Here is a 144,179-nt window from a genome sequence, read left to right as displayed (position 1 = left end):
ATGGGACCTCAAAGGAGGTTAGAAATATATGTTGGATTTGATTCCCCATTAATTATTAGCTAACTTGAACCCCTAACGGGTGATGTATTTACTACATGATTTGCTGATTGTCATTTTAATGAGACAATTTTTCCATCATTAGGGGAAGGAATTAAGAAGTTGAAAAATGAAATTACCTGGAATGCATAATTATTGTCTCATTTAGATCCTCGTACAGATCAATGCAAACTGAAAGTTTGAGAGATAATTCATCTACAAAGCATATATGCATTTACAGATACTAAGAAAGTGATCAGGTCATATATTCTAGTTGCAAGCCTGCAAATGCTCCATCTATAATTGAAATCCCAACTCAGCAAGTTGTTACAACTAATGAGTCAGTGGTATGCCAGAAGCGTGGTAAACTAATAGGTTCAAAGGATAAAAATCCTTGAAATAAAAAAGTAACCAATAGTCGGAATTACTTGATTGAAAATGGAAACATTCAAGAAGAAATCCTAGACATGACTAATGATAAAAATGTTGAAGAAAAATGTTGAAGAGACTCAAGTATATGAAGATAATTGTGAGATCTTGACAAACTATGTCATGACAGAAAAAGATGGAATGGAACGGATGTAGTTCTAGACAACATTTTTGCTTATAATATTGCCCATGATATCATTCATGAAAATGAGGATTCAAAGCCTAGATGTCACACCCCCTCCTAAATTAACTCTTGAACTTAGAAGGAAATGTGAGAACAACAAATACCAACTCTTTCATGGTACTTATTATCCACCTTCACCTATTGTATCTGACAATTCTTGAAAACTATCAATACATTTTAAATTATCTTTTATTCAACCATCAACTTAAACATTCATAAAATTTATTTTGCAAGTCCCAATATGACAATATACAACCCAAAAACCTAAAAAATTGGAGCTATGTAAGAAAAACCAATCCTGCGGCAGACATCGGCTTCGAGCAACAACCGAAACTCCTTCACTACCTGGAGGAGGGGGAGGAGAGGGGGAACAAAATATTGGAAAACATGAGTTGGGAAGTCCAATGAGTGGCATTGTATATGAATGTAGGGTTTTCTTTTAGAAACATAGAAAACATTTTTAGAAAACATTTATAATCTCAAATATTTGCAAGACACCAACAATGAAATAAAAACCAAAACATAATCATAATCAAGTAATTTCTAAACCGTATCAAAACAGCAAAATGACTTGATTCTAAGTTTCCTTAAACATTCCAAAAACTAGATCCATATAAATCTCATCCAAATCCAGGAAATCACACCAAACTCTATACCCTTTACCCCATTGGAATATATGAAGGAACCATTGAAGGTCCTTGAATGGAAAATGGAATCGGACCCAAAAATCCAAATTTACAGAATAATGATTTTTACAACAAACAAACATTATGCATCTAAAATTTAATTTCAACATGCTAAAGAAAAAAATATAGAAGAGAAAAACTGGGTTTAGAAACCCTTGCCTTTGAAGACTGATTCTTCGATTGAAACCTTCGAATCGACGAATACCACCACGAATGCAACCTCCGTATTCTCTGGATGAGAACACAGGAGTTTGTGGGTTCTGGAAATTTTGGTGAGGGAATTAGAGAAGAAAAGAGAGGAGAAGGATGATAGGAATGTCAGATCTATCAAACTTTCTGTGTTCTCTGTGAAAGAAGACATCAAAGAAAAAACATGAAACCGTTTGCTCCACTATCACCGTAGCTTGCGTCAGACTGAGCGCCTAATGCAACTATCGCAACACTCTCGCTCGAGGGTGAGAGATGGCAGTCCAACCCACATCAGTCGCCCTATATGCCCCAGTTACAACACTTACTCGAACTGCTACTACCTAGCCGACAGTACCACTCTCAACCCTACATTCTGATATACTCTATTATTGTGAATTCGAAGATCTCACTCTCAACATCTAACTGACATCAATCCAATAGATATCATATACTGCTATAATATATAAATTTTATATTGAGAACTACCTTTATCATAAACTATATAATATATATATATATATATATATATATTAAACTATATGTTATATCAAATATAACATATAACCTATAGTTTCTATATATATAATATAACCTATAGTTTCTATTCTCTCACTAATGATATTTAATATAAATCTCATTTATATAAAATATCATTATATGAATCAAATTCATATAATTACTATTTAAATCACATTCAAATGTTTATTTCCTCTCAACTAAACTTTATATTATAATGTACCAAATACATTATAGTAATTATACCACATATAATTAAAAATAAATTAATTATAAAAATATAATTAATCCCTTCAATTAATTTGAACAATTCAAATTAATCTAAAAATCGATTCTTATTTATTACCATTGAGCTACAGAGGGGACCTTATGGACCTATAGCTTGAAGCTCCCACGCTACGTAAATATGAATAATGAATTAAACTACTTTAATTAAAATATTCACCATCCATTAACTGACGAGCATTCCACTAAAGATCACCAGCTGCACTGTTTGCACTACAAACATATTTTTGTGTCCATTGGATATAACCAATCAACAGTACAATGACCTTTCACAAATTGCTCCTAAGTACAACCGGACCAAAATTATCGTTTTGCCCCTGTAGTTACATCTAACTCATTAAGTACCACAGATTCTTTTAATGAATAATAAATCATAGTTCAACTATGATAAAACTCCTTTCGGGCCAGGAGAGGGTGTGGCACTACATTGTTCAAGCCCCGGAATCAGCCCTTAAGGGAGCAATTTATCTACTTACCCCGACATTGGGGAAGGAATGATTTCCTTCTTGTATAGCTATGTTCCCAGCTCCTCAATCATACGAATCCCCAAAATTATAGGCTTATTGAGTCGGCGATCTTGCCACTCTCACCCATACAGATTAAAGGATCGCCTTCATAGGCATGAGTTCACAACTCACTCAGGATTCAAGTCATGTTACCTATGATCATCCTATTGAAATGTAAGTCTTTATTATAAACGTCGTTATATAATGAGGCTAAAAATTTCGTGGTCTGGTCTTATACAAACTCCTTTGTATGAAATATCCCTGCTCACAAGTCTCCACATGAATGATCAAGATCAAATCATTTGTAGCACTTTACAAAAATTGTAACATCTATAAAGCGGGTCATACTCGTAGTGTTACTAGGATAAGGTATCCAACCTTATCCATCTACTACAGACCATTTAGGTTATCACTTAAACATGATACACCCGTATGTCTCTACATCATATATTGAAATAAAACATCATATATTTATTGGTTTGTGGTTAATGCAACTTAAATTGAAATAAAATGTCATATGTTTTATTAAATAAATAAGATGTTTATACTATACAATTGCAAATTATAGGACCCTACGAGATTTACGGCACCAACCCCAACAATCTTCCACTTGAATAGAAGCTAGTGGGGTGTACAATATATAAGTCAAACTAATATACAGAGTACAGAAACAATAAACTAAGGCATAACACTCCCTGTACAAATCTTCCACTTTTCCTAGTCTAAACGTGGCCTGTCCCATAGACCCATACTTTGTAAATGACTCTCAAACACCCTAACCCTAAAGACCTTTATAAATGGATCAGCAACGTTGTGCTTCGAAGCTATTTGCATGACAATCACGTCCTCTCAATGCACAATCTCTCGGATGAGATGATACTTTCGCTCTATGTGTTTCTCGCATTTATGACTTCTAGGCTCTTGAGAATTAGCCACAACACCACTATTATCACAATAAAGTGTGATGGGTTTTGCCATGTCCAGAACGACTTCCAAATCAGTCAAGAATTTTCTGAGTCAAACAACTTCCTTAATAGCTTCACAAGCCGCTACATACTCAGCCTCCATGATGGAGTCAGCAATGCACTCTTGTTTGATGCTCTTTCAGACTACTGTCCCTCTACATAGTCCAACTATGACCAAAACCCTCTCAGGCCAAGAGAAGTTATGATGCCACATTGTTAAAGTCCCAGAATCAGCTCTTAGGGCAGAAATTTATCCACTTACCCCGACGTCGGAGAAAGAGTGAATTTCTTCTTGTGTAGTTGTATTCCCAACTCCTCAATCAGACGAATCCCCAAAATGGTAGACTTATTGAATCAGCGATCTGGCCATTCTCACCTATAAAAATCAAAGAACCACTCTCATAGACATGAGTTCACAACGCATTCAGGATTTAGGTCATGTCACCTATGGTCATCCTAGTGAAATGTAAGTCTCTATTATGAATAATGTTACATAATGAGACTAGTCATTTCGTGGTCCAGACTTATACAAATTCCTTTGTATAGAATACCCTTACTCACATGTCTCCACAAGAATGATCAAGATCAGATCACTTGTAGCACTTTATAACAATTGTAATATCTATAAAGAGGGCATTATTCTTAGTGTCACCAAGATAAGGTATCTAGCACTATCCATCTATGACAGGCCATTTAGGTTATTACTTAAATATGATCCGCATGTATGTCTCTATATACATGTTTAAGCTATAGATGATAACCTTGGATGTTAGTTTATTAGTTTGTGAGTTTAATTCTACTAAATGTCAAATAAAACATCTTATATTTTATTAAATAAATAAAATATTTGTACAATACAGTTACAAACTACAAAAACTTACGAGATTTAAGGGATTAACCTCAACAATCTCCCACTTGTCCTAAAACTAGTGGAGTGTACAATATACAAGTTCACAAATCAATAAACTAGGGTATAATATGCGTCCAGTACAAAATCACTGACTTGCCCTAAACTAAATATGGCCTATCCCGTAGACCCATACTCTGCAGGTGACCCTCGAACACCTAAGTCATGAGGGCCTTTGTAAATGGATTAGCAACGTTGTGCTCCAAAGCTATCTACGTGACGATCACATTACCTCGATGCACAATCTCTCAGATGAGATGATTGTTGGGTTGTGTGTCCTAAAACTCGTAGTTTATAAAGTTAAACACATTATATTATCAATAAAGATGTTATTCAACATTTCTTCAATAAAGTTGTTATTGAATCTTTAAATTGCATTCATACAATCTAAATCTAATAAACTAAGATCCATGACTATTACATGAATACTTGAACGTTATGTAGAGACATAAAGATGGATCAAGTTTGAGTAAATAGCCAAAATGGTCTATAAAATACGAATAATATTAGGTGCTTTATTCTGGTAACACTATTGGATGCGACCTACTCTGCAGCGGTTACAAGTTGTTGTAAAGGTGCCACAGATCCTTATTCATTCATGTATTGACATAAGGAGTGGGGCATCCTATGCAATAAGTTTGCATAAGATTAGCCAAAATGGTCTATGCAATAAGTTTGACCAAGAAATAAGTCACTCTTACTTTATAAACGTTGTTTACTGTTTAAGACTAACTATTTTGCTTAGATGACCTAGGTAACTCGATCTTAGTCCTGAGTTAACTATGAACTACTGTTTATTCGGGATTATCCTTAGATTTGCATAGGTGGGGGTTGACTCAACAGCACTGGCTCAATAAGCCTCCCATTTCGAGATAAGATCGGGTAGATAGCTGGGGACATAGGGTGCAAAAAGAAATTCATGCCAAGCCAATTTAAGGATAGGAGAAATGTGTTCTCTTAAGTACTGAATCCAGGTCTTGAATAAGGGGTCTCACTCTCTCATTGACCCGAGAAGGATCCGGTTTAGTGATTGGATCATAAACCAATTGTTCATTAGAGGATCAGTAGGAACTTAATGAATAAGACGTAATATCAAGGGTAAAAACAACATATTGGCTCAGCTGTTATTAGGAACAACCTGTGAAGAGCCGACTTACTGGTTATGGTTAAATCATATAGACACAAATCATCTACAGTGAGGAGAGTGCAACCATCGAGCTATAGTGGTGTGACTTGATGGTTAATGAATACTGATTAATTTGGTCTAAAGAGTTTTAACCAACTAATCTTAAATCGTTGGAGCTCATGATCTGTTGGTCCATAAGGTCCCTTTACTAGCTCGTAAAACATGAACACCTTGATCTGTTGGTCTAAAGAGTTTTAACCAACTAATCTTAAATCGTTGAGTGAATTTGGAATGATATCAATTTGAATTGTTCAAATTGAAATTAGGTTTGAATTTTAGTAGATTCAAATCTGAATTAGGGTTTGTATAATTATATATGATATAATTAACGTTTAATTTATTGAAATTAAACGAAATTGGAGAGTTTATTATATTTAAATATTGATTTAAATATTAAATTACATGAATAGGATTCGTGTACTAAAATTAGGTGTATGATCAATTTAATATTTGATATTAAATTAATTAATTAATTAAGTATGTTTAATTAATTAAAAATCAAATTAATTTCCATTTTAAAAATTCAATTTAAAAAGATTGGATTTTGTAATTTAGATTTGATTAATTGAGAATTAATTAAATCAAATTTTAATTAATTATAGAATTAATTAAAACAAATAAATTGGAAATTTGGAAATTGGGAATTTAGTGGGGTTTTCCCACTTTTCTCAAGCATGAGGTGTTTCTCATGAAAATTGACACAAACCCCACTTGGAATCTTCAACTAGCTACTGACATTCATGGCTGATGGAATGCTTGCATGCTGAGAAGATTGATAAAAACCTCAGAATTGAAGAAGAGGGATGATGATTGAGCTGAAGAAAAGTTTGACTACACTCATCTTCTTCTTTCTCTAAAACCTAGAAAAATAACTTCACAAATTCACTCAAATTCGAGTTCCACCACTTAAATTCAAGGCTGAGAATAGTAGAGAAGATTTCTTGGTGGTTCACTAACAATCTGGAGCTGAATTAACGTGAAGTGCAGCTTGGATTAGAGAGAATTCATCAAAGGTATGCTGAGCTTGAAACCCACTTGTGATTTTCTGTAAAAACATGCTTTTGAACTCAAATTAAATATAATTAGAGTATTTATTGATTTTGTTTGCTTTCGTTGCATGCTAGTATATCTCATCAATTGTTATTAGAGCATGATTTAAGCACTCAATTAGTGTTAATTTGAGTTTTGATGGGTGAATTTATGAATTTGCATGTTTATAGATTGGTATGGATGTTTTCTAGCTTTGGCATTAGATTTCTCTTTCTTTTTCAAGTTAAAATTATAATTGGCTCTTGTTTAATGAGATTATACGTGTGTTCTAGAGTCTATAATTTATTTGGAGTCATTAGAAAGCGAATTAAACTGTAATTTAGTGTTTGAAGCAAGCAAGGTCGAGAACAAAATTTTGCAGAACTGCTTCTGTCCAGGCAATGTTGCAACACTGCCCTTGAGCGTTGCAACATTGTTCTTCATGGCTGCCCAGATTGTGGTGTTCTTCCCGCAGCATCGCAACGCTAAGATGCAACATCATGATGCTAGTCATCCCAACCCATCGAGCAAACGAGTTTTTCAACCGAGCATCGAGCGTCGTGCAGCGAGTTGGATCGGTCGAGTAGCGAGGATCGAGGACTGAACTGGTTTGCTGACCGAGGACGAATGAGGAGGGTCGGTTGGATCGATTTTCTTCAGTTCTGATCTGGTTCATGCTCAATCTGATCCAATTCAACCATCTTTGGACTGGTTCCACCCATTTTGATGCCTTAAAGGTTCGGTTCAAGCAGTTCGAGTCGGTTCAAGCAATTCTACACCAATTTGAAGTCGTTTTTTTGACAGATTTTGTAATAATTTAGTTATTATGCTTGCTTAGGATACCAAAGTTGAACCATATCAATGTTATCTAAATAATTATGCATGTGATGTATGTTGTATTTAAATTTAAACATGTTTGTGCATTTCGTATGCCATTTAGATTTAAAATCCCACCATAGGAAGCATGTTACATGCATTATATATATGTTATAATTTTTATAATGTATAAAATGCCTGTTGTGGGGTTTCAATTATTTAATATAACTGTTATATTAAATTGGAATGCCTTGATGTATGTTGTGGATGTAATAGCATATCTAATTTTTATAAGTTTTTATAAAATTGAATTAGACATTAAAATCCATAAAAAGATAAGTTGCATGCTCACGTGGGTTAATCACCCGTTTTAATAAGTTAAAATAGGTCGACATCTTGTAAAACGTGGTTACAAACTCAACTGGTATATAATCCTGTCTAAGGTTAGAGGTACTTAAGTTGACAGTTTACAGAACACCTCCTACCTAGGGATTATGGTAGAATTATTAACCATTGTTAACCGGTTTTATAAGCATACGTGAGCAGTATGATGTAATAAAACGGTTTATCACCTAGACATTGTAGGTTTAAATCCATTTATAAGTGTTATACTATAGGATTGTATCAACAACAGTAGAAGCACAAGGATCATCTAAGCACTCAAATTCAATAATTTTGGCAAAATATAAAGCATGCTTTTGCAGAAAAAAATGAGTTTCAAAACATACCTCTTGTAGAACTTCTTCAAAGCTCCTTCACCAGCTGCTATCTTCTCCAAATCTTATTGTAGACTACCTCAAGATCTTCCCCACTATTCTCTTAGTGCTTTAGATTGTGTTGTGGGATTCAAAACAAGCTTGAATCAAGGGTAGAAGGAGAAATGCTCACTACAGCAACCTTGTTAAAGAAACTTTCTTCAAACCGAATTTTCTCTAAAATTCTCTATGGATTGCAAGCACGATTTTCACTCCAATCTCTTCATTATATTACTGATCAACATGCAAAGAGAAGAGTTGCATGAGTTGCAACTCATGCTTGGAGAAGACAAGGCCAAGATATTACTTCATGTGTGAGCTACTTAGGTGATGGATAATGGAAAAATCCTTTTTCCATTTTATGTTTTTGTTTTCCAATTTTCCAATTTTATCTAAAAATCAAAATTTGATTTTATAAAATCTATTTTTATTTTAAAAATAAAAATTTAATTAATTTCATAAATTAATTTTTAAATAAAACTTAATTAATTGAATATTTAATATATTAAATTATATATTTAAATCATATTTAAGTATATAAATTCTCCTATTCCGTTTAATTCTAAAATTAAACATGTAATTATATCTCACATAATTACTAATTCCTTTAATTCTATATTGAACGATTCAAATTAACCTATCACGCTATTCTAGGGCTAGTCCGTTACGAGGTAGTAGGAGGACCTCGCGGACCTACAAATCATGGGCTCCAACGCTCCAAGATTATTTGGCTAAACTCATTAGACCAAATCAATCTACATTCATTAACTAATGGGTTACTCCACTAACGCCCATAGTTGCACTCCCCTCACTGTAGATATATTATGTCCACATGATTTAACCATAATCAGCAAGTCGACCCTTCACAGGTTGTTCGTAATAACGGCTGGGTCAAATATCTGTTTTACCCCTGAGATTACGTCTTATTCCTCAAGTTCCTACTGATCCTCTAATGAACAACTGGTTTGTGATCTAATCACTAAACCAAACTCTCTCAGCCAAGTAAGAGGGTGAGGCCTCTTGTTCAAGACCTGGATTCAGTACTTGAGAGAACAACCTTTCTCCTATCCCTTAATCGGGTAGGCATGAACTCCATCTTGCACCCTATATCCCCAGCTATCTATCCGGTCTTACCCCTAAAATGGGAGTCATATTGAGCCGGCGTTGTTGAGCCAACCCTCAACTATGCAAATCTAAGGGCAATCCCGAATAAACAGGAGTTCATAGTTAGCTCAGAATTAAGATCGAGTTATCTAGGTGTAGTATTGTATCAACAGTAGCGAAAGCACAAGGATAATTTAGCACTAAAATTCACTAATTTTGGCAAAATATAAAGCATGCTTTTGCAGGAAAAAATGAGTTTCAAGACATACCTCTTGTAGAACTTCTTCAAAACTCCTTCACCAACTGTTATTTTCTCCAAATCTTATTGTAGACCATCTCAAGATCTTCCCCACTATTCTCTTGGTTAGATTGAGTTGTGGGACTCAAAACAAGCTTAAATCAAGGGTAGAATGAGAAAAGCTCACTGCAGAAAAACAGTTGAAGAACTCTTTCTTCAAACCAGTTTTTCTCTCAAAATTTCTATTGGTTGCATACCCGATTTTTACTCAATCTTTTCATTATATTGCAGATCAACATGCAAAGAGAAGAGTTGCATGAGTTACAACACATGCTTGGAAAAGACAAGGCAATGATAATGCTTCATGTGTGTGCTACTTTGGTGATGGATAATGGAAAAACTCTTTTTTCCATTTTGTGTCTTTTTAGTTTTCCAATTTTTCAATTTTATCTCAAAATCAAAATTTGATTTTAAAAATGAAAAACTAATTAATTTCATAAATTAATTATTAAATAAAACTTAATTAATTTAATATCAAATATTAAATTAATTTTAACACATATCCATCTTTATATATTTAAATCATATTTAAATATATAAATTCTCCTATTCCGTTTAATTCTAAAATTAAAACTTAATTATATCTCATCATTAATACTAAAGCCCTGATCTAATTTGAACGTTTCAAATTAACTTATCACGCTATTTAAGCATCCGTTACGATCTAGTTAGGGGGACCTCGCGACCACAGATCATGGCTCCAACGATCCGAGATTAATTGGCTAAACTTATTCGACCAAAATTAATCTCCATTTTGTTACTAATGGGTCACTCCACTAAAGCCCATAGTTGCATGTCCCCTCACTGTAGAATATTATTCCACATGATTTAACCATTAATCAGCAAGTCGACCCTTTTCACAGGTTGTTCATAAATACGGCTGGGTCAAATATCTTGTTACCCCCGAGATTACATCTTATTTTCTAAAGTCCTTACCCGATCCTCTGTAGGATGAACAACTGGGTTTGTGAATCCAACTACTAAACAAACTCTTTTCAGAACCCAATGAGGAGTTGACTTGGGGCCCTCTTGTTTCAATACAGACTGGTTCAGAACTTGAGAGACAACCTTCTCTACCCTAAATCGGGTAGGCCGTGAACTCCGTTTCTTGCACCTATGCTCCCCAACTATCTATCCGTTGTTATCCCTGAAATGTGAGTCTTATTGAGCCGTCGCTGTTGAGCTAACCCTCAACTATGCAAATCTAAGGGCAATCCCGAATAAATAAGAGTTCATAATTAGCTCATAATTACAATCGAGTTACCTAGGTCATCTAGGTGAAATAGTCAGTCTTAAATAGTAAACATCGTTATAAAGTAAGAGTGACTTATTTCTTGGTCCTGATCTTATGCAAACTCATTGCATAGGAGGCCCCCACTCCTCATGTCATAACATGTACGAATTAGGATCACATTGTATGTAGCACTTTACAACTCTTTGTAACAATTACAGAGTAGGTCGCATCCAATGGTGTTACCAAAATAAGGTACCCAACCTCATTCATGTACCATAGATCATTTTGACTATTTACTTGAACTCGATCCACTCTTATGTCTCCACATAAAGTTCAAGTACTCATACAATAGTCATGGGTCTTAGTTTATTGAATTTAGACTTTCATACAATTTATGAAATCAATAACAAGTATATTGATAACAGAAAATGTTTATTATTTTACAAACTGCGAATTTTTAGGACATAAAAACCAACATATACTGGGATAAATCGCATAGTCTTAAGGTTGTTTAATTAGCCGAAATGAACCTGAGTATGAATATACTCAATTAAATAGTAGAACACTTCAGTGGGGGTTTAATAGCTTATATGATAAAGTTATTTGAACACTTCAGTGGGAGATTAATAACATATATAATACATTATTTCTAGCTCTCACATCCCTAAGGGTTCACAATCAAGATTTAAGCGATACTTCGTGTCACTCTAGAAGTAACCTCCATTCGGAAAGTATTTGCATAAATCAAGATCCAGGTGAATAAGGGGAAGTCGTTCAAATAAAAATCAAGTATATGATACATTGATTTCAATTTTCACGTCTCCACAAAGTTCACACTGTGAGATTCATATGACGCTTCGTGTCACCCTGGGAGTGACCTCCATTCGAAAAGTGTTTGTATGAGTTAAGAGCAAAGTGAACAGGGTAAGTAGTTCATAGTAAGTGGGTGAAGGATATGTGTCAGCATATCTTACGATCTCTTTCGTTAGTTTGGACCGTGAGATTCCTATGTTGCGCTTGTTGGTTTGCTTTAGGCAGCCCTCACTAGTCGTTTAATGACAGTTATCCCCTCGAAGGGTTGTAACATAGGATTTGGAATAACTCAAACTTTAGAAATGGATAGGATTTCTTAGGTCCATTCCCAACCTTGTCTGAAAACGGAGGGTTACACTTACAGAATTACTAAAGAGTTAGTAGTTTTTGACCGAAAACGGTAACTAAACAACTATAGGAATAAGAGTTATTTTGGAGATAATGTTTGGTAAAAAATGTTTTGCTTTAGTGAAGGAGTATTTGACTGCCCCTCGGTAGTACTTATTCTGACTCACTATAGTATCGTTGCAAATAAATAATGGTTATGGGTACATTATTACTTGTTTTGTTAAATCTTTATTTTGAATTTAGATGCATTTTTTACTAATTTAGAATTTGTTTAAAATTTAGCATGTCAAATTCTACTAGAATACTCGCTTCTGAATTAGTGAACGATAAAATCAATTCAACATACAAATTACTAGTAGTTGATGGTTCTAAAATAGTTTTAACAGAAGATTGTCATCTGTCTCCCAATTCATCTAAAGTTTTGAATGGTATAGATGAGAAAATAAAATTCGAACAACAAGATAAATATGATTTACTTGTTATCGAAGGGTGTTTAGTGGAAAACGATAAAAGCTAGATAATAGATTCAGGTGCTGCTAATCATATTTGTACTTTCTCACAAGAAATAAGTTCTTAGAGACAGTTGGCAGAAGGCGAAGCAATCTTTAAGGTAGTGACCGAGGAGGTTGTTTCAGCTAAAGCAGTGGGAGATATGAAGTTATTTATAGGAGATAGATACATTTTACTTTAAAATGTTCATTACATTCCTTCTATGGAAAGGAATTTAATATTTATATCTTGTTTGCTAGAACAAACTTATAAGGTTTCTTTTGAAAATGATGAAGTGTTCATTACTTCAAAGAATATCAAAATTTGTTCTGCAAAATTAGAATATAACTTGTATTTGTTAAAACCGACTGAGGTAAAAGCCATTTTGAACATAAAGATGTTTAAAGTAGCTGAAACTCATAATAAGAAAAGGAAAGTCTCTCCAAATACCTATCTTTGGTATTTAAGACTGGGTCACATAAATCTCAACAAGTTTAAGGAATTGGTTAAGAACGATCATCTAAATAAGTTAGAAGACAACTCATTACCACCATGTGAATCCTATCTTCAGGGTAAAATGACTAAAAAATGTTTTTCTTGAAAAGGTCTTAGAGCTAAAGAACCCTTAAAACTCGTACATTCAGACCTTTGTGGTCCTATGTGTTGGGATTGGTGTCCTAATTCTCCTAGTAGTCTTATAGTTTGTAAACATTTTGTACACATATTGTTATTAATAAGATAAATGTTATTTGATAAGCATTTACTCAACTCAAATAAACTAAGATTCGTGGTTATTTCATGTAACTTAAGCATGTATGTGGAGACATACAAGTGGATTATGCCTTAAGTATTAACCTAAATGGTCTATAGTATATGGATAAAGGAGGGATACTTTTTCTAGTTGACACTATGGATACGACCCGCTTTGTAGATGTTACAAGTGTAGTAAAGTGCTACAAATGGCCTAATCCTGACCATACATGTGGAGACATGCGAGCGGGGGTATTATCATATACAAAGAGTTTGTATAAGACCAGACCACGAGATGATTAGTCTCTTTATATAACGTCGTTGATAATTGAGACTTACATTTCACTAAAATGACCATAGGTGACATGACTTAATCCTGAGTGAGTTGGGAACTCCTGCCTATGAGGGCGGTCCTTTGATTTGTATGGGTGAGAGTGGCCAGATTTTCAACTCAACATGCTTGCATTTTGGGGATTCGTCTGATTAGGGAGTTGGGAACTCAGCTACACAAGACGGAATTCACTCCTATCCCGAAGTAGGGGTAAGTAGATAAATTGTTCCCTTAAGGGTTGATTCCGGGTCTTGAACATAATGATCACACCCTCTCTTGGGAAGAGAGGACTCAGTCATAATAGGACTATGACTTATTGTTCATTAGAGGAATCAGTGGTACTTAAGGAGTTAGATGTAACTACAGGGAAGAAAAAGGGTAAATTGGCCAGTTGTACTTACGAGCGATTTGTGAAGGGACATCACACTGTTGATTGGTCATATGGACACAAAAATATATTTATATTGTGAAGAGTTCAGTTGTTGGTCTTTAGTGGAGTGACCAACAGTTAACGAATGGTGGATCTCGTGATTAAAGAGTTTAATCAAGTATTCACGTACTGTTGGAGCTTCAAGCTACAGGTACATGAGGTTCCCTTGGTAGCTCAATGGGTTCAAGTTGAGAATCAGATTTTGGGTTAATTTTAAGTTTTCAAATAACAAGAGGAAATTCAATTATATGTGATATAATTGATATGATGTATTAGATACATTAATTGGAGGAATTAATATAAATATGATTTATATTAAATACCATAACATAGAAAAAGAATTATGGTTTATATGTTTCATATGATGAAATATTAAAACTATAGGTTATAAATATAATATGATAAGTTGGTTATCATACTTATTTATAATATATTAATTATATGATAATTAATTCTTTTTCTTTAATAGCCGATCGAGTGGGAGGTTATTGAAAGTTATGGTAACTATGAGATAAAAGGAAAATCGTTTTCCAAAATAAGAGTTGATTTCATTTGTGTTGTTTGACAAAAGAAAGGACTATCGTGTAAAAGTGTTTTACTAAATGATCGAGTCTCACAACCTAAACAATCAAGAAACCGATTAAAAAGATTAAACTTGTAATAAATCTATCTATAAGGGACTTTTTGTCTAAGGCTGGTTTTGGCTAGGCTGAGGTATTTAAGCTAACAAAAACAAAACACCCCTACTTAGGAACCTACCTGGAAAGGTGAATTAGATAGATTTACTGCAAGCATGTAACAGTTGATCAAAAACTTCGTTAAAGTGTTTAATGAATGATGATCAAAAGTTGTTTAACTTTCCAAAGTAAGAGTTACTTTTGGGCAAACCTAAACAGTCACTAAGTTAAAATAATTAGCCCTGTTTTGTCTAAGTATGCTAAACCCTAGGTTTTAAAATACTCAGTGGGAGGAAAAGATATATATGATATGTCAATGCCACTCACGTTTCTCCCCGAATGTTCATGCTGTGAGATTCATGTTTGGCCTTGTGGTGCCCTGGGAGCATTCTCCTTCGGATGGTGTTTGCATGAGTCAATATTAAGGTTGACAGGGAGAGTATTTATAGTAAGTGTGTGAAGGATGTATGTCAACATGTCCTCCGGTCTCCTTCATTGGTTTTCACCGTAAGATCTTCTTGCACAATCTTGTGGCACCCTAGGAGCATCCCCCTTCGAATGGTTTGTGCGGTTGGTCAATATCAAGGTGAACTCCAGAAATGGATAGGGTCGCTTTAGTTTTTTCCCCAATCGGATTTTTTCCCTTCGAATTGGTTGCTTGGGGCAGAACTCTGGGATCTAAAATGAAGAGTCACACTTACGAATAATTGTTAAGCAAGTGAATGATTTCTTGACCAAATCAATGATGGCTAGTCGTTATGGGAACAAGAGTTGTTCTAGTGTAATGATTAGTTGAGAGTGTCTCAATTCAGAGGAGGGATAAATTGATTACCCTTCGGTGGCTTTTGTCCTAAACCACTGAAACGTCATTGCAAAACTAGATATCACACGGGGTTCTTTTAGATTTTGCTAAAGCAAATTGGATTTGGTTTTAAAAGTATTTTCTAAAATCTAATGTAGATCAATATGTTTGCTTTTTCAGCAACATGTCATTTTATGATTTTCCATTAGTTACCTTTTCTAATTTGATCGATTACATACATTGGAATGAGTCTATTAAAACGTATTTCGTGGTAAACGACCTTGAGTTTTTTATGGTTGAGGAGTGTCCTCAAGTCCCGACCCTTGATGCATCGCGAAATGTTCGCAATGCATATGAGGTATGGATGAAGGCTAATTCGATGGCCCGACTTCAAATTTTGGCTAGCATACCTGATGCATTAGCCAAAAGGGTTTAGAACATGGTCATTGTGTTGGAAATGTCTTAGAACTCGCAATTCGTGTTAAACATTCTATTTTATCAATAATAATGACTTGTTGATTTTGCATCTTATTATGAAAATCCAATAAACGCATCCTTGGCTATAGTCTAAATGTTGTAACTTTTGTAATGACATAAACAGGATCAAGTTGACAGTATATAGCCTAAATGGTCTAATAAGTATATGGATGATATTGGGTATCTCATCCTGATAAGACTATTGGATGCGGCCCACTCTGTAGTTGTTACAAGAAGTTGTAAGGTACTACAAACGATGTGATCCACAAATCGTTCATGTTGAGACATGAGAGTGGGGGCATCCTATACAATGAGTTTGCACATAGACTGGACCACGAAAATAGTCACTATTCTTTTTAACGACCGTTTACTATTAAAACTGACTATTTCATTTATTATATAACCTAGATTAACTCGATCTTAATCCTGAGCTAGCTATGAACTCCTGTTTGTTCGAGATTATCCTTTGATCTACAAATGGTGAGAGTAGTCCAACAGCACTGCTCAATAAGCTTACCATTTTTGGGATAAGACCGGATGAATGGCTAGGGACATAGCCTTGCAAGATGGAATTCACTCCTACCCTATTTAGGGTTAGCAGATAGGTTGTTCTCTTAAGTACTGACTCCAGGTCTTGAACAATCGGGGCCCCGCCTTCTCATGATAGAGAAAGGATTTGATTCATAGAGATTCAGAATCAAAATTATTCATTAGAGGATCAATAGGAACTTAAGGAACAAGATGTATTCATAAGGGTAAAATTGTATTTTTGACCTAGCTGTGATTATGAACAACCTATGAAGGATTGACTTACTGATTATGGTTATTAAGTAGACATAATATATCTACAGTGAGGGGAGTTCAACTATGGACTATAGTGAAGTGTCCTATTAGTTAACGAACGAAGGTTAGATCGGACTAATGAGTTTAGTCAATTAATCTTGAATCGTTGGAGCCCATGATTTGTATGTCCGCGAGGTCCCCCTACTAGCTCATAAATGGATAAGCTTTAGGGTAGCTCGAGAAATTAATTTGAAACGTTCAAATTAAACGGATCAAGAGAACATATATTTAAATATGATTTAAATATATGAAGATGATTATTGTATAAAAATTAATTTAATATTTGATATTATATTAATTAATATTTTAAATTAATTCAAGAAAATCAGTTTTCAATTAAAATGGTTTTTAAATAATTTTATATTTTAAAAGAAAAGTGAAAATCGTTTTGCATGGTGCACAAAATGGAGATTGAATTTTTTCCATTACCTTCATCTTCATGCTCACACAAAGGCCATTATCTTCTCTTCATTGATTCTCCAAGCATGAGTCGCAAGCCATGCACTTCACTTATTTGCATGTTCATCTACAATATATAAAGAAGATTGGAGTCATTTGAGAAAATTTAATGCAGAATTTTTTAGAGAAAAATTACTGTGAGAAAAAATTGTTCTTCTTATCGGCTGCTGTGAGTTCTTCTTTGTTCTTCACCTTTTCAAGTTGTTCTTGAGTCCCACAACTCTGCCAAAAGCTCTAAGACATAGTAGGAAAGGATTTGAGGTGGTTCAAAGTGATATCAAGTGAAGACTGTTGCTGTACACTCGGCTTGTTGGAGAGTTCATCAAATGTATGATCTTAAAGCCCTCTTTTTAGAAAAACATGCTTTAGTTTTTGTGAAAATTAGTGAATTTGAATGCTTATGGATCCTTGATACTTCTGCTGTATGTTATTTAACTCTTTCACATTGCATGTCAAATCATGGAGTCGTTGCAAGAATTGTTTGAACGTAAGTTCTCACTTTTCGAGCAAAAAGGGATGGATGACAAAGAAACCAGTAGTATCAATTCCCAAGATAACTTCTAATCTTTCTTGAATGTCAAGGGACTAAAAGAGAAAGCAATTATTGTTGACTCTGATGAAGTTCATCGATGAGAATTGTTCTCTGAAATGGAACTTCGAGCTTATATAGGTTCTGATATTGATCCCACTACTCTCTAGAAGAGAAAGAAGTCTAAAGACGATAAATGTGATTTATTTGTCTTGGAGACGTGTTTGGTAGAGAATGATGATTCTGCCTGCATACTTGATTCAGGTGCTACTAATCACGTAAGTTCTTCCTACCAAGGATTTAGTTCTTGGAAATGTTGGAAGATGGAGAGTTGACTCTTCGAGTCGGTACTGGTGAGGTTGTTTCAGTTGTTGTTGTAGGCAGGCTAAAGTTATTTTTGGACAAGAAACATTATATGTTACTAGATAATGTTTATGTAGTTTCTAATATTAAGAGGAAATTAATTTCAGTTTCTTGTCTGATTGAACAGAGTTATTCTGTCTCCTTTTCTGAGAATAAAGTGTTTATTTTTAAGAATGGTAAGGAAATTGGTTTTGGTTCCATGGAAAATAACTTATTGTTGGGATTGATGTCCTAATTCTCCCCGAGTCTCGTTGTTTGTAATGATACACATTGTTTGATGAATAAAATAAATGTTATTTCATTTTGGCATTTACTCATATCTAATAAACAAAGCTCCTTGGTTATCTTATGTGAACTTAAGCATGTATATGTGATATACAAGTGGATCATGACTTAAGTGATAACCTAAATAGGTCTGTCGTATAAGGATTAAGTGGGATACCTAATCATGATGACACTACAGATACGGCCCACTTTGTAGAGGTTTGCAAGTGTTGTAAACTACTATAGATGGTAGATCCTGACCATTCATATGGAGACGTGCGAGCGGGGGTGTCCTGTACAAAGAGTTTGTATAAGACTGGACCGCAAGATGACTAGACTCTATATATAATGTCATTAATACTAGAGACTTGCATCCAACCTAAACGATCATAGGTGATACGATCTCAATTCTGAGTGTTTTGGGAACTCCTGCCTTTGAGGCCAGTCCTTTGATTAGTATGGGTGAGAGTGGCCAGATTGCCAACTCAATATGCCTACCTTTTTGGGGATTTGTCTGATCTGAGAGCTGGGAACTCAATCCACAAGATGGAATTCACTTCTTTCCCAAAGTAGGGATAAGTAGAGAGATTACTCCCTTAAGGGTTGATTCCGGGGCTTGAACATAGTGGCCACAACTTCTCTTTGGAAGAGAGGACTCACTCATAGTGGGACTATGACTTATGTTCATTAGAGAGATCAGTGATAATTAAGGATTAGATATAACCATAGAGGCATGACGATTATTGGCCCAGCTGTACTTAGAGCGATCTGTGAAGGGTTGTCACACTACTGATTGGTTAAGATGGACACATAATATATTTGTAGTAAGAAGAGTTCAGTTGTCCATCTTTAGTGGAGTGCCTGGCAGTTAACGAATGGTAGATCCTGTGACTAAAGAGTTTAGTCATTTATTCACGTACCGTTGGAGCTTCGAACTATAGGTCCATAAGGTCCCCTTGGTAGCTCAATGGGTTGAGGATCAGTTCTTGGTGTTGATTTGAAATGTTCAAATTGACTAGAGGTAAATCGATTATATATAATATGAACAGTATGATGTATGAGATATATCTAGTAGAGAATTAATGTAAATGAGATTTACATTAAGTACCATGGAATAGAAAAAGAACTATGGTTTATATGTTTCATGAGATGAAATATTAAAACTATAGGTTATAAATATAGTATAATAAGTTGGTTATCGAGATAATTAAATCTTTTTCTCTAATTACCAATTGAGTGGGAGGTTATTGGTGGTTCATGGTAACCGTGAGATAAAAGGGAAATTGTTTTCCTAATTTTAGTAAGTTTTTGAAAAAGTGAATTTGTGTATTCTCTTGGAAAAAGAATCTCACGGAAGTTGTTAAGTAAACACGGATTTATTAAGCGACAACTTGACAAAAGGTAAACGATCATCTAGTTTTTGTAGGCGACAGACACGCAGCTAACCGATGAGCTAAATGATCGCTTAGCTTTTACTAGACGATCAGTTAGCTTTTGCTAAATGATTGAGCATCGACCTATGCGATAGGTTCAACTTTCTCCCACTTGCTCGATCGTTTACACGATTGTTGTATCCTCCTTCTTCTACCTCATACCAAGTCCACACAGAACCCACCCTCTGGATTCTCACACCGAGAATACCAAGGTACCTTTCTTGGTGGTTCAACTCGACACCGTCGAGGTTCTGTGGAAGCCGTTCATGCTGTTGGGGTGTTCGTGACCGAGGTGATCGCTGAGTTCGAGTGCGAGGTGTTCGTGCTGCATAGCGGTTATATTGTTCGAGCATTCGAGGTTGTTATGTTCGAGCGTTTGTGAGTAAGGAGCATGGAGACGAGTCTACAATGTTCATAGCATTTCTCCATGTTCATTTGTTTTTCCATGCTGTAATTCTGTATTGGTTGTATAACCGCATGTTTCTATTTTCGACTGTAATTTGTAATGTCCAAACATGATTGTAATTTGGAATGATCTTTCCGCTGCTCATGGAAATCCTCGTGATCGATTTCCTTCACTTATATATACTAAGACCGTTAGTCATAAAAGTCTTGCTTAATACTGAAATGTTCAAAATAACGACATCTACAAAAAGACCAAAGGTTTCTCTTAAAGAAAACGCCCATCTTTGGTATTTAAGGTTAGATCACATCAACCTCAATAGTATTGAGAAGTTGGTGAAATGTGGACTTCTAAATGGTTTAGAAGAAAACTATTTGTCGGTATGTGAATCATGCTTTGAAGGCAAATGACCAAATGACCTTTTACTGGTAAAGGTTATAGAGCTAAGGAAATCTTGAAGCTTATACATTTAGACCTCTATGGTCCGATGAGTGTAAAAGCTTGAGGTGGGTATGAATATTTCATCTCTTTTATAGATGATTATTCAAGATACGGGTATCAATACCTAATGCAACATAAGTTTGACGCTTTTGAAAAGTTCAAGGAGTATAAGGTTGAAGTTGAAAACTTGTTAGGTAAGAAGATAAAAACACTACAATCTGATCGTGGTGGAGAGTATATGGACTTACAATTCCAGAACTATATGATAGAACATGGAATCACGTCCCAATTCTTGATCCCAGGTATACCTCAACAGAATGGTGTATCAGAAAAGAGAAACAAAACCCTGTTGGACATGGTTCGATCTATGATGAGTTATGCTCATCTTCCAGACTCATTTTGAGGATTTGCAATGGAGACTGCATTTTACATTTTGAACAATGTTCCCTCAAATAGTGTTTCTGAAACGCCTTTTAAGTTATGGAGAGGCCGTAAAGGTAGTTTACACCACTTCAGGATTTGGGGATGTTCAGCTCACATGCTTGTGGCTAACCCTAAAAAGTTGGAATCTCGTTCGAAAATTTGCCTATTTGTAGGCTACCCCAAAGAAATGAGGGGTGGATACTTCTATATCCAAGTGAGAACAAAGTGTTTGTGTCAACAAATGCTATCTTCTTGGAAGAAGACCACATAAGGGATCATAAACCACAAAATAAGTTTGTTTTAAATGAGATTTCTAATGAGATTACTGAGAATTCAACAAGAGTTGTTGAACATACTGATAGATCAACAACAGTTATTGATGTCGATTTATCTAGTCAACCATTTCAAGAGTTGCGACTGCCTCGACGTAGCGAAAGGGTTCCACCCACCGGAATGCTACATGGGTTTGGCTAAAGCCCAAAACATCATGTCTGGTGATGGGGTTGATGATCCATTGTCTTATAACCAAGCAATGGATGATGTTGATAAAGATGAGTGGATTAAAGCCATGAATCACGAAATAGAGTTTATGTACTTCAATTCCGTCTGGGAACTTATGGATCAGCCTAATGGGATAAAACCTATAGATTACAAGTGGATCTATAAGAGGAAAAGAGGTGTAGATGGAAAGGTGCAGACCTTTAAGGCTAGACTTGTAACAACTTAAGTTGTATACAAACATTATAGGAGATTAAATAATGAATGTTAATTAAAGTTCAAGATTAAATCTAGTTATTAGTAAACAAATTCTAAGTTTAAGCCATTAAGTTTAAAATTTGGCCTATAAATCTTATTGGTCATTAAATAAATAACAAACATAATATTGATTTGAAAATTAAACAAATATCCAAGGAAAAAATCTAGAAAATAAAATAATGACAATATAAGAACATTTTGAAGAAAATGAAAATAATAATAATATTATTATTAATAATAAATAATAATAATAATATGTAGAAGGTTTAAGATAATAATGATAGTTTTTTTTTAAAAAAAAGAGATAAATTTAAAAGAAGTTAAACATTAAAAAAGAAAAAAAAAGATAAAGATAAATATAAAAAAGAAAAAAAAAGAAAAAAAAAAGAAGAAGATAAATATTAAAAAAAATAAATATAAAATAAAGAAAGAAATAAAAAGATAAATATAAAAGAAGATAAACAAAAAAAACGATAAATATATATATAAAAAAGAAAAGATAAATATAAAAGAAAATAAACATTAAAAAAAGAAAGAAAAAGATAAATGTAAAAGAAGATAAACTTTAAACAAAGAAGGAGATAAATATAAAAGAAGATTTATATATAAAAGAAGATAAATATTTTTTTAAAAAAAAAAAAAGAAGAAAAAGATAAATATAATAGAAGATAAACATAAAAAAGAAATGATATAAAAGAAAAAAACAAAAAAGGAAAAAAAAAAAAAAGAAGAGAAAGATATAATATATATTATATATAAAAAGAGAAGATAAATATTAAAAAAAAGGAGGTTGGTTAAAATAGGGAAGTTGGGCACTTTTGTTGGGAAAAAAAATAATATCAAACACATTTCAAGACTAGACCATAAGGAACAATTAGGATTGTAGTAAAGGTAAGTAGTTTATCTCATCTTCTCTTTAAGTGTTTTATGGTAATGTACCTTTGATATGTTGCTTTATTATGTTCTTATTGTTATGTTGCATTACATGTTTAAAACACGTTTCTCTACAAAGGACCCCATGCATTATGTTTGTTCACGATTATGTTAAGATCAAGTTTTAATTAAGTATAGGTTATTCTTCTAGGGTTGATAGGGCATGTATGGTTTCACCTTTCTAGGCCCAATCTTACGTTATGTTTATGCTTGGGACTGGTAAGGTATGTATGGTTGCACCCTTCTAGTCCAACCTTACATTTATGCTAATGGTTGATGTTGAATGCAACTCTGGCCCTACTGACTGCATGACCCGCTAAACATCAGATGGGTTAGTTTTCGCTTAAGTCCTCATTTTCCTACCAGGGCGGAGGAACTTACGTTGGAAGCATAATTGACCACCTCATGTTATTATAAGTTTATGTTTTGGGTTCCAATCATATGTCTTCATGACATGTTGCATGTGACTGTGTATTTGGTCACTACCTTAAGTGAGAACTACTTACTGGGAATATTATATACTCATCCTATTTTACAGATTTTGTAAGTAAGAACACAGCGTAGGTGACATGACTGGACGTTGCACTAGGGGCCAACCATCAAACTCACTATTTTTTTTGTCATATAGGCATTTTATTCCATTACGCTAATGTTTAAGGATCCTGGTGTTTTGTAAAATAAACTTTTGTATATTTTCGCTACTTAATTCATAAAATTTTAGATGTGTTCTTTTGAAATTTTTACCAAAACGCATCCCATGATAGAAAATCTAAGTATGCATGTCGTAGCGGCCGGACCTTATTATGTAAGGATCTCGTTGTTACAAGGCTCGTGGCAAAGGGTTATACCCAGGTTGAGGGAGTGGACTATGAGGAAACATTCTCACCTATTGTCATGTTGAATTCTATCAGGATTCTCTTGTCCATAGTCACATTTTATGATTATGAGATATGGAAAATGGACGTCAAGACTGCCTTTTTGAATGATAATCTTGAGGAGACCATCTACATGGCTCAACCAGAAGAATTCATTATTCCAGATCAAAAGCAAAAGGTTTGCAAGCTTAATAGGTCCATTTATGGGCTGAAACAAGCATCTCAATCTTGGAACATTAGATTTGATAGTGCGATCAAATTATTTGACTTTGATTAAAATGTTGATGAGCCTTGTGTTTACAAGAAAATCATCAACAGCTCAGTAGCTTTCCTTGTGCTGTATGTGGATGATATCCTACTCATTGGGAATGGTGTAGGTTTTCTGACTGACATTAAGAAATGGCTAGCCGCCCAATTCCAAATGAAAGATTTGGGAGAGGCACAGTTTGTTCTAGGGATCAAGATCATAAGGGATTGTAAGAATAAAAGGTTGGCTGATATCAGCGCATCGTACATTGACAAGATGTTTGATTAGATACTCGATGCAAATTCAAGAGGGATTTATTACCTTTCAGGCATGGAATTGTTTTGTCTAAGGAATAGTGTCCTAAACACCTTAAGAGGTTGAAGAAATGAGAGGGATTCCCTATGCATCGGCTGTTGGTAGCGTTATGTATGCAATGTTATGTACCTGACCTAACATTTGTTATATAGTAGGGATTGTCATTGATATCAGTCCAATCCAGGATTAGATTACTGGACGGCGTTCAAAACGATCCTTAAGTATCTTCAGAGAATGAGGGACTATTGCTCATGTATGGAGATAAGGATCTGATCCTTACAGGATACACAGACTCTAATCTTCAGACTGATAGAGATTCTCGAAATCAACATCAGGGTCAGTGTTCACTCTAAATGGAGAGGCTATAGTTTTGCGAAACATTAAGCAGGGATGCATCGCGAACTTACCACTATGGAAGCCGAATACGTAGTTGCTTGTGAAACTGCTAAAGTGGTTGTTTGGCTTCGTAAGTTCCTTACATATTTGGCGGGCGAAATTACGTGAGAGAAAGAACCTCTTGGTGGAGTCCCCCCGAGCCGAGGACTGAATAGCTCTATTGGTATGTTTAGTCAGGCGGTGGCCGTTAGGTCACCTATTTTGAGTTATGGACACACAAGGCCAAAACATGTGTGCCGGCCGTGCGACCCATCAACCTACTAGCAATGGGGGAGAAGTTGTTCCAAATATGTCTTTGCCGATCACACTCTATTGTGATAATAGTGGGGCTGTGGCAAATTCTAAGGAACCTCGGAGTGACCAAAGAGGCAAGCATATTGAACGGAAGTATCATTTGATCATGGAGATTATGCATTGTGGTGATATGATAATCACAAAGATCGCGTCGGAGCACAACGTTGCTGATCCGTTTACAAAGGCTCTCACGGCTAGAGTGTTCGAGGGTCATCTGGAGAGTCTGGGTCTATGAGACATGTGGCACCTTGTCTAAGGCAAGTGGGAGATGATACTGAGGTATAGACTATGCCCTTGTTTATTGTATATTGTACTGTTTTTTGTATTGTATATTAGTCTCCCGAGGCATTAGGACAAGTGGGAGATTGTTGGGATTGGTGTCCTAATTCTTCTAGTGGTCTCATAGTTTGTAAACATTTTGTAAACATATTGTTATTAATAAAATAAATGTTATTTTATAAGCATTTACTCAAATCCAATAAACTAAGATCCCCATGTAACTTAAGCATGTATGTTAAGACATACAAGTGGATCATGCCTTAAGTAACAACCTAAATGGTTTGTAGTAGATGGATAAATGAGGGATACCTTATCATGTTGACACTACGAATACGGTTCGCTTTGTACATGTTACAAGTTTTGTAAAGTCTACAAATGGTATGATCCTTACCATTCTTGTGGAGACATGCGAGTAGGGGTATCCTATACAAAGAGTTTGTATAAGACCGAACCACGAGATAATTAGTCTCTTTATATAACGCTGTTGATAATTGAGACTTACATTTCACTAAAATGACCATAGGTGACATGACCTTAATCCTGAATGAGTTGGGAACTTTTACCTATGAGGGCGGTTCTTTGATTTGTATAGGTGAGGGTGGTCAGATTGCCAACTCAACATTCCTACCATTTTGAGAATTCGTCTGATTGGGGAGTTGGGAACTTAGCTACACAAGACGGAATTCACTCCTTCCCCGAAGTAGGGGTAAGTAGATAAATTGCTCCTTTAAGAGTTGATTTCGGGTCTTGAACATAGTGGCCACAACTTCTCTTTGGAACAGAAGACTCAGTCATAGTAGGACTATAACTTATGTTCATTAGAGGGATCGATGGTACTTAAGGAGTTAGATGTAACTACATGGGCATAACGGTTATTGGCCTAATTCTTCAGAGTCTCGTAGTTTGTAATATACAAATTGTTATGAATAAAATAAAAGTTATTTCATTCTGGCATTTACTCATATCCAATAAACAAAGCTCCATGGTTATCGTATGTAAACTTAAAAATGTATATGAGATATACAAGTGGATCATGACCAATGTGATAATCTAAATAGGTCTGTAGTATAAGAATTAAGGTGGGATACCTGATTCTTGTGACACTACGAATACGACCCGCTTTGTAGAGGTTTGCAAGTATTGTGAACTACTATAGATGGTAGATCCTGACCAATCATGTGGAGACATGCGAGTGAGGGTGTCCGATACAAAGAGTTTGTACAAGCCCAGACCACGAGATGATTTGTCTCTGTATATAACGTCGTTGATACTGGAGACTTACATCGTTGATACTGGAGACTTACATCTCATCTAAATGACCATAGGTGACATGACCTCAATCCTGAATGTTTTGAGAACTTCTGCCTTTGAGGGCGGTCCTTTGATTAGTATGGGTGAGAGTGGCCAGATTGCCAACTCAACATGCCTACCTTTTTTGGGACTTGTCTGATTTGGGAGCTTGGAACTCGGTTACACAAGATGAAATTTACTCCTTCCCCGAAATAGAGGTAAGTAGATAGATTGCTCCCACAAGGGCTGATTCTGGGGCTTGATCATAGTTGCCACAACTTTTCTTTGGAAGAGAGGACTCACTCATAGTAGGACTATGACTTATATTCATAGTTGCCACAACTACAGGGGCATAATGGTTATTGATCGAATTATACATACGAGCGATCTGTGAAGGGTTATCGCACTGTTGATTGGTTGATATGGACATATAATATATCTGTAGTAAGGAGAGTTCGACTGTCAATCTTTAGTGAAGTGCCTGGCAATTAATGGATGGTGGATCCCATGACTAAAAAATTTAGTCAGTTATTCTCGTACCGTTGGAGCTTCGAGCTACAGGTCCATAAGGTCCCTTTGGTAGCTCAATGGATTCAAGCTGAGGATCAGTTCTTGGTATTGATTTAAAATGTTCAAATTGACAAGAGGTAATTCAATTATATATGATATGATCGATATGATGTATGAGATACATTTGGTGGAGGGTTAATGTAAATGAGATTTACATTAAGAACCATGAAATAGAAAAAGATTTATGGTTTATATCTTTCATGAGATGAAATATTAAAATTATATGTTATAAATATAATATGGTAAGTTATTTATCATTTATATTTATAATAATATTAATTATTGGATTATTATCTCTTTTTCTCTAATAACCAATTGAGTGAGAGGTTATCGGTGGTTTCATAGTAACCGTGAGATGAAAGGGAAAATGTTTTCCCAAGTTTTAGAAAGATTTGCAAGTTGTTGATTTGAGAATTCCATTCTCAAAAAGTTCTCAAGGAAAGGTTGTCAAGTAAATACGATTTACTAAACGATAGCTTGGAGAGACTAGACGATCATGAAGCATTTTTATACAATAGACACGATCGCATAACTTTAGCTAGACGACCGCATAGCTTTTGTTAAATGATTGGGCATCGTCTATACGATAGACATCTGCCATCTCCCACTTGCTCAATCGTTTACACGATTGTTCTCTTCCGGTCTCTACCTCTAGCCAAATCCACATAAAGTTCACACTTCTAGATTCTCACACCGAGAATAACAAGGTAACCTTTTTGGTGGTGTCATACTCAACTTGACACCAGTCGAAGTTATATAGAGGCCATTCGTTGCGTTCGTTGTGTTTGTGACCTTGTTGATCGCTTTGTTTGAGTTCGTTGTGATCGTGCAGTATAGCGGTCGTGGTGTACGAGTGTTCGAGTGTTGCAGTCTTATAGGTTGATTGAGCGTTCGTGATCTAGGGGTCTTGAAGGCTCATCTTCAAAGGTATGTGAATTCTTCCCTTGATCGTGTGGTAAAGCATGCTGTAATTTCTATTTTGCACATAGTCTGTTGTTTCCATTTGTGATTGTAATTGTATTTTTCATATACGATTGAAATTTGGAACGATCCTTCCACTACTCATTGAAATCCTCATGTCCAATTTCCTTCAGATATTGACTTATACAAACACCATCCGTAGGGGGACACAAGAAAAGGTGTCTCGAGGCCGAGTATAGATCTCAGTTTTGAACTTTTAGGGAGAAACGTGAAGAGGTAAAATGAAGTATCATATGCCCCATTTTCCTCCCAATAGAATGTTATACATAGGGTTATTGAACTTAGGAAAATCCAGCCACTGATTTTTAACTAAGTATTTTGTTTAATTTGCCCAAAGGTAACATTTACTTTGGATGGTTAAACAACTTTGATTAATGTTTATTAAATACTTTAATAAAGTTCAATCATCCATTGCATGTTTGTAACAAATCTATCTAATTCATCTTTCCAAATAAGTTTCTAGGTAGGGATGTTATGTTTCTGTCAACTTAAATACCCTAACCTAGACAAAATTTACCTTAGACGAAAGGTCCCTTATATACATTTGTTACAAATTTAATCTTTTAATTAAAAATCAATTTAATCCTATTAAACTAATTAAAAGATTAAACTTACATTTCTAATATTGTTATAAAAGTGATCTTGGGTCTATGTGAATCATATTTTAAAACTATTTTTAAAAAATGATTTTAACCTAAGGTTTGCATGCAATTCTGAATTATTGATTTTAATTTCTAATTTCATTTATTTATAACTTTTATAAAGTAAATGAAATAAATTAAAATCATACAATTGCATTCATTGACATACTTAGTAAATTATAACAATTATAAATTACTTAAGGTAATGTCATGCTTCATGCAATTTCAATTTCATTACTAACTATATATAACACTTATATAATAAGGTAATGAAATAATTAACAACATCCACACTTACATACATAAAACTATATATTATAACACTTATAATATAAATGATGCTTGACTATGTTATTAATGCATGCAAACATATACTATAACACTTATATTATATAATGCATGAACATGCTATAAAAAATAAATCACGCAACTATATATATTATAACATTTATAATATAAATAATGATGCATGAATATAACCTATGGTGAAATTTCATACTATATGACATATATATAATAAAAAAAATAAATCATCATTATATGCATAATTTAAAATAATTAATGGAACAAGATTGGACTCCTAAATAACTAATTAACTTAATATAACACTTATATTAATTTAATTAACAAAAAATAACTATCTATGACATAAAAAAATCAACTGATTCAAAACAAGCGAACCAGACTTTGAACCGCACGAATCGGACCGCCCAGTGCCTGAATCGGCCAAAAGTCGCTCGAACCAGTCGAGTCACGAACCGAATCGAGTGCGAACCGAATTGTTCTTTCCGTCTCACAGTATAGCAACGCTATGGATAGAATGTTTTGTTCGCTTAATCGCAGTGTTGCAACGTTACTATATAAAATGCACTATACAAGTGCGATCTTCTTAAGAATCTCCTCCGATTTTGGCCTCATCTTCTCCAGACATCGACCAAAACAGTCACGAACAACACAACACAGACCAAATACAGACTCTATAACAAAAAAATATGCACAAAACGTGAGCCCTTACAAATCAAATTTGCAAAAATAGAGGCTATAAAACTAGATTCAATCCTGAAAACGTCCATAATTGTAAACAATACATTCCATTCATTCTTCAACTATGAAATCAATACAGAATGCAAGAAATCCCACCATGAAACCGTAAAGATTATTCTGAAAAATTAGAAAAATTTGGACCAAAAACCCTACTCTAATACCAATTGAAGGAACCGATTAAGATTCATGAGTGAAAGTGGGGATCATTCCTAAATTTCAATTTTACAGAAACATGAATTTTACAAAATTGAACAAAAACATTAAGCATTAATTTAATTACAGCATGTTAAGTGTGAAAAAAAGAAAAGAAAAGAAAAGAGAGATAAAGAGACATACCTTTGAAGATTTAATCTTTTCGTATGATTTCTCCTCTCCAAAATTGCCACGAACTAGAAACCCTAATTTGGACACCACCATGAAAGCTTCCCCTGTATTCTCTACGATGAAAATCCAAGGAGTTGTGGACTCTTGGTATTTTGGAAGGGAAAGAGTCTTATTTTGAAATGAAGGAGAATGAAACCCTGGGAACTTTTCTAAGAGAAAATCTTACAGAGAATGTTCTATGTAAAACCCAAATGGGGAAGAAAATAACAGTAACCATCTACACTCTCCCACTTTCACATAGTAGAGAGAAAAGAAGGGGAGGGAGTTACAACTATTGGATTTTATGTCCTAAAAATTTGTGGTTTGTAAATCATAAACTCATTCTGTAAATCGATAAAGTTGTTATCGAATATATGAATTGCTTATTTCATTTTAGAAATAAATCCAATAAACTAAAAGATCCATGACTATTGCATGAGTACTTGAACTTCATGTGGAGACATAAGAGTGGATTAAGTTCGAGTAAATAGTCAAAATGATCTATAGTATACGAATAAGGTTGGGTGCTTTATTCTGGTAACACTATCGGATGTGGCCCACTCTGTAGTTGTTACAAGAAGTTATAAATTGCTACAAATAAAGTGATTCTGATTCGTTTATGTAGTGACATGAGGAGTATGGGCGTCTTGTATAATGAGTTTGCGCAACATCGGACGAATAAATAAGTCACTCTTACTTTATAACGATGTTTACTGTTTAAGACTGACTATTTCATAATGATGACTTAGGTAACTTGACCTTAATCTTGAGCTAATTATGAACTCCTGTTTATTCAGAATTATCCTTAGATCTGCATGGGTGAGGGTTGGGTCAACAGCACCGGCTCAATAAGCCTCCCATTTCAGGGGTAAGACTAGGTAGATAGCTGGGGACATAGGGTGCAAGACGAAATTCACTCCTACCCGCTTTCAGGGATAGTAGAGAGGTTGTTCTCTTAAGTGCTGACTCTGGGTTTTGAACAAAGGATCCCACCCTCTTATTGGCTCGAGAGGGACTCAGTTTGATGATTGGATCACAAACCAATTGTTCATTACAAGATTAGTAGAACTTAAGGAACAAGAGGTAATCTCGAGGGTAAAACAACCTTTTGACCCAACCGTTATTACGAACAACCATTGAGGGGTTAACTTACTAATCATGGTTATATCAAGTGGACATAATATATCTATAGTGAAGGGAGTGCAACTACAGGGCTTTAGTGGAATGACTCGATAGTTAACGAATGGGGGTTAATTTAGTGTAAAGAGTTTAGCCAATTAATCTCGGATCGTTGGAGCCCATGATATGTAGGTCCATTAATTCCCCCTACTAGCTCACAAACGGATAAGCCTTAGAAAGCGTGATAAGTTTATTTGAAACATTCAAATCTGAATTAAGGGAATTAGTAATTATATGTGATATAATTACACGTTTAATTTTGGAATTAAAAATACTTGGAGAATCGATTAATATTTAAACATTAATTTCATGGATAGAGATTCTTGTTAATGGAATTTGTGATTAATTAATTAGCGTGATAATTACTCGATGCACGATGTGTTAGGATCTACTAGCAGAATCAATAAGCACTCTAATTACATTTAATTTAAGTTCTAAAAGCATGCTTAAACAGAAACTTTAGAAGCGGGTTTCTAAACTGCATATCTTTGATGAATTCTCCCAATTCCAAGCTGTTCTTCACATGATTCCAGCTCCAATTCAACAGTGACCCACCAAGAGATCTTCTCTCCTATTTTCAACCTTGAATTTGAGCAGTGGAACTCAGATTGGAGTGAACAAGCTTTCTGTAGACGATGAACAAGCTTTCTGTAGGAAACCTGTTTCCAGCAGCCAGTCTCACGTTCCTCAGCCAAATTGGAGTGTTTTTATCTACTTTTTCATGCAGGCACTGAAGGAGACATCTCAACGCCACTCAAATGCATGTATGTAAATGGGATTTGTGTGTGTATATGGTAGCAACACCTCAAATTTGTGAAAATGTGAGAAGATCTCACTCAAAACTAATTTCCAATTTTTGTATGTTTAAATTCAAATTTTAATTAATTTAAAAAATTAACTAAAATTTGATTTAATTAATTCATAATTAATTAAATTTAAAACATCAAAATTAATTTCTCAAATTGAATTGAAATTGAAAATTAATTTAATTTTTTAATTAATTAAACATATTTAATTAATTAAGTAACAATTTAATATCAACATTAAATTAATCACAGACCTAATTTTAAATATGAATCGTATTAGATAATTAATATTTAATATCAAATTTAAATATTCTATTAATATAACTCTCCAATTTTGTTTAATTTTTATATAAATTAATGATGCTAAATAATTATATCGAATATAATTATGCAAATCCTAATTTTTTAATTTGAACTTATTCAAATTCAAACCTTAATTTCAATTTGAACAATTCAAATTGGATATCATTCCAAATTCACTCAATATATTAATTCAAGATGTTCATGTTTTATGAGCTAGTAGATGGACCTTATGGACCTACAGATCATAAACTCCAACAATTTAAGATTAATTAATTAAAACTTTTTATACCAAATTAATCAGTATTCGTTAACTATCAAGTCACATCACTATAGCTCGATAGTTACACTCTCCTCACTGTAGATATATTTGTGTCCACTTGATTTAACCATAATCAATAAATTGACCTTTCATGGGTTGTTCGTAATAACAGTTGGGTCAATATGTTGTTTACCCCTAATATTACATCTTGCTCCTTGAAGTTCCACTGAACCTCTAATGAATAATTAGTTTGTGATCCAATCACTAAACCAGATCCCTCTCGGGCCAATGAGAGGGTGGGGCCCCTTGATCAAGACTTGGATTCAGTACTTAAGAGAACAGCCTTTCTCATGTCCCTAAATTGGGTAGGCATGAATTCCTTATTGCACCCTATGTCCCCAGCTATCTACCTGGTCTTACCCCTAAAATGGGAGGCTTATTGAGCCAGCGCTGTTGAGTCATCCCTCACCTATGGAAATCTAAGGATAATCCCGAATAAACAGGACTTCATAGTTAGCTCAAGATTAAGATCGAGTTACCTAGGTTATCTAAGTGAATCAGTCAATCTTAAATAGTAAACAACGTTATAAAGTAAGAGTGACTTATTTCTTGGTCCAATCTTATGAAAATTCATTGCATAGGATGACCCCACTCCTCATGTCTATACATGAACGAATCAGGATCACTTCGTTTGTAGCACCTTACAACAAATTGTAACAACTACATAGTGCACTGCATTCGATAGTGTTACCAGAATAAGGTACCCAACCTTATTCATATACTATAGATCATTTTGACTATTTACTCCGACTTGATCCACTTTTATGTCTCCAATAAAGTTCAAGTATTCATATAATAGCCATGGATCTTAGTTTATTGAATTTAAACTTTATAAGTGCAATTTGAAGATTCAATAACAACTTTATTGAAGTAATGTCGAATAACATTTTTATTGATAATAGAATATGTTTAACTTCACAAACTACGAGTTTTAGGACATACAACCCAACACGATGCCATACTCGACGGTACTTGATGGCATTTACTCTATAGTATTTTAGTAAATACTCGATGCACGATGCCATACTCAATAGCACTCGATGGAATTCACTCGATGATATTTTGTTAAATACTCGATGCACGATGGTACTCGATGGCATACTCGATTGTTAGGATATTGATTCTTGAAAGATTTTATTAACGTAACGAGTTGGTACAATCTCCCAGAATAGCAACTAAACGATGAACGAATTCTTTATTAAACGATAAGAGTCAAATAGAAACTAGACAATTGCTTATTAAACTCTAAATGATCATTTACAAATTCTATACGATCGCTTACAGTCTCTACACGTTCGCTGAGTAATATTAGACGATTGTTTACTTAACACTCTTCATTTACAGGATACTTCACGATCATTTACAAGATATTACACAATCACTTAGTAGATACTATATGATCGCCTACCAAATGCTACACGATCGTTGGGCTCTGCTACTCGATCGCTTAGTAGAAGAGGTAGATGATGAGTTGCACACTACGACGGGTTCTACACGATAGAGACTTCCGAACTCCTACTCTCGAGAGCTCTCCTTCCTCACTCCAGATATTCAAACTTCACTCCCCTCTCCTTTGGTTTCTTTCTTCTTTTTAAACCTCAACTTCTCCCAACAGAATCGAAAGTAGTCCTTAACCGATTCAACCGTCATCTTCCCCTTATCTCCTCTATTTGTTTCTTTTTTGATATTGCAACATAATTGAAGGCCTATCATTACCTCCCCCCTTCACCTTTACCTTGTCCTCAAGGTAAAGTTCTGGTTGTCCAACCACCTTTTTGACAGTCTTCTTCATTCTCTTTTGAGCCACCCTTAAATGCTCCTTAAGTACTCGCAGGGCAGCATCCTATGTTTTCATCGTACATTTCAGACTAGCCCTTGCCTTTCCCAGACTTGGATTCCTTTGCAGAGTAATCTTCCGACCCTCATGAATAAATATCATTGTTAGGTTCCGCCAATCTACCTCTTTTTTCCCCCAAAGAGTGTAGCCATTGCATTCCCAAAATCATGTCAACATTCCCTAACTCCAACGACAGGAAACTATCACTTACTCTCCAATCACCCAGCCCCATTTCCACATTTTTGCATACTCTCTTACCTTGCACTGCAATCCCTGATCCCAAAACTACTCCATAATTGGTCATGTATGTGATGTTCAACTACAAACGATTCGCTAGTCTCTCTTATATGAAGTTATGAGTAGCTCCACAATCCACAGTATCATCACTGATTCTCCTTTGATTTCCCCTGTGATCTTCATTGTTCGAGGGTTCGTCAATCCCACAACCGAGTTCACAGAAAGTTCAGTAATAAGCGATATTTCCTCACTCAACGTCAACATATTCAATTCTAACGGCTCTTCGCCTACTTTATCGTCTTTATACAACTCCTATTCCTCACCGGACGCTTGCACTACAAGTAATTTCAGTTCTCTCAACTCTCGCCCTTTGCACCGATGCCCAATAGTATACTTTTCGTTGCATTGGAAACAAAGTCCTTTTTCTCTCTTCGACTGAAATTCAGCATCTGTTAACTTCTCACCAGAATTTCTCTCCGGTTATCGTTATTCAACGTTCCTTGCAGCGTGACTATCCTCATCGGTAATGACTATCCGGTCTTCCCTTCCTTTTTGGGCTTGCTCCACCTACTGTCTTACTTATATTGTCTATATTGAATTTCAAAGAGTTCGAATTTTGGATCTTACCTCCATCTGTTCGTGCTCGTCTCGCTTCGACCCGCGCATTTTCTCTATCTTCAACATGCTGTGCCAACGACATCATTTGCGCTAACCCGGTGGGATCTCAACACTCAACTTTAGCCTTTATCCATGATGCTAAACCATTCATGAACGTTTCCTCTAAAACTTCATTCAGCAGATGAGGCAACAAAGCTACTAACTTATCGAACATATTTCGATATGCCTCCACAGTCGTTTCTGGTTTAATAGCCAAGAATCTCCCACAAATCAATCTCTCTCTTAAAGATCGAAATCGCACTAACATCCTTTTCTTAAAGTCTTCCCAATCTTTGAACGGCTCTCTACCTTCCTTCGATCGGTACCAGTCTAATGCCTGTCTCTTATACACATCTAGATGTGTATAAGTGAACGGCTCTCTATCTTCCTTCGATCAGTACCAATCTAATGCGGCGCTGTCGAAACTCACAACCGCCACTGTCATCTTCTCAGATTCAGTCAACTTATGACTTTGAAAATAGCGGTCTGCTCTAAAGAACCACGTGTTTGGATCATTTCCGCTGAACACCGACATTTCTACTTTCTTGAATTTATTTCGATCGCAAATCGCATCTTTACCGGCTGCTTTAACCGAACTATTTGTTTCGCATTCATTTTGGGTGTTCGATCCTTCTACCTCTTCCGCCACATTTGCCTTTCCTTTGGCCATTTCCATAACATAAAACATGAGCATTTGTTGATACTTTCTGCCTTCAATCCCAATCTCTCAATGCTCTTCACTATCGACGCCAAATTCTCCTCTACGATTGACAATTTCTGCATTTCGACCCTGAATCCAGAGATCTCTTAGTCCAGTAACTCCATTTTCTCTTCAAAACGTTTTTGAACAATGCTTGCCTAGGTGGTTGCTCTACTATCGATTTGTTAGGATACTGATTCTTGAAAGACTTTATTAACGTTACGAGTTGTTACAATCTCTGGAATAGCAACTAAACGATGAACCAATTCTTTATTAAACGATATGAGTCAAACAGAGACTAGACGATCGCTTATCAAACTCTAAACGATCGTTTACAAATTCTATATGATCACTTACAGTCTCTACACGATCGCTGAGTAATACAAGACGATCACTTACTTAACACTCCGTGATCGCTTACAGGATATTTCACGATCGTTTACAAGATATTACACGATCGCTTAGTAGATACTATACAATCGTCTACCAAATGCTACATGATTGTTGGGCTCTGCTACTCGATCATTTAGTAGAAGAGGTAGACGATGAGCGGCACACTACGACGGGTTCTACACGATAGAGACTTCCGAACTCCCACTCTCGAGAGCTCTCCTTCCTCACTCCAGATATTCAAACTTCACTCCCCTGTCCTTCAGTTTCTTTCTTTTTTTAAAACCTCAACTTCTCCCAACAGAATTTAAAGTAGTCCTTAATCGATTCAACCACCGTTTTCTCCTTATCTTCTCTATTTTTTCTTTTTTGATATTGCAACATAATTGGAGGCCTATCATCGATGCACGATGCCATACTCAATGCTCAATGACATATTTGATGCTCATGCTCGATGGCATACTCGATGCACGATGGCATACTCGATGCTCGATGGCTTAATCGATGCTTGATTGTACTATATGGTTTTTTGCCCAGTTCGACAATTTTTTGAGCATTAGAGGTCCGGTTCGAGAGGTTTAGGTCCAATTCAGGGCTGTTTGAGCAGCCCAGAAGTGTTTTGGAGTCGACTTTTGCTGAATTTTGTAATAATTAGGCTTTTGAGTGCTTGAAAATGCCAAAACTAAAACCATATCAATATGTGTTTCATTATTTATGCATGTGATGTATGTTATAATTAAATAAATCTTGTATGTGCATAAAATATGTAATATAGATTTAAAATCCTACCATAGGAAGCATGTTACATGCATTGAAAATATGTTATAAAGTGTTATAATATATAGTATGCATGTATAGGGTTTTAGATAATATAAGTGTTATATTATGAGATATCTGATGTATGTTATGGATGCCTAGCATCTCTAAAGTTTTATAAGTTGTTATAAAATTGGGTTAGACATTTAAAATCCATAACAAAGATAAGTTGCATGCTCATGTAGGTTAACCACCTATTTTAATAGTTAAAATAGGTCAACAACTTGTAAAATATGGTTACAAACTCAACCGGTAGATAATCCTGTCTAAGGCTGGGGGGTTTTAAGTTGACGGTCTACGGAACACATCCTACCTGAGGATTATGGCCGAATAATTTAGTGTTGTTAACAAGTTTTATGAGCAATACGTGAGCAGTTTGAGGTTTTAAAATTAGTTTATCACTTAGACATCATAGGTTAAATCCAAATATAAACATTATACTTGGATAAACACCTAGACTTAGGTTGTTTAATTAGCTTAAACAAACCTGAGTAAAGATATACCCAAACAAATGTTAGGACGCTTCAGTGGGAGTTTAATAGCATATATGATATGTTATTAGAACACTTCAGTGAGAATTTAAAAACACTTCAATGGGAGATTAATAACATATGTGATATATTATTTTTAGCTCTCGCGTCTCTAAGAGTTCAATTAGAGATTCATTCTTCGCTTTGTGTCGATTATACCTCGATTGCTCCATTTGAAAAGTGTTGGCATCAATCAAGATCAAGGTGAATAGGGGAAGTTGTTCATGGTAAAATCAAAAGTGATGTTTTGATTTTAAATCTCACACCATGAGATTAGTGCAACACTTCGTGTCAATTATACCTCGACTGCTCCATTCAGAATATGTTTGCATGGGATCAAGATCAAGGTGAATGAAGGAAAGTTGTTCATTGTAAAATCAAATATACATTATATTGATTTCAACTCTCCCGTCTCTAGAAAGTTCACACCGTGAGGTCCATATAACACTTCGTGTTGATTATAGCTCGACTGCTCCATTTGGAAAGTGTTTATATGGGTAAAGATCAAGTGAATGGGGGAAGTAGTTCATAGTAAGTGGGTGAAGGATATGTGTCAACTGTTGGGATTGGTGTCCTAATTCTCCCCGAGTCTCGTTGTTTATAATGATGCACATTATTTGATGAATAAAATAATTGTTATTTCATTCTAGCATTTATTTATATCCAATAAACAAAGCTCCTTGGTTATATTATGTGAACTTAAGCATGTATATGTGATATACAAGTGGATCATGTCTTAAGTGATAACCTAAATAGGTCTATAATATAAGGATTAAGGTGGGATACCTGATCTTGGTGACACTACGAATACGGCTCACTTTGTAAAGGTTTGCAAGTGTTGTAAACTACTATAGATGGTAGATCCTGACCATTCACGTGGAGACGTGTGAGCGGGGGTGTCCTATACCTGTCTCTTATACACATCTAGATGTGTATAAGTGATCTTGGTGACACTACGAATACGGCTCACTTTGTAAAGGTTTGCAAGTGTTGTAAACTACTATAGATGGTAGATCCTGACCATTCACGTGGAGACGTGTGAGCGGGGGTGTCCTATACAAAGAGTTTGTATAAGACTGGACCACGAGATGACTAGACTCTATATATAACGTCGTTGATACTAGAGACTTACATCTTACCTAAATGACCATAGGTGACATGACCTTAATCCTGAGTGTTTTGGGAACTCATGCCTTTGGAGGCGGTCCTTTGATTAGTATGAGTGAGAGTGGCCAGATTTCCAACTTAACATGCTTACCTTTTTAGGGACTTGTCTAATTTGGGAGCTGGGAACTCAATCCACAAGATGGAATTCACTTCTTTCCCGAAGCAGGGATAAGTAGACAGATTGCTCCCTTAAGGGTTGATTCCAAGGCTTGAACATAGTGGCCACAGCTTCTCTTTGGAAGAGAGGACTCAATCAGAGTGGGACTATAACTTATGTTCATTAGAGGGATTAGTGGTACTTAAGGAGTTAGATGTAACTACAGGAACATAACGGTTATTGGCCTAGTTGTACTTACGAGTGATCTGTGAAGGGTTGTCGCACTGCTGATTGGTTAAGATGGACACATAATATATTTGTAGTAAGAAGAGTTCAATTATCGGTCTTTAGTGGAATGCCTGATAGTTAATGGATGGTGGATCCCGTGACTAAAGAGTTTAGCCAGTTATTCACTTACCGTTGGAGGTTCGAGCTACATGTCCATAAGGTTCCTTTGGTAACTCAATAGATTCAGTTGAGGATCAGTTCTTGGTGTTGATTTGAAATGTTCAAATTGACAGGAGGTAATTTGATTATAAATGATATGATTGGTTTGATATATGAGATACATCTAGTGGAGGATTAATGTAAATCTCATTTACATTAAGTACCATGAAATAGAAAAAGAGCTCTGGTTTATATGTTTCATGAGATGAAGTATTAAAACTATAGGTTATAAATATAGTATGATAAGTTGGTTATCATTTATATTTATAATAATATTAATTATTGGATAATTAAATCTTTTTCTCTTATAACCAATTAAGTGGGAGGTTATTGGTGGTTTCATGGTAACCGTGAGAAAAAAGAAAAATTGTTTTCCTAATTTTAGTAAGTTTTTTTTGGCAAAATTATGTTTTGAGATTTTCTCTCTCGGAAAAGAATCTCACAGAAGTTGTCAAGTAAATGGGATTTACTAAGCGACAACTTGACTAAGGTAAACGACCGTGTAGTGTTTTGTAGGCGACAAACACACAGCTAAGCAATGAGCTAAACGATCGTTTAGCTTTTGTTAGACGATTGCGTAGCTTTTGCTAAACGATTGTGCATTGACCTATACGATAAGTTCAGTCTTCTCCCACTTGCTCAATCGTTTGCACGATTGTTGTTTCCTCTGTCTTCTGCCTCATTTCAAGTCCACACAGAGTCCACCCTCCAAATTCTCACACTGAGAATACCAAGGTAGCCTTCTTGGTGGTGTCATACTCAACTTGACACCATCGAGGTTCCATGGAGGCCGTTTGTGCTATTGGGATGTTCGTGACTGAGGCGATCGTTGAATTCGTGCAGTGTAGCGGTCGTGTTGGATGAGTGTCCGGGTGTTGCTGTGTTCAAGTGTTCATGATCAAAGAGCTTGGCAACGAGTCTACAAATGTCTGTAGAGTTTCTTCTTGATCATTTGTAATTATCATGTTGTAATTTCTGTAATGAATGCATAACCGTATGTTGCGTTTATGACTGTAATTTGTAAAGTTCATATATGATTGTAATTTAGAATGATATTTCCGCTACTCATGGAAATCCTCGTGATCGATTTGCTTCATCAACGTGTCCTATGGTATCTTCCATTGGTTTGGGCCGTGAGATTTCTGTGTTGCGCCTGCTTGTCATCTTTAAGTCGGCCTTGCTAGTCGTTTAACGACGGCTATCCCCTCGAAGGGTTGTAACATGAGATTCAGAACAACTCAAACTCTAAAAATCGATAGGATTTCGTAGGTCATTTTCCAACCTTGATTTTCCAATTTGATAGCATCATTAAGGTCGAACTCTAAGGTCTGAAAATGGATGGTTATACTTACAGAATTACTAAAGTGTTAATAAGTTCTAACAAAAAACGATAGCTAAATGACTATCTGAATATGAGTTATTTTGGAGATAGTATTTGGTCAAGAATGTCTTGCTTTAGTAAATGAGTATTTGATTGCCCCTCGGTAGCACTTATTCTGAATCACTATAATATCGTTGCAAAAATAATGAATTTTTGGTACATTATTACTTTGCTAAAAACATGATTGGGTTTAAAAGCAATTCACTAACAAAGAATTTATTTATATTTTCAGAATGACTAGTTCATCAGTACAATTGTTGGCTTTGGATAAATTAACCGAGGATAATTATGCTACTTGAAAATCAAACTTGAATACAATACTGGTGATAGACGATTTGAGGTTCGTTTTGACAGAGGAGTGTCCTCCCATCCCAAGCTCAAATGCAAACCGAACTGCTCGGGATGCATACCACAGATGGACAAAGGCAAATGAAAAAGCCTGTGTCTATATTCTTGCCAACATATCTGATGTCTTGGCTAAAAAACACGAAAGCAGGTATACTACCAAGGAGATTATGGAATCTTTATATGGGATGTTTGGGCAACCGTCTTTTTCCCTGAGGCATGATGCTATCAAATATGTCTACGATTGCTGAATAAAAGAAGAGGCCTCTATTAGATAACATATCCTAGACATGAAGGTCCATTTCAATGTGGCAGAGGTAAACGGAGCTTTCATAGATGAGAGGAGTCAAGTCAATTTTATTCTAGAGTCTCTTTCGAAGAGCTTCTTGTAATTTCGCACCAACACGTTAATGAACAAGATAAAATACAACTTGACTACACTTTTCAATGAGTTACAGGCTTTTCAGTCCATTTTGAGAACAAAAGGACAAGAAGCGGAGGTAAATGTTGCCGCTGCTAAGAAAAGAGGATTGTCCTCCAAAAGGTTTGATGTTGCTTCTTCTTCTAAGAATAAGAGTATTCCTTTGAAGAAGAACGAGGGGAAAGGGAAAAAGAAAACTTCTACTGGCCACAAAGGCAAGGTTAAAGCTATAGACAAAGGGAAATGTTTCTATTGCAGTGAGAACAGGCACTGGAAGAGAAATTGCCCACAATACCTTACAAAGAAAAAAGCGAAGAAAGCAAAACAAGGAAACTAGTTCCTGAGGATTGCTTGCAATGAGATATGCTCCAAGTATTGAACATGGGAGAATATCTTAGAAAGACCAGTGAGAGATTTTGGAGTTGCTGACAAAAGATGAATCAAATTACTTTTATTAATGTATAAAAGTTGTTTTATCTTTTGTAAAGGACATGCTGTATATAATCTTTTGTTATAAATGAAATATTCATTAGCAAAAGTTACATATTATATTTGTTCTACTATAAAGCAACTTTTGTTAAAACCAACCAAAGTTCAAGGCCATTTCAAATATTTAGATATTTAAAACGGCTGGAAAATAATAAGGCAAATACTTATGTTTACCTAAGAGATAAGTTTAAAACACTTGAAAGGTTCAAGGTGTATAAACCTTGCTAGGTAAAATAAGCAAAACAGTTCGATTAGATCGAAGTAGAGAGTACAGAGAATCAGAGATTTTTAGGGCTATTTTGATAGAACATGAAATCTAGTGACAATTCTCTATATCTAGTTGCCTCAATTGTTTTGAACGTCATTCTATTTTAAGGTGTTTCTGAAACTCCATATGAGATATGGAGAACTCATAAAAGTTGTTTATGATATGTAAAAGATGTTTACATGGTTCAGAAATCTGGAATAGATCAACACATGTGTTAATGTCGAAACCTTAAGTATTGGAATACTGTTCAAATAGCATGCCTATTTGTAGGCAACCAAAAAGTAGTATACTTTTCATGTAAAAGAAAATCAAGTGTTTATGTTGACAAATGCTAACTTTTTTCTAGAAAAGTATACAAGATAACCAGTATTATTTATTTTTCATAAAAAGAAAAGTGTATATCAATAAAGGGTTATTGATTAAAGCTTTCATTGTAACAAAATTTGTTTGGACAGGTCAGATGTATCTTACTCAAAGTGTTGAGGGTACCTCGATGTAGTGGGAGAAATGTATGACAACCTAGCCATTATTTGAGTTTAGTGGAAACTCAAGTCATCAGGTATTGGTGACAGTATCGAGAAACAAGAAGTTATGGAAATAAGATGCATTCCTTATATTGTTTTGAGTCGAAGTCCACTGTATACTAATATATTTACAGAGATCCTCTCGGCTAAAGTGTTTAAGGATCACCTAATGAGACTAAGACTATGGGTTGTATAACCTAGGGTAAGTGGGAGAAAACCCATGAGTATATGATACCTAAGGATGGGTATGTGATACCTAAAGGCAAACCATGAATATGTGATGCCCTAGTTTATTGTATTTCTCTATAAAACTCAAAAACTCAAGGTATTCATATGTATGTTACCATTGGAGTTTTAGTCCAAGTGAGAGTTTGTTGGGTTTTATGTCCTAAAAACTCATGGTTTGTAAACAATAAACCCATTCTGTAAATCGATAAAGTTGTTATCAAATATATAAATTGTTTATTTTGTTTTAGAACTAAATCCAATAAACTAAAAGATCCATTACTATTACATGAGTACTTGAACTTTATGTGGAGACATAAGAGTGGATCAGGTTCGAGTAATAGTCAAAATGATCTATAGTATATGAATAAGGTTGGGTGTCTTATTCTGGTAACACTATCGGATGTTGCCCACTCTGTAGTTGTTACAAGGATTTGTAAAGTGCTACAAACGAAGTGATCCTGATTCGTTCATGTGGTGATATAAGGAGTGGGGGCGTCCTATGCAATGAGTTTGTGCAAGATCGGACCAAGAAATAATTTACTCTTATTTTATAACGATATTACTATTTAAGACTGACTATTTCACAATGATGACCTAGGTAACTTGACCTTAATCTTGAGCTAACTATGAAATCCTATTTATTCGGGATTATCCTTAGATTTGCATAGGTGAGGGTTGACTCAACAGCATCGGCTCAATAAGCCTCCCATTTTAGGGGTAAGACCGAGTAAATAGCTGAGGACATAGGGTGTAAAATAAAATTCACTCCTACCCGCTTTCAAAGATAGTAGAGAGGTTGTTCCCTTAAGTGCTGACTCCGGGTCTTGAAAAAGGGGTTCCACACTCTCATTGGCCCGAGAAGGACTCAGTTTGATGATCATATCACAAACCAATTGTTCATTAGAGGATCAATGGGACTTAAGGAACAAGAGGTAATCTCGAGGTTAAAACAACCTTTTGACCCAGCCATTATTACGAACAACCTGTGAAGGGTTAACTTACTAATCTTGACTATATCGAGTGGACACAAGATATCTACAGTGAGAGGAATGCAACTACTGGGTTTTAGTGGAGTGACCTAGTAGTTAACGAATTGGGGTTAATTCGGTGTAAAAAGTTTAGCCAATTAATCTCGGATCGTTGGAACCCATGATCTATAGGTCCATTAGGTCCCCCTACTAGCTCACAAATGGATAAGCCTTAGAATTAAGGGAATTAAGGGAATTAATAGCTCACAAATGGATAGCGTGATAAGTTGATTTAAAACGTTCAAATTCGAATTAAGGGAATTAATAATTATATGTGATATAATTACACGTTTAATTTCGGAATTAAACTGGAGAATCGATTAATATTTAAATATAATTTAAATATTAATTTCATGAATAGGGATTCTTAGTAGTGGAATTTGTGATTAATTAATTTTATATTTAATATTATATTAATTTGGAATTAATTAATTAATTATTAATTATTAATTTTATTAGAAAATTAATTTTGAATTAATTTTTTTAAAATTAATAAAATTTTAGTTTTAATTATAAAATTAAAAAGCTGAAAAATGATATTTGATTTTGTAAATGAATTCAAAATTAATAGAAAAATGAAAAATTGGAAAATGGAAAAAACCCACCAAAAAATGGATTTTTCCACTTTCTAATAAAGCACCTTATTCCACCTCTCATTACAAAAAATTGGAGTTGGAGATGACAGAATTTGATGCAACTGGATTGCATGATATTTGAGGATATATCATATAAGCTTCAATTGAAAGACTCCCATGCAATTGACTGAATTTGCTAAGAAATTTTTGATCTTTAACCTCGATAAACCAATGACCTCCTCTCCATTTTTTTCCTAATTCAAGCTTCTTTTGAGTCCTATAACTCAATCTAAAGCTCCAAGAGAATAGCAGGGAAGACGTTGTGATGGTTCACAATTAAAGGAAAAGGAGATTGCAACTAAAGATCAAGATTTAAGAGGTTCTTCAAATGTTAGTATGAAACCCTCTTTTTAATTCTCTGTGAATATGCTTAATGATCCAGTTTTCTTCCGCTGCATGTTTTTGTTTTCCAACAATAACTCCCTCCCAAAATAATTTTTCAAAAATATAAAATAAATAAAAGGAAAAATATTTTAATAAAACATTAATATATATTTATATGATAACCACTTTATCATATAATATATATTAAACTATATGTTATATCAAATATAACATATAACCTATAGTTTAGTATTATATCATATACAATATAATCTATAGTTTTCATTCTCTCATTAATGCATGGTATTTAATATAAATTCCATTTATATTAAATTTAATTATATGAATCTAATTCACATAATTAATATTTGAATCGTATTCAAATACTTATTTCCTCTAAAATAAACTTTATATTATAATGTATCAAATACATTATAGTAATTATATCATATATAATTAAATTAAATTAATTTTATCACATATAATTAATTCTCTCAACTAATTTAAACAATTCAAATTAATCCAAATTTGATTCTCATTTAATCCATGTTAAGCTATAGAGGGGACCTCATGGACCTAGAGCTTGAAACTCCAATGTTATTTGAATAATCAATTATACTCCTTTAATTATTATTCAACATCCATTAATCGTCGGGCACTCTATTAAAAACCGACATTTGTACTTTTCGCACTACAGATATATTTCAGTATCAATTGAATATAATCAATCAACAGTGGAATGACCCTTCACAAATTACTAGTAAGTACAGCTAGGCCAGAATTATCGTTTTGCCCCTATAGTTACATCTAACTCTCAGGCCAGGATAGGGTGTGACATCACATTGTTCAAGCCCCAAAATCAGTCCTTAAGGGAGTTATTTATCTACTTACCCGACGTTGAGGATGGAGTGAATTCTTTCTTATGTAGTTGTGTTCCCAGCTCTTCAATCATATAAATCCTCAAAATGGTAGGCTTATTGAGTCGGCAATCTGACCACTCTCACCCATACAAATCAAAGGACCGCCTTCATAGGCAGGAGTTCATAACCCACTCAGGATTCAAGTCATGTTACCTATGGTCATCTTGATGAAATATAAGTCTTTATTATGAACGACGTTATATAATGAGACTAAATATTTCGTAGCCAAAGAGTGTGCCAAGACATTTGACTTTGGCAAACATGAGAGAAAGAGATAACCCCCATAACGCTACCCAAGTCTTGGTCTCTTTGATGAAGAATGAGACCTCAGAAATATTGATCACAATGTCATTCAACAAGTTGATCACCTCCAAACAATCAAATTCAACGAAGAAATTCGAACTAGGGATTTAGGAAATGCTCTCCATCCTAAGATAAATTGTCATCGCTCCAAGAATCTTAACTTCACAATATCTAGGAACAAACTCCTCTAAAAAATTTAACTAGTTGATCCCAAATCGACAAATATTTTAATTTTACTATACAATTTGAAATTAATAATTTAAATAAATTAATCCCATCTTATTTTAAAATTTGAATACAATTTGGATTCAAATTGAATGATAAAGCTTAAACATAGATTTCATTTGAAATTTAAATAAACCAATCCTATCTAATTTTAAAAATTAGAAATAAATGTGAAGTTCTCATTAACCCTAATAATAAATTGAACTTTGAAATTTTTTTAGTACAAAATTGAACGTAATTGTAATCTTGCTTAGAAAAAAAAAATAAAACTATAATTATATTTGTCATTCCCATTCCCATAAGAAACTGGAAGCGGATAATATTATATTATATTATATTATATGCATGTAGGACCTTTAATATTAATATTGTTGTTTTCAAAACTTATTAGAGAAATATTGTTGTTTTGGGATTTCGAGGCTAGAAGTCGAGGGTTGAGGATTCGACTAATGTAGAGGTCGAACATTGAGAACTTGACAAACAGAGAAAAATATGGAAACAATACGTAAATTAGGGTTGTCGAGAGTTGAAGGATCTCGCTCTAGAAGGGAATCTCGCTAATTTTGTATATTAGGTTGTCGAAGGTTGAAGTTCTAGCATACATAAGTCGAAACTTCAACCCTTGACAAGGAAGATAAGTGGGTGAAGCAGATTGTAAGAGAGAGCGAGATTGTAGGAGAGAGCGAGATTGTAGGAGAGAGCGAGATTGTAAGAGAGAGTGAGATTGTGAGCGAGAGCGAGATTGTAAGAGAGAGTGAGATTGTGAGGGAGAGCGAGATTATGTCTGTCACATGGATTAAACGGCCAACCAGTCAGCTGACGTGGTCTGCCACATGGAAATCGTCTTCACTTTATTTACTTTCCATAAGTCTGAAAAAGTGCACATATATCACCAAGCTGCCCCTGCTCCGATTCTCCTGCACGATTCCCTGCATGCATTGACGTTATCCGATTCCACTGCTCCGATTCCATGCATTCATTGACGCATTCATGCCCTTCTACCATAGCCTTAATGCCTTTTCAACCACCCTAAACCCGTGGGTCGAGTGTTCAACACTCGACCTACATCCTTTTAAACAACCATCATCTTCATTTTTCCTCAATCACTCCCTCGATAATTTTTGAAGACTCACTGCCCTTGATTTTGCTCACTCCTCTCCCCTTGATTTGCTCACTGCCCTTTCATAGCTCACTGCCCCTTCACTGCCTTTGAAAATAAGCCTTCGAAATCATCTTCCTCTCCTCCCATTTCCATTTCCTTTTCTCTTTTTGTATTTCGTTTAATACAAATTATTCTCACACAACTATACTGGTTCGTTACTCTACTAAATTTTTATTTTTTAAGAATAATTATAAATTTTATTTTTGTTCTTATATTATTATTTTTTTTATAGGTTTTAGTTTTTTTAAAAAATTGTCAATTGTTGTCAGATAATAATAACAGGAAAAAAAGGCGAACGTTGTCACTTTGAAGGAAAAAAGAGAACTATCGTCGAATCTGTGTGTAGTTGGACTGATGATATTTGAAAAGTTATGTTTATTCTTATGATATTTGATTTATTTACTATTAACTTGATGTTTATAGTGTTAAAATGTTTAGTTATTGTTATGTAAGAATGTTGATATTTATAGTTATTTAATACAAAATTAATTGTGATAGTTAACCAGTTTGTATAGTTTCAAAAGTTTAATATATTGAAATTTTAGTTTATTATCATATGAATATATATCTGTTGCTCTATGTTTATTGTGATAAGTTGATATTTTCTAGTATTAACTTTGAAAATATAGTTTAAAATAGTTGAAAAAGTTTAATTTAATTTAATTTTTTATTTTGTATTAAATTTGAAAAAATAGTTTTAAAAAGTTTACCTCATTTTAATTTGAAAAGTTTAATTTGTTGTTATTTTTAAAAATAGTTATACAAAGTTTAATTTATTGCTATGTTTAAAAATAGTTATAAAAAATTTAATTTATTGTTATGTTTAAAAATTTGATGTTCATAAAACTTAAAAAGTTAATGTTTATAAACTAAAAAATTTAATATTTTTTAATATACTTCTTATAAAAAGTATAATACAAAAAATTGATTTTTTTTTTTTTTTTTTTTTTTTTTTTAGAAAATGGCAGGCAAATGCTTGGGATTTTTGTTGTTTACAAATGGTAATATGATTGATGGTATTGACGGAGTTGAGTATGACCAACCACCAAGTGGGAGTTTTACCATAAATGTGAACAGTGGAATTGTATTTAAACAATTCATTCAAATGAATGGGATGTTACTTAGTGTAAATACGGGAGCAAATCAGATAGAAATAATATATAGACATCCCAATCTAGAACCATCAAGATCAATAAGATATATGACATTCCCTATTTCGAATGCACAAGCTATGAACTTGATGTTCTCAATGGCAATGCCAGTGCCAAATATAGTGCATTTGTATGTAAATGTAAATATGATAGGGGTGGATCCTGATACATTATTTAACCAGTTTGAAGATCCAACTCAATTTATCGATCCTGATCCGGAGTCAGTTGCATCGCCATGTGATAATGAAGATATAGCGGCTAACAACCTGTACAGAGACTTTAGAACAGAAACGGATGACGAATTTGAAGAGTTGGATTTCGATGGTCGTGAACATGAGATGCTTTCAGATACATTCAATGATTTAGATATGAATGTATTGGATAGCATTCGGAAACATGACCCAATTGTAGCTTCTGTGGACGTTGACAATATGCAATTGTATAAAGGAATGATTTGTCAAGACAAGAAAATGCTACAACACACGGTCAAATGTTTTGCTATAAAGTGTCACGCACCATACGAGGTTGTTGAATCTACAACAATGATTTGGACAATTCGATGTAAGAAATGGGAGGAAGGTTGCAAGTGGAGATTTCGTGCAATAAAGAAAAAATCGCATGGCTTGTTCGAGATCATTAAGTATGATGAGCAACATACATGTTTTTATCAGAATTAAGTCAAAGTCACGTGCAATTGGATTCATCTATGATTGCACTGGAGTTCTGTGACGCCGTAAGAGAAAAACCATCTATCAGTGTGGCACAACTACAGTCCGACATCAAATCAAAGTTTGGATATCATATTCCTTACCATAGGGTATGGGAGGGAAAAAGAAAAGCGTTGGCTAAAGTGTTCGATAATTGGGATGAGTCTTACAAATTGTTGCCTAAGTGGTTATATATGGTTAAGCAGACCAATCCTGGAACACGAGTAGAGTGGAGAGTTAAAGAAACGCTTACTGAAGGCCATGTTATCCTAACTTCTGTATTTTGGGCATTTGGTCTTTGTATAGAAGCTTTTAATAAATGTCGGCCGATCATTCAGATAAATGGTACATACTTGTATGGCAAATATAGAGGAAAACTGTTGATTGCTACATCAGTTGACTCGAACGGCCATCTACTTCCACTTGTGTTTGCCATTGCTGATGAAGAGTCTGCAGACTCATAGGGATGGTTCCTGAAACACGTGAGAGAAATTGTAACACACGAAGAGGTGTGTTTAATTTCATATCGACATGCTAGTATAATTGCAGCAATAAACAACCCAGCAAATGGTTGGACGGGACCGAAATGTCACCATCGTTTCTTCTTACGACATATCGTCAGCAACTTCAATAAAAAATATAAATTTAATTCATCAAAAAATTATGTTTATCATGCCGGGTGTCAGTTTCAAATTCGAAAGTTCAACAAAGCAATTGAAGATATCAAAGGAATAAATCAGAGCTGTCTGAGTTTTTTTGACAACATTAGTTTAGAGCAATGGACTCAAGCACATGATGGATGATTCAGATATTGGTGATACGACAAATTTATCAGAGTGCATAAATGGAGTCCTTAATGAAGCTCGAATGTTGCCTATAAATGCTCTTGCTCAGATAAACATTCTTCAAATGCGTGAACTATTTCGAGAAAAGAAGAAGAAGAAATAAGGGATGCATTGAGCGTCAAGAAATACACCCGATAATATTATATTATATTATATATATATATATAATATATACTATATATATATATACTATATATATATAATTAATTAATTAATTTCAAACATTTTCTAATAACTCAGTGGAGTAAAATTCCAGGTATGCACACGACAAAATAAAATAAATGGCTGCACGATCCTAGTAAACATGAAGTACAATCATTACGATCGGTTAATGAAGGTGTGTTTCATGTGAAGATCGGACGTCATAGTCTCAATGCCAAAGGAGTAAATGTTCAAATATTGAGGCTAAACAGGTCAGAGCGGTACTGTCTCATGATACAAGTGGCAAGCATCGGCATTCCATGCCTAGCATTTATGGCCGTTTGCTCACATTTTAACATGACTAACGAAGATTTTATTGAGGATACTACAAAATGTCAACGTATGCTGAATGTTACTCTCCTCAATTTCAACCTGTACTGTATGAGAATTATTGGATCACGCCACCTAATTGCCCGTCTTACATCTTGATCCATCGTTGTTGAGAAAACCTAGTAGACCGAAAAGTTCATGTTATCACAGCGAGATGGATTGGACAGAACCAACCACTCGACAACGATGTGGATTTTGTAACCAGTTAGGACATAATCGAAGGAAGTGTCCTTCGTTACTAAGACGGGCTCCAATAGTTAGAGATTGAAAAAATACATAATTTGTATTATATTTCATTTTAGTGTATATTCAATTTTTTTATATAATTTATTGTATATTCAATTTTTTTTATTATAATTTTTTTATATTCAATTTTTTTATAATAATCTATTGTATATTCAATTTTTTTTTATTGATAATCAATAAAGTTTTACATTATTCTTTAACCCTCACACTTTTCTCTACTATTCAAATTATAGTCAATTTTAATATATTTTTTTTTTCAGATCACTGGCTTTAAACCTAGGACCTTTTGATCCCGATGTTTTGTACGACCAGTCCATTTCATCGATCATATGTTGTTGTATGGCGAAGATTGTACTACTGGAGAAATATCTTGCAGACGTCGAGAGGCAGTTCTCCAACGCACTACCCCGCTCCACCCTCGATACTAATGCTACTGCGCACATCTGGATTCTATGGGGTTGCCAGATTAAGAATTTATATTTGTGGACTGGCATCTAATCACAGCCTTGGTCGAAGATGGAGCCCGAGACGCATACATTCCATAGTTCTATTGGATAGTGCATTATCACTCTACAAGACATAAGAAGTGTGTTGTTGGGGTTATCTGTTGAGCGTGAGCCGGTCACCAGAGTGATGTACGATGACTGGTATAGAAGTTTGTCAACTGTACCTCGTAGCGACCACCTTCCTGACAAGATTAAAGGATCGAGGTTAAGTTTAATATGGTTAGGAACACAATTTCGTGAAGCTCACAGATGAAGCAGACGAGGAAACCGTCATAAGATATGCCGAGCATATATACTACAAATAATGGTGGAGGTCTGTTTTCAGATAAATCAAGTCATTTTGTTCACTTGATGTTCCTGCCACTGTTAGCTACCTCCATGATGCGAGGCGGTATTCGTGGGTGGAGCATGCTTGGCATGGTTGTATAGACAACAATGCAAAGTAACAAGACCTGAGGTTCGAGAGATGTTGGGCCTCTCATACTTTTGCAACTATGGGCTTAGGAGAGATTTCCAACAATGGCTCACAACTAACATAATTTGACGCATTAGAGTTTGGACGAGCCTACGGTTCTCGGTATGTTCTGTTTAATTCAATTTAATTTTTATATCACTGATCTAGTTAATTTAAATCTAAATTATCAATTTAAAAATTTAGGTGGAGAGACAAATTTTGTGTGACTAGGACAGTCACACATGTAGTCAACAGTATATGATACATGTTTTGATCTGCTTCAACCTGACCAGGTACATTACACTAAACCTAATTGATTATTTATTCACATTTTTATTGTATTTGTCTTTAATATTCTCTAATATAATATTTTGTGTTTTCAGGTTATTTGGGAGCCGTACAAAATTATTGTGCATACTTTGCCTAATTTTTGTACGAATGGTCAAACCATATGGCGAACGATGAGTCCTCTCATATGTTTCACATTGGTGAGTGGCATCTTCCTGACAGGGTGATGAGACAATTCGGTTTTCAGCAGGATAATATCATCGCCTTTGTAATACTGAACCCGTACTGCAAAATATTGACCTAAGGACTAGAGATTGGTCCGAAAAAGTTGCACATTTGGTAGTGTGATGGCACTATCGTGCAAGTTTTATTGCAGTGGGGGTTTCTCTTGAACAGTTTAACACAAATGTCACTCAGAATATATTCATTGGTATAAATAATCATAAGGCGCTACGTCACTCGTCCCGGGAGCAATTTGTGGGTCATCTGGTAAATAAGAATGAAATATATATCTATTTTTAAAATTAAATTTATTTTAAATATGTCTAATTGTTTTATAATTCACAGAGATCGAACAACAGTAGACTCCGTGAGGTTGCGAAGATCTGAACCAGGTTCTTGCTATATGTAGGACAACCAAAGCTATATGGAGGAAATTCATTATATAACGATATACCTATTGTTCCTCCACCAGCTTCTACGTAGAGGACCTGTTCGGGAAGAGGATGAGTTGAGTGGGTTGCACATAATGGTGGAAGAGTTGTCCCCTATATGCAGACGCAGAGTCAAACTGATTATGTTAGTCCGATGATGATGGCCAGCATTTGTTCAGACATATTACTCAGAGGCTGGTCCTTCGTCTTTATACGTGCATGGACATGGTCGGGGTCGTGGAGAGCATAATGAATATTTATATTATGAAGCGCCTGCAGAGGTACCAGAGCAATATCAAGAAGAACCCGAGCAACCTCAAGTTCGAAGTCGACGACGACAACCAGCTCGAAATTGACAACGTCCGCCTTGTGGGACACATTGATTTCTTGTAATTATTTTTATATAAAATGATATATTTAATTTATGCTTTTTTATTTTTATGAGTTATTACTTTTTTTAATTATTCTTTTAGAGTTAAAATAAATAAATAAATATTTAGAATTTTTTTTTATAAAATGAAAAATATAAAAAAAAGAAGAAGAAGAAGAAAGGATTAGAAAGAAGAAGGTGGAATAGGTAATAATTAAAAAGGAAAAAAAAGGGAAATTTGTACGGTATTCTCACTCTCGCTCACGTTCTCGCTCTCTCAAACTCTTGCTGTCTCTCATTATCTCGGGGAGATTCATTAGCTTATTATTTAGTCAGACTTGCTGAGATGACAGAATCCGTAAATATTATTCAACAAGCTTTAGAAGGAATTCCTGGGACCTTATACAATTGAAAGGAAGGTCGAGGGTTCAAAATTCGACCTATTTAAAATAAAACAATAATATTTTTACAAATAGTTTGAAAGCAATCCTATTTTCCTAAATAGTTTCTAAAACACCATATCCTTTTAATTTTTCCTACGCATGTACGTATGTATATATATAATAATGTAATGGTAAAGTTATTTAATAGATGCTCAATCATCAAAAGGGTGGGTGAGGTTGGTCGCCTTCGTTCGTGAAACTCATTCACTTAGATTACAATTCACAATTAGTTGAATCCCAAGTCGGTCGGTCTTCGTTCTCCAAACGCTATCGATCCGCGGCTACAATTTCTAGGTAATTTTCCTTCAATTTCAATTTTTTAGTCTCTTCAATTTCTTCTCCTTTCTGATCTCCACAAATTTCTCTTCAGCGTTTCAATTCTCCTTCCCCTAATTTTGACATAATCTGACATTCAGCGACGATCGTCTTCCTTCCGTTCCAATGGCTGTTGCATCTGAAGAAACCACGAGCATATGCAATCACTGGTATTCTAATTCTCGAAGCATCGAGAACTTTTTTTTTCTCTTGCTTGAAGCTATTATCAATTTTAATCTCTTATTTCTGGCGTTGATTTTTGTATTTGTTTTTAATACTGGATAAATTGATTTGTTAATCGTGATTATCGGTTGTTCTGGAGTTTCGATTTATTCCCATCAATTGGGTTCAAGATTAGTTTGTTTTGGGGGATAGTACTCTTATCCAATTTAGATACAAATCTGTCGAGCAGGATTTTTGCTTTGCTTTGTTTTGTTTTGTTTTTTTGTTTGTTTGTTTTTTTTTTTTAAATTTGGAAAATGATTATTGTGTAAGAATTTGAATTGGCCTGAATTATTTTTTTCTTCTTTGTGATGATTTTTGTTTTCTGATGCCCTTTCGCTGAATGATGAATTTCTTTCTCCATTTACAGCGGAAGACATATTCCGTCATCTAATATCGATCTGCATTCTGTTCATTGCGTGCGGAATCTAGAAAAATGTAAAATATGCGGCGATATGGTTCCTAAAAGACATGCGGAGGAACATTTTTTGAACACCCATGCTCCAGTACGATGATTTTTTCCTTCATACTTAGTAAATACTATGGCACTCTTATTGTATATTACTCTCTCTTGTTGTATTGTTTATGCACAAGGATCAAATTACCCGTTGATATGTCCATATATCTGGGTTTGAAATTGGTCGTTGATATCTTTTATAATTACCCATAAAACATAAAAATATCATCGATAAATCTTGATATGATGTTACATAAAAAATACCATCTATAAATCTCACTATGATGTTATACGCTTATAACAAGATGTATAACTTAGTTGGAAGTAAAAATAACTTATTTATTAATTTAAATAATTAAAAAAATATCCGTTCGATAATGGTATCTTAATCCTTGTGCATATAACTTAAAATCATAACATTAAGCTTGAGTGTTATTATGTTTTCTCTATTGTTTAGTTTAGGCTGTGGCACTATGGTTTTTCAGATAAGAATGAGATTGAGTACTCTTAATTATTGGAATTTGAAGTACTCATGACCTTATGTTTGGACAGGTTTCCTGTTCCCTGTGTAGCGAAACCATGGAACGGGACATTTTAGCCATTCATAAAGGTGAGAATTGCCCCCAAAGGATTGTCACTTGTGAGTTCTGTGAGTTCCCATTGCCAGCAATAGATTTGGCTGAACATCAGGTATGTCAAGTAATGAATTTGAAGTTAAATCAGGATTTCAAAAGAGATCTCTATGTAATATCTTTGTTGGGTCAAACGTATAGGAAGTTTGTGGTAACCGGACTGAACTTTGTCATCTGTGTCGTCGATATATAAGACTACGAGAGCGATATAGCCATGAAAACAATTGCAAGGGTGTTGTAGCTGCAGATAACATAGCAGAATCTTCCAGGTAGATCAAACTCTTGTTGAAATATTCAACTTAATCTATTCTATTAACTGCTAGATAGCAGAAAGTTTGGGAGTGATTTCGAACCTGTTATAATAACTTTTTGTCATGTTCAAAGTCACTTCAAAACACACTTTTAATCACTTAAAATTAATTTAATATTTAATTTTACACTTTTAAATGTAATTTTCTTATCATTAAAATTTGTTTTTGAATGATTTGAAGCATGTTTTAGAGAGATTTTGAAAATGACAATTGATTTTTAATCATTTCACCAGTAGTTAAGTAGTTACAGGGAACCTCTCTGGCTGTTGTTTTATGATACTAAACGTGCATTTTCATTTATGGGTGTTCCATATGGATAAAACCTAATTTGGTGGGAATTGTTTTTCCCGTAGGGTTTTGTACAGTTGTCCCATGTTTATGTCTTTCTTAGTGTGGAAGTAGAAAACCATGGAAATTCGGGATATTATTTTCCAGGAATTTTGTATGCCTCTCTTTTAGTTATCATATATAAATTGAAATATATCTATTAATGGTCCATTATTTATTTAACATGTCTTAGGGTTGATTTGGATTGACTAGAGAAAAAAAGCATTTTTTTTTTAAAAAACATTTTTGTTTAAACTCTTTTGATCAAAACTATTTAAAATGAATTTTAAATGTGTTTCAAAAACTATTTTGAATGTTGCCAAACACATTAATTTTTTTTTAAAGTAACTTATTTCTAACTTAAACATTTGAAAAGTTAATCCAAACAAACCCTTAGTATTTCTTTGTTACTTCCATCACCTTACAAGATTTTGCACAATTTTTCGAAATAAAATACCTGAAGTTTTCGGTCTCAATATTCACTGATTAGGGAAAGATTGAACCTTTTTTCGCAACTTTAGAGGAGTTCCATATTGGTTTTAGAACACAACACACACACACATCCTTCATTCCTACAAACAAAATTTAAGCAAACAACAATTTATATTTTTTTAACAATCTTTACTAAAACAAATTTCTACTGCATTGGACAATGTCAATTTTGTTTTCTGTTGTAGTTGTTGTCTAGTTGACGTCTCCTTCTCCTATTAACTTCAGTTATTTACAAAGTTCAAGTTCTAAATTTAGAACTTGCATTGTATTCTAAAACATCTCCTCAACTTTTATAAACTTAAAACTTTGCCAATAAATGAATCTTGACGGTATTGCACGCATCAGTGCGTGTGATATGCACGTCCTCCTCTTGTCCTTCTCAATAAATTTATAGTATGTGGGAAATGGAAATGCCTGGTACGACTTGGAATTACTCTATTTCATGTCATTAAATTTTCACAATGAGCAATGTATTTGGATTTTTTTAGTCAGATATTCTTTTCTTTTCGATGATCAACGAATTTTATATACATTTAGGCATCATCATTCATGTTAGTACGATCGTGTGGAAACTACAGGATTTCTGTGATCTATTTTTTGTGGTCCTCGTATTCTATATGTTCAGTTTGTTATCTTCTAATAACATGTGCAATCATTCTACTCTGTATCTGAAGAGATGTGGGGGCGGCACCAGAAAGAGATCATCAAGCTAGAGATCGAGACGCTCGAAGAAGACAGCCGCCGGAGTTTTCTACCCGACGTCTTATATTCACTATTGCAATAACTGGTATTGCCGTTCTATTAGGATCCCTATTTCTCCAGAGAAAGGCCGAGAGCAACGTCGTACACTGATTGCTGGTAAGCTTACCACAGATCCTTCAGAGTGGAGAATGGTTCTCCATGTAAAAAAAACAAAGGGAAAAGAAAAAGGAAAAAAATCCTTGTTTAAAACGTAATAACTTCCATTTTTCTGTACCAAGAATATTAGATTACTACTGTAAGCTTATAAAACTCATGGGCGGAGAATTTGATGATAGCCTGATGCTCTACCTCCTTCGTTCTTTGGGGGTTTCGCTTTGCCATTAAGTAAATTTATGTTGGTTGGAAGTACACGTGGGAAGAAGAAGCCAATTTAATTTACAAATTTAAGTCTAGCGCGTTTTTTATTTTACAACTTATTGTTTTTTTATTTAAAATGTATTATTTTAATATTGGCGATTGGGTTGCCTTTATGTATATTAATAACAATCCACTTGTTGAGTACTTAAATGAGTTGTTATTCTGTGAGTATTTGGATTTTCCTTTTATTTTTTTACTAGAGAAATAGATAACCTTGCCAAATTGTCCAATAAGTACCTCTAGACATAAACTTTTGATATAAATTGAACATAGACAGACAAAATTCAAAATTTAAAGTTTTATAAGCTATCCATTATTATTTTGACGGGTCAATCTTGAACTAGATTGAACCAGTAATTTAACTCAGTTTTTTTATTAATAGCCATTGAACAATATCAGATTATATAGGTTATCATATAGCCATACTAGTCTCGGCTTTACTCTACATGAACTATGAAGTATGAAAATTTTATGGCTGTAAAAACGTTAAAAAAACTTTAAAAGTCAAAAAATGATCTGCAAATTTGAGGACACCTTTAACTTTATTGATAAATGCATCTACCGTTGATCTTTTTCGTTCTAAAAAGATGTAACATTTCTAAAAAGGTTAAAATATCATTTTAGTTACTTTATAGTTTGTTTCCATGAACTTTTAAATGTTAATAGGTTGTATTCCATGTTTTTAGATTTGTGTTTTGATAGTAGGTTCAAAAGTTGGATTCTAATTTTAACTATTATTTATAAACCATAAACTATTATTAATTAATTTATGAATATATTTTATGTTAATTTTTTTTTTATAATTATTAATTTTGTAATATTATATAATTTATAATACATTACATAGTATCTATTGTAATTTTAAAGGAATGAATTGAGTTTATAACCAGAGATATATTTGTAATTTTGTATTTTAAAATTAAAAATTCAATATCTTGATACACTAATAACATAAAAATGTTGTTTAGAGATTTTGCACTAATTAAATCAATCTGAACCATAAAACAAAATTAGGATTATCAACCAAACATGTCCTATATTGGAATCTTTTATTATAAAATATAAATATAAATATTTTTGGGATTTTTCAATTTATAAGAATTTCTTTTTTAAATTTAGTCTTTAAAGTCAATTATTTTCATACAATTAAAAATATAATATGTGAAAAATATTTTTAAATTATGATAATAATTTTAAATGATAAAACTACCAAAAATATTTTTAAATACAATACGTATAGACGGTGACGTTTTGCTATACTTATGAATAAGTTGGTTCATTTTCTTATATTTAAAAATAATCTTTAAAATATGGAGTAAAAATATTAATAGATAATAAAAAAGCTGTACTATTTTTTTAAAAAAAAACCAACTACAAAATTATAATAGGACTCAAACTAAAATTTAATATTAAAAAATACTAAAATTGAATTTGAAAAAAACTCAAAAGGCTACTTAGATTAAAATTGAAAAGAGGAATGATTAGGGACAATATATCTTGTCTAAAAAATAAAATTTAGTACTATAATACACATTCATTATTTGACATTTTATTAAATGATTTATTAATTTATTATTTACTTATTTTAGAAAAAGAAATTATCTTAAATGACAAAACTGTTAAAAGATAGACATAGTAGTCTATTTTTATAGATTGTGATATTTTATTATTATTTGTAAATATGTTTTTTTACTATTTTCTTATATTTAAAAATAGTCCTTTTATAAATATCACATAATTCTTAAAGGTTACTTTTGTGGCATGCAAGAAATCGAAAAATAGTATTAAAACTTTTCTATACTATCATAGGACGAGAAATTTTTTCTCGATAACACCTATATATATATATTTTTTTAAAAACCTCAAAAGGCATAAGCACAAAAATAATATTTTAACCTAAAGAAAGATGTTTTAGGCCACATCAACATATGATCCGTATAAACATCATGTCACCGTGCCAAGCTCCAACTATGCGCGCCGGTTCCGTGCAGCATTAAATTCCAACCTTCGCCGTCGAGCAAAGTATGTCGCGAATCTGAATCGTTAAGAGAATGAGAAAATTCATTGTGCAGTTTGATCATTGGTATCCGTTCTATTCTCAGTCGATTGTGTTCGCGTAATAAATTAGCGTGTTGACTCATGGATCGTTTTATCACTGTCCGTCATCATAATAAACTGTTCTTCTTTTCTATCCTTTGAGGTTTCATTTTCCTTTTAATCTTCTACATCTGTTTGCTCCACTGACTTTTCTTGCTCAAGAAATTTCGTAAGTGAAGGTTTGACAATGTCGTCCAGAGGCGTCCGATTGCAGATACGAGATCATCACGTAAGTTACTTTTGATATTCCAGAAGAAACAAGAGGGAGAAGGAAAATTATGTATAATTGAGTACTGAAGGATATTGTAATTTCTTTATAAGAATTCTCCATATTGTTCCTTGTTGATTCATGTTATGTGCAGGTGGTAGTGGAAAATGGAATACTGCAACTAACTTTATCAAAACCTGATGGAATTATCACTGGCATTCGGTATAATGGTGTTGACAATCTACTTGAAGTTCTTAACCCTGAATCTAACAGAGGGTATACGCTCACTGAAAGTTACTTTCAGTTTCTGTTTCATAATGATTTCATTTTTAATTTTTGCTTTTTAAAATAAACACTTGAATTTTTAGTTCAATTTTAAAAATAAAAACAAGTTTTTAAACTATGTTCTTTTATATTTAGTTTTTAAAATTGGGCTTGGTTTTGAAAACCATGAGTAGAAAATGAATGACAAACACAAAGGAACTCATTGGTAAAAGTGGTGTTTATAAGCTAAATTTTAAAAAATCAAATGGTTATCAAACGAGATTTTATTAATAAAGAGTTTGAGATCTCTCTTTTCTTTTTCTTTTTTCTTTTTTTTTTCTCTTTTCTTTTTTTGAAAAAACATTCAGGTACTGGGACCTTGTTTGGAATTCTCCAGGAAGCAAGGGAATATTTGACGTGTATGGCTTTTCCCTCTTCACTCTTAAATTATTGAAATATTAATTTGGAATCAAAAGTCAAAATGAACTTAGTTTAGTGATAATTAGCATGCGTTTTCTCTCTTGAGGTCGGAGGCTTGATACCCCATTCTTTGCAGTTGTGGTACTAAGAAAGATATTGGAAACAAAGTTTTTTGGTGAAAGAATGGTGCTTCTCTTGCTTGCCAAGCAGCTGCTAAATTAGTCTTTTTCTCCATTTTTAGCATTAGACTGGTTCTATTTTTATTTTATATTTTCATGTAATTTGAGGATCAATTACCATACAGGATTAAAGGGTCAAGTTTTAGGGTTATAGTGGAAAATGAGGAACAGGTCGAGCTTTCTTTTATGAGGATGTGGGATCCCTCCCTTGAGGGCAAGCTTGTTCCTTTGAATATAGACAAAAGGTTTGTCATCAAATTTCTGATCATTCTACTCATTTTTTTTAATTATCATTCACTCAATCACTTAATTGAGTTTCTCTTCTAGGTTTATAGTGCTACGCGGTTCCTCTGGATTCTACTCTTATGCTATTTATGAGCACTTGAAGGATTGGCCTGATTTTGATATTGGTGAAACCAGGATCACTTTTAAGCTTAGAAAAGACAAGTGAGCATACTCTATCTATACAAGTCATTTATGATTTCATTGATACTCGGTATAATAAATTGTCTCTCCCTTTTGTAATTATATCATTACCACCCTCGCTAATGAGATACCTTTTGTAGTCTTTATCGTTCAATATGAACTTCTTTTTTACCCCATTTCATCATATCAATGAATGGTCACTGTTTCTTACCATCATATCAAAGAATGCCCATTTTTTCTTTATTTTCTTTCATGCTTTTGAAAATGCCAGTAATTAGAGGACATTTGAAGGAAGATACTATATAGCTTCTGGCTAGGACTTGCTTATCCAGTTGCTTAAGTCTTCCATGGTTGGGATATTTTTTATGTCAACATATTATTCATTAAACCAATGATTGAATTGATAGGTTTCAGTACATGGCTGTAGCTGACAATAGGCAGAAAGTCATGCCACTGCCCGATGATCGGTTATCTGGAAGATGCCAAACTTTGGCCTACCCGGAAGCTGTCTTGCTTACTAATCCCAAGAACCCTGAACTCAAGGGTGAGGTACTTTTAGATTACTATTCTCTCTTCTGGGAGTGGACTGGTTGATTAATCTTGAATCAGCATTTTTAATTGTACATATGTTTTATCTTGATTCTGAAATTTAAGGTTGAGATGATTTCCAACGAGGTTTTGATAGGATCCACCTTCCTTTGATATGATCCTTTTTTGTTCAGGTGGATGACAAATACCAATACTCGTGTGAAAACAAAGACTTAAAGGTTCATGGATGGATATGCACCAATCCACCCACCGGGTTTTGGCATATTACTCCCAGTGATGAATTTCGGTCAGGGGGGCCTCTTAAGCAAAGTCTAACATCACACGTGGGACCTACAACTCTTGCTGTAGGTGATCGAACACCGCTAATCATCATGTACTTTTTTTCATGTATTTCACATTGAGTTATTACATATTCGGGAGATCTTGTATGACAAGTAGGATCTCTTGCAATTCTCATCTTTCTTTTTAACTTGCTCTCTTCAGATATTTCTTAGTGCTCATTATGCGGGACAAGATTTGGTGCCAAAATTTAGAGCTGGTGAGCCATGGAAGAAAGTTTTTGGCCCTGTTTTTTTCTATCTTAATTCCACCTCAGTTGGAGATGACCCATTTTGGTTATGGGAGGATGCTAAAATTCAGGTTTGATGCAATAAGACACTCAGCTTTTGCCTTTTGTATGGACGACACTTTGACGAGAAATACATATAATCATATTATTACCAGATGATGGCGGAAGTTGAAAGTTGGCCGTATAGTTTCCCTGCATCTGAGGATTTCCCGAAAGTAGATCAACGGGGTGTTGTTCGAGGTAGGCTACTGGTTCTTGACAGGTAAGCATTTCATATTTGTAAATTCTCCATAAGAACCGTTTCAATGATGTGGTAGTTTATCAAACATCATTTGGCTAATGTCTGTTCGTATATTTTTCGTGAAGAGCTTAAGAGATGATGTATTTGTTATGTGAAAATTTCATGACTCCTTTCAATTTTCTTCAAGATGTAATATAGATGGCAATGGCTTATCAACATCCAAAATCTATACCAGATAATCAAACATAGAAAAAAAAAAGTTTTCTCCATTAATCAAAATTTGTTGTTTTTTGATTCATAAATCTATTTGCTATTTTATTTGATTTCTGAAAAAATAAATATGACGGTTCAGTAAAATGTTGAATCGAATTCAGGTACCCACCCTCCTATATTTGTAAGGACTTGACCAGATTTAGAAATATTTCTTGCACAAAGAAAAGGAAAGGAGTATTTCTACAACTTGAAATGAAAAACGATAAACAAGAAGCAGAATATTATTAATTAGAATCTCTATTTATTTAATTTTCTAGTTTAGTTTATGTTCTTGGACCTTTGTTATTAAAATGTCTAGGTATGTGAGTCAAGACTATCTTCCAGCCAGCGGAGCCTTCGTTGGAATCTCTGCACCAGGAGAAGTGGGGTCATGGCAGAGAGAATGCAAGGTAATTAAGTTTATTTCCAAAGATTATCCCTTATTGTCAGCCTTGGCCAGCCTTTTTACAACCTCAAGACGTAATAAAGCGCATAGTCTTCCAAAGACTTCAGTGTAAGGTGGAAAAAAAACCGTGAGCTTTTTTGTTATGAGGCACTTTATATATAAAAGTATTACACAAAGAAGGGAAAATAGAGTTGAAGTGGAAATATGAAAAAAATAAAAAATCCTAAACATAAGGATATTGCATTTAGGCTTAGTAATTTTTTTAATGAATAAAGAAGGAAAAATCCGAATTATTATTATTATTATTTTTACAAATAATGAAAAAGCCAAGGCCTAGGACTTTGGGCCTTAGGTTCAGTTGGAAACAAGGGGCTTTGTTGATAGTTTATAGCTCCAAGGGTATTTTAGTATTTTATTTTACCTTAGGTTTATTTTCTTTTTTATTTTAGGGCTCGTTAGAGCCTATAAATATGACTTCTATTGTTACTTTAATTGTGTTTCAAAAATAATAAAAGAGACTCTCTGTCGTGGTTTTTTCTCCCTGTTCTAAGGTTTTCCAGGTAAACCTAGTGTTCTCTATTTTCTATCTTTTAACATGGTATCAGAGCTTGGTGACAAAACCCTAGCCGCCATCGGCGAAAAAAAACCGGTGCAAGATAATCTTAGTTCTGCACCAGTCCTACTACTGTTGATTCTGACCACCGACGCTACTGCTACTGTCACTGTCGGAGACGTCGCCAATTTTGCTGCTGCTGATACCGTCACTGTTACTGCTGTCGAAGCTGCGGTTAATTGGTAACTTCAGTCCTTGCATATTCATCCAACTCTAGCGCCGCCGCAACCCTTTTATGGAAACCTTAGTGCTGCCTATCCCTCCAACCTCACTGCCAGTAGCCGAAACCTATACCTTGAAGCCAGATTGGTGAGTCATTCGCCTACCACAAAGGTAAATCCCCTGCCGCGGCAATGTCAGGAATCCCCGACTCCTTTCCCTTTCAGCCGTAAGCAACCTATCTATAGTTGTCGGGCCTTCCTCACCATGAGCCGCCTAGTTATGAACAATTGGTTTATCTTCGGTAATGGTTGAACAACAGTTGGCTAATCTTCAGGCAAGTTTTCAGCAACAAATCTCTGCTCTTGGGAAGTCCTAGGTGCTTCCAAAATCTTAAATTCTAGTATAGTGAATTCTGATATTCTTTCCGGTCTATCGATGTATTAAGAGAATTTGGTAACCTCTTTCCCTGCTTTAACTACTACAAACTATTTGTCTGGATCTATGGAAAATTCCGTAGGGTTAATTGCACGAGAAACGTTGAATGGCCAAAATTATTTCTCCTGGTCAAAGTCCATTAAAATGACTCTTGAGGGGCGGCACAAGTTTGGGTATCTAACTGGTGAAATACCAAGACCTAGGTCAGGGGATCCTCAGGAGCGCATTTGGAAAGGAGAAGACTCCCTACTTCGATCACTGCTAATTAATAGTAGGGAATCTCAGATAGGGAAACCGTTTTTGTATGCTGCGATTGCTCGAGATATCTGTGATGTAGTTTAGAAATTATATTCTAAGAGGCAGAATGCGTCTTGTCTTTACACTTTGTGTAAACAGGCTCATGAGTGCAAACACGGGACGATGGATGTCACTTCATACTTTAACAAATTGTCCTTAATCTGGCAGGAGATGGACCTGTGTCGTGAAATTATCTAGGATTGCCCTTGTGGAGGTGTTCAGTATTCCAAGATTGAGTAAGGCGATCATGTCTATGATTTCCTAGTTGGTTTGAACTCCAAGTTCGATGCAGTGCGAGGCCGTATACTGGATAGAGGCCTATACCTTCTCTTATGGAAGTGTGTTCTGAGGTTTGTCTAGAGGAAGACAGAGTTAGTGCTATGAACATCACGACTGTATCTGCTACTGATTCTGTTGCATTTAGTACGAAATTATCTGATTTTGATAGTAACAAGCAAAATGGGAAATAGACCTTGATGTGTGAACATTGCAAGAAACCTTGACATACGAAAGATCAGTGATGGAAGTTACATGGTAAACCACCGAATGGCAAAAGACGTCCTCTAAATGACAGGTCCAATCCTGGTCGAGCTCTTATGAGTGAATTTGCGAGTGCCCCCTAGTCACAACCTCAGGTGAATTGCCAAAGTGACCTTGGTGTTTCTTCCCTTGGGGTTGTTGCTCAATCAGGTACCTCTCAATTCTTAAGTCTCCTCAGCATAAATGGTAAGAAACTATTGATACTTGATTCAGGGGCTACGGATCATTTGACTAGATCTTCTGATAATTTTCTACCATATCTTCCGAGTGCTAGTAAAGAAAAGATTCGGATTGCAGATGGGTCCTTTGCTCCTATTGCAGGCGAGGATCATATTTCTCCTTTTAATGGTTTAACTTTACAGAATGCGTTGTATATACCCAAAATATCTTATAATTTACTATCTATTGGTAAGATAACTAAAGATTTGAATTGTCAAGTTGCTTTCTCACCATATAATGTTTTCTTTCAGAACTTGAACTCGAGGAAGACGGTTGACCTTCCTGAACTCCTTCTTGACCCCATCCTGAGTGCCCATGACACCGTTCTACCCACTAAACAAGTCCCTTGGATAACCTATTATAGGAAGAATCTCATAAAGGAAATGGTATCCCCTACTGCTCCGCCTGCTCTGGTCCACGAATCTAAACCAATGCAAGCTCTAGGTACTATTGGCCTTGATAATACTAACTTGTGTATTGAGGAGAATATTGTTGATTTGGCTGAGAATGATAGGAAAGATATGTTAGTTCCAGAGAATAATAGGGTTGCAAGCAGTGATGAGACTTCGACAGAAACATAAGAGGGTGAAATTCTTCATCAGGCTGGAAAATGTAATTAAAATCCCATTACAAATGAGGAATCAGACAAACTAAGGGATCATGATATTTATCTTGACATACCCATTGCATTGAGAAAGGGCAATAGATCCTGCACCAAGTACTCCATGTATAGTTGTATGTCTTATAACGATCTGTCTTCTGGGTTCAGGGCGTTCATGCTAGCCTTGATATAGTAACACTACACAAAAACATACATATGGCTATGGAAATTCCTGAGTGGAAGACTACCGTCATGGAAGAAATGAGAGCTCTTGAAAAGAGTAATACGTGGGACCTTGTTGCTCTTCCTAAAAGGCATAAAATAGTTGGGTGCAAGTAGGTGTTCACTCTAAAATATAAATCAGATGGAACTCTAGACAGTTACAAGGCCAGACTTGTAGCAAAGGGGTTTACTCAAACTTATGGGATAGATTATTATGAGACTTTCTCCCTTGTAGTGAAGTTAAACATGGTACGAGTCCTTCTTTTTGTTGTAGTTAATAAAGACTGACCTCTCCATCAACTTAATGTGAAAAATGCATTTTTGAAGCTCAGCTTGATCTTGGGGTTTGTAAACTCAGGAAGTCTTTGTATGGTTTGAAATAGTCCCCGAGAGCGTGGTTCAACAGGTTTACTACCTATGTTAAGTCCCAAGGTTTCACTCAGGGATACTCTGATCACACGTTGTTCTAATTGTGTATATTGATGATATTGTCTTGTTCGGAGATGATGCTGCTGAGATCACAAATGAATGATGAGTTTGAGATCAAAGATCTAAGGAATCTAAAGTATTTCTTTGGAATGGAAGTGGCAAGATCAAGGGAAGGGATCTCCGTTTCACAATAGAAATACACTCTTAACTTGTTAAAAGAAACAGGTATGACTAAATGTAGACCTCAATGTGAAACTGGGAGATTCTGTAGACAAAGTTCTTGTTGATAAAGAGAGGTATTAGCATTTAGTGGGAAAACTGATTTACTTATCTCACACTAGACCAAATATTTCCTATGTTGTTAATCGGTTTATGCAGGCACTATACGAAAAACATATGGAAGCTGTGAATCGGATTCTGAGATATTTGAAAATCTCACCAAGTAAAGGTTTGATGTTCAGAAAAACCAATAGGAAATGGGGGTGGTCATTCAAACCGCAAAAATTGAACCGTTTCTAAAAACCGAACCGAACCGAACTGAAAACTTAGTGAAACTGAAAAATTCGGTTCAATCCGGTTTGAAGAAATTTTGAAACCGAATTAATTCGGTTCGGTTTGGTTTCACTTTCGAAAACCGAATTTGAAATCGAACTGAACCGTTTTTTACTAATATATATATATTTATTTATATATTTAAAAAAGGGTAAAACCGAATTTAAAACCAAACCGAATCGTTTTAATTAAAAAGAATATAACATAACATTTTAAAAAATTCAGTTCGGTTTGGTTTGACCACCGAACCGTTTCCACCCCTAATAGGAAATGCATTGAGGCTTATACCGACTTTGATTGGGTAGGATTAGTTATTGACAGAAAGTCTACCTCAGGATATTGTACTTTTGTGTGAGGTAACCTAGTTACTTGGAGAAGTAAGAAGCAAAGTGTTGTTGCTAGAAGCCGTGCTAAAGTTGAATACAGAGCTATGAGTTTTGGAATCTTTGAAGAAAGTTCTGTCTGATCTACACCAAGTCAGTGTTCTACCTATGAAGCTCTATTGTGATAATAAAGCGGCTATAAGCATAGCCAACAATCTTGTACAACATGATAGAACGAAACATGTGGAGATTGATAGACACTTTATAAAAGAGAAACTGGACAATGGCAGTATCTATATTCCGTATATTCCATCTAGTCAACAAGTTGCCGATGTTCTCACAATGGGTTACTCCAGCAAAGTTTTGACTCGTATTAGCAAGTTGGGTCTCATCTACGCCCCAACTTGAGGGAGAGTGTTGGAAATAAGGGGCTTTGTTAATAGTTTATATTCCCAAAGGGTATTTTAGTATTTTACTTTACCCTAGGTTTATTTCCTTTTTTATTTTAGGGCTTGCTAGAGCCTATAAATATGACTTCTATTGTTACTTTCATTGTGTGTTTTATAATAAAAGAGACTCTCTATCGTGATTTTTCTCTCTGTTCTAGGATTTTCCGCGTAAACCTAGTGTTCTCTATTTTCTATCTTTCTGTTGGTCAGAAAACAGAAAAATGCTCTGGTGGCAATGGACCCAGACTCATTGGATGAGCTGATTGAAAACCCAGGCAAATGGCAGAAGTTCGGCTCCTTCCGCCTGAAGTTCGAAAGATGGAACAAATCCATCCATAGCAGGCCATTGTATGCTAAAGGATATGGTGGTTGGATCTCAATTAAGAACTTACCCCTTGACTACTGGTGCAAGCAAACCTTCGAGGCGATCGGGAAATACTTTGGTGGTTTAGAGAGCATAGCAATGGATACACTAAATTTGATCAATGTCTTAGAAGCCAAAATCAAAGTCAAGGAGAGTCTTTGCGGTTTTGTCCCAGCAACAATAGAAGTCCCAGATGAAAGAAGGGGCTCCATCTATTTGAATTTTGGTGATATTTTGTCATCCAACCCTCGAAACAAGGTCAGAGGTGAATTATTTGTGTCCGACTTTACAAATCCCATTGATTTAATTTGCCTAAATGAAGTTATGAGAGATGAGGGCATTTTATGTGAACCATTAAGTCCGAATTTAAATTTCCTCCTTCCCTCCAACTGCAAAATTAAATTCTCCAAAAGTCCAGGAGTTTTGTTGATGGAAAAGAGACCAGGAAGAGAGAGAGTCTGATCAAGGCCAAAAAGTCGAGGGGCCATTTGTCTTCTGAGCCGCCCCCCCGACCTTGCCACTGCCCTCAGTCAGTTGAGTTTCCCCAGTTGCCCTCTTCAGATCCGCTTTTATCGAAGAAAGAATTTCATAGTGAAAGTAAGATCGAGGGTCGTTAGGAAGTCGGTTTGTCTCCAAACAATAACGAGAAGTTTGGTGTCCAAGTTAATCTCACGAAGAAGGGGGAGGCCTCGATTACTAATCCAATCTCCCAACAACAGCTCCAAAGTTTGAAAAAGAACAAGTCATTCAAGTCTTTCACTACAGCAAAAAGAAAGTCGTATGGGCTTTGGCCCTTTCCCAGACATTTTATCAGAAAACACACGTCCTTTCAAAATCCATGGTCAGCCATCTCCAACCCGGATCTTCTTGAAGTAAGTTGTGCTAACCTCCAAGCAAATCCTCAAACCTCGGGCCTAGGTAGGGAGAGTTCTATGCTCCTACCTTTTCTACATTGCATCCGAAGTGAGAAATACTCCCTAGAAGGTCAAGATCCTAGTTGTAACAAGTTTATATCTCCTTCTCAAATCTCACAAGACTCGGAAGATGATTTGTTGGCTAGTGTGAGCAGTAAGGAGTCGGACCTTAAAGATGTTGAGAACAACAAGGACATCAAAGAATGCCAAGTGGGCCTTGATTACTCCCTGAGTCAGCTATTCCTTTATCCAGATGATCCTACACAGTTAGTGAAAACAACCTCCTCATCCCCCCTCTAAAAATGTCAGATGTTCCGCAGTCCTTACACTCCATCATAAAAGAGTGTGACTTCGTCTTGGCCTGATCAAAGAGGGAAGAATTTAAGAATCCTCGGTGATCCCTAATGAAGATAGTTACTTGGAACACAAGAGGCTTAGGGGATTCTTCAAAAAGATTGCCTCTGAAAAGATTTCTGAAGAAAATCAATCCAGATATCGTCCTTATTCAAGAAACAAAAAAAGACAGTTTTGAGGGCTCCTTTATCAAATGCCTTTGGAGCTCAAAAGAGGTAGGGTGGACCTTTGTTGAAGCTGAAGGAAAGTTGGGTGGATTACTCACAATGTGGGATGAAAGCAAAATTCTAGTTTCCAGCATCTCTAAAGATGAATTCTCTCTTTCAATCAAGTGTCAAACAATAAACAAAATGCTTTGCTGGATTACAAATGTTTATGGCCCTTGTGATTAGCGAGAAAGGAGAAGATTGTGGGCTGAATTATCCTCTCCCTGGTTGAGAAATTTGATGATCCCTGGTGTATTGGTGGGGATTTCAACAACGTTCGAAGAAGACATGAGAGATACCCAGTAGGAAGAGCAACAAGAGATATGAATATCTTCAACAAGTTCATCAGGTTAAACAATCTGCTGGAAATTCCACTCTCAAATGGTTAGTTCACATGGTCTAGAGAAGGAGATGTTGTTTCCAAATCTCTCCTAGACCGTTTTCTTGTATCAAGCACTTAGGAAGATGTTTTTGATAATTCAAGGGTTGCAAGACAAGCTAGAACCATGTCAGATCACTTTCCTCTTATCTTAGAAGCAGGAGCATTTAAGTGGGGGCCCTCACCGTTTCATTTTTGTAACAGTTGGTTGAGCAATAAGGAGTGTTGCAAATTGATTGAAAAAACTCTAAGGAAGGGGGAAAAGCACCATTGGGCAGGCTTTGCTCTTTCCACAAACTTGAGAATGATTAAATCAGCTCTTAAGAAATAGTTTTATGAATATGGGAAAGAGATGAAGTCGAAGGAGGAAAGCTTATTAAATGAAATTCAAAGAAAGGATTCACTGACAGATGAGGTATTTTCACAAAATAGGGTTGAAGAAGCATCCTTTTCCTTGAAAGCAGACCTGCTGGCCTTATATCAACAGGAAGAAAGAAGCCTCATTCAAAAATGTAAGTTAAAATGGTTAAAAGAAGGAGACGAGAATACCTCTTTCTTCCATAGATTCCTTTCTGCTAGAAAAAGGAAAAATCTGATTGCAGAATTGCTCAATGACCAAGATCTTCCAACCAGATCCACCCGGGACATTGAAGACCTCATTTTGGGCTTTTACTCCTCATTGTACTAAAAAAGTGATGGTCCTTGGGCCATTCCCCTTAACTTTGGCTGGTCTAGAGTCTCAAGAAGCCAAAATGAGCAGCTTATGGTAAGATTTTCTGCACAAGAAATCAAGTTGGCAGTGAAAGGGTTGGGAAGAAATAAGGCACCAGGACCGGATGGCTTCACACCAGAATTCTTCATCCAATTTTGGTCTCATCTGAAAGATAATCTTACAAAAATGTTTGATGATTTCTACAGCAATGGTAAACTCAATTCTTGTATTAAAGAGAACTTTATTTGCCTAATTTCAAAAAAGTCCGATGCTGTGAAAATCAAAGATTTCAGACCAATCAGCCTCACAACCCTCTTGTATAAAATAATTGCAAAAGTTTTAGCTGAGAGACTAAAAAGAATCATGCCAAGCATAGTAGTCCCTACTCAAAGTGCTTTTATTGAGGGGGGACAGATCCTAGACCCCATACTAATAGCAAATGAAGCAGTTGAGGATTATAGATCGAAAGGGAAGAAAGGTTGGATTCTAAAGCTTGATTTGGAGAAAGCCTTTGATAGAGTGGACTGGTCCTTCCTAGAAAAGGTACTATATGGTAAGAATTTCAACTCAAAATGGATCTCTTGGATAATGGGATGCATCACCAATCCAAAGTTCTCCGTTTTCATCAATGGAAGGCCTCGTGGGAGGATAGTTGCAACTAGAGGAATTAGGCAAGGAGACCCCTCTCTCCTTTCCTTTTCACCCTTGTAGGAGAAGTGTTAAATGCCTTAATCAACCGGTTACATGAGAAAAGAAGTTTTGAAGGCTTCTGGTAGGAAAGGACAAAGTCCATGTCTCAATTCTGCAATTTGCTGATGATACTCTTATTTTTTGCAAATATGATGATGCTATGCTAGATTCTCTTCGGGCCACCCTTGATCTTTTTTAATGGTGCTCTGGTCAGAAAATTAATTGGGAGAAATCATCTCTATGCGGTGTAAATATAGACCTAGACATGCTGAATATGATGGCAGCCAAGTTCAATTGTAAAGTTGAACAGCTTCCTCTAGTCTATCTCGGTCTTCCATTGGGGGGTTATCCGAAAAAGACAGTTTTCTGGCAGCCAGTTATTGATAAACTTCATGGCACTTTTGACAAATGGAGAAGATACAACCTTTCAAGAGGAGGAAGAGCAACTCTTTGTAAGTCGGTTCTTTCAAATCTCCCTACTTACTATATGTCTTCCTTCTTGATACCAAGAAAAGTGTTATCCATCTTAGAAAAAAATATTGAGGAATTTCTTTTGGGAAGGCCACAAAGGGGGGAAACTAAACCATTTAGCCAAATGGGAACATGTGGCTAAATCTCAAGAAGAAGAAAGAGGCCTTGGTTTGGGAGGCTTGAAAGAGAAAAATTTGGCTCTTTTAGCAAAATGGGGCTGGAGATTCCTACATGAAGGCTCCTCCCTTTGGTTCAGAGTGGTCACAATATTCATGGCAGTAACAAATTTGGGAGACACACATCCGGTAAGGCAGGAAGCAGTCTTAGAAGCCCCTGGGTCAGCATTTCAAGGGCTTGGTTGAAAGTGGAAAATCTGGCGGTTTTTGTATTAGGCAATGGTCTTAAAATTGCTTTCTGGTTAGATGCTTGGCTAAGCAATCCCCCCCTAATGTCCAGATTCTCCAGCTTAATCAGATTGGACACTCAACCAAACGGTTCTGTATCAGAGCATTGGGATCACAGCACCAACTCTTGGAGCATTTCTTTTAGAAGACTTTTGAAAGATGAAGAGATTACTGAATTTCAAGATTTGTTAAGCCTCATCTCTCACCTAAGGGTGCAAGATCACCTTGACTCAAAGGTTTGGTCTTTGGAATCCAATGATTTTTTCTCGGTTAAATCCTTAATCAAGTATCTTCGCAAAGCCCCTCGAATTGATCCCCTCCTAAGTCAAGCTCTTTGGAAATTCAAAAGTCCGAGGAGAGTAAATATAGTCCTTTGGATAATGGTTTTTGGAGCCCTAAACTGCTCAAGCGTGCTGCAAAAGAAGCTTGTCTCCCACTACATCTCTCCCAATAGATGTGCATTGTGTAAAAAGGATTGGGAAGACCTCCAACACCTTTTTTTCAACTGCTTTTATGCACAAAGCTGCTGGTTTTCACTCTTCAATGTCTTTAACTTGAGCTGGGCCTTCAGAGCAGATTTTAGACTAAATGTCCAGCAGCTGTTGATAGGTCCGGTTCTCAAGAAAGCTCATCAAATTCTGTGGGTCAATGCCGTAAAGGTTGTGTTAGCTGAATTGTGGTTTGAACGGAACCAAAGAGTCTTCCAAGACAAGGAAACTCCATGGTTTTCAAGATATGAAGCAGCCAAGCTGAAAGCTTCTCTTTGGTGCTCCCTCACAAGCTCCTTTGCAGCATACTCTAGTCAGGAAATTAGTCTAAATTGGCATTCATTTCTTTCTCCGGCATTCTGAAGTTCATGCTACAAAGAAACTTTAGTTCTCAAGGCTGTGTTTTTTCTTTTCCTCCCTTAATTTTCCAGCTCGTTTTTTCTTTCTCGCTTTTAGAATTGTATCCCTTTGTATTACTTTAATTTAGAGGATTTTCTAGTGTTCGGATGTGATGCTGTCTCTTATACACATCTAGATGTGTATAAGAGACCACCTGCTGATCCTTTTGATTTCCTTGTAATTTGAGCATTAGTCTCACTTCATTTTCTTAATGAATAAAGAGACTTGTTTCCTTTTCAAAAAAAAAAAAAAAAAAACAGGTTCCATAGAAATTGTGCACCTAACTTGCACCTTCTTAAAGCGAGGCTCGTGCTTGAGAGGGCTTTTAAAACATTGACCTTGGCCAAGTGAAAGTCAAATTATACTTCAATGATTGTTTTAGCATACAAAATTTTCATTATTAGGATACCACGCCTGCAATTAAATGATGGACCCATGTTCTATGATGTCATTAAGAAAGCTGTTCTTTTTTCTCACTCAGAGAAATTTCTTTGTTGAGCTTAATATCTATTGTCTTTTAAATTAAAAAACAAAACAATGAATTCTAAAAGGATACAATACTATATTTCTGGGATTTGAATGAACAAGTTTCAAAACTTCCAGATCCTTTTCGTACCTATAGAAGACGTGTTATAGCCCCAGAAGGATAGATAGATATCGTCTTATTGACCTTTTTAAAAATACAACGTTTGTAGAGGATTGAAGGTTTAGTCTCTCCAACGAACTAGAAAATGCTTATAAATTTATACTTGCAGATTGCGTACCCCTTTCCCTTCCTTGTAGATATAATTCCCCAGTCCTTTAATCAGTTAACTAACTTCACATTCTTTTTCTGCCTTCAGTATAACAAACAACTTAAAGCAGAAGACTATCCTGCTCTTCACTCAGAGACCGCCCCGACTCTCAAAGATCTAACCATCTGTAGTTTCACAATTTTTCCTCGTAGCAATTATAAAGTGAATAAGGAGTCTCATGTTTCTATCATGATGATATTAAAGAAATTAGAAAAGTAATATGATGAAAGAATAAGGATAAAACACATTTTGTTCGACTCTTTCATCAATTTCAATGGAAGATAATGAAAGTTTGAGCTTTTAGAACAACATTTTAACTCTCGCTTCGAAACTCGAGCCTTTTACCTAAATTTTATTATAAGAACCTTTGTTAATAGTTTCCGTAAGGTTAAATCACATATATGCTTTAAAAGAATTTATTCTTATTGTAAGGGATATCAATTCTGGACTAGAGCAGATGATGGTGGTTATTTTACCATCAACCACGCACACACTGGCGACTATAATCTATATTCATGGGTCCCTGGCTTCATTGGAGATTACCGTTGCGATGCCCTCATCAACGTGAACCAAGGTACAGTTCCCTGTATCTGCAAGTTGCCTCAAGCCTTCAATTTGTAGGTACACAGTTACAGTATTCCAAATTGAAACGTAGGATCTTGCATTGAAATGGGCGATCTTGTATATGAACCTCCAAGAGATGGGCCTACACTATGGGAAATTGGCATTCCCGATCGCTCTGCATCTGAGTTCTATGTTCCTGATCCTAATCCAACACATATTAATAAGCTCTTTGTCAATCATCCTGACAGGTACTCCTTTTCGATAGTGTAAATGAACTTTGATATTGTGGTCCATTTTTACAGTCTTTCACACTGTTTCTATATTGAAATTTGAGTTCTGTTACTGAGGATTGCAATGTAGAAGTGTCAAAATGATATGGATGAAGGTAACTTCTGTGTAGAACATGAGTGATCCAAGTCCAACTAAAGCTGAACTCTCTAGGGTTTAACATTTATACTCTGCAGGTTCCGGCAGTACGGGTTGTGGGACAGGTATGCCGAATTATACCCGAACGAGGATTTAGTGTACACAGTTGGCACAAGTGACTATAGCAAAGATTGGTTCTTTGCTCAGGTCCCTAGGTAACATATCTTTGGCCCTTCATTGCCCATGACCAGAACAACACTGACAATCATGTTGTCATACTCGCAAGCAATTTCTCCTCTTTATTAATGGCCACCATCGCTATATGATCTATGGCATTGTCTTGTATTTGTCAGCAAACTATTCCATTTATTGCAGGAAGACAAAAAGTAATTCACATGAAGGAACTACTTGGCAAATCAAATTCTATCTTAATAGAGTGGCTCGCAAGAGTATGTATACACTACGAGTTGCAATTGCATCTGCTACTCTTGCTGAATTGCAGGTAATATGCTATATGATTAACTGAAATGCTTGTTGAATTACAAATTTAGTCCCTCAACTTTGAGGTTTGCTCCTCTTGGGTTCCTAAACTTTCAAAAGTACAAATTTAGTGTATCAGCTTTCAAATTTTTTAAAGTTCACTGTTCGCTGATCTACTAAACAACAGATGAAAGTTTAAATTCACGGGATATCAAATTCAAACAGATATCTAATAGATAAATTAATTTTAAAAAATTTTGAATTGATCAGGAATCTATTAGACACAAAACTGAAAATTCATAGACTTATTAGATATAGAGTTAGAAGTTTGGGGACCAGTTAAACAATTTTGAATATTGCAGGGATCAAATAGATATGAACCTTGAAATTAGGGACTAAACTTATAATTTAAGCTTTTCTTAATTGTGTTTTTCCATCTCTTTTACCCTCTAGGTTCGGGTAAATGATCCGAGATCAAAGCGACCTTTGTTTACGAGCGGATTGATAGGGAGAGACAATTCAATTGCAAGACATGGAATTCATGGAATTTATTGGCTTTACAGCGTGGGCGTAGGAGGCTGTCATCTTGTTGAAGGAGAAAACACAATCTTCTTGACTCAGCCACGCTGCACCAGCCCTTTCCAGGGTATCATGTATGATTATATCCGTCTGGAAGGCCCTCCAACAAATTGATTAATCCTCAACTATTTTTCATATTGCACTTCTTTTTCCTCAAGTTAAATTCCATATTGCGTATTGCTTATCTATCTTCAATATTTATGTGTATGAAGTTATTTTTGGGTATGTCTCCTGGCTTGTATGGGAGATTGTTTCTCAACCCCTCTGTCGTTTTTAGTTTTTCTATTTTTAAAATTTATGCCCATTTACTCCTAAACTATAGTTTTCGTTCTTTTAAAGACATTTCAATTGTTAGTCAAATACAAATTACAAAAATAAAAACAAGATTTTTATTTTTCTTTTCTTCAAAGTGTTGCCTGGCTTTTAAAAATAATAGTAAAAAATGTGAATAAAATAAATAACTTACAGTTGGCAGCATTACAAGCTTAATTTTTAAAAAACAAAAAAATAAAAATCAAATGTTTATTCAAATGAAGTCTTATGGAATATTTGAGATACTAAATTGTTTATTATAGTCTGTGGACTATGATAGTCTTTACTAGGGTTGAAGACTATTTTAATCCGGTTATAATAGTGTATGTATGGAAAATTTTGTAACGGAGAGAAAAATATAGGATGAGTAGGAAATAGTATATAAAGTAACAAAGAGAAATTTGAAATAATAATTTTGTAGTTAATTATAGGTTATAATAGTTTGAAACATCAATTATTATAGTCAGAGCCCTAAATATGGAGTGAGTTATAATATTTCACTCTACCTACTTAAAGTTGGGTCCCAAATGTCTTCTAATGTTTATAAGTTATTTAATTTGACTTTTGTAAAGAACAAATGTTAGATGTTCAAGAAACACATACATGTCATTTCGTGAAAACTAAAAAAGGACAACTTAGAAGATAGATAACCATTATTTTTGTTGTTACATACATGATATGCCACATTGTATAAGTTTAATGGCCGATTTAGAAATTTTGTTGACATGGGGCTTTATATGATTTAGTAAAAATAAATATAAATAGTGGGACTTGAACTTTGATCTAGAGGGGGTTAAAAGGTAAATTTGCTACTAAACTAGCTAGTAGTTTTGATATTATGCCAATTTTATATATATATATATAATATAAAGAACATAAAGTTGAGGGGGCTCGATCCATAATAAATCCACTCCTTTATACGTTTGAATCAACTTTTTGTTAAAAAATTGTTTGCTTGAAAATGAGAGGGAGAGGAAGACCTATTATTGTCCAGCGATGGAATTTGCTCATATATGGTCAATGTTACGAGTTTGGTTCTTGTCAGGATGTAATTTTATTATCACAAAATTAATTTTGCTAGAAGAGAGTACGCACATGCTGGAAGTTAACTTTGAGCAATGTTTAAGTGTAGGCTACGTTCTTTATTTTACGCAAAAAAAATATTTTTTTGAAAAAAATCGCCATATTAAAAGACTGTACGAAAATAGGTACAGCTCATACATGACTTAAGTATTTCTCGTCAACTTTTATTGTTATTTAGATATACTATCTTTATTGGTAAGCAACTTCCTCTTGTCGAAAGTCTGGTGTTTTTATTTTTATTTTATTTTTAATTTTTTTAGTTCCAATTCAGATATGGAAAAATGGGAGTCGATTCTTGAAGAGAGCCTAGAATTATTCTTAATTAGATATTGCGAAATTGGGAAGTAGAATTTGTAAGGTAATTATTTGGTTGTTAAACTTGCTTTGGTTTTCTAAATTTCACTAAGAGTTTAAATATTTACCTAAAAATTTGAAAATCGTGATTAAGATATTGTGTGAAACGTACACAATTTTTTAAAATTAATACTAAATGATTACCAAATGGAACTTAATTTTTTATCTTTGAAAATTCAACTTACAAATACAATTTCTACCTCTTTCTTTTTCTCTCTTTCTTCTTTTCTTTTCTTTTTTTATTTACTTTCTTATAATGTTTTAAAAATTCATGTTAAAGTTATTAAAACTAAAGAAAAAAAAACTTTTATAAAAACTCATTTTTGTTTTCAAATTTTAGCTAGAATTCAAATACTATCTTATAAAAATTGAAGACGTCAAAATGAACATAGTTCGATTGACAAAATATTCGTAAAAAAAATAAAAAAAATTTCATTTTAAAAAACAAAATACCAAATGGTGATTAAACTGTAATTCTTTTTTCATTTTTCAGCAGGTAGGCTGTAGCATCATTTTATTTCCAGCCATTTGGTGCAACATAAACTAAATGTACACAAAAAATTATTGCTTATTAAACGTGGTTTGGAAATTTATTTATTTATGTATATTTATTATTGTCATTTATCATTAGTTTTTTGCAATATTCCCGTGTGTAACTAAAATAACTCTCAGCAAGCAATTGCTTGTGGGGAAACCCATTTGTTCATGCGAGGGTGTCGTGCATGAACAATCACACCGTTAACACCCCTCTTCTACCTCCAATTTTAATATAATCTTCAGTTCAATGGGCTGCTTTTTTAATTTAAATTTTGGTTTTTGAGTGCGTACGTGGATTTGAATTTTCGACTTTAAATGAGATAATATATTATAAACCTTTGTATTTTAAGTTGACTAATGACATATATTTGGAGTATTTTTTCAAAATTATTAAAATCATTTTTGTCATGTTGAATTTGAAACACGTCTTTAATCACTTTAAATTAATTTAATATTTAATTTTATACTTTTAAAATTAATTTTCATTTCATCAAAATTTATTTTGAATCATTACAAAATATCTTTTTATAGTAATTTTAAAAATGACAAAAATGATTTTTAACCATTTTAAAATCACTCCTAAAAAAGTCTAGGAAGGAAAGCAATTTTGGAGTTGTGTTTAAACAATTATTTTGTTTTCAAAAATAAAGAATGGGATGTGAGAAGCATGTGAGATGTAACTCATTTTAATCCATTCTTAATGGGTATACTCTAGAGTACTTAGGGTTGTTTTTCCTTCTAAAGTTATAAACTCTTGTAGAAAGGACCATAATTCTATAGAACAGTATAATTGTTCAATAAAACTACATACAACCAACTAGCTCTTAATTAATGCATAACCAAGTAAGAAGGATCACTACAAAATTAAAAGGGTTAAATTATGGTTTAGTTTATAATTTTAAAGTTACATCTAATATTTCATTCATGAACTTAAAAAAAAAAAGTTCATCGAATTTTTAAACATTAATTTTGTGTAAATAGTAAGAGGCTACCGCATATCTTTATAATTATATGAAGTTGTCCACTCTGGACATTAGCTCTTGTAATTTTATTTTTGGTTTTATCTAAAATGACTCATACCATTGAAGATAGTTGTCATCTCTTATAAACTCATGAGCACCTCTTATCTAGTCAATGTAGGACTACTTTGATTCACTACATTTTTGTTCAATATCTGATGATTCTACCAACATGACTAAGTTAGAAGCATGACTCTGATACTACTTGTTATAGAAAATATATCCACATATCTTTACAATTATATGATATTTTTGTTCACTTTTTGGAAAATAAACTCTTAGGACTTTACTTTTTGGTTTGACCTAAAAGACCTTATATCATTAGAGATAATTATCATTTCTTATAAATTACACGATCATCTTCTTATCTAGACAATGTGGCACTTTGATCGTATGTATTCCCAACAACATCTACAACTTTTCGAGTTAAATTAGTAATTTCGCGAGCTATAATTTTTAAAGAAATCTTGAAAAATTCGAATCACATATGTACCTCTTAATTGCCCATGCATACTATATATGTTAGTTGACTGTGGTTGTTGTGAAAAAAAAATAAATAAATAAAATTAAGAAGTCGTGGTTGGGTTGATCACGACTCAAACTTTATTATATTAGTTTGATCCCCAATACAAATTGAATTGTATATTCCTTCATCATGGGCAATAAAGTGCAGCAATAACTTACGGCATTGTCGCGCTGTGGAAAAGTTTTCCATAAAAAGAAGAAGAATGTATAATAATCTCCGTCAACATCAAAAATCAATAATTTATTACGTTATTAATATAAAAAGAGTCAAAACGAAAATTAAACTGCTAATTTCCATATTAATAAAAATAACAATCACAACCAATTTCAAATTAAAAATTCACCATCAATTCACAATTAATGTTCTTCCTTCCTAGGATGAAATCTCTGCAGATTTATTACTATTAATATCTTTTTGAGGAAGAAAATCTATAAATATTCCATATCAATGATTATACTGTTAAATTGTAAATTTGGTTTCTACCATTTTGAAGAAAATTAAGAATTTAGTCTCTATAAATTTGGTTTCATAAAATCTAGTAAATAATAACATGATTAAATTCGAGTATAAAGTATATGGGTTAAATTCTATTTTTTTTTCAATAACAAAAACTAAATTTAATTTATAATTAATCCTGATAATTACACCTAATCTCATATTTTCATTCCTATTTTACTTATGCACTAAAAAGAAAATTTAAAAATCAGCTTTTTTAAATAAAAATTTAAACTTAATTATATTCATTCTCTCTCTTGTTATATATATAGCAAACAGAAGGTGACGACAAAGCAAGGAGTTCACGAGGAGGAAAAGAAAAACAGAGAGAAAAAAGAGAGAATGATTTGCCTTTTGGTTCAAGTAAACAAAGCCGAGCTATAAAGATAAAACAAAGGTTCCCTTCTAAGTTGTCTGAAATTAAACTTTTTATTTATTTATTTATTTTTATTGTCTTTACGTAGGAAAATTTCGAAAAAAATTGAGGGAAATGAAAAACAGTAAAAAATTTCCGTCAAATTTATTTTGCCTTTTCTCTTCTTCTCTTCTCTTTTACTTTCACGCGCCCTTCATCTCTGCAACAACAACAACACAGCCTCCTCTTGAGGCTCTGCGCCAGTTTTCTTCTTCATTGTCGTCGATGAAACTTCTCGACGGCCGCCGCTGCCGACGGACGCGACCCCGACGCGGCGCCACCTCCTCCTGCGATTACGCATTCACGACCAACATGTAATGTTATCAACGCTCTATCTATTTTTTTATAGTATTTTTAAAGAAAAAAAATTTGGGTGTAGTTTTCTTTGTCGCCCACTCAAAGAAAAATGTTTTAAGCTAATATTAATTTTTAAATTAGAATTATTGAAAATTTGGAATGAAATTTGAGAGTACAAGAAAAGTATTTTACCTATTTTAATTAAGACTAAATTATTATATATATAATATATATATATATATATATATATATATAACACAAAGCTACCTTGAATGATGCATTTACTATTGTATTGGTCTAGGTTGTAATGGACAACGGCATAATCGGGGTCAACTTGTCGAATCCAAAGGGTATGGTCATTGGAATACAATACAAAGGGGTTGAAAACTTGCTTGAGGTTGGCAATGCCGAAGATGATAGAGGGTAATTGTTTCTAATTTCCTAAAGCTCGGTGTAACGAGTTTGTTTTTAGTTTTAGTCGGGGTTGCTTTTAGTTTTAGTTTTTGAAATTTATGTTTACTTACTGATTATTTCTTTAGTGTGATTTTAATTTAAAAGTGTTTGAATTTTTAAACAAATTTTAAAAACAAAAGTTAACATTTTAGACCCCGTTTGGTAATCATTTTGTTTTTTGTTTTTGTTTTTGAAAATTAAGTCTATGAATACTACTACCACCCTCAAAATTCATTATTTGTTATCTACCTTTCACTAATGGATTAAAACACTAAGTCAAAAAAAAAAAGTTAATTTTTAAAAAGTTAATTTTGTTTTTGAAATTTAGTTAATAATTCAACCATTGTACTTAATAAAGATGCTAAGTAATGTAGATGAAATATGCTCAAATTTTAAAAACAAAAACTAAAAACCAAACGTAACCAAATAGAGCCTTTAGATTTTTTTTTTTCTAAAAAAAGTAATTTTTAAAAATTTGCAATTCGAATGTTTCCGTAGATTTTATTTTGGGTTAGATTGTGTTAAAAAATAAAATCCTGGTCGATTCTCTGGTTATCCAGTCAGGTTCACCCGACCGGACTATATGTTAAAAAAAAGAATATGCCAATCAAAATTAAAAAAAAAAAAAAAAACGATGATCAACCCAAAAATTTTAGGTTGAGTTAGATTGGGTTGACCCTTAAAAAATGAACCTTTCATTTAAAGTGAACCCAAATTTTCGAGTTGGTCTACAAAATACAGACACAACTCAGCCTTGTACACTCCTATTGAAAAGAAAAAGATAGAAAATAAACACAATTAAAAAATTAAAAAAAAAAAAGAAAAAACTAAATGGCTTACTAAAAAGGTCTAAATCATCCGGATTCTTTACTAACCTTTTATTTCCCTTACATATATAAAGTAGTTAACACCTAAAAAGTAAAAAATATTTATTTGTTTTTAAAAGTGATTTTTTTTCTGGTAGAAGAATGAGAAAATCAACCTCTAATTGAACTATGGTATTGAATTAACTACTTGAGTTATGCTGATCTCAAAAACAAAATAATAATCCAAACACAATATTTACTTAAATATCAATAGAGAGCTAATGCCTTGTGATTTTATGCGCTGAATTGAATATTCAGATATTGGGACATCGTTTGGAATCTGGCAGGAAGTTCAGGAACAAAGGGCATTTTCGATCGGTAAGTCTCCTGAAAAAACCAGCACTTCCAGTTATCAAATTTCTCCTGATTTTTGGTGAAGATATAAAAGTAATAAACATAATCCGATAGAATTTCGAAAAATCTGAAGCAAATGCATTTTTATGTACAGACTTGAAGCAACAGATTTCAAGGTAATTGTAGAAAATGATGAACAAATAGAACTCTCATTCAGCAGAACTTACAATTCATCCACCGGAGGCGATCTCATTCCCTTAAACATCGACAAAAGGTAAATCAAACATAAACGATTCTCAAAATTTCTCAGAATTTGAAATTAATCATCAGGGCAACGAACGAATAATTAAGGGCGAAAAATCGAAATCTTCTTGCTCTTCTTTTACAGGTTCGTGATGCTTCGTAATTCATCAGGATTCTATTCGTACGCCATTTACGAACACTTGAAAGAATGGCCTGCGTTTATCATCGACAACACTAGAATCGTATTCAAGCCCCGAAAAGACAAGTAAAGAAATCACAGTTTCAAATTTCGTTTCGATTTGAAAAAAATGAGATTGAATAAACCATGGAAATGGCAAATTTTGAATGATTTAGGTTTCATTACATGGCTGTAGCAGATAAGAGACAGAGATTCATGCCTTTGCCCGACGATCGGAAGCCACCGCAAGGGGAAGCCCTAGCTTATCCGGAGGCCGTACTTCTTGTCGATCCTATAGAACCAGAGTTCAAGGGAGAGGTGCTTCTACTATCCTCTTTGCCAAATAACCAATTGTTTTAAAAATAATTCTATAATTTTAAAAGTTGAATCTTTGGTAGAGTTTCAAAATTATTTTTTAAATGCAAATTATTTAGAATTTTGAATAAAAATTAAGATTTGAAATTATGTTAGGACCTAAAATGAAATTTTCTCCTCGTTATTTCATATCTCAATTTCAATATAAAATTATAAAGAATTTTTACTCCAAGAATATATTTTCTAAATTGTTTATAAAAATTTGATAATATTACAAATTTTGAAAACATAAAGAAGATTTTTGAAACAAACGGATATATATTCTTTTTCATTATAATTCGTCGGTCAACTGGCTATTATTATTATTATTTTTCATTTGGTTAAATTATAGGCGATAAACTTTTAAATTTGTGTAAAAAGAACCTAAACTTTAAAAAGTGTTGTTATAATTTTTTTTTAAAAAAGTGTTTTTGCAAGGCTACAGACTTTTAATTTTGTATTTTATAATTTTTGAATTAAAAAAAATTAATGAATCCATAAATTTTCATTTTTTCTCTTATATATTCTTACCCATACTAAAATTTTTAAAATTAATTGGTTTATTAGATTTAAAACTAAAATTTATATGTAATAAAACACTAAAACTTCTATTTATTTTTTTTAATAACTTTAGTGATTTTTTTTTTTAAAAAAATATTAGATAGTTCAAGAATCTATTAGTCATAAAATAAAAAATGCAACAATCTATTAGATATATTTGATATTTTTAAAGTTTAGGGACCTATTTGACATATAGTTAAAAATTGATAAATTTGTTAGACATTTTTTTAAAAAATAGACCAAATAGACATGAATTTAAAGGTTTAGAGTCTAAACTTGTAATTTATTAAAATTATAAGCTAAGAACCTTCGGTTAAATGAGAAGTTGGTCCTTAATTTTGACAATGATCTCAATTAGGTATTTTTATTTTTAGGTTATCTTTCAAATTTAGTCCCAACTTTGAGATCGGTGTTTGTTTGACCCTTAAACTTTCAAAATATACAAATATAATCCTTAAACTTTTTTTTTTTAAGCTTAACCTTTAACTTAAAAAAAAAATGTATGGATGTGTTAAACATAATATTGAAAGTTTATGAATCTATTAAACACAAAATTAAAAATTATTAACCTATTAGACACTTTAAAAAAACAGTAGTTGAAATGGATAATATTTTAGGGCTAATAAATAAGTGTATAACAATATTTTTAAATGATTGCAAATTTAACAAAATCTATCAGTGATAGATTATAACCCTAATAAACTTATCAACAATCGAGTCTATCATTGATACACTGTGGTATATGTGTTATATCAAAATATTTTTTTCCACTATATTATATCTGCTAATAATTTTGACATGGTTGTTATATTTGGAATTATCCCTTAAAAAAATCCAGATACCAAATATATAAAAACTTTAGATACATAATTTAACCTTATTTTTATTAATTTTTATGAGGATTAAAACGGTAAGAAAAATACTTAAGTTCATCTTAAACATCATCTATCTCTGTGTATCTCACAACTTAAATGTGACAAATTCTTTTTACTTATTTTTTTGAACTATTTTATTATTATTTTTACAGTAATGATAAGGGATACATAGATATGGGTATCTGAGTATATCGAAGTATTACCCAAATGGTAGTTTAACATATGAATAATTGTAATTATTTTTTTCCTTTTCTTTTTTATAATTTCAATTTTTAGGGGTAAGGAATTTGAGTGGTCATTTCATTTAATAACTACCGATGCAGGTGGATGACAAGTACCAATACGGCTGCGAAAGCAAAGACGCTCGGGTTCACGGGTGGATATCCACCGACCCGCCCATTGGCTTTTGGCATATCGCACCCACCGAGGAGTTCCGCTCCGGTGGACCCCTCAAACAGTTTCTCACCTCCCATGTCGGTCCCACAACCCTTACTGTGAGTGCTCTCTGCTCCATCTTCAACTGAAATTCATCTCTTCTTCCTTCTCTCATGGATCATATTTCCAATTGGCAATTAGTTTTCTTCTCTTTTCATGCAATTTTGCGATTATTGAAGCTTTCATTTGAGTTACAAAGTAATTTCAGTCCAGAAGTTTGCCAATGAACCTGATCAATGCCTTCCAATCAGGCTTGAAATGTACACGATGATTGATGATTGATTATGTTTTTGACGAATTCCATTATGGCTATTGAACTAATCGTTTTAACATCTGGAAGACTGGAACGTAATGGTAATTGTATTTGTTAGGTTTTTCATAGTGCTCATTACGCAGGAGAGGATATGGTTGTAAAGTTCGGATGTAATGAGCCATGGAAGAAGGTTTTCGGTCCTATCTTTATCCATCTTAATTCCTTTCCTGAAGGAGAGGATCCGCTTAGACTCTGGCAAAATGCTAAAGAACAGGTATATAATTTTTTATAAAGATCGATGAATCGATGAGCAATGATCTAAATGGAGCTGTCATTTTCAGATGATGGCTGAAGTTCAAAGCTGGCCTTACGGTTTCCTTGCTTCTGAGGATTTTCCCAAATCCGATCAACGAGGCACCGTCAACGGCAGATTGATAATCCGGGAGAGGTAGCTTATTATCTGTTTGTTGCAATTCTGAGAGCAAGAAAGAAAATATAAATGAGAATTTTTTTTTTCTTCTTTTCTAAATTTCATAATTCTTCGTCCTGCTTAGATATGTGAGTGATGAATATGTGCCTGCAAGTGGTGCATATGTGGGGTTGGCACTTCCTGGAGAACTTGGCTCTTGGCAAACCGAAAGCAAGGTGCAGCGACATCTGAGAATCTTATATACTCATCCAATTTGCTTGCACATGTTCTTTTTAATAATAATTGTGATTAAAATAGTCGAATTTAGTTAAAGATAGTATTATTTAATAATTGTTACGAATAGTTGGAGGATAATTAAACTAGCGGTCGATTATGTATGTTTGGTTAGCTAAATGGTTGACTTACTCGGATAATAGTTGACTTTTTCAATCTATATCATTTACTACTATTGGGATTATCGTACTTTGAAGGCTGGTTTTCTAAAAATTCACTTCTTAAATTGCTGGTTAGATGCAAATGCCCCTTAAAACTTCTCCCTGTCAGTGGCATGAGCGGAAATCTTTTTTTCATTTCATAAATTATTGATGACCTATGGCTGACTTCAACACGTTTGGCAACTCAGGGCTACCAATTCTGGACTAGAGCAGATCAGAATGGATCTTTCTCTTTGAATAATGTTCGCAGCGGAAATTATAGTCTCTATGGATGGGTCCCCAATTTTATTGGCAATTACCAATACAACGCTTTCATCGCCGTAACCCCAGGTTTTAACCTCACTTCCATCATTATTTTCATGCTTTCACTGCGTGTATGATTAGTATTTTAATCTCGTTGAGTATGTAGGCAGTGATATCAATGTGGGAGAACTTGTTTTTGAGCCCCCAAGAGATGGTCCAACATTGTGGGAAATAGGCATTCCTGACCGTACTGCTGCAGAATTCTATGTGCCAGATCCTAATCCAAAGTATATTAATAAACTTTATGTCAATCATTCAGATAGGTAAGTTCCTTGGGAGTTTTCACTTTTCTTTCTTTAGAACTTTTTCCTTTTTAGCATAGCTGCATAGGTGTAAAGTAGCCTGTTGGAGTGATGTGTAGTCTGATGATAGTTAATATTATCTTCTTTATACATGTTTGGGGTGTCGTGCCATAGTTTTATTTCAATATTTACTTATATTTCTATGATAATTTTCTCAATCGATTATTATGCCAGGTTTAGGCAGTATGGATTATGGGAAAGATACACAGAGTTATATCCTGACGAGGATCTAGTTTATACAGTCGACCTTAGTGACTATAGAAAAGATTGGTTCTTTGCACAGGTTACCAGGTCTCCTTCCTCAAAACTTTTCTTGCAGTTTTCTTTTTTTTTTCCTCAATGATTTTTTGTTGCTAAATAATCTTGTAAAATTGGCCTATCATAAAAGTGAGATATGCATTATCTCATTTTGCATATATCAGTAACGTTCAAAATGCAGAAATGAATGCACAATATTTCAAACACTTGAAATTAGCTCATTTTATTTAATGGATAGTGATTGTATCTTATACTTCTCAATTATCTATCATTGAGTTTGCTGTTACTTTTTATGCATTCTTTGATAGCTTGTGCGGTGTATTCTGCAATTCTAGGGGCTGTTAGTAGATGCATTGAATACTACCAATGAATGATCTACTTACTCAAGCTGTTCTTTATTTTTTATGATTATTTTTTTAATTTAAAAAAATTAAAAGATTTTGGCTGACAATTTGGGATTGTATATGTTTATTTTTTGTTAGCATTTCTATAACATTGTTGTTAACATAGAATTGAATTGGTAGACACTTTGGCTATAACCCTTTTTTGCAATGTAGGAAGATAGAGGACAACAAATATGCTGGAACTACCTGGAAAATAAAGTTCCAACTTGACAGTCCAGATACACATGGAACATATAGGCTGCGTCTTGCATTGGCCACTGCACATGCTGCAGAATTACAAGTATGAAACTCTATCTTTATCTTATATTTGACTGCTCATGACCTATCACTTTGGGGTTTTGGGGTGTGGGGGCGGTGTAGGATCAAACTCATCTTTTTTCTAGCGTGCGTCTCCATTTTTACTTGAAACTAAAATATATTGTTACTTTAAGGTTCGACTGAATGATGCACAAGCACTTCCTCCATTATTCACAACTGGATTGATTGGAAAGGACAATACTATAGCTAGACATGGAATCCATGGTCTCTATCGTTTGTACACGGTTGACATTCCGGGTGGTGAGCTTGTGGTGGGCAACAATACAATTCTTCTTACGCAAGCAAGTAGCAACAGTCCTTTTGTAGGGATCATGTATGATTATATTCGTCTAGAAGGACCCTTAACATCCAAAATGTAAATAATTCAATTGAACTTGTTACAGATTCATTCAATAAAATTTTCATCATATCTGACCAAGGAAGTCTCGACTGTATATGCCTTTATTGGTGAGAAATCGAGGAGATTAATTGCCCAATTCCTCGATTATAATAAAAGAAATTTCTTTTCTTCTTAAAATCTTAGACATGTTGTAGGAGTGAATAGTTTGTGTTAAAGCAAACAATTAAGCACTTCACCTTACAAAACACATTTATTTATAAGCAAATTTCACTGATTTCAGTGTGCACATCAATGGATGTATATGTGTCAACATAAATTTATTTCTCCATTTCACACTAAAAAAACTGCTGATTTTTTATTCAATAAACTTAGAGGCTGTTTGGGAGGTTGGAATGTAATCAGGATTACCGAGAATCAAAGGAGTGTTGGAATGCGTGAGGAATCAAGGACGGAATGGAAATGAGATCGTGATGCTTGAAAACGTGGGAAAGAGGGTTTGAGTTGAAAGGAAACCAAATGAGTTTGGTATTACAAATTGGACCCAAAACACTCAATCCAAACCTGGGTTTTAGATTATAAACACATTCCATTACGGGCCTCCAAACAGTCCTGTAGGGTGAAAGGAATAGACTTGCACAGGCAATATTGACCATCGAATATTTGTAGAGCATAAGAGGGTCACTCCTTCCTATCAGTTCCAACCAGTAGAGATTGACACCTTCCTTGGCTTTTTATAGAAAAGAATTGTTTTAAACAGAGTGAGGAACTATTAAGGAGGCGTACTTAGTTATTGAATTCTTTTTGTTTCTATTTTATTTTTCACTACTTTTGGGAATTTGTATCATTTGAACATTTTAAAGTTATTTCTTGTTAAAGAAAAAGATTCGTTGCATCTGAATAGAAAAACTGTCTTTGTTGAATATCCTTTGTTGAGGATGATAAATTGAAATCACGTGTAGATGTTAGCTACACTATACTCATGTAATTGGTAATTTAATATATCTTATAAATTCACTCCAAGTCAGTCATTATATGTGATTTTCCATTTTGGGGATAACGTTTGCTTGTGGCATTTTGAAGTGCTGTCTCCTTCATCTCTTTATTAGTGCTGTTAGGGAGAAGATTAGAAAACACTTCATCTTTTGTTCAAGAAAAATCTAACTATGAAATTTCTTTTAAGTCTTGCAACTTACCATCCTTTCCTTCAACTCCCAGATTCGCAGTTGAAGTTAAATGTATGAAACAAGATGCTTTAGAGGATTAGAAAAAAGGGCACTATAAATATTTTCTTTTCCGACTGCAAGTCTTGTCATTTCACAAAATCCGGGAAATACTATCAGTTGAACATATAAAAGGGAAACTCTTTCCTGGTAAGGAAGTTCTGGAAATCATCAGCTAGGACGAGGGATTAGGCTTTGCTAAAAATGGCAAATGAGATACTCCAATTGGATATTCAGGATCATCATGTAAGTCACGATTCTTTCTTTCTTCTGTTCAATATCACTTAAATTGGTTTAAGAGATGAGAAGATGTGTTTTGCATTTGTGTGGGCTGCAGGTAGTTATGGACAATGGTATATTGCAAGTGACACTGTCCAAGCCAGATGGAAATGTTACTGGGATAAAATACAACAGCATTGACAATGTTTTAGAAGTTGATGATAAGGAAGCTCATAGAGGGTATATGATTCCCTTTACTACTATCATCATGTCTCTCTATCTTCCTCTAGTTATATGATTGTCTACTTTATTCCAAACTTTATGTTCACTCAGATTGATTGATGAAATATGATGCAGGTACTGGGACCTTGTGTGGAACTCTGGGACTCCAGGAACGACAGGAACCTTCGATGAGTATGCCGAAACTAACACTAATTATTAAACTGGATTTTCAATTTTTTGTTCTTTCATTTCAAGTCTTGGTAGTCTTCTGTTACAGGTTTTCTTTCTTCTATTCTTATGAGGCATCTATTTGAAAATCTAAAGTTCATTGATGGGCTTTCTTTAATTCTACTTAAAGACACTGTATAGCTGAAATGGTCTCAAGACATTTAAATTGTTTTCAGGATGAGAGGAAAAGAATTTGAAGTGATTGTGCAAAATGAGGAACAGATAGAGCTCTCATTTAAAAGGAATTATCCATTTAAGGACGAGGCTGTTCCCTTAAATATAGACAAAAGGTGCCTGCAATCTGCATCATGAATTTAATGACCTTATGTCCTTATGTTCTTTTTTTAAATAATAACTTGAAAAAAAAGAAATAAAGAAATACAAAAACTGATAGAAGTTCCTTTTTCAGGTTCATAATGCTTCGTAACTCCTCTGGATTCTACTCCTATGCCATCTATGAGCACATGAAGGAATGGCCACCATTCAACCTTCCCCAAACAAGGATTGTGTTTAAGCTAAGAAAAGACAAGTATGACAACATACACTCCCACATGGATGTTTCTACTTCCTCTTCAATATATTTAGCGTTAATTTAGAATACCTAGTTTAAGCACATTTTAAAAGAAAAATATTTTCAATAAAAATGTTTTACATTTGACATTTTTTTTTTTTCAAAACAGATATTTTTCACATATTTTGAAGAATTTCATTTAATCACTTTTAACGTTATTTTTTGGAGAATTCATCTCTCAATCAAAAAAGATTTTTAAATTGATCCAAATTTTTTGAACTATTTCATACTATTTTAGATTTTTTTAAAAATAAAAGTTTGATCATCTAAAATCACTTTGTAAGCTATATTAAACACACTTTTCGATTGGTTGTGCGGTGAATCATTAATTAATAATGATGTTTTTTTCGTTCATTGTAATATAGGTTTCATTATATGGCCATAGCAGATGACAGACGGAGATTCATGCCACTTCCTGAGGATAGACTACGTCATAGAGGAAAACCTTTGGATTTTCCGGAGGCTGTATTGCTAGTCAATCCTAAAGAACCCAAGTTCAAGGGAGAGGTTCTTCTACTTCTCATGACATTGCTTTGTCTGACTCATAATTTTCTGTTCTTTTATAATGAAACCCAAAAACTTTAAGCTTTTATATTAGTATTGAAGAACATGGAATCCAATAAAATATGATTGGGTTCAAACATTTGCATATTTTTGTAAGTAAGTCTCTAAATTAAACATATTTAGAAGTTCTCATCATTCTTATATACCATGTTAAAGTATTGATATAATTAAAATTTTCGTAATCCACATACTTCAGCTTTTTGGTTCAGTAATGATTTAACATGGTATTAGAGTAAAAGATCTTATGTTTAAACTCCTGTAATGTTATTTTGTTTCCAATTAATGTTGACTTCAACTTCTTGGACCTTCGACAAGTTTTCAAGTCCTTAAGTGAAGCAAAATGTCAAAATTAAATTTATGGTAACTCATCAACTTAAGTTTTTAAGTTTAGTGGTGATTAAACATACCTGAACCTAAAAAAGTATCAAATTAGGACAGTGCTCAATCTACGAGAAATATCTATACTGAAACAAATTGCTTTGATGGACCAAGCTAAGTTTATAAGAATCTGATATCATTTAACGTGCCTGTGAGTAGGTGGATGATAAGTACCAATATTCTTGTGAAAATAAAGATCTTAAAGTGCATGGATGGATATCCATGGATCCTCCAGTGGGTTTCTGGCAAATCACTCCAAGCAGTGAGTTCAGATCAGGTGGACCCCTCAAACAGAATCTTACCTCTCATGTGGGTCCATATGCTCTTGCTGTAAGTACATATCATTTCTGGTAAATGAGCAAGTTTAAGTTAATTGAAGAGGAATTTAAACTTGAATTATGTAATGCATATTAGTTAGTTTTTTTTTTTTGTAATAAACCGAGCTTTCATTAAGAGAATGAAAGAATTTAAAATGGCATATAAAATGCATATCAATGAATCAAAATGCTACAATTTCAGATGTTCCTCAGCGCTCATTATTCAGGAGAGGACTTGGTGCTGAAGCTCAGTCCTGATGAACCATGGAAGAAAGTTTTTGGCCCTGTGTTTTTCTATCTAAATTCTGTTTCTGATGGAGTTGATCCACTTTCTTTGTGGGAAGATGCTAAAACTCAGGTTATAATGATAAAGCTGGATTTTGATTATATTTTAAATTTGATCTTGAAAATGGTTGTTTCCGACCCAACTTTGCCTATAAATATATCTTCTACATAACTATTTTCCAGATGACGAAGGAAGTTCAAAGCTGGCCCTATTCTTTTCCAGCTTCTGAGGATTTCCCCCCACCAAACCAACGTGGTAGATTGACTGGCAAATTATTTGTCCTTGACAGGTAGATTTATACGTATATACATACATGCACAGAAACACACATGCATAAGTTAACAGGTAGATTTATACGTATATACATACATGCACAGAAACACACATGCATAAGTTAACTGCTAGTAGAATTATCTATAGCCAACCTTTTTCTGTTTATTAAATAATAAATTGAAAATTTTGTACCAGCAACTAAGGTTAAAATACCATTTTATTTACATTCCATTTTAGTTTTTAGGTTTCCAAATGTCCAGATTTAGTCCCTACTTTTAACAAATCTTAAATTTAGCAATTCAAAGATTTTTTCTTCATTTTTTTCCCCTAATTATTATTATCATCATTTAAAATTGGTTAAATAATAATAACATGTTTCATGCCAAAAAAGAGTGTATTTCTAAAATTTATAGAGGGAAAACTTTTTTTTCTTTATAATCGTGAATGTTCGGGCTAGCTTATGCTACCTCTGCTAGTCTACGAGGTACCCCATTTGATCCTACAACATTTGGGTGCCAAGAAAACTTGTAGAATTTTAAATCTTAAGTATGTAACCACCATGGTTTGACCATTTATAGAGGGAAACTTAATAGACTTTTTTTTTTAAAGAAAAAGTAAATTATAAATTAATAGTAGAACTATTTTTAAGATTTATTGAAAATATAGAGACTAAATTTGAACGTTTTAAAAGTTCGAAGACCGATAGGAGAAATTTTAAAGCATAGAGACCAAAATGGTATTTTAACTTGTAATTTGAGATGAAATTTTAGGACTAAATAATTTGCAATTCATTGCACTTGTATGCAGATATGTTAATCAAGATAAAATGCTGGCAACTGATGCATATGTGGGACTGGCAGCACCAGGAGATGCTGGATCATGGCAGACCGAAAACAAGGTACTGAGGATTGATGTTAAATTCTTGACAAACAATTGAAGTTCGAACTTTTGAAGTGCATTACATATTAAACAACGACAACAAAGAAAATGATATTATTTGAATCATGACCAGGGTTACCAGTTTTGGACCAAAACAGATGCAGATGGCTCGTTTAGCATTGAACACATACGCATCGGCGACTACAATCTTTATGCTTGGGTTCCTGGCTTCATTGGTGACTACCGTTATGATGCTGTCATTAGTGTCTCTGCAGGTTTCACTACACTTTCTAAAAGTTTTGCATTTGTATATTCAGATTATTGACGGTTAAAATTATTATTGAATTCATTCATAATTCAATTGGTTAAGGCATAGCATATGTCATTGACTAAGAGTTCAGATGTGTATGAAGCTTATAATTCTATTCAGTATTTGTATTTCTATTGATGTTCGATTCAGGTAGTGATATGGACGTAGGTGATCTTGTTTATGAGCCGCCTAGGAATGGGCCGACATTGTGGGAAATAGGAATTCCTGATCGCTCTGCTGCTGAATTCTATGTTCCTGATCCTGATCCAAAGTACATTAACAAATTGTATGTCAATCATCCGGATAGGTATGAAACCTTTTCTAACTTCATAATATTGTTTCAGTTATGGTAATCACTTGCCTTAGGATACTCCGATTTGTGAATATATCAATAATTTGAAGGAAGCATTATTACATAAATGTAAGCAAGCTTTTGGTTTAACATGGTTTCAAGAACAGGTGGTCTAAGAGGTCCTATGTTCAAACTAATATTGATTTCCACTTGTTGGGTCTTCTACATATTTAAGCCTACAAATGAGGTGGAGTGTTAGTTGATATAATAATAAATTTACCTTCACTTGTAAGCTTAAATTTTTAGGTCAATAAGTGATTTAACAAATCTCAAAAAAAATTTCCATCCCAATATCTAAATCATCGATAATCTTGAAAGTTCTAAATCATCACTGAGCATAAAAGTTAATGCTGTTTGGTTGTTGCGAGCTTAAAAGAAGATTATAAAGAAAACAACATTGACCCTAAATTTAGAAGCTTAAATTCTTGGAGTCTTACTGTTGATCAGATTCAGGCAATATGGACTGTGGGAAAAATATGCAGAGTTATATCCTGATGCAGACTTAGTATATACAGTTGGTGTCAGTGATTACACAAAAGATTGGTTCTTTGCTCATGTTAATCGGTAAGTATTTTCCAATATATGGGGTAGGTTTATTTGTATTAAAATATATTAAGTTTATAAGGTTTATCCTTTTTTTTTATTTTAATTAATGACAGAACGAGAAATGATGGATCCCATTTAGCAACCACGTGGGAAATCAAGTTTACACTTGATAATGTCATAGAAAAGAGCGGCACCTATACGTTGCGAGTGGCTCTGGCCACCGCCAATGTTGCTGAATTACAGGTACTCAATCTTGTTACACTGTTTAACTATATCAGACATTTGCCCATAAACGATTTTAAGCATTAAAAAAATCCACTAGTACTCCTTTTAGAACAAACCAATGAACTTGTAATTTGATCAAATAATGAACTTCCATTACTAATGAGGTATTACCAATAATCATATTTTTAACTTTTTAATATTATTGATTCTTTTATATCAAGGTGAATTAGATTTTGGATTTAGTTTCTATTTGGTCTATCGCTTTCAAAATGTTACATTTTTAGTCATTAAGTTTTGAATTTGATTTCAATTTAGTCCTTAGCCTCTTACTTTTCAAAATGTTATAATTTTATCTTTGAGATTTGAGTTTTGTTTCAATTTGATTCTTAGATTTCAAGGTTTACACTTTTAACTTCAAATTTTCACTAAAAACCCAGAAGAAAGATTTATTTATGTAATTATAAAGAAATATCAAATGTTCACATGTTGATATTCTTTTTTTTATTATTAAAAAAGATCCAGGTAAATAATCCAGAAGCAAAGCCTAGTTTATTTACAACAGGAGTGATTGGGCATGACAATACAATTGCTAGGCATGGAATTCATGGACTCTATCGACTCTACAGTGTGGACATATTAGGATCTCTACTGGTGGAAGGAGATAACACCATCTTCCTTTCACAAATTATAAACAACTCATCTTTCAATGGCGTCATGTATGATTATATCCGCCTCGAAGGCCCTCCATCCGACACCTCTACTTCATAAACTATCCTTTTTTTCCTTTTAACATTGCAAAATTTGACCTTTCAATGATTATTATCATCTTAGTATTGTAAATTTATGAAACTTTGGCTGATTGATATTTGCATCAGCTTAACCCATGTCACCTTATAATTCAAAATTTGAGCATAATTCAATTGATACAAAGTATATTTTTTTATTACGAGGTCAAAGGTTCGAGTTTTTTACCCCTCATTTAAGCTCATAATAATAATGATGATGATGATAATTCAAAATTTGAAATCTAAAAAAATTCAGTTACATTGAGTCAATTCTAAAGTTCATTTCAATGTATAGGAATTTAAAGACATACTTTAACATGGTTAAAAGTGAATATATATATATATATATATTCCCCTTATGTTTACATATGCTATCTATCTAAGTTATGCTTAGCTGTATTAATTTTGTTGAGTTGAGAAATTTAAACCACTTACCCCACATGTAGTTTGCTCCAAAACCACTCAAAACACTTCAATTGAGCAGTCTAATTTGAACACATATCGTACAAACATCTTATTTATCTAATAAAATATGTGATGTTTTATTTGATCATTAATGCAAATTAATATCCAAGGTTATCTTGTAGTTTAAACATGTATGTTGAGATATATAGGTAAATCATGTTTAAGTGATAATCTAAATGGTCTGTAGTAGATGGATAAGGCTAGATACCTTATCCTGGTGACACTACGAGTACGACCCGCTTTATAGATGTTACAATTGTTGTAAAGTACTACAAATGATCTAATCTTGATCATTCATATAGAGACATGTGAGTGGGGGTATTCTATACAAAGGAGTTTGTATAAGATTGGATCACAAAATGTTTAGTCTTATTATATAACACCATTCATAATAGAGACTTACATTTCACCAAGATGACCATAAGTAACATGACCTGAATCCTGAGTGAGTCTGAACTCCTACCTATGAAGACGGTTCTTTGGGTGAGACTAGCCAGATCGCTGACTCAACAAGCCTACCATTTTGGGATGTGTCTGATTGGGGAGCTGGGAACACAACTACACAAGAAGAAATTCACTCATTCTCCAATGCTGGGGTAAGGAGATAAATTGCTCCCTTAAGGGTTGATTTTGGGACTTGAACAATGTGGCTCCACACCCTCTCCTGACCCGAGAGGGATTTGGTCATAATTGGACTATGATTTATTGTTCATTAGAGAGATCAGTGGTACTTAAAGAGTTATATGTAACTACAAGGACAATGGTAATTTTGGCCCAACTGTACTTACGAAAAATTCGTGAAGGGTCATCGTACTATTGATTGGTTATATCTAATGGCGATCCGTGCAGTGCTGTAGCTAACGCATTAAGTATCCCGCCTGGGGACACAAATATATCTATAGTGCGAATAGTGCAACTGTCGGTCTTTAGTGGAGTGCCTGAAGTTAACGGATGGTGAATAATTTAATTAAAGGAGTTTAATTAATTATTCACGTACCACTGGAGCTTCAAGCTACAAGGCCATGAGGTCCCTTCGGTAGCTCAATGAGAATTAATGAGAACCAACTTTTAGATTAATTTGAATTGTTCAAATTAATTGAGGGAGTTAATTATATGTGATATAATTAATTTACTCTAATTATATATGATATAATTACTATAATGTATTTGGTATATTGTAATATAAAGTTTATTCGAGAAGAAATAAATATTTGAATATGATTAAATATTAGGTTAATATATATTATATGATAAAGTGGTGATCATATAGTTATTTATTAAAGTTTTTATTAAAAGTAATTTGATTTATTAATTTTAATTTTTTGAAAAATATCTTTAGGGAGGGAGTTGTAACCCCCTCCCCTTTTTCTCTCTACTACGTTAGTGGGAATAGAGGTTTCAATTAGTTGATCTTCTTATTCCCATTTTTGGCTTTTACAAAGAATAGATAGAACACAGTTTTTCACATAATGGTTCTGAGAAATTATTCCAATTTTACTCTTCTTGCCATCTCTCTCAAAATCTCTCTCTTCAAAAATAGTCCGAGTCCACACCTCCTAGATATTCATCTAGAGAATAAGTAGAATTCTTGTTGTGGTGTTCCATTCGGTTAGAAGATTTTACAATTGAAGAACGGTCTTCAAAGGTAAGGGTTTCTAAACCCACTTTACTCTTCTATAATTTTGTTTTAGCATGTTGTAATTATCTCTTAAATATAAAATTTGTATTTTTTTTTTTGTAAAATTTATATTCTATAAATTTTGGTTTTGAGTTCGATCCCGTTTTCCGCTCAAGGACCTTCAATAGTTCTTTCAATTGGTATTAGAGCAGGGTTTTTGGCTCAAAATTTTTCAAAATTTTAGAATTAATTTTATAGTGTTCTGGTGGGATTTTACATTCAGTCAATTTTCATGTGATGAATGTTTAAGAATGTGTTTGATTAAAATTGTTGGATGTTTTTGGGATTGACACTTTAGTTTATAACTTTCAATTTACTTTTTGGTTTGTAAGGGTCCCTGTTTTGGGCATATTTGAATATGAACGAGTTTGTATTTTAAGTCCTTGAGTTGTTTGTGGGTTTTTCAGAGCCGATCTGGAGAAAACGAGACCAAATTCGATGGAGAAATAATGGAGAATACGACTATACAGTGGAGATTGTACAATATTGTGTTCTTTCCATGCCCAGTGTTGCAACGCTCCGAGACGGAAAGAACAAATCGGTTCTTGTCCGGTTCTATTCATGGCTCGCTTGTGGTTTGGTTAGTTCGAACAGTTTAGGTCTGGGTTGAAGGCTGGATGGTTCGGTTCGAGCGATTCAAGGCCTAGTTTGCTTATTTTAAACCGGTTGTTTATTTGTTTATGTAATAGTGAGATTTTTTTTATTAATTAAATTAATATAAGTGTTATATTAATTTAAGTAATTGTTTAAGTGTCCAATCCTGGTACAATAATTTTTTTTTATTAATTATGCATTTGATGTATGATTTATATATATATATGTCATATAGTATTAAATCCCACCATAAGTTATGCATTTAAGTTCATGTATAATTTATATTATAAGTGTTATAATATATATAATTGCATGATTTGATTAATATAGCATGCTCATGCATCATATAGTATAAATGTTATAATATATGCGTGCATGCATTAATAATATATACATGCATCAATTATATTATAAGAGTTATAATATAGTATAGTTATAATATAGTGTATGGATGTATGATTAAATGTATGTTATTATTTATTTCATTACTTTAGTATATAAATGTTATGTATGTTAGTAATGAAATGAAATTGCATGAAGCATGACACCACTTTAGGTAATTTATAATTGTTATATTATCACCTAAGTATGCTTTTCACATGCAATGTATGATTTTAATTTATTTTATTTTATTATTATTTTTTTTATAAAAGTTACAATTAAATAAAATTAGAAATAAAATCAATAATTTATAATTGCATTCAAACCTTAGGTTAAAATCATCTTTAATTTTTTTTTAAAAATATGATTTATATAGACCTAAGATCACTTTTCTAATGAGATTAGAAATTTAAGTTTAATCTTTTAATTGGTTTAATAGAATTAAATTGATTCTTAATTAAAAGATTAAATTTGTAACAAATGTATCTATAAGGGACCTTTTGTTTAAGGTTAGTTCTGTCTAGGCTGGGGTATTTAAATTGATGGAAACGTAACACCCCTAGCTGGAAACTTACCTGGAAAGGTGAATTAGATAGATTTGTTACAAGCATGCAATGTTTGACTAAAGTTTAATAAAATGTTTAATAAACATTAATCAAAGTTGTTTAACTATCTAAAGTAAGTATTACTTTTGAGCAAATTAATCAAACACTAAGTTAAAATCAAAAACAGGATTTTTCTAAGTTAATTAACCCTAGGTAAAAACGCTTAATGGGAGGAAAATGTGGTATATGATACTTCATTTTATCCTCTTGACGTTTCTCCTTAAAAGTTTACACCATGAGGTCTATATTCGGCCTCGAGGCACCTTGAGTGACCCCCTAAGAATGGTGTTTGTATAGATCGATATCAAAGTGAATGGAGAGAATGTTTATAGTAAGTGGAAGCGGGACGTGTAACAACACATCCCTCGGTCTCTCTCATTAGTTTGAAGTAAAGTCTCATGCACGGCCTCGTTGCAAAATGATTGTCCCCCTACGGATGACATTTTTATATGACGCTTTATTCAAACTCTAGATTGGATAAGGGTTACTTTAGTTTTTGTTCCAATTGGTTTTTCCCTACGATTGACTCATTAAGGTGGAACTCTAGAATCTAAAATGAGGGGTTTCACTTATAAGAAATGTTAAGCGAGTTTAATTATTTATGGACCGAACAATGGTGACTGATAGTTATAGTACAAGGAGTTGTTCTGTCTATTATTTGAGACTGTCTTATTTTAATGAAAGGGCACCTGATCACCCTACGGTGGCTTTTGTTCTATCTCACTGAAGCATCATTGCAAAATAGATGTCACTTAAGGTACATTAGATTATTTTGCTAAAATTGATTGGTTTTTTCTAAGTGGTTTAATACAAATAGACTAATATAAATAATTTTTATGGTTTCAGCAAATTTATTCATAATGACTTCTATGACTCTTAATTTACTCACTGCGGACAAACTAACGGACGATAATTACACAACTTGAAAAAACACAACCAACACTATCATAATCATCGATGACCTCCGATTTGTCCTAATGGAGGATCGTCCTCCCATTCCAGCTCCAAATGCTGCTCGAAATATTTGTGAAGCATATGAGCGATGGACATGGGCAAACGAGAAGACCCTAGCGTACATCTTGGCAAGCCTTTCTGAATTCTTGGCCAAGAAGCATGAGTCCATGCTCACAACCCGTGAGATATGGAGTCCCTGAGGGGAATGTTTAGACAACCGTCCACACAGCTCAGGCACGACGCTCTCAAATACATCTTCAATATTCGTATACAAGAAGCGTAGAGAATATGTTCTCAACATGATGGTCCACTTCAATGTGGTAAAGATGAATGGGTCCGTCATTGATGAAGCCAGTCAGATTAGCTTCATCATGGAAACTTTATCTGAAAGTTTTCTAAAGTTTCATAGCAATGTTGTTATGAATAAGATTGACTACAGCCTGGCCACCTTGCTCAATGAGCTACAAACCTTTCAATCCTTGATGAAAACCAAGGAACATAAGGGTGAGGCAAATGTTGCTTCATCCTCTAAGAAGTTCTCTAAAGGTTCGACCTCTGGGACCAAATCTGTGCCTTCTTCTTCCAACACCAAAAAGTGGAAGAAGAAGAAAGGTAAAAAGGGGAAGTTAACCCACCAGTTACTACCCATAAGGACAAGAAGGCCAAGGTTGCAAAGGGAATTTGTTTCTATTGCAACCAAAAGGGACATTGGAAGAGAAACTGTCCCAAATACTTGGCAGAGAAGAAGAAGGCCAAGCAAGGTAAATATGATTTGCTTGTTTTAAAAACATGTTTAGTGGAGAATGATGATTCAGCCTGGATAATTGATTCGAGCCACTAACCATGTTTGTTCTTTATTTTTGGGAATTAGTTCCTAGCAGCAATTGGAAGTTGGGGGGATAACGATGCAAGTTGGAAATGGGCACGTTGTCTCAGCTGCAACAGTAGGAATACTTTGACTTTGTTTACATAAACCATATGTTATACTAGATAATGTATTTTTGGTTCCAAGTTTGAAAAGGAACATTATTTTTGTAAAATGTATGTTAGAACAAAATTATACTACCTCTTTTAATGTAAATAAAGTGTTTATTTACAAAAAAAAAAATGATGTATATATTTGTTCTGCAAATCTTGCAGATAATCGTTATGTGCTAAGACCGTTAACAACTAAATCCCTCATTAACACTAAAATGTTTAAAACTACAGTAACTCAAAAGAAAATACTTAGAATTTTTCCTAAAGAAAATGCCCAACTTTGGCACATGAGATTAGGACACATCAATCTCAATAGGGTCGAGAGATTGGTAAAGAATGGACTTCTAAGCGAGTTAGAAGAAAATTCTTACTTGTGTGTGAGTCATGCCTTTGAAGGCAAAATGACTAAAAAATCTTTTACTGGAAAAGATCAATGGGTCAAAGAACTATTAGAGCTAGTATATCTAGACCTCTGTGGTCCGATGAATGTAAAAGCAAGAGGAGGGTTTGAATATTTCATCACCTTTACTGATGATTATTCAAGGTATGAGTATATTTATTTAATGCAATATAAGTCTAAATCCTTTGAAAAGTTTAAAGAGTTTAATGTCGAAGTTGAAAATGCATTGAACAAAAGAATTAAGACATTTCAATCTTATCGAGGTGGAGAATTTTTGGATCTTATATTTATTTAATAGGGTATGGAATAGTATCCCAACTCTCAGCACCTGGTACACCTCAACAGAATGGTGTATAAGAAAGGAGAAATCAAACTTGGTTAGACATGGTTCGGTCTATGATGAGTTACCTCTTTACCTTATTCATTTTGGGGTTTTACAGTATAGCCTGCAATGTATATTTTGAATTGTGTTCCATCCAAGAGTGCAATGAGAACACCTTTGAAGTTATGGAATGGCTGTAAAGCTAGTTTACGTCATTTCAGAATCTGGAGATTCCCAGTACATGTGCTTCAGGTAAATCCTCCTATTTATAGGCTACCCCAAAGGAACGAGAGGTGTTTACTTCTTCGACCTTAAGGAAAAAAAGTGTTGGTGTCGAAAAATGCTACTTTTCTAGAAGAAGACCACATAAGAGAGCACAAGTCCCGCAGTAAAATAGTGTTGAATGTGAAGGAACTCGTTTACAAGAGATCCATGAGCGAAAGTGGATCGTCCAAATTCCATTTTGATTGAAAACATAAATTTATAGGTATCAAACAAATTATGCATTCTAAGTAAAATTACAGTATGGTTTTTGAATATGAAATAGGATTCAAGAGATTATACCTTTGAAGAGCTTTTCTTCGTGTAAACCTCTCGAACGATCATGAACTCTACAAACAACAACAAGAACTTGAAACCTTCTTCAAGAAAATCACGAACCAAAAGGTTGAAGACACGACCACTTGGATTCCTCGATATTCTCAAGGTGAGAACCCAGAAGTTGTGGGCTCTAACTATTTTAATTAGGAGGGAGTTTGAGAGTTTTGAGGAGGAAGACGATTGAGGAAGCTCTCTATCGTATAGCAAAGAAGCCTCAATTATATAGTCAAGAGTGTCTATCGTATAGCCTCTGTCAATTTTGTGTGTATTGTTATGGAAAATAAAATCTTATTTTATTTATCCCATTTACCACAAAAACCACTTTAGCACCCACTAAGGTGGTTAGAGAGAAAAATGGATTAATTATCCAAAATAATAAATATGATAACCAACTTATCATATTATATTTATAACTTATAGTTTTAATATTGCATCATATATAATATAAACTATAGTTCTTTTTCTCTATTTTATGACATTTAATATAAATCATATTTATATTAAATTTAATAACTATGAATCTCATTCATAGAAAATATATTTGAAGCACATTCAAATATTTATTCCTCCAATTAAACTATAATGTATCAAATACATTATGTCAATTATATCATATATAATTGAATCAATTTAATTACATCATATATAATTAAATTCCCTCTTATTAATTTGAACAATTCAAATTAACCCAAAAAAAGATTCTCAACTAAATCCTTTTGAGCTACCAAGGGGACCTTATAGACCTATAGCTTGAAGCTCCAATGATATGTGAATAATTAATTAAACTCTTTAATTACATTATCCACCATCTGTACCGTCGGCACTCCACTGAAGACCGACAACTACACTCTTTTCACTACAGATATATTTCTGTGTCCATTAGATATAATCAATCAATAGTACGATGACTCTTCACAAATTGCTCGTAAGTACAGTTGAGCCAAATTATCGTTTTGTCCCTATAGTTACATCTAACTTCTTAAGTACCACTGATCCCTCTAATGAACAATAGATCATAGTCCTACTATGACTAAACTCCTCTCGGGCTAGGAGAAGGTGTGGCATTACATTGTTCAAGACTCGAAATCAGACCTTAATGGAGTAATTTATCTACTTACCCCTACTTTGGGGAAGGAGTGAATTCCATCTTGTGTAACTGAGTTCCCAGCTCCCCAATTAGACGAATCTAAAAAATGGTAGACTTGTTGAGTCGGTGATCTGGCCACTCTCGCCCATACAAATCAAAGGACCACCTTCATAGACAGGAGTTCATAACTCACTCAGGATTAATGTCATGTTATCTATAGTCATCCTAGTGAAATGAAAGTCTCTATTATGAACAGCGTTATATAACAAGACTAAGCATTTCGTGGTCTGGTCTTATACAAACTCCTTTGTATAGAATATCCCTGCTCGTATGTATAATACATGAATGATCATGATCATATAATTTGTAGCACTTTACAACAATTGTAACACCTACAAAGCGGGTTATACTCATAGTGTTACCAGGATAAGATATCCAATCTTATCTATATACTACAGACCATTTAGGTTATCACTTAAACATGATCCACCTGTATGTCTCCACATACATGTTTAAGTTACAATAATAACCTTGGATGTTAATTTATTGATTTGTGGTTAATATAATTATAATATCACATATTTTATAGACAAAGTGAATAAAATATCAAATATTATTAATCACATATAAGTTAGTTCATACAGGGTTTACAAACTATAGGACCCTACAAGATTTAGGGCATCAATCCTAACAAAATGAAATTTCCAAAGAACCTATTGAAACTTCAATAAAAGTTGTTGAAGAACCCAACACTTGAACAAGAGTTGTTGAAGTTGGATTATTTAGTAGGTCAAATCCACCTCAAGTTTTGAGGGAGCCTCGATATAGTGGGAGGGTTATGAACCCACATGTCTGTTATATGGGTTTAACATAAATCTTACCTATGGTAGTTGACAGAGATGTTGAGGATCCATTGTCTTACAAGAAGGTAAAGGATTATGTTGACAAAGATGAATGGATTAAAACTATGGATCTCGAAATGGAGTCGATGTACTTCAATTCGATTTGGGATTTTGTCGATCAACCTGATGGGTTAAACTTATGGGTTGCAAATGGATCTACAAGAGAAAACGGAGTGTTAATGGGAAGGTGCAAACCTTCAAGGTTAGACTTGTGGCAAAGGGTTATACCCAGGTTGAGGAAGTCGACTATGATGAGACTTTCTCACTTGTTGTCATGTTAAAGTCTATTCGGATCCTTTTGTCCATTGCCTCATATTATGACTATGAGATTTGACAAATGGATGTCAAGACTAATTTTTTGAATGACAATCTTGAGTAGACCATTTATATGTAGCAACCTGAAGGATTCATAACCCAAGGTTAAGAGCAAAAGGTTTGCAGGCTTAATCTGTCTTGGATTGAAGTAAGCTTCTCGATCTAGGAATATAAGATTTCATACTGCGATCAAATCTTATGGCTTTGATCAGAATGTTGATGAACCTTGTATATACAAGAAAATCATCAATGTTAGCTTTTTGGCCCTTAATCTCAAATTAATTAATTAATCAATGTTTTGATGATAACAAACTCAATTTTTAATTACTGAAAATCTTAGTGTTTTAATATATCCATAGCGTGGAGCTCGAAACAATGATTCCAATACCTCTTGAATCACTCAAATCGGAGCTAAAACGAAGACGATATGACCGAAACAAGTCTATAGAGAAAATACCGTGGTGGATAACATGGCATAACCAGACCATTTGCATGTAGACATGTGGCAACATATTGGTTGAATGGTGGATCATTAAGAGATTAACATATGATGGACTTTTAATTTTTGGATTGATTTAAAAAAAATGAAATTTAAAAAGAAATTTAAAAGGAAAATAAATTTAATATTATTTTATGTTTGTGTTTAACGACTAGTTTTTTACATATGGTATATTTTTTATTTTTGGATTGACTTAAAAAGAATGAATTTAAAAAGAAAATAAATTAAAAGAAAAATGAATTTAATATTATTTTATGTTTATGTCTAACAGCTAGTTTTTGACACATGGTATGTTTTTTTTTTGGATTAATTTTAAAAAGAAAAGGAATTTAATATTATATTTTGTTTGTATCTAACGACTAGTTTAGTTTAAAATCTCCACCATTGATTTTTCTTTACCAAAATCCAATGGTCCAAATTAATTGTGGTTTCTAAAAATTTTTCCATCTCTATATAAACCATCTTCCTCTCCAAATTTTAAACTAACAAATTTTACATTTCATAATCCTCCAAAACTCAAAAGTTCCATTGTTGCTCTCTCTAAGTTCCCAATTTTTTTTCTATCTTATTCTTGAGAGAGTGTTATTGTATTGTGAGGATAAATTTGTTGAGTGCTTAAACTTGTAAATCCACTCTAGTGAGAGTCGTATTGTGTTCTTAAAAAATTCCAACATTTGTAACGGTTTGATCCTAAACCGTGGAAGGATTAGGTTTACTCTTGAACCCGTAAAAGGAGTGGTGGTGTAATGGTTGGGCTCTAATCCGTAGAAAGAGTCAGAAAGATTTTATTCAAATTCCCAAGAGGCTTTGAGAAGTGGAGTAGGTCGAGTTTGACCGAACCACTATAAAAATTACGGTGTCTTCTTCTCTAACTTTTTTCTTTTTATTTTTGTAATTAATTTAAGCAATTTATTGTATGTTTTAATTTGTTCTTATTTATTTGCTAAAATTTGATAGAATTAAATTATCACATTTTTTGTCATCTTATTTGTTGCATAAATTGAATTTTTCTTATTATTTATAAAAAAGTGTATTAATTAGTTTAATTGGGTTAATTTAGAAAAAAAAGTTTAATTAAACTCTATTCATCCCTCTAGGGTTGTCATATCGATCCAACATAAAAAATTTAGTAGCTTTTCTGGTGTAGTATGTAGATGATATCCTACTCATTGAGAATGATGTAGGTATACTAATTGAAGTTAAGAACTGGCTAGCGACCCAATTCCAAATGAAAAATTTAAGAGAGACTCAGTTTGTTCTAGGAATTCAGATATTTAGAGATTGTAAAAACAAAATGCTAGCTCTGTCTCAAACATCATACTTTGAAAAAATATTTGTCAAGTATTCAATGTAGAACTCTAAGAAAGGTTTACTATCTTTCAGGCATGATGTTATATTGTCTAAGGAACAGTGTCCTAAGACACCTCAAGAGGTTGAGAAAATGAGACTGATCCCCTATGCATCGATTATTGGCAGCCTAATGTATATGATGTTATGTACTAGACCTGACATCTGCTATACGGTGGGGATAGCCAGTAGATATCAGTCTAATCCAGGATATGATTACTGAACCGCTGTTAAGAATATCCTCAAGTATCTACAGAGAACGAGGGATTACATGCTCGTGTATGGTTCTAAGGATATGATCCTTACAGGATACACGAACTCTGATTTTCAGACTGATAAGAATTCTAGGAAATTCACATAAGGATCAATTTTCACTCTTAACGAAGGAGTAGTAGTCTGAAGAAGCACCAAGCAAGGGTGCACTGCTGACTCCACCATGGAGACTGAGTACATAGCGACTTGTGAAACTGTTAAGGAAACTGTATGGCTCAGGAAGTTCTTGACAGATCTGGAAGTTGTTCCAGACATGTCAAAGTCCATCACACTTTATTGTGATAACAGTGGTGTTATGGCTAATTCCCGAGAGCCTAGGAGTCACAAGCGGGGGAAGCATATAGAGCAAAAGTATCATCTCATCTAAGAGATTGTGCATAAAAGGGACATGATTGTCACACAGATAGCTTTGGAGCACAACGTTGTTGATCCATTTACAAAGACCCTAACAGCTATAGGACAGGCCATGTTTAGACTAAGGTAAATGGAAGATTTATACTGGGCGTGTTATTCCCTGGTTTATTTTTTTATATACTTTGTATATTAGTTTGACTTTTATATTGTACACCCCATTAACTTTAGGTCAAGTGAGAAATTTTTGGGGTTGATGTCCTAAATCTCATAGGGTTCTATAGTTTATAATTGTATTATACAATCATCTTATTTATCTGATAAAATATGTGATGTTTTATTTGACATTTAGTTGCATTAATCCACAAACCTATAAACTAACATCCAAGGTTATCTTGTAGCTTAAGCATGTATGTAGAGACATACGGGTGGATCATGTTTAAGTGATAACATAAATGGCCTGTAGTAGATGGATAAGGTTGGATACCTTATCTTGGTGATACCCGCTTTGTAGATATTACAATTATTGTAAAGTGCTACAAATGATCTGATTCCAATCATTCATGTAAAGATATGTGAGCGAGGGTATTCTATAGAAAGGAGTTTGTATAAGACTGAACCACAAAATGTTTAGTCTTATTATATAACACTGTTCATAGTAGAGACTTATATTTCACCCGGATGACCATAGGTAACATGACTTGAATCCTAAGTGCATTATGACTCCTGCCTATGAAGGCGATTATTTGATTTGTATGGGTGAGAGTGACCAAATTGCTGACTTGACAAGCCTAACATTTTGAAGATTTGTCTGATTGGAGAGTTGGGAATACAACTACACAATAAGAAATTCACTCCTTCCCCAATGTCGGGATAAGTAGATAAATTGCTCCCTTAAGGGCTGATTCTAGGACTTGAACAATGTGGCGCCACACCTTTTCCTGGCCCAAGAGTGGTTTGGTCATAGTTGGACTATTATTTATTGTTTATTAGAGGGATCAGTGATACTTAAGGAGTTAGATGTAACTACAGGGGCAAAGCGGTAATTTTAGCCAAATTGTACTTACGAGCAATTTGTGAAGGGTCATTGTACTGTTGACTGGTTATATCCAATCACATAAATATGTCTGTAGTGCGAAGAGTGCGACTGTCGGTCTTTAGTGGAGTGCCCAACAGTTAACGGATAGTGAATAATTTAATTAAAGGAGTACAATTAATTATTCACGTATCGTTAAAGCTTCAAGCTACAGATCCATGAGGTATTCTCTGTAGCTCAACATGAATTAATGAAAATCAATTTTTGGATTAATTTGAAATGTTCAAATTAATTAAGGGTGTTAATTATATGCGATATAATTAATTTAATCTAATTATATATGATATAATTACTATAATATATTTGATACATTATAATATAAAGTTTATTTGAGAGAAAATAAATATTTGAATATGATTTAATAGTAATTATGTGAATTGGATTCATATAATTAAATTTAATATAAATGGGATTTATATTAAATATCGTTGTTGAGAGAATTAGACTATAGGTTATATTGTATTGGTTACAATATTAAACTATAGGTTATATGTTATATTTGATATAACATATAGTTTAATATATATTATATGATAAAGTGGTTATCATATAATTATATATTAAAGGTTTTATTAAAATTAATTTGATTTTTTGAAAAATATCTCTACCCCCCTTTTTTCTCTCTATTAGGTTAGTGGGAGTAGGGATTTCAATTAGATCTTCTTCTTCCCATTTTTGGCTTTTATAGGGAATAAAGAGAACACAATTTTTCACAAAAAGGTTCTGAATCCAATATTGCACTTTCTCTCATCTCTCTCAAAATCTACCTCTTTCAAAATAGCAGAACCTACACCTCCTGGATTCTCATCTAGAGAATACAGTGGAATTCTTGTGGTGGTGTTCCATTCAATTCGAGGATTTTACAATTGAAGATCGGTATTCAAAGGTAAGGGTTTCTAAAGCCATTTTACTCTTCTATAATTTTGTTTTAGCATAGTAATTATCTATTAAATGCATAATCTTGTTGAGAATGTCCTAAAATTTGCAGTTCATAAATGTTGAAAACATATTCTATTTATCAATAAAATTATTATTGAGTATTTTATTTAATAAAATGTTATTGATATTGCATTCTGCTATAAAAATCTAATAAAAGAATCCATGGCTATAATATGAATACTTTAACTTTATATGGAGACACAAAAGTGGTTCAAGTTTTAGTATATAACCAAAATAGTCAATAAGTATATGGATGGGATTGGGTACCTCGTCCTGATAACACTATTGGATGCGACCCACTTTGTATACTGATACAAATGATGTAATCTCAAAATTATTCATATGAAGACATGCGAATGGGGGCATCCTATGCAAAGGATGTTTGTATAAGACCAGACCTCGAAATAGTCACTTTTCTTTCTAATGACCATTTACTGTTAAAATTAACTATTTAAAATTCGGTGACCTAAGGTAACTCGATCTTATTCCTGAGCTAGATATGAATCCTGTTTATTTGGGATTGTCCTTTGATCCGCATAGGTGAGAGTAGTCCAACAATACTGCTCATTAAGCCTTCCATTTTGGGGATAAGACTGAATAAATAGTTGGGGACATAGTCCTGCAAATGGAATTCACTCCTATCCATTTTAGGGTTAGCAGATAGATTGTTCCCTTAAGTATTGATTTGTGGTTTTGAACAATGGGGCCCTGCCTTCTCATGGTCGAGGGGACCTGGTTTATTAATTGGACTATAAACTAAATGTTCAATAGTGGAAAATGGGAGCTTAAGAAGCAAGATGTATTTATAGGGGTAAAACAGTAAATTTGACCTAGCTGTAAATACGAACAATCTATGAAGGATCGACTTATTGATTATCGTTAAAGTGGATAGAAATATATTTACAGTGAGAAGAGTGCAACTATTGAGCTATAGTGGTGTGTCTCGGTAGTTAATGAATATTGATTAATTCGGTCTAAAGAGTTTAGCCAATTAATCTTAAATCATTGGAGCTCATGATCTTTAGGTCCATAAGGTCCCTCTACTAGTTCGTAAAATTATATCTTGGATTAGTGAATTGAGCGATTTTGAAACGTTCAAAATAAAAATTAGGGTTTTGAATTTGAAGTGTTCAAATTTAATTTAGGGTTTGATTAATTTTGTTCGATACAATTAAAACATTTAATTTTGTTGAAATTGAATGAAACCGGAGAGATTAGAATATTTAAATATTGAATTACATGAATAGGATTCAGATATGAATTAGATGTTTGATTGATTTAATATTTGATATTAAATTATTATTTAGTTAATTAATTAAATTTATTTAATTAATTATTTAAATAAAAAATTTTTCAATTTTTGAAAATCAAATTTAATTTGATTTTCTATTTTATTTAATTTTAGTGAAAATTAAATTGGAAATTCCACTTTGAGTGGAATTTTCCAACATTTTCTCTTCAATTGTGGTGGTTTCATCGAATTTAGACATCTTTCCCACTTAGTGCTAATTGAAGTATCAATTAGCAGTTAAGTAAGTACATGCGTAGCTAATCTTGTTAAATAAAATGAATCACAGCTTTGAAGATGACCATGCTGTTGGAAATTATAAGATTGATTGACTCTCTCCCAAACTTTCTTCCTTCTTAACCCAATTGACCTCAATTAAGTCTTTCCACCATACAATCCAAGTTAGAGGATAGTAGAAAAGATCCTCTTGGTTGTTCACTGTTGATTTGGAGGTTAAATTCGTGAAGAGGAACTAGAATTTCAGTGATTCATGAAAGGTAATGTATTCTGAAACCCTTCTCCTTAAAAATTGTTTTCATGCATGCTTTTAAACTCAAATTAAGTGTAATTAGAGTGCTTATTGATTATGATTTCTTCTGCTGTGTATGTATACTCTATCAAATATGTATATTTTTTTCCATAAAATTTATATTTTATAAATTATGGGTTTGGGTCCGATCCTGTTTTCTGCTCAAGGACCTTTAATGGTTCTTTCACAATAAGCGTCAAATCTCTTCCTTCTATTTATGTTGTTAAGGGTAATTGTATGACCATATCACATGTTAACTCCGTTAACACTTCCTCACTACAACTTTTCAATACTTATTGTGTTTCAAACCTGACCTTTAATCTTGCCTCTGTCGGACATTTTTGTGATATTGGCTTAACTATTTCTTTTTCTTCTACTGGGTATCAGGTTCAGGATCCAAAGATAAGATAGAAAATTGATGTGAGTCGCAAAGTGAGAAGATTGTTTAAGCTCACATCACTTCAGCTACCTTTTTGTTCTCTTTCTGCTTCTATCACTGACTCTGCTATATACAGTGACATTGATCGGTACAAAATAGTTGTCGTTAATTCTATCTTTCCCAAGCAATGAAATTTATAATGCTCGAACAACTACTAAAACTAATATATAATTAAAGTGGAAGTAGGAGGTCGATCCCAAGGGAACCTCTATTAATTGGCCAAAAATAACCTTTGAATTAAAAAAGATAGCAATTTGGAGGGAGGGAGGAGGGGGATTTGTTTGTAAAGAAAAAAAAAAAAAAAAAAAAAAAAAAAAAAAAAAAAAAAAAAAAAAAAAAAAAAAAAAACTAACTAGAATAAAGATGAAAAAAATTTGTAACTCAATCTTACTATTTTTTTTAGAAGAGAACTGATAGAAAAAGATCCTTGGGAAATCTTGTTACTAGGTTTAATCCTATCATTGTTCTTGAACAATTACTTAAAAAATCAACATCCCATAATCCAACAAGGGAGACCTTTAAAGACCTATATAGCCAATTAAGATGAATCATATCAATTAACCTTAATCTAAGTAAAAAAACACTTCCATATAGCATTTATCATGTTCTTTTCTTAGATTACATTAAAGACATGGGTTATCATGATTATGATATTCAAGAAACACATTAGAGTAAATTTCAAGAATGGTTGAATGAATGTTCTAAATTAAGAAATTCAAGAGTTAAATTTGGAAAAAGTCTTAACTAACACAAGAAAACTTAATTTTTGTAACCTATCTCACCATTATGCAATAGTGGCAAGCAAGAATTACATACAAGAATTCAATGGAATCAAAGCGTCAATTATCCTCCATTAATTTCTATTCAAATTTAGCCGAAGAACATTCAAGAATGCAAAAAAATCCAAGAAAAAAATATAAAAGAACTCAATAATTTAAACCTAGAATTAAGATTTTCCAAGAAATACAATTATCTAGCCATGGAATTGAGAAGTCTTGAAAGAAATCCTTGAAAAATTGATGCAATCCATGAATAATTTTACAAAGAAGACTTGTGAAATTACAAGAAATCTCTCAATACAAGAACAAATTTGTGAAATTTTCTTTCTAATTCAATCTAAGAAGTCCAACGCTACATTGCGCAGGCACGCGCACGTTCTTTTTTTTTTTTTCCGTCAACTTCTGGAGCGTTACGATGTTACCCTATTTTGCAACAAAATAGTGCATTCTGTCCTTCAGCGTCAAGCTAGCGTTGAACTTAGTATTGTGGGAAGCGTTGCGACGCTTCGAGCATTGCTGAAGTATGTTGAGTTGTTCCTTTAAAGGGGCAAGGTGGTAATTTGTCATGGTTCTTCTTCTAAAGTGATTCTTTGATGTCGTTTGGCTCAATTTAGCTCCAAATTCTTTGAAATAACTTCATTTGTGCTGGAAATGGAATTTACCTATAAAATAGATAATTTAAGCAAAGAATTGAAGTATAATTGAGGAAATAAGTACTAATAAGATAGCTTTTTACAGGATCTATCAGGCATTTTCGTCTTGGTCATGCTTCTTTTGACAAACTCTGTCATTTGATTTCTATTAAAAAGTTGAATAATGTTTTCAAGTTTATTCCTTTTGATTGTGTGAGTTGAAAACTTGCTAAATAACCTGCATTATCCTTTTCCCGTTCTATATATGATCACCGTTTGAGTTAATTTACTCTGACATTTGGGGCCCTGCTCCTACTTCTACTCTCATTGGATATTGCTATTTTGTTTTGTTTATTGATGACTACTCTTGGTTTACCTAGATATATTTTCTTACGATTTTGCCTTGCCTCAAATATATATTGACTTTGCTAATATGATTCACACTCGATTTTTTCGTGCAGTCAAAACTCTTCGTACAGATAATGCCTTGGAGTATAAAGACTCCGGTTTTCTTTCTTTCCTCACCCAATTAGGCACTTTTATTCAGCGCTCTTGTCCCCATACCTCTCAGCAAAATGGGCGAGTGGAACGTAAATATCGTCACATTTTGGATTCTGTTCGAGCTCATCTCTTGTTTACCTCATATCCTGCAAAATTTTGAAGAGAGACCACTCTTACTTCTATCTACACAATCAATCATCTTCCTTCATCTGTTTTTCATAATGTTTCTCCATTTGAACGATTGTATGGTACTCCTCCTGATTACTCTAATCTCAAGGTTTTTGGTTGTGCCAGTTTTGTTCTTCTCCACTCCAATGAACATACAAAGTTAGATTGCGTGTGTGTATTTGTTGCTTCCTTGGCTACGGAACCGAGCAAAAAGGTTTCCATTGTTGGGATCCTCTTTCTAACAAATTGCACATCTCTCGTCATGTCACTTTCTGGGAGCATACAATGTTCTCTAGTCTCTTGACCTTTCATGCTTCTCTTTCAGGTCATCTTCTCTCTCTTCCCGATGATTTCGTTGATATTTTCCCTTCACCTGCATCTTCTGGTGATATTGAGCTTGAGCAATCTATGCCCATCTCTTTTGATCCTAATTTGTCATCTATCTCACCTGTGGAGTTTAAACCTGCTCCTGATCTGCTTCTCATGTTTAACGCTCTACTCGGGTAAGGGCACCTCTCACTCATCTTCAAGATTTTCACTATTTTTTCACTATTAGTTCCTTGGTTGAACCTACCTCTTTCCATGAGATGAATACTAACTCTCTATGATAGCAAGCTACGAGTGAAGAACTCCAGGCCTTAGACAAGATGCACACATGAGACTATGTTGACTTGCCTTCTAGTAAGAAACCCATTGGTTACAAGTAGGTCTACAAGATCAAGACTCGCTCTGATGGTTCTATTGAACGTTAAAAAGCTTAGCTGGAGGAAAAAGGATACTCTCGAGAATATGGGATCAACTATGAAGAAACCTTTGCATCTGTGGCCTAGATGACATCGGTTTGGAGTTTCTTGGCTGTTGCTGCAACCAAATAGTGGCCTATGTTTTAGATGGATATCAAGAATTCTTTCCTTAATGGGGCTTTATCTAAGAAAGTCTATATGCAACCACCTCCAGGTATCTCTCTGTCATCTTAAAAGGTGTATCTCCTTCATCGAGCATTGTATGGGTTGAAGCAAGCCCCGCAGACTGGTTTACAACTTTCAGTTCCACCATTGTTCGACTTGGATTTACGTCCAGCTCTCATGACACAACACTTTTTACGCGTTAGACATACCATGGTATTGTTGTTCTTTTCTGTATGTTGATGATATGATTATTACTAAGGATGATCCTCAGATGATTTTTGATTTGCAACATTACCTTGGTGAGTAGGTTGAGATGAAGGATTTGGGGTCACTAAGTTACTTTCTTGGTCTTGAAGTATTAATGATCTTTGCTGGCTACTCATTATCTCAAGCGAAGTATGCTTCAGACTTATTAGTGCGCTCCGAGATCACTGACTTTGCTACAGCCCCAACACCACTCGACCCTAATGTTCGCCTGACTCTGTTTGATGTTGTTCCTCTAAAAGATGCCACTCTCTACCGTCAAGTTGTTGGCAACCTTATTTATCTAACAGTGACTCATCCCGACATTGCATATGATGTTCATATTGTAAGTCAGTTCATTGCTGCTCCTCGAACCATTCATTTTACTGTTGTTCTCCGTATTTCTTACTATGTCAAGGGGACTCTGGGACATGGCCTTCAATTTTCATCCCATTCATCCCTGGTCTTATCCGACTACTTTGACGCTGATTGGGCTAGTAATCCTACTGACTGATGTTCTACCTCAGGTTACTGTTTCTATCTCGGCGACTCTCCTTTTTCTTGGTGGAGTAAGAAATAGAATGTTGTCTCTCGTTCTAGTACGGAGTTTGAATATCGTGCCCTGGCTAATGCTACAATAGAACTACTGTGGCTCCACCGGTTTCTTGCTGATATGGGAGTTCTTTAGCCATCTGCCACTATCCTTCATTGTGGCAATCATAGTGCCATTCAGATTGCTCAGAATGATATTTTTCTGAGCGCACCAAGCATATTGAGAATGATTGTCATTTGTTTGACATCATCTTCAGAATAAAACTCTTCTTTTATGAGCTATTTCTACTACTGAGCAACCTGCCGATATTTTCACTAAAGCTTAGTCCCTTGGGCGCTTCCTTCCGCTGCTTAACAAACTCAAGTTGGTTCCTACTTTACCACCTTGAGTTTGAGGGAGGGTGTTAATGTATATATATTTAGTCTATGTGGTTAGAAAGTCTTTAGGATTGTTTGAGTTTTTCTAAGGTCTATTCTTAGCCCATTGAACTTGTATTTATACCCCATACATCCCCGTACAATACAACTTGAGAAAATACATTCATGTTATAGGCATGATTGTGCCTCTTTAAAGAAGATAGCACTTTTATCCTTACATACAGGTCGACTTAAGAGATACAAAAAATGACAGTTAAACCTTGGAATACACTAGAAATCATTAACTCACTCACTCACTTTTCGTCACAACTCTCTAACTTTACTTTTTTTTTTTTCTTTCTTTATTTTCTACAAATGGGACACAACTCCTATATTTTATAGGTGTAAGATCCTTTGAGCCAAAATAAAAGAATCTTTCTAGGTTCTTCTTGGATTCTAAAGTAACCTAGATATTTACATGGCTTTATCCATATCGAAGGAAAATTTTACGGGAAAGCTTCTTGGTCAAAGCTTTGACCTTTTTATTTGTTAGTTGTTGTTACTGGGCCTTTCTTTTTTGGACCGGGCTAACGAGGGGTGTATTGGGCCTGCGAACAAAATGAGCCGTCGAAATCCAGACGGGCTTCAGGGCCCAAAAAGAGAAATAAAGTCGCCTTCCTTCTGGCTTATAGGGACAAATTCGTCACTTTGTTCTGTCTCTATATATACCCTCATCTACAAAATCTAGGGTATAAAAGGCCCCAAATTTCTTCGCTCGCAAAAAGCTACGGAGCCAACGTTAATTCCTTGCTTTACTCTCTCTTTATTATTATTATCTCTTCGTTCATTCCTTTTCAAATTGATCTCTCGCTTTAATTTCAAAGATTTTGCCAGCTTTCTCGAATTCTGACGCTATGTTCCAAAATTTTCTCAAGTTTTTTCAATTCCGGATGTGTATTTTTCAACTAAATTTGATATCTTAACTGAAGAGCTTTCATATTTAGCAGATCTTGATTTCCGAAGAAGAATGGCAACATTCGAACTCTATCGCAGATCGACGATCGGAATGTGTTTGACTGAAACTTTGGATGAAATGGTCCAGAACGGTACTCTTAGTCCTGAGCTTGCTATTCAGGTTCTTGTCCAGTTCGATAAGGTACAGCCTAAGCTGTTTGGAGATGTGGTATATTTTGGATTTGTGTTCATAATTTAGGTCTTGTTTGATTTAATTTCTTACTGCTTCTGGCTTTTGCAGTCCATGACTGAGGCTTTGGAATCACAGGTGAAAAGCAAGGTGACTATCAAGGTATCTTTTCTTGGCTTGTGAATTTGATGATTCTTTAATGCCATAGATTTATGTTGCTAAATAAGTCAACTTTATAAATTTGAAACGTATTTTTACTGATAAGAGGAATTGATTGTGTTTTCCTGCTCTGATATTGCTCTATTTGTGCTCTAGAGCACCTTTAGCCTTGAGCCAAATTGTTTTGTCAATAACACATCTATATGTCAAATGTATAATGAAACATTTCCCCCTGGTCTTTTGGTTGCCACGAAGTGAATGGAGAACCATGATCTAGAAAAGAGATGGAAGTTTCGTTAATGGAACTTTTGATATCTATGTGATTAGGTTGCTTGTGTTCATTCCATTCCTTGCTTTGTTATCCCCTGATTCCTGAAACATTTTTCATTATAAAATATTGCATCTTGAATAAGTTTCTCTGGGATAAACTTCACAATTCTTTGTGTTTTTGGAATCTGGGGATAATCTCTGTCATTAGGATGTGGCCATATCAGGTTCTACAATGAGTCATGGATTGACTTATGAAGTATTTGTAAGTGTAAAAAAAGTGTTTATAAGCACTTAAAAGGTCATTCCAAACGGTAATGACTCCCAACTCTTGTTTTTTGGATTTTCTAACAATACTCAGTTGAAAGTTCATTGTACATATATTGTATGAGGACCATTTCTTTAAAAGAAAGGATGAAATCAAAATCACACAGCGCAATGTTTATGGAGTTATATTGTCAACAGGCCTGGCATTTTTTTTAGGTCCTCCCAGCCATCTCTTTTGACTCTTTCTTTCAGAAGACCATTCAATTTGTCCTTTGTTTTTTTTTTTTTTTTTTTTTTTTGCTTCCTCATTTTGCCAAGTGAATTTATTTAATAAGGACCCCTTCTAACACTTATTCTGTAGCGATTTCTGAACCTCTTTGTACTCCTACTATCTTGCAACAGGGGCATTTGCACACCTATCGGTTCTGCGACAATGTTTGGACATTCATTTTGCAAGATGCAACATTTAAGAACGAGGATTCCTCAGAGAGTGTTGGGAGAATTAAAATAGTAGCTTGTGACTCAAAGTTACTCTCGCAATAAGCTTCTAGACATGAAGTTCTTTAGATAAAATTTGCATAATTATTGCCAATGATGGAGGGAAAAATAGTCATGGTGAGGAAAAGGCCATTCAGGAAGAGATTCAAACGTGATTTTGTAAAGTCATCGACTTGAACAGCAAAAAGAATTACACCGATGATACATTTGACTGTAATTGGCTTTTAAAGCTGATTACATAACAATTATACGACCCTTCTAGTTTAATGATAATAAAATTTGATATCTGTTTTAATATTATGCTATTAATTTTCTTTTGCACTTGTTCCTTTGAAACTCGAATCTTATCGTGTCATTTACTGAAACCTATTTTCTGTAAATGAGAATTCAAATTCACTTTGAATCGACTTGTTTGGAACTATTTTATGATTAGTTGTGATTCCATTAACATTGATGTTTGGGATTAATCATTATTTTCTTGGAATTGAAAGAACAATTTGAGTAAACAAAAAGAATCAACATTTTTCACGTTTTTTCCAGGTGCTTGTTACCTTTTTTTTTTCCCTATTGAACTGTTTGGTCAAGATTATAACTTTCAATGGACAATTACATTCAGAAATGTTTTCTTCCACAGCTTGTTGGCCTGGATTTTTTTATGACGTCTTGTCATTATTATCAATGTCAGTTTTCGAACAATAATATTCAAGGAAAAAAGGAAAACATTCTGAGATGTCGAAGACTTGACTTCTAGACCTCTAAGAACAATTCTTTGAAATTTTTCCAGTTTAATGAAGGTAAGCCTTGCAATTTCATTAAGAAGCAAAACAATCTGACGTGAAAAAATGTGGGTTTTTGTTTTTTATTTTAATGGTTCACCCAACTTGTATTGCGATAATGCCAAATGACTTGAGATTCATTTTACATACCACTTTGATCACGTGCACTATTTTCTTTGTCCCTTTCACTCGCTTTCCTCTCATACCTTCACCCTTGTGTTACCTTCTTTCCTCCCTCTCTCCCTCTATCCCACGCGTTTCTTTTTTCTTCCTTTACTCTCTTGCTTGCACTTTTGTGCCACTGTTTGACCGTTTGTCATCCTCTTCGATGAATGCTCATGTTTGTGCTTTTAATCACCTTTTAATCGGTTAATGAGAATGCGAGGATTTGAAGGAGAAACACAAGTATTTTTTTTGCTCAGTGAGCTAGAAGCTCAGTGAGTGGTAAGGCTTCTAAGAAACTAGGTTTTACTTTTAGTAAATCGTTTTGAAGAAATTTCACAAGCAACAATCATAAGCAATGTCAAGAAATAAGACATAACCTCCCCAACTTGATAGTTGAGATAATGCAGGCATGATCACGTGTTTCTTAGGGAGTCCAGTCTAACCTAAAACGTAAGTGCAAGGAAACAATCCCAATACTCAATATGACCCGTTGAATGTGCACATATCGACAAAATCCTGTTAACGTGTTCGAGACACGCTAACATTTACCCAGGGTACAATTCTAGTTTCCAGACAAATCCTTATAAGCATGCTATCAAGCAAAAGCAGAGATACACAATCATTCACATAAAACAATGAAAAATCAGTAACTTACATCTGGGAGGACACATTTTTGATCATGCCAACCTTACCAAACCATAAATACATATACCATAACATATATGTATATAGGTACAACCAAAACATTTGAAAATAAAACCACTCACAGTTCACCCACAAGAGTTTCTCTTTACTGAGCCTTTCCTGCTTCCCTAGATTCCTCCCTGATTCTGAACCTATGTTAATCCCAGAATCAACTTAGAATCCTATATTCTAGGGCTAAAACAATTTTAGAATACCTTCTTGGTCTTAGCCCTATCTTACAAACTCCAACAGACACTAATCTTGAACCTAGGACAAACCAAGAAATCTGTGGGTGCAATGGATCACTTTTATGTAGACTGATTGATGCATGGAACTCTCATTCAATGTAAGGCAAGCCTGATCAACGCATGGTAGCCCTCCATCAATGCATCCCCCTCCCTAAGCTCCTCAATTCTGTCAAACTTCCTTTCTTTTTAAATCTTCTTAAAGATATTTTGAGTTGTGAAATGAAATGGAGTCTCCTTGGGTATTTATGGGCATTCAAAAGAGATCCTTGTTAACCTTTCTATGCTCCAACACAAGAAACCTCAATTGCATGGTAAGTTTATATGTCAACCTCATGCAAGGTCCAACACATCCCCCTTGACACCTCATCCTTGCATGCAGAGCTTAAATGTCTTCACCATGCATAGGCCAACGCATAGCTACTTTTGAGATGTCATTCTGACCTTTTTCATGTCCTATTATGCCTCCATCTCATCCTTGGCTCGGTCAGCTCGGCCAAAACATCCTTCGATTGAGCCACGTACCCATTTTGCTGTCAATACAACCTTGCTCCCCAAGTTTACTCAAATCAACACGTGCTAGCTATGTTGGGCGCATGTTTCTTCACCACTCTATATGCGTCCAACAAGCTCCTCCTATGTGACCATCAAGTGATCAATGCATGGTCCCCTATCTATGCTCCCATCTTGCCTCTCATCTCATAGCATAGCTTCTTCGTTTGGCTCATAACTAGAGTATGCGCCCAACCTACACTTCTCCTCCTAGGTATGCACACAATTAAGGTTCTTGAACTTTCTTGGTGTAACTCTTTCCTAAGGGTTTATCTTGTGCTTCCATCTTACTCTTCATAGATCCAAAAATAGAATCCATAAGGCCCTTTATACACCAACCCTAACCTTTGTGCGTCCATCTTTCCTCTTCTTCCTTCATCCTTGGTTTCTATCTTCTTTTCAAAGCATAACTTCCTTTCACACTCAAAGGCATAACCATATATCCTCTTTGTCTTACTTTACTCCAAGCATGTGCCTATCTATGCACCCACATGGCCATCTATGCATCCAAACCTTCCATCTTTAGGGGTTCCTCCACTTGTGGTGTCTTATGTTGTCCAACATTTAGCCAACTTCTCTCCCTTGAATCCCTTATGTACCCACCAATCTTCCTTTATGTGTTCAATCCTAAAGTCGTCTCTTGGTGGTGGTGCATAGTTCAACGCATGGTCTTCCAACACAACCACTTCTTTCTTCAGGTTTTCACTTGATCCTAACCATCTCACAACAACACTTCCTATGCGTCCAAAGTCCCCTTGGAATGCATCCATCATGTCCAACCCTACCCTTGTATGTGTCCAAGTCTTCCTTCTTTTACCAGAATATGTTTCACTTGAAATGTCTTATCCAAGGTTAAGCCCCTACTCCTCATATCCTTAGTACTTAGTAAATTTTTCACTTTCCTCGACCAATTTGGAGTTCTTCCAAGTCCACATCCTAGTTTGAACACTTGGCTAAATCCCCCACTATGTGATGGGTTCATAACATAGTTTACATACTTAGTCAAAATCCTACTTCAAACTACTGTGCCTCCAATACTTATAAATTTCCTTAAGTACTTTTACTTCTTCTAAGGCATAGTTTTAGATACTTAGGTATCTTTTCCTCTCAAGGATTGAATTTTGAGTTTCTCTCTCTGCCTAAAGAATCCTATGAAGGTTGGAGGGTTACAAATCCAACCTTCTTAAGAAATTTCGTCCTCGAAATTCAACTACTACTTCTAGCACATGTAAATAGAATCATAACATTTATTTAGCTTTATTAAATGATAAGGGTCATTTACAAGATTAAATTTACATTATATACTTCTGATGTTTTACGCCTGATTCTTATAACTTATGGCATCTCTCTTTCTTCTAATTGGATAGAGGCATACAAACTACTTTGGTGTCGATTTTTATCCCCCTACATCATTCTTCTTTGCTCCACTCGATTGTCCTCTCTCGGAGACTGAAGATTTCTACCCTTTGTTGACGTTTTGTGAAACATTTCCTTCTTCTTTGGTTGCTAACTGGGAACATTCCCTTTTAAAATGTCCAACTTGTCCATACTTATAACAGGTGTGAACTTTCTTTGGACATCTTCCCCAATGGTATTTGCCACGATCTAAACACCAAGGTCTTTGTTTGTTCTAACTACCGATTTATTTAGTTGTTCTAGGTAGGTTCTTTCAAAAGGCTTTCCCAAATGATTGGTCCTTCCTAAACCTGATCCAAACTTCGACGTTCCCTTTCGTCTGAAAAATCCTTTGTTTTCCACCCTGGGAGCAAACTTCTTACTTACCACTTGATTCCCATTGTCTACTGATGAGCTACCCTATGCCCCTTATTCCTCAACCATCATACTTCTTTTTGTTGGGGTTGATCCCCTAAAGTCTCGTGTCCTGTAGTTTGTAAACAGTATGTACGAACACTTGTGTTGTTAATATATGATATTTACTTCACATCTTGTATTTTGCTTAGTTATTTGTTTTATTTGCTTTACCACAAACCAATAAACATAAAATCCATGGTTATCTGTATGTGACTCAAGCATGTATGTGGTGACATACAAGTGGATCATGTCTTGAGTGATAACCAAAATGGTCTATAGTAAATGGATAAAGAAGGTAAACCTTATCCTGGTAACCCTATGGACGCGACCCACTTTGTGGAATAATCACAAGTGTTGTGATTGTCACAGATGGTTTGATACTGATCACTCGTGTTGGGGACATGCGAGCGGGGAAATCCTATACAAAGAGTTTGTATAAGACCTGACCACAAAGTGTTAACGTCTCGTTATATAACACCGTTTATGACAGAGACTTCACTTCACTAGGATGATCATAGGTTACATGACCTTAATCCTGAGTGAGTTGGGAACTCCTGCCATTGAGGAAAGTCCTTTGATTTGTATGGGTGCGAATGGCCAGGTCACCGATTCAAACCTACCATTTTGGGGATTCGTCTGATTTGGGAGTTGAAAGTCACTTCTTCCCCGAGGCAGGGGTAAGTAGATAGATGGCTCCCTTAAGGGCTGATTTTGGGGCTTGAACGATGTGGCGCCACACACCTTCTCTTATGTTCACACATAGTTGGACTATGTTGTATTGTTTATTAGAGAAATCATTGGTACTTAAGGAGTGAGATGTAATTGCAGGGACAAAACGGTAAATTGGCCTAACAGTACTTACGAGCATCTGTGAAGGGTCATCGTACTCATCATTGGTTATATTCGATGGACACAGAAATATATCTGTGGTAAAAAGAGGTCAGCTGTTGGTCTTTAATGGAATCACTGATAGTTAACGGATGGTGGATCCTGTGGCTAAAGAGTTTAGTCAGCTATTCAGTATCGTTGGAGTTTCAAGCCACAGGTCCATTAGGTCACCTGGGTAGCTTGGATAAAGTCAAGAACCAGTGTTTGGGTTAATTTGAAATGTTCAAATTGACAAGAGGAAGTTCAATTATATATGATATAATTGGACTGGTTAATTATATATGATATAATTGACTAAATGTATGAGATACATTAATTTGAAGGAAATTAGATATAAATATCATCTATATCAAGTAGAGGAGAAAATATTGTATTAGATATGTGATATCAAGCTATAGGATATAAATATAATATGATTATATTAATTAATTAATTAATTGATTGATTAATTATATGATAATTAACCAATTCTTCCACGTTTGAACGTGGGTAGTGGGCTGTGTTGGTTATGGTAACCGGCGGGTTAAAAATGAAAATCATTTTCATTTTTCGATATAGAGCATTCATATTATCGACTGCCCAAAAAGAATTCGTGAAAGCGATCGCGAGAGCCTATATGATAGAAGTTCGTCCGTCTAAACGATCGTCTACCTCACGTTTTCTCAAAATGATGGTATACGTTTTTCCTAAACAATTGTTTAGCTTTTCTTACACGATCGTGTAGCTCTACTATACGATAAGCACTTCCGTTATACGATAGCACAGTGTTATCTCCCTCTTGCTTATCGTCTACACGACGCATTGTCCTCCATCCTTTACCAAACTCACCAAAGCCCACTCTTTGGGTTTTCACTCCGAGGATACCTGGGTTTCATTAGTGGTGGTGTCATCCCCACTGCAGTGTTCGTGTACGTTCTGATCGTGTTGTTGCAGTCGATATACCCGCTGGGTGTTGGTAGATCTGTTGGATGGTTTCCGCTGCATTGGGTTTAGAAGTGTGAAGAGAGTCTTCAACTGGTATGAACCCTTTCCCTGTTATTCATTGTGTTCTGAGCATGCCGATAATTAGGTTTATATGCATAAGTGTTAGTGTTGAATGTATACCTTTTTTGTTTTGGTCACTGTGAAATCGGAGTGATCTGAACACGCTCATGGAACTCTTAGTATGAGATCCTTCACTTTCTACTCTCATGGATGCCTCTATTAACTTTGAGAATTCAACCCATGCAATGTTAGCTATCACAGAAGTCCTAATTTTTTCCTTAGTCCTGCTTCAAATTACTTACATCGTTCACTTTCGTCCTCGATGATGTTCAAGGCATACCTCAAGAGTTTAGTGTATTTTAGTTCATATTCTGCCACCGTCATGCTACCCTGGACGAGTTGTAGGAACTCATTCTGTTTTGTGTCACGAAATGATTGGGGATAAAATTTCTCATAAAAAAGCTTCTCGAAATTCCTCCTATGTAGGTTCATTTCTTTATCTTCTTCTATTTTCAACTACTTTCCCCCAGTCCTCCGCCCTTTTCTGTAACAGGAAAGTTGCAAGATATACTTTCCAATCTTCGGGGCATCACATTACTCTGAAGCATTTTTCTAGCTAAGTGATTCACACTTCAGCATCAGCAGGATTGGTGGTCCCTTCAAATGCTATAGCTCCTAATGATCTTAAGCATTCTATTCCATACTTATTTTCAGGTCAAGTTGTATGGTTCCTAAGCTTTCCTGTAGTCAGTGGGCGAACTTATACAAAAATAGTTCTTCTTGTTTGACCCTCTCTTTTGGATGACTAGAATCTCCCTCACTCTTCTCATTGGATCTATCGGTGTTGGGTGGTTTTCGATTTTCCCCGCTTCTAAGCATGGTTGTCTACAAGGTATTTAAATATTAGTTAATAATATAAATCTACCTCATTCATTCACATCTATTAAACAATAAGTTATATAGAGTCACTGTTATTTATTTAAAAGGTATTTTCATAGGATATTTACTGCTCTAGTTTTTATTTACAACAAGTATACATTGTTTTCTTTATCTTTTTCGAACTTCTTTCTTTTCACGGAATTTCTTCTTCCTAATCTCTACTAGATAGTATTTTAAAGAAAACCTCTTTAGTAGTTGTTTCGGGTTACTTTTCTTGCTTCCAAGGACAGTTTTTGTGAACATGCTCTGTTTGTTGACAAAAGAGGCAATATTTTCGAGAATCTCCAACACAAACCTCACATGGAGATTTTCTGTCAAACTCAATGATTCTTCTAAGAGAGGCATCAGTTTTAGCATGCCTAACAAAGCCTACTGATGGACAGAAACTTCCTAAAGTGTGAGTTCTTTTCGTATCTCTCCCGATCATAACCTCCAACATAACTCTTTTGTTCCACTGCTTACAGGTGCAATTTTGTAATTAATTCTCTCTCAGAACCTATTCTTGTTTCTTCTTCGTTTTCCTCCGAAAATATATGTAGTTTTTCCTAATGTGGCCTTGTCGGCCACACCTAGAACGTATACCTATTCCAGCAAGCATGGATTCTTATGGTTCTTTCTGTAGGACCTCTAATTATAAAGGACCTTTGAGTGAAAGCAAATCATCCAAACTCATTGTGAAAGAACTCATACATTTATAATCACACTAAACAGATTGTGCATTAAATCATAAATTACAACATGCTTTGAATTAAATAGAAAGGATGAGAGACTTTACCTTTGAAGAACTCTTCTTCAAGATAATCCTCGATCGTTCACCAATGCAGCAAACAACTCAAACGCAGCGAGCAAGACGATCTCCTTCGAATAGAAACAAGTAGAAACTCGATCCTCGAACAAACCGAACATAACCACAAGATTACCTTGGTATTTTCGGTGTGAGAATCCAGGAGTGGTGGACTCTGGCTTATTTTTGTTTGAGGGAATATTTAGAGTAGAGGAGGAGACGATCGAGTAAATGATGACATGATTTTATAGAAGATGAAGTCTATCAAATAGACCCGATACTCGATCGTTTAGATAAGAAAGCTACTGTATAGTCTCTCAATACTATCGTGTAGTAACTCGATAGTTAGTAATATGAGACGTGTTTCGTGGAATAATTAGAAAACCAATTTTTCATCTTTATTCTACTTTGTCATAAAATCGTACAACTACCCACTAAGGATGGTTATGGAGAAAAAGAAATTTAATTATCAAATAATTAATAAATTATAAATAAATACAATAACTAACTTATCATATTATATTTATAACTTATAGTTTTAATATTGCATCATATACGATATATAAACCATAGTTCTTTTTCTTTATTTTATGGCATTTAATATAAATCATATTTATATTAAATTTAATAACTATGAATCTAATTCATAGAAATTATATTTGAATCATATTCAAATATTAGTTCCTCCAATCAAATAATAATGTATCAAATACATTATATCAATTATATCATATATAATTGAATTAATCGAATTATATCATATATAATCAAATTCACTCTTGTTAATTTGAACATTTCAAATTAACCCAAAAAATGATTCTCAACTTGAATCCATTGAGCTACCAAGGGGACCTTATGGGCTTGTAGCTTGAAGCTCCAATGGTACGTGAATAACTGACTAAACTCTTTAATCACATTATCCATCATCCGTTAACTGTCGAGCACTCCACTAAAGACCGACAACTGCACTCTTCTCACTATAGATATATTTCTATATCCATAGGATATAACCAATCAACAGTATGATGACCTTTCACAAATTGCTCATAAGTACAGCTGACCAAATTATCGTTTTGCCCCTATAGTTACATCTATCTCCTTAATTACCACTGATTCCTCTAATGAATAATAGACCATAGTCCCACTGTGACTAAACCCCTCTCGGGCTATGAGAGGGTGTGGCACCACATTATTCATGACCTGGAATCAGCCCTTAACGGAGCAATTTATCTACTTACCCCTACTTCGGGGAAGGATTGAATTCCATCTTGTGTAGCTAAGTTCCTAGCTTCCTAATCAGACGAATCTCCAAAATGATAGGCTTGTTGAGTTAGCGACCTGGCCATTCTCACCCATGCAAATGAAAAGTGTAGGATTGTATCAGCTGAAGGAACTCTTAATGAAGAGCATCCATGAGCGCGTTTGAATCTTTCCGATTTCATTGTGACCGAAATTACCACACACACATTCTATCAAACAGTTATGAAAATTACACTAATTAATGACATGCTTTGAATACTAAAATAAAAGGGAAAGAGTTCTTATACTAGTTGAAGACCCTCTTCAAGCTTTGAACTCATATGTAGCGGAAGACCTCTACACGAACTTTATCGACCAACAAACAAGTTGGTTGTCTACACGAACAGCAGGAACACGAACAGTCACGAACAAGTGAACCCAGCGGGGACAACACCACCAAAATGGAGCCCTTGGTATTCTTGGAGTGAGAATCCAAAGTGTAGTCTTTGGTGAATTTGGTAGAGGTTGGAGAAAGAACTAATCGTGTAGACGATAAGCAAGTGGGAGAGAAAAGGAGCTATCGTATAGCTATGTGCTTATCGTTTAGAAGAAGCTACACGATCGTGTAAGTTTTACTAAGCAATCGTTTAGTTAATGGTAGACGATCATTTAGAAAACGTGGCACACTTTGCATTCGTTTAGGAAAGCTAAGCGATCGTTTAGGGACTAGTGTGCGATCGTTTAGGTGTTGGTGTGTGATCGTTTAGGCGATGCGCGACTATCGTATAGGCTCTCAAGCTATGCAATTGTTGTGTTTTTCACACCGATTGCCAATTTTTTCGAATTGATCCAAAATGAAACAAATTTTCATTTTATTCTTCGGTTACAATAACTGACTTCGTATTCTCCCACTAACGCATGTCTGAGAGATTTTTTAGGCCAATTATCAAATAATTAACCAATTTAATAATTAATGAATATAATCATATTATATTCTTAATTAATGAATATAATCATATTATATTCTTACTCTATAGTTTGATATCACATATCTGCTATAGTAATTTCTCCTCCACATGATATAAATCATATTTATATCTAAATTCCTCCATAATAATGTATCTCATATATTTAGTCAATTATATCATATATAATCAACCAGTTCAATTATATCATATATAATCGAACCCCCTCTTGTCAATTTGAATATTTCAAACTGACCCAAACACTGATTTTCAACTTTATCCAAGTTACCCAGGGGACTTAATGGACCTGTGACTCGAAGCTCCAACGATTCGTGAATAGTTGACTAAACTTTTTAGCCACGAGATCCACCATCTGTTAACTGTCAAGCATTCCACTAAACACCAATAATTGAACTCTTCTTACCACAGATATATTTCTATGTCCATCAGATATAACCAATCATGAGTACGATGACCCTTCACAGATGCTCGTAAGTACAACTGGGCCAATTTATCATTTTTCCCCTGTAGTTACATCTCACTCCTCAAGTACAACTGATTCCTTTAATGAACAATACAACATAGTCCAACTATGTATGAACACCTCTTGAGCCAAGAGAAGGTGTGTGGCGTCACATCATTCAAGCCCTAGAATTAACCCTTAAGGGAGGTATCATCTACTTACCCCTTTTTTGTGGAAGGAGTGAATTCCATCTTTTGTAGTTGAGTTCCCAGCTCCCAAATCAGACGAATCCCCAAAATGGTAGGTTTGAATCGGCGACCTGGCCACTTGCACCCATATAAATCAAAGGACTGCCCTCAATGGTAGGAGTTCTCAAGTCACTCAGGATTGAGGACATGTTACCTATGGTCATCTTAGTGAAGTAAAGTCTCTGTCATGAACGATGTTATATAACGAGACGTTAACACTTCGAAGCATCTTCGTGACGATCACGTCCCCTCGATGCTCTATCTCACGGATCAGATGATACTTCCGCTCTATGTGTTTTCCCCGTCTGTGACTCCTCGGCTCCTTGGAGTTCGCCACTGCCCTACTATTATCACATATGGGTAATGGGCCTAGACATATCTGGAACAACTTCCAGTTCTGTCAATAACTTCCTGAACCAGACGACCTCCTTAGTAGCTTCGCAAGCCGCTACGTACTCCGCCTTCATAATGGAGTCGGCGATGCACCCCTGCTTAGTGCTTTGCCACACTACAGCTCTTCCGTTAAGAGTAAAGACTGACCTGATATGGACTTGCGAGAGTCTTTATCAGTCTAAAAGTCAGAATCCGTGTATCCAGTAAGGATCAAATCCTTAGAACCATACACGAGTATATAGTCCCTCGTTCTTCGAAGATACTTGAGGATGTTCTTTACTGTGGTCCAGTGACCCTGGCCTGGATTAGACTGATACCTACTGACTATGCCTACAACGTAGCAGATGTTTGAAGAGTACAGAGCATCGCGTACATCAAACTGCCAACAGCAGACGCATATGGGACTCATCTTATTTCTTCAACCTCTTTGAGGCGTCTTAGGACACACATGTCCTTAGACAAACTGACTCTATGCCTGAACGGTAGTAGACCCTTCTTGGAGTCTTGCATCAGAGTACTTGAGCAAACATCTTGTCATATGTTACGATTGCTTTGATGACAAATACTAGCACTTTTGTTATTTACAATCTCGAAGATCTGCTTATCCTAAAACAAACCAAAGCCTCTATCCCAAATTCTTCATTTTGGAATTGGTTCGCTAGCCAGTTCTTAACTGCAGTCAGTAGACCTGACATTCAATTTCCCAATTTAGTTAGTATATCGCTACTACGATACAACACTACAAGATAAGACTACTGAAAGTTGTTGATTATCTTTCTTTGTAGGCACAATGGTTATCACATTTTGGTCAAAAACCATACGACTTGATCGCAGTATCAAACCGTATGTCCCAAGAATCGAGACGCCTGTTTTAGTCCATAAAATAGACCCGATTCAGCTTCCTGCAAACTTTTTGCTTCTTGACCTTGGGCTATGAATCCCTTGGTGCACCATGTTTAAATGCTTTCCTCAAATTGCCCATTCAAAAAGGCCGTCTTGAACGTCATTTTGCCATATCTCATAATTATAATAAGCCTGCAATGGACAGGAGGATGCAGATCAACTTTAACATGGCAATAGGTGAGAAAGTCTCCTCATAGTCGACTCCCTTTACCTGGGTATAACCCTTTGCCACAAGTTGAGCCTTGAAGGTTTGTACCTTCCCATCAACACCTCGTTTGCGCTTGTAGATCCATTTACAACCTATAGGTCTTACCCCATCAAGCTGATCTACAAAATCCCATACTGAATTGAAGTACATCGACTCCATCTCGAGATCCATGGCCTTGACCCATTCATCCCGGTCAGCATCCTCCATTGCCTTATGATAAGACAATGGATCCTCAACGTCGCCATCTGCTACTATAGCAAGGATTTCCGTGAAACCCAGATAGCGAACGGGTGGGTTTGCAACCCTCCCACTACGTCGAGGTTCCCTAAACTCTTGAGGTGGAACCAACCTACTAGATGAACTTCCATCAACAACTCTTACTGATGTAGCAGGCTCTTCAACAACACTTGTTGAAGTTTCAGTAGTTTCATTGGAAAGCTCACGCAACACGACTTTACTTTGTGGACTGTGCTACCTTATATGATCCTCCTTCAGGAAAGTAGCGTTCATTGAAACAAACACCCTATTTTCCGTCGGATCATAAAAATAACCCCTCATGTACCTTTGGGGTAGCCTACAAAGAGGCGTAACCTCGACCATGGTTCCAACTTCTTGGGATTAGCCTCAAGCACTTGTGCAGGGAAACCCCAAATACGAAACTGACGTAAACTAGCTTTGCGTCCATTCCACAACTCCAGAGGTGTTCTAGCAACACTCTTGGAGGGAACCTAGTTAAGTATGTATACTGCAGTCTCCACTGCGAAACACCAAAACGAGTCCGGTAAGGAAACGTAACTCATCATTGACCCAACCATGTCCAACAAGGTCCTGTTTCTCTTCTCCGCTACACCATTCTTCTGAGGTGTACCCGGCGATGAGAGTTAGGAAACGATTCCATGTTGTATCAAATAGTCCTGGAATGCTGAGTCCAAAAACTCTCCACCTCGATCCGATCGAAGTGTTTTAATCTGTCTATCCAATGCGTATTCAACTTCAGCCTTGAACTTTTTTAACTTTTCAAAGGATTCAGACTTTCGTTACATAAGATAAACATACCCGTACTTGGAGTAATCATCAGTAAAACTAATGAAATACTCATAGCCACTTTGGGCTCGCACATTCATAGGACTACAAAGGTCAGAATGTACTAACTCAAAAGGCTCCTTGGCTCTATAACCTTTTCCAGTAAAAGGTCGTTTAGTCATCTTATCTTCAAGGCAAGACTCGCACACTGGTAAAGAATTTTCTTCTAACTCACTTAGAAGTCCATTCTTCACCAATCTATCTACCCTATTGAGATTAATGTGTCCTAAACGAAGATGCCAAAGATGGGCATTTTCTTTTGGAGAAATACGTGACATTTTGTTTGAGTTATGATAGTTTTAAACAATTCTGTGTTATGAAGGGAATTAATGGCTAACGGCCTTAGCACATATAAATTAGATTCCAGATTTGCTGTACAAATAATAACACCATCTTTATGAATACACGCTTTATCCGCATTAAAAGAGATAATGTATTTATACTGCAATAAACACTTTACAGAAATGAGCTTCCTCTTAAGTTCGGGAATATATATACATCATTCAAAACTAGAAACCTATTCTGTAAAGCTAATTGGAGCCCTCCCATTGCCACAGCTGAGACGACATGCCCGATGCCTACTCGCATCGTCATCTCATCAGCCTCCAACTTTCACTAGGATCTAATCCCCTGAAAAGAAGAACAAACGTAGTTAGTGGCGCCCGTATCAATTATCCAGACAGAATCATCATTCTCCACTAAACAAGTTCCAAGAACTAGTAAATCACATTTACCTTTATCGGCCTTGGCCTTAGCCTTGGTTGCCTTCCTCTCTTTCAGATAACGAGGACAGTTCCTCTTCTAGTGTCCATCTGATTGTAGTGGAAACAGTTTCCATTTTCAATAGGTAGACGCCTCTTTGGGGCGACAGGTGGTGGGTTAGCAGGTGCCTTCCCTTTTCCCTTACCACCTCTCTTCTTCTTCCCCTTTGCAGAGTTAGAAGTAGAAGGTGCACTGAGACCATAGGCTCATGTTTCTTGGCCAAGACTTCAGAAAGACTTGCCAAGATGTAGGCTTGGGCCTTTTCATTCGCCCTTGTCCATCGCTCATATGCCTCCCAAACATTTTGAGCAACATTTGGAGCTAGAATAGGAGGACAGGCCTCTATGAGAGCGAACATGAGATCCTCGATGATTAGAATCATTGTGATCATATGTTTTCATGTTGCAAAATTGTCGCCAATTAATTTTTTGGCGCTTAACAAGGCTAATGTGGCTGTAGCCATTTTGAAAAAGTTGTTGCTGAAAATAAAAACAAAACTTTATTAGATTTTTCTAAACCACTTTTAAACCAATCAGTTTTGCAAAACAGTTTCAAGGATCCTAAGTTATAGACTTCTATTTTTCAATGATGCCCAAGTGAGGCAGAACAAACGTCACCAGTGGGGTGATCAGATGCCCCTTTGCTGGGATGATACATTCTCAACCATTAGGCAGAACCAACTCTTGAAACTGAACCTAACAGCCATCATTTTTCAGTCCAGAACTATTAACCTTTAACAATTTCGCGTAAGTGTGACCCCTTGCTTTCGGTGCCAGAGTCCCGCCCTAATGAGCCCACCGTAGGGAAGAAGTAGATTAGGACAAGAGACTAAGTTACCTTATCCTCTTACAAGAGATCAAATAAAGAAACGCGCAAAACTGTCATCCTTTAGAGGGACACTCCCAGGGTGCCTCGAGGCGATGCGCAGTAACTTTATTCAATCCAACGAGAGAGACGAGGGATATGCTGTCGTACTTCCCGCTCCCACTTACTATGAACATTCTCTCCAATCCACCTTATTATTGAACCTACCCAAACACCAATCCCGTTAGTGGGACACGCCAAATTGTGCCTTGAGGCCGAGGGTAGATTTCACAGTGTGGGCTTATTTAAGAGAAACATAAAAGGTTTAAGTGAAGCATCTTATGCCCCAAGGAACCTCTCATTAAATGTTCCTACTTAAGGATTCATTAACTAGACAATCCGGCTACTGATTTTAGTCTAAGTCATCTTTTTAAATCTCTACTCAATAAACAACGTTTGTCTATGAAATATGAACAAGTTCAAGTAGCCACATTTAAAACACTTTAATGAACTGTCCTTACTTGCATGCATGCATCAAATCTATCTAATTCCACCTTTCCAGTTTAAGTTCCTAGGTAAGGGTAATTACGTTTCCGATCCAACTTAAAGACCCCAGCCTAGACAGAACCGCGCCTTAAGACAAAAGGTCCCTTATGATGGAACTCTTATTCAAGAGTACGACGAAGCGGAAGCGAATCTTTTCCAATTCATTGTGAACAGAAATTACTGCAAATATACATTCAAGACATACTTTCATAATGCTAAAGAGATCAAGAAATCATACCAGATGTAGATTTCTTTTCACACGAGTCTGAAGCCCCAACCGTCTACCTCAAACAATCACCAACTCGATAGAAGAAAACAGAGAGACAACACAACTTAGAGCCCGTCAATATTCTTGAGTGAGAATCAAAACTATGGCTTTATCCAGATTTTGGGTAGAAGGAAGTGAGGAAGAGACGATCATACACAAACGATCAGCAATTAGGAGATGTGGTCGTATATCGCATAGACAATATGCTTGATCGTTTAGGTGAAGTATACGATCGTGTAGTAAAAGTAAGCGATCGTCTATACGATCGTGTGGGAAAAGGTAAACGACCGTGTAGGAAAAGGATGAACGATTGTCCGAATGATGGTGTAGAAAAAACTAAGCGATCGTTTATACGATTGTTTAGTAAATACCAGGAGCTAAACGATCGCTTAGGAAAAAGGTAAACGGTCGTTTAAATAATAGTGCGCGATGGTGTAATCGGTATGCGATTGCTTAGCAATATCGTATATGTAAGCGATCGTGCAGTCACTATCGTATAGGCACTGATTTTCTAAACGATGACACTATCTTTTTCACAATATCTGCGCATACCGAGATCAACACACCGTCTGCTATTTATAATGCACTCATCCGTTATAACCAAGAAAACATGCTATCATTCACCCTTATACTATAACAATTATAATATAAAGATGATGCATGTCAATGCTTTTTATGCATGCGTAAATATAACTCTTATATTATATGATGCATGAGCTGCATTTACATAATTAAATCATGCTTCTCTAAATTATAACAATTACAATAAAGAGATGATGCATGACTAATGCATAACCTAAGGTGGGATTTACTATATGTGCATACCATATGACATATAAAAACCATACATCGCATGTATTAAATTAAGGATTAATAGACTGAGATGAGCCTTTACAAAAAACCGAAATGAAATAACCCTATCTATTACATTTTTCATCGAGTGAACCAGTTCACATGCGAATTGGGTCATGAACCGCTAGGAGGACTGATCGTGTAGTAAACGCCGAAGGTAGACGATCGCCCAGCACACACTAGACGATGGGCACAAAAGCTAAATGATTGTGTAGACAATTACGAGGCTGTGAAGCCTGATCGTTTAGGCGATCGCTTAATGCGGCGATAGGTAAATGATTTACCTTGCGTTACTAAGCAATCGTTTAGTAAGTTACTAAGCAATGAAGCTTGCTGACCTAAACGATTGTCTAGTGCACGCACACGTTCAATGATACATGAGCATCTCATCGTCTACACAACCCGATACTCAGCGATCGCTTACCCCATCGTCTACACAACGCGATCAACCCTTGATCATCTCCTTCCTCGAAGAATTGCAATGCTTGCTCCAATCTCTTTCATGAATAACGATTAGTAATGCCAAAAAATGCAATGCTTGCTCAAGACTCAATCAGACTTTGAATTACAAACTCAATAACGATTAGTAATGCCAAAAAATGCAGGGGCCTATACAAACTATTGGATTTTATGTCCTAAAACTCGTAGTTTGTAAATTAATAAACATATTCTGTTTTGTTTTTCGATAAAATTGTTATTGAAATTTTAATCTTGAATCCAATAAACTAAGGTCCTGAGGCTATTTAATGTAGTTTGAACTTTATGTAGTGACATAAATGTGGATCAAATTCAAATATATAGCCAAAATAGCCTATAGTATATGAATAAGATCGGGCGCCTTATTCTGGGGACACTATGGATGCGGCCCATTTTGTAGTTAGTACAAACGATGTGATCTTAAATCGTTCATGTATAGACATGAAAGTGGGGGCATCCTATGTAAAGAGTTTACATAAGACTGAACCATGAAATAGCCATATTTTACGTTCTAAACGTCGTTTTATGTATAAAACTGACTATTTCGTTAATTGATGACCTAGGTAACTTAATCTTAATCCTGAGCTAACTATAAACTCCTGTTCACTCGGAATTAACCTTAGATCTGCATAGGTGAGGATAGCTCATTATCGTTGGCCCAATAAGCCTCCCATTTCAGGGGTAAGATTAGGTGGATAGCTGGGAACATAGGGTGCAAGATGGAATCCACTCCTACCCGTTATAGGGATAGTAGATAGGTTGTTCCCTTTAGTACTGAATCCAGGTCTTGAACAAAGGGCCCCACCCTCTCCTTGGCTCGAGAGGGGTTTGGTTTATAGGTTGAACCTTAAACCAATTGTTTATTAGAGAACCAGTGGAACTTAAGGAACAAGATGTAGTCTTGGGGGTAAAACGGTTTTTATGACCTAGCCGAGATTACGAACAACCTGTGAAGGATTAGCTTACTAATCATGGTTTTATCATATGGACATAAATATATCTATAGTGAGGGGAGTGCAACTACAGGACTATAGTGGAATGACCCGTGAATTAACGAATATTGATTAGCTCCATCTAAAGAGTTTAGCTAGCTAATCTCGGGTCGTTGGAGCCCATGATCTATAGGTCCATTAGGTTCCTCTACTAGCTCATATGGAATAAACTTATAACAGTGTGATAGAATAATTCGAATTGTTTGAATTAGGTGAAGAGAGAGAAACCGACAAGTATTTGTGATATAGTGGTCGGTTTTTCAGTTTAGAGATGCAGCTTTAATATTTAAATATGATTCAAATATCAAGAATATGAATACGTTCATATTTGGCAGCTTGGAAATACTGGAAATGGTGAAAGTTATAAAAAGTCAAAGAGTTGACTTTTGACTTTGAAAAGTCAAACTTTGACCAACCTTATATTCAAATGTGATTTGAATTTCGAGAAAATGAATGCGGATTCATGCTCGGGAGGTCAAAATTAGTCAACACGGAAATATCATAAAAAGTCAAATTGTTGACTTTTTAGTCAAAGTTTGACTTTGAGAAAATGACTATTTTTCCCTTTGACTAAATTTAGTAGGAAAATCCAAACTTTTGTTGGATAATTCCTAACAAGATAGTGGGCTAGGTATTGGCTTATAGTGGAGACATTAAGCCACTTAGATAGTGGATTTTAGGTGTTGGGTTTTTATGAATTGGTTTCATGTAATTTTTGCATGACACTTTTCTATAAATATGGGCTTTCAATTTGGATTAAAAACTTTTGAATTTTTGCCAATTTTAGTTTTTAAAATTTTGCTGGAAAAATAAAAACCCAAACAAAAAATTCCATCTCTTTCTCTCTCTCGGTTTCTGCATCCATCGAGTCCCACAACCTGTTCTAAGTCCAAAGGATAGTAGGTCAGCAAAGGATAGTCTAATGGTGGTCCGAAAGAGTTCGGGTCGAGATTCAGCAAGGAAAAGCATTTTTCAGGAGCTACAAAGGTTGTGTTCTATCCCTATTAATTTACTATTTTTTCCTTCATTTGCATGCTAATTTCCTTTTAATTAAAAGCAATTAGAGTATAATTAGATCCTTATTCCGCTGCGTATGTTTCCTGTTCCATCACAAACAACCGAAAATGTAAAAGAATTAAATCAAACTGAGGCTAACATCCACGAAAATATACATTGATCCACACATCCACAACAATTTAATGACTAAACATAGCAGATGTGCACCCACCAAGAATGTATATGTAATTCGTTGCAACAATGAAATTGAAATATCAGAACCTGGCTCTGATACCAACTGAAGGAACTCTTAACGAAGAGCATCCCTGAGCGCTTTGGGATCTTTCCGATTTCATTGTGACTGAAATTACCACACACACATTCTATCAAATAGTTATGCAAATTACACTAATTAACGGCATGCTTTGAATACTAAAATACAAGGGAAAAAGTTCTCATACCAGTTGAAGACCCTCTTCAAGCTTTGAATCAAATGCAGCGGAAGACATCTATGGGAACTCTATCGTATAGCTATGTGCTTATCGTTTAGAAGAAGCTATATGATCGTGTAGGTTTTACTAAGTGATCGTTTAGAAAACATGGCACACTATGCGATTGTTTGTGAAGCGATCGTTTAGGACTAGCGTGCGATCGTTTAGGCGATGAACGACTATCGTATAGGCTCTCAAGCTATACGATCATTACATTTTCATACCGATTGCCAATTTTTTCGAACTGATGCAAAATGAAACACATTTTTCATTTTATTCTTCGGTTACAATAACCGACTTCGTATTCTCCCATTAACGTACGTCCGAGAGAAGTTTTAGGCCAATTATAGAATAATTAACCAATTTAATAATTAATGAATATAATCATATTATATTCTTACCCTATAGTTTGATATCACATATCTACTATAGTAATTTCTCCTCCATATGATATAAATATATTTATATCTAAATTCCTCCATAATAATGTATCTCGTACATTTAGTCAATTATATCATAAATAATCAACCAGTTCAATTATATCATATATAATCGAACTCCCTCTTGTCAATTTGAAATGTTCAAATTGACCTAAACACTGATTCTCAACTTTATCCAAGCTACCTAGGGGACCTAATGGACCTGTGACTCGAAGTTTTAATGGTTCGTGAATAGCTGACTAAACTCTTTAGCCACGAGATCCACCATCCGTTAACTGTCAGACATTCTACTAAAGACCAACAACTGAACTCTTCTTACCAGAAATATATTTCTTTGTCCATCGGATTTAACCAATCATGAGTATGATGACCCTTCACAGATGGTCCTAAGTACAACTAGGCCAATTTACCGTTTTGCCTATGTAGTTACTTCTCACTCCTTAGGTACTACTGATTCCTCTAATGAACAATACAACATATTCCAACTATGTGTGAACACCTCTCGGGCCAAGAGAAGGTGTGTGGTGCCACATCGTTGAAGTTCTGGAATCAACCCTTAAGGGAGTTATCTATCTACTTACCCTTGCTTCGGGGAAGGAGTGAATTCCATCTTGTGCAGCTGAGTTCCCAACTCCCAAATCAGACGAATCCCCAAAATGGTAGGTTTGAATCGGCGACCTGGCCACTCACACCCATACAAATCAAAGGACCGCCCTCAATGGCAGGAGTTCCCAAATCACTCAAGATTGAGGTTCCAATGTTACATATGGTCATCCAAAGTGAAATGAAGTCTCTGTCAATGAACGGTGTTAATATAACGAACGTAACACATTCGTGGTCAAGTCTTATACAAGCTCTTTGTATAGGACGCCCCCGCTCGCATGTCTCCTACACGAATGATCAGTATCAGACCATCTGTGACAAGTCACAACATTTGTGACCATTCCACAAAGTGGGTCGCATCCGTAGTGTTACTAGGATAAGTTTTCCCTTCTATGTTCATATACTGTAGACCATTTTGGTTATCACTCGAGACATGATCCACTTGTATGTCACCACATGCATGCTTAAGTTATATATAGATAACCAGGGATTTATGTTTATTGGTTTGTGGTAAAGCAAATAAAACATACAACTGAGCAAAAAACAAGATGTGAAGTAAATATCATATATTATACAACATAAGCATTCATACAAACTGTTTATAAACTACAGGACACGAGACTTTAGGGCATCAACCCCAACATCAGTAATAGTGGAAGCACAAGGATCATCTAAGCATTCAAATTCACTAATTTTGGCAAAATATAAAGCATGCTTTTGCTATAAACAAGTAACTTTCAAGACATACCTCTTGTAGAACTTCTTCAAAGCTCCTTCTCCAGTTGTTATCTTCTCCAAATCTTGTTGCAGAAGTAACTTTCAAGACATACCTCTTGTAGAACTTCTTCAAAGCTCCTTCTCCAACTGCTATCTTCTCCAAATCTTGTTGCAGACCACCTCAAGATCTTCCCCACTATTCTCTTGGTGCTTTAGATTGAGTTGTGGGACTCAAAACAAGCTTGAATAAAGAGATGAATGAGAAATGCTCACTGCAGAAATTTAGTTGAAGAACTCTTTCTTCAAACCGAATTTTCTCTCAAAATCTCTATAGATTGCATGCCCGATTTTCACTCCAATCTCTTCATTATATTGCAGATCAACATGCAAAGGAGAGGCTTGCATGAGTTGCAGCTCATGCTTGGAGAAGACAAGGCAAAGAGATTGCTTCTTGTGTGAGTTAGTGAAGATATGGATAATGGAAAATCAACATTTTCCATTTAAGTGTTTTGTTTTTTTTTTTTTTCCTTTTCAATTTTATCATAAAATCAAAATTTGATTTTATAAAATCTATTTTGATTTAAAAAATGAATAAATTAATTAATTTCATAAATTAATTATTAATTAAAACTTAATTAATTTAATATCAAATATTAAATTAATTTTAACACATATCCATCTTTATATATTTAAATCATATTTAAATATATAAATTCTCCTATTCCGTTTAATTCTCAAATTAAATATGTAATTATATCTCATATAATTACTAATTCCCTTAATTCTAATTTGAACGTTTCAAATTAACTTATCACGCTATTCTAGAGCTAGTCCGTTACAAGTTAGTAAGGGGACCTCGCGAACCTACAGATCATGGGCTCCAACTATCCGAGATTAATTGGCTAAACTCATTAGACCAAATTAATCTCCATTCGTTAACTAATGGGTCACTCCACTAAAGCCTATAGTTGCATTCCCCTCACTGTATATATATTATGTCCACATGATTTAATCATAATCAGCAAGTCGACCCTTCACAGGTTGTTCATAATAACGGCTGGGTCAAATATTTGTTTTACCCCCGAGATTACGTCTTATTCCTCAAGTCCCTACTGATCCTCTAATAAACAACTGGTTTGTGATCCAATCACTAAACCAAACTCTCTCAACCCAGTGAGAGGGTGGGACGCCTTGTTCAAGACCCGAATTCGGTACTTGAGAGAACAACCTTTCTCCTATCCCTAAATCACGTAGGCGTGAACTCTGTCTTACACCCTATGTCCCCAGCTATCTATCAGGTCTTACCTTTGAAATAGGAGTCTTATTGAGCCGACGCTGTTGAGCCAACCCTCACTTATGCAAATCTAAGGGTAATCTCGAATAAACAGAAGTTCATAGTTAGCTCAGGATTAAGATGCCGACGCTGTTGAGCCAACCCTCACTTATGCAAATCTAAGGGTAATCTCGAATAAACAGAAGTTCATAGTTAGCTCAGGATTAAGATCGAGTTACCTAGGTCATCTAGGTGAAATAGCCAGTCTTATACAGTAAACAACGTTATAAAGTAAGAGTGACTTATTTCTTGGTCTTGATTTTATGCAAACTCATTGCATAGGACGCCCCCACTCCTCATGTCATAACATGTGTGAATTAGGATCACATCATATGTAACACTTTACAACTCTTTATAACAATTACAGAGTAGGCCACATCCAATGGTGTTTCCAGAATAAGGTACCCAACCTTATTCATGTACCATAGATCATTTTGACTATTTACTCGAACCTGATGTACTCTTATGTCTCCACATAAAGTTCAAGTACACATACAATAGTCATGGGTCTTAGTTTATTGGATTTAGACTTTCATACAATTTATCATTTTACAAACTGTGAGTTTTTAGGACATAAAACCCAACAAAAAGATCGCCCTCATAGGCAAAAGTTCACAACTCACTCAGGATTAAGGTCATGTTACCTATGGTCATCCTAGTAAAATGAAGGTCTCAATTATGAACGGTGTTATATAATGAGACTAAACATTTCGTGGTTCGGTCTTATACAAACCTCTTTGTATAGAATATCCCTGCTCACATGTCTAATACTTGAATGATCAGGATCAGACCATTTGTAGTACTTTACAACATTTGTAACACCTACAAAGCGGGCCATACTCGTAGTGTCACAAGGATAAGGTATCCCTCCTTATCCATATACTACAGACCATTTAGGTTATCATTTAAAACATGATCCACTTGTACGTCTCCATATACATGTTCAAGTTACAACGATAACTATGGATCTTAGTTTATTGGTTTGTGGTTAATGCAACTAAAATATCAAATATTTCATAGACAATGTGAATAAAATATCATATATTATAAATCACAAAATGTTTGTGCATACAAGTATTTACAAACTACAGGACCCTACAAGGATTTAGGGCATCAACCCCAACAATCTCTCACTTGTCCTAAAGCTAGTTTGGTGTACAAGATAATCAAATTACAAGTACACAAAATAATAAACTAGGGCATAAACGCCCAATACAAGATCTCCGACTTGCCTTAGTCCAGTCGTGGTCTGTCCCATAGACCCATATTCTGCAGGTGACCCTCAAACACTGTAGCCGTGAAGGCCTCCATAAATGGATCAGCAATGTTGTGCTCCGAAGCTATCTTCGTGAGAATCACGTCATTTCGATGCACAATCTCTCGGATGAGATGGTATTTTCACTCAATGTGCTTGCCACGCTTATGACTCCGAGGCTCATAGGAATTCACCATAGCACCACTATTATCACAATAAAAGTGATGGGTCAAGACATGTCTTGAACAACTTCATGATCAATCAGGAACTTCCTAGGCCAAATGTCCTCCTTAGCAGCTTCACAAGCCGCTACATACTCGACCTCCATGGTAGAGCCATGATGCACCCCTGCTTGGATTTCCAAGAATCCTTATCAGTCTGAAAATCAGAGTTTGTGTATCCTGTAAGGATCAAATCCTTAGAACCATACATAAGCACATATTCCCCCGTTCTCCAAAGATACTTGAAGATGTTCTTGACGGCTGTCCAGTGACCCTATCCTAGATTAGACCGATATCGACTGACTATCCCCACTGCGTACTAGATGTCAACACTAGTACATAACATCACATACATTAAACTGCCAATGGTAGATGCATAGAAGACTCGTCTCATTTCCTCAATCTCTTGAGGTGTCTTAGGACATTGTTCTGTAAACAATGTAACTCCATGCCAAAAAGGCAAAAGGCCCCTTTTGGAGTTCTGCATTGAGTACTTGATCAACATCTTGTCAATATACAATGCTTGAGACAATGCTAGCATTTTTTCCTTTTGATCCCAAAAGATCTGAATCCCAAGAACAAATTGAGCCTCTCCCAAATCTTTCATTTGGAATTGGGTCGCTAGCCAGTTCTTAATTGTAGTCAATAAACCTACATCATTCCCAATGAGTAGGATATCGCCGACATATAACACTAGGAAAACTACTGAACTGTTGATGATTTTCTTGTAGACATAAGGTTCATCAACTGTTTGGTCAAAGCCATAAGATTTGATCGCAATATCAAACCTTGTGTTCCAAGATCGAGATGCCTGATTCAGTCCATAAATGGACCGATTCAATTTGCAAACCTTTTGCTCCTAACCTTGGGCTATGAATCCCTCGGATTGCTCCATATAAATGGTCTCTTCAAGATTACCATTTAGAAAGGCAGTCTTGATATCCATTTGTCATATCTCATAGTCATAATATGAGGCAATGGATAGGAGGATATAGATAAACTTCAGCATGGCAACAAGCGAGAAAGTCTCCTCATAGTCGAATCCCTCTACCT

General features: G+C 34.7%; 5 protein-coding genes and 1 long non-coding RNA gene across 14 annotated transcripts; 5 read left to right on the top strand and 1 right to left on the bottom strand.

Moving 5' to 3' along the window:
* The first annotated feature begins 54,472 nt into the window (after nt 1-54,472).
* On the top strand, nt 54,473-58,341 carry LOC120085802 (XIAP-associated factor 1). 2 transcript variants are annotated; one of them, XM_039041995.1, is made up of 6 exons: nt 54,473-54,610; nt 54,733-54,801; nt 55,224-55,359; nt 55,863-56,000; nt 56,084-56,211; nt 57,747-58,341. In XM_039041995.1, the coding sequence occupies exons 2-6, from the start codon at nt 54,758-54,760 to the stop codon at nt 57,922-57,924; spliced, it is 624 nt and encodes a 207-aa protein (XP_038897923.1). In that variant the 5' UTR covers nt 54,473-54,610; nt 54,733-54,757; the 3' UTR covers nt 57,925-58,341. The 2 variants fall into 2 exon arrangements, with proteins under 2 accessions (XP_038897923.1, XP_038897924.1); XM_039041996.1 differs by having other exon boundaries at nt 54,687-54,801.
* Nucleotides 58,342-60,141: 1,800 nt separating this feature from the next.
* LOC120085801 (probable rhamnogalacturonate lyase B) lies at nt 60,142-77,123 on the top strand. The gene is made up of 16 exons (XM_039041994.1): nt 60,142-60,213; nt 60,451-60,517; nt 60,651-60,772; nt 61,129-61,179; nt 61,485-61,604; nt 61,687-61,806; nt 62,193-62,334; nt 62,508-62,678; nt 62,818-62,973; nt 63,058-63,164; nt 63,715-63,805; nt 75,251-75,392; nt 75,474-75,630; nt 75,847-75,963; nt 76,124-76,250; nt 76,682-77,123. The coding sequence occupies exons 2-16, from the start codon at nt 60,476-60,478 to the stop codon at nt 76,919-76,921; spliced, it is 1,905 nt and encodes a 634-aa protein (XP_038897922.1). The 5' UTR covers nt 60,142-60,213; nt 60,451-60,475; the 3' UTR covers nt 76,922-77,123.
* A 4,321-nt stretch (nt 77,124-81,444) lies between these two features.
* LOC120086702 (probable rhamnogalacturonate lyase B) lies at nt 81,445-90,499 on the top strand. 7 transcript variants are annotated; one of them, XM_039043466.1, is made up of 16 exons: nt 81,445-81,862; nt 82,147-82,268; nt 83,423-83,482; nt 83,613-83,732; nt 83,847-83,966; nt 84,056-84,197; nt 85,993-86,163; nt 86,476-86,631; nt 86,699-86,805; nt 86,912-87,002; nt 87,410-87,551; nt 87,631-87,787; nt 88,001-88,109; nt 88,646-88,768; nt 88,920-89,161; nt 90,362-90,488. In XM_039043466.1, the coding sequence occupies exons 2-16, from the start codon at nt 82,153-82,155 to the stop codon at nt 90,408-90,410; spliced, it is 1,905 nt and encodes a 634-aa protein (XP_038899394.1). In that variant the 5' UTR covers nt 81,445-81,862; nt 82,147-82,152; the 3' UTR covers nt 90,411-90,488. The 7 variants fall into 7 exon arrangements, 5 of the variants coding, with proteins under 5 accessions (XP_038899394.1, XP_038899393.1, XP_038899396.1 ...); XM_039043465.1 differs by having other exon boundaries at nt 88,001-88,117; nt 88,642-88,768; XR_005484293.1 differs by lacking the exon at nt 88,920-89,161 and having other exon boundaries at nt 88,642-88,768; nt 90,362-90,499.
* LOC120086704 lies at nt 83,135-84,207 on the bottom strand. Of its 2 annotated transcripts, none has more exons than XR_005484295.1 (3): nt 84,066-84,207; nt 83,686-83,935; nt 83,135-83,491 (listed from the first exon to the last, which is right to left on the bottom strand). It is a non-coding gene; the product is annotated as an uncharacterized LOC120086704 (long non-coding RNA). The 2 variants fall into 2 exon arrangements; XR_005484294.1 differs by having other exon boundaries at nt 83,686-83,914.
* On the top strand, nt 90,472-96,660 carry LOC120086701 (probable rhamnogalacturonate lyase B). Its single transcript, XM_039043464.1, has 15 exons — nt 90,472-90,612; nt 90,704-90,825; nt 90,943-90,999; nt 91,212-91,325; nt 91,445-91,564; nt 91,972-92,113; nt 92,708-92,878; nt 93,068-93,223; nt 93,334-93,440; nt 94,232-94,322; nt 94,437-94,578; nt 94,764-94,920; nt 95,413-95,529; nt 95,625-95,754; nt 96,253-96,660. The coding sequence occupies exons 1-15, from the start codon at nt 90,571-90,573 to the stop codon at nt 96,502-96,504; spliced, it is 1,920 nt and encodes a 639-aa protein (XP_038899392.1). The 5' UTR covers nt 90,472-90,570; the 3' UTR covers nt 96,505-96,660.
* Nucleotides 96,661-117,409: 20,749 nt separating this feature from the next.
* On the top strand, nt 117,410-119,347 carry LOC120085220 (transcription initiation factor IIA subunit 2). Its single transcript, XM_039041115.1, has 4 exons — nt 117,410-117,501; nt 117,711-117,859; nt 117,959-118,009; nt 118,943-119,347. Exons 2-4 carry the CDS (start codon nt 117,731-117,733, stop codon nt 119,081-119,083), a joined length of 321 nt encoding a protein of 106 aa, XP_038897043.1. The 5' UTR covers nt 117,410-117,501; nt 117,711-117,730; the 3' UTR covers nt 119,084-119,347.
* Nucleotides 119,348-144,179: the final 24,832 nt, after the last annotated feature.

Source organism: Benincasa hispida, chromosome 9 (genome assembly GCF_009727055.1).
Source record: "Benincasa hispida cultivar B227 chromosome 9, ASM972705v1, whole genome shotgun sequence".
Classification (NCBI taxonomy): domain Eukaryota; kingdom Viridiplantae; phylum Streptophyta; class Magnoliopsida; order Cucurbitales; family Cucurbitaceae; genus Benincasa; species Benincasa hispida.
This window is presented reverse-complemented; position numbering and strand designations above follow the sequence as displayed.

Excerpts from the sequence above, each read along its gene's own strand:
- LOC120086701 (XM_039043464.1), top strand. The coding sequence starts at position 90,571 with ATGGCAAATGAGATACTCCAATTGGATATTCAGGATCATCAT. Across the intron at positions 90,826-90,942 it reads GATAAGGAAGCTCATAGAGG|GTACTGGGACCTTGTGTGGA; the intron begins GTATATGATTCC and ends AATATGATGCAG. Across the intron at positions 93,441-94,231 it reads AAATTATTTGTCCTTGACAG|ATATGTTAATCAAGATAAAA; the intron begins GTAGATTTATAC and ends ACTTGTATGCAG.
- LOC120085802 (XM_039041995.1), top strand. The coding sequence starts at position 54,758 with ATGGCTGTTGCATCTGAAGAAACCACGAGCATATGCAATCACTG. Across the intron at positions 54,802-55,223 it reads ACGAGCATATGCAATCACTG|CGGAAGACATATTCCGTCAT; the intron begins GTATTCTAATTC and ends CTCCATTTACAG. Across the intron at positions 55,360-55,862 it reads TTTTGAACACCCATGCTCCA|GTTTCCTGTTCCCTGTGTAG; the intron begins GTACGATGATTT and ends ATGTTTGGACAG.
- LOC120086702 (XM_039043465.1), top strand. The coding sequence starts at position 82,153 with ATGGACAACGGCATAATCGGGGTCAACTTGTCGAATCCAAAGGGTATG. Across the intron at positions 83,967-84,055 it reads TTCAAGCCCCGAAAAGACAA|GTTTCATTACATGGCTGTAG; the intron begins GTAAAGAAATCA and ends TGAATGATTTAG. Across the intron at positions 86,806-86,911 it reads AGATTGATAATCCGGGAGAG|ATATGTGAGTGATGAATATG; the intron begins GTAGCTTATTAT and ends CGTCCTGCTTAG.
- LOC120085801 (XM_039041994.1), top strand. The coding sequence starts at position 60,476 with ATGTCGTCCAGAGGCGTCCGATTGCAGATACGAGATCATCAC. Across the intron at positions 61,807-62,192 it reads TTTAAGCTTAGAAAAGACAA|GTTTCAGTACATGGCTGTAG; the intron begins GTGAGCATACTC and ends TTGAATTGATAG. Across the intron at positions 62,335-62,507 it reads ACCCTGAACTCAAGGGTGAG|GTGGATGACAAATACCAATA; the intron begins GTACTTTTAGAT and ends TTTTTTGTTCAG.
- LOC120085220 (XM_039041115.1), top strand. The coding sequence starts at position 117,731 with ATGGCAACATTCGAACTCTATCGCAGATCGACGATCGGAATGTGTTTG. Across the intron at positions 117,860-117,958 it reads TTCTTGTCCAGTTCGATAAG|TCCATGACTGAGGCTTTGGA; the intron begins GTACAGCCTAAG and ends TGGCTTTTGCAG. Across the intron at positions 118,010-118,942 it reads AAAGCAAGGTGACTATCAAG|GGGCATTTGCACACCTATCG; the intron begins GTATCTTTTCTT and ends ATCTTGCAACAG.